Below are 141,891 nucleotides of genomic sequence, written 5' to 3' on the forward strand. Positions count from 1 at the left end.
GTAGGGTGGAGAATTAGGCCCATTATCTTCCTTGGTATAAGTGACCAAATTTCTTGTGTGAACAGAACCAGGTTCTACTTTTACCTTTCCAAGGCATTCAAATTTGGTAGAATACGGAAGCAATTTTAAAAAATGTGATAAAAAATAAGAGGGGAATTAACATTGCTTAAAGTGAGTGGGCTTGCAAAGTGTCACCAACCTGGCAAAATATATTTGACTGAGCGAAACTGTTGAGGCGTGCACTTTAATCACTGCCTTGCCAAGTGCATGAAGATTTATGTTGGCTGGGATTTTGACATGACACCCCTTCCTCCCACTTTTTTTCAGACCCTTTTAAACACCAGAGACTGGCAATCCTCTGAGCTCAAGGGAAACTCAGGTTTGGCAGAAATTTCAGAACTGTGGTTTCTAAGGTTGAAAGAGACCAAAGGAAGACAAAGCAAGAAAAGCTGCTATACAGGACTAAGACTCCTTTGCACAGATCACTGTGTCAGTGAAGTTGTCTTAGTCTAATTACGTTGGTAAAAAGCCATCATATCACAACAGCTATACTGGTTTGAAAAACTGCCTAGACCTGACTTTTATACTGTTCTGTGATATTACTGTTTTTTATATTGGCAGCTGAACCCATTTTTAAAACATATTTGCACTGTCACAGCAATGTGAATAACTTTATTGGAATGAAAATCAGGTCCATTGAGAAAATTTAGCCCTGGTGTAAGTGAGTGAAAATTCTTTGATGTTAATGGATGTGTACTCGTCAGCGCTTGAATTTGACCTGTTTAATTCTGTATATTTTTATGGTTCCACAATACAATAGATTTCACAGATTCTCTACCAATGAAGTCCTCTAGAGAACATTTAAAAATGCTTTGAAGGTTCTTGTAAAACTCATGGGAACTGACTGCTAAAATCTTCCTTTTTTGTGCTTATGGTCAATTTGTTTACATATTAGGAAATGAGCAGATGGAGGCAGAGGTAGCAACAGTTCAGCATTGAATACCCTTGGCCAAATTTACATAAAAGGCAGCCTGAGGTCTGCATGCTTTTGGCACAGGCAATTACTTCAACTCTATGTGTAAGCTGGTTGTGCACAAAAGATTGCAGACTTGTTTACACTTGATAGTGACCTAGATTTAGCCATCAGTGAACATTATTTGGTACTACTGTACTTTTGAAAATGAATTAAGTTAAATTGAATTAATAGCACTTTAATTCCAAATAAGAATTTCTATCAATGTTTATTCTTATATTTTCTATCCATGTGTGGATTGTTTCTATCCATGCGCAGAATAATATTTTATGTGAACCGAGGTATGTACACATGTGTACCACCAGTAGAAACAAACAAAAAACCTAACGGTGGGTGCACTGTTAATCAGGTGGGTGGCATTTGAATCTCACCTGAGCAGCTGCACAAGCATATAGCTTACAGGAAACACTGGTGTCCACACAAGATTTAATACACTGTAATTAAATCAATTTTAAAAGTTAGTTCAGATTAATTTTCCTGACTGTGGGCATTGAAATGCCTCAAACCTTGTCTTCATTCAGGGAATAGCCTCAGTTCAGTAGCTCACCACAAATCAGGGCTTGTCTACATGGGGACAAACACATACTAGTGCCTACTTTGTATGCACAATTATGTTATTTGTATGCAAATGTGCATGAAAATTTGCATGAAAATGTACAAGTTTCTCAGTCCTCAGTTTGGTGCAATTTTTGAACTTTAAGTGAAAGATTCATCTGGATACACGAGTCTATAGAAGTTTTCCATAAAGTGGGCTGACTAGAATGAGTGCTTTATGAAAATCAAGCTCAAGATAGCCTATATCTGATGAACCACCAGAATTTAAAGTTGTTAGATGCAGGAGGTGATTTCCCTATCTCTTCAGTATTACTTTACAATTCCTCTGCAGATTTCTATGGTGGAAGGACTGAGAATAAGTGTGTCTCTGATATTATGCAGTATTTATGATATGAAAGAGAGCATATTTCAGCGATACCCATGTCTTCTGTAATTGGTGGGACTGCAAAAGTGTATACTTGACTGAACTCCTGAGTGGCACAGAGTCAATGAGTGAGCAGCAGATGGGGCTTGAGATTCAAAAATGGAGAGCACAGGATGACTTCATCTGTTAAATCTATTATTGATTAAACCACGAGCAGTCATGACTCTCATTTTATTGACATTTAGTACAGCTGCAGAGCTTAAGGAGGGAGCGACCTAGAAGGATTTAGAAAAGGGCTGGATAGCAGCCTTTACAAAGATGAATGGTAATCAGATCTTCTTGTTATTAATGATGATTTCTTCATTGCTGAATCTGCTGATACTAAATATTACAACTAGAGATGAAGAAATCTTTCGATGCACTTGGGGTTGGCACATTTGCAAAATATTTATGACACTAGAAGATGTGAATTCCTAATCCCAGCACCAGCCTGCTTTTTTCCCCATTGATACTGTCTCTCCCCTCTCACTTTCCAAGAGAGCTAGGAAAAGCAGCAGAGCCAAAGCAGCAATGTTGGGAGGAAAATCTAGAAGACAGAACCAGGTGCTGGAGCACAGAAGGGGAATCGAGAGCAAGCTTTCTCAAGAGACTGGATTACCTCTTATTCTGTTTAGATATATGGATAGGAACTGGAAAGTCTTTTTTTATATACCCTCCTGTTCATCCTGATTCTTTTCAAGACCCCATCTTTGTCCATCTCTGTCTCAGCTCCACATTCAAAGTGACATAATATTCTCTCCTTTCTCCAGCCATTCTATTCAACACATCTTTGGCCATTTTCCATCTTGATTTTGTTCTGGCAATTGTACACGAACCACTTGTCTCCATACAGTTAACAGCCTCCTTCTTTTGGTTCTTTTTATAGTGTGTGTCCCCTCAATCCTGCAGGGGTACCACTATGCCCTAAAAATCTCTCAGGCTACTTCCTCACTGCGACGCTATTTCAGGATACCTAGCGAAGGGGATTTCATGGCCTCTGTGCACCAGCATGAATGACACACAGCAGGGTAAAAGTCTCTCCTGTTGTGGTCAAAGCTAGTAGAATAACTTGTGTGTGAGATCATATTGCCACCTAGTGGCTTACCCCCCACTGAGGTGTTGTCAGACTACACATGTGCTTGAAGCTATATGCAGGCTTCAGTTCTTCGCTGAACTTTAACTCAAGAAGGAGGGGTTGGTGCTTGAAAATGCTGATGATCATGGTCCTCATCCCAGACTCTCAGGGTGTGTGTTTATTTTTTCTAGTAACTGCACCTGCTGGCTGCAGCCCATGGATACATTACAGCTAACCCGCTCAGAGCTTTTAATGTTGTGAATTTAAGGAAATGGTGAAGGCCTTTCTGAGCTTGAAACAGTATTTACCCCATGTACAGCATGACTCACTATACCTATGAATTCTGTATTCATACTGTGGGTTGAGTTAAGTCTCAGGGGGGAGACAGCATCCTGTTTCCTGCTATATACAACAAACTTCATTTGACTCTGTTCCATTTCTTAAGAGGTCAGCTCTTTAAGGGTCGACGGAGCCATGTAGATTAGTGTACTCGAAAAAGGGAAATGAAGCAGCGATTTAAATAATCACCGTTTCATTTACATCAAAATGGCTGCTGCGCTATGCCAATCAGATGTTTAGCGGCACAGCGTGGTAGTCTGGACACTCCATGGTCGACAAAGTAAGCCCTTGTCAACTGCCCCGGTAAACCTCATTCCACTTTCTTTGTCGACCGCGGAGCGTCCAGGCTACCGCGCTGTGCCGCCAAACAGCTGATCGGCACAGCGCAGTGGCCATTTTGATGTAAATGAAGCAGTGATTATTTAAATCACCACTTCATTTCCCTATGTCTAGAAACCTCATCTACATGGCTCTGTCAATGGAGCAATGTAGTCTAGACATACCCTAAGGGAATAACAAGATTTGCCAGTGCTGGCTTCTGATTTAGAGAGTTGTTCTGTATCCTGTAGGCTTAGAATCCTACTCATTTGCCCAGAAACACCTGGGATGGATAACTGAGTTTGTTTTTTGCCTTGGGCTCCTCCCCGCTCAAGTTTATTAACATGATTTTCAATTATTTTTAAGAACCCTCTGAGCAATTTAGGTTTAATTATCTACACTGTGTAGCTGGAAGTTGTTAAATACACAGGTCAATTTAAGGTCTCCTTCTGAAAATAGGTTATGCAGCTATGGAACGTCTTTCTATTGTTATTATTTATAATTAAAATAATACTTAGTACTTATCTAGCAAATTCATGTCCAAAGTGCTTTTACAAAAATTAACTGGTTAATTTTCACACCACTGTAAGGCAGGCAGGAAATTACATTTATCTGCAGTGCTATAGTCTACACCATGGAGTGAGAAGAAGAAAAAGGCATATAGCGCTTTTTGAGTAACCACAAGTAACATGGTTTTACTCCAATTTACTCCATGTTATTACTTTTCTCAGGCAGCTATAATGATAAACCCCAGCATCCGCTAGGAAGGAAAATATTCGCAGTAGCAGCTCCCACCACCAACCCAAGGGAGAGGTCTATCCAAATCTCCCTGGTTCCTTCCCCTCCATGGAGCCAGGCTTGTGGAAACCTATGGCACATTCTGCACTCCCCCTTCCCCTCCCCATCACCACATACACATGCTCCCTCAGAATACTGTATGAGCTGGAGACTTCAGCAGAATTTGCTGTTGGAGATGGCTGGCTAGGAACTATAAATCCTCATGGTTCCAGGCCTAAGGCAGTCACTAACTGACAGGGACTAAGAAGACATTTCCCTATGGGCAGATTTATTCCATAATTGTCCATTGTGATTTTAGCACATCTTCTACCAACTACTGTCAGACAGGATGTTGGACTAGAGATGAACAACTGGTCTGACCAATACAACAGACACTTGTTTGCAACAATACTTTGTAAGAGCAACCACTGCTTAGGAGCCACATTTCCCCTGGAAACAGTTTCTCTACAACGAATTGTTCACTCCATAACAACTGCAGCCAAACTGCTGCATAAGAGGAATATTGTGATTTAGTGATGTCACATCCGTAAATCACTTGCATCATTTTTTGCTGCAAAACCAGTCAAATGCCCAAAAGTCTCTCACTGTAAGAAAAAGCACAGGCTATTCAAGACTATCCAACTCCTGCGGCTACTCAAAACCAAGTGGGAGTTGCACAGAGTGGTTGTACATAGACTGTGAAAACAGAAAGATAGGCTTTTGACTAAATATGAAGATGGACAGAGAATAGTTGACATAAACATGGTGTGGAGGAAAAGCTTTGATATCTACCATACTCCATATGGTTCCAGGAGAAGAAGGTAAAGGAAGCAATCAAGGAAAAAGGCCTTCAGTTTGCTGCTTCCCTTGAATTGAACAATTTTAAGGAAAGTGATGGCTGATTCTCACCAGATATAAGAAAAACTTGAATGTTGCTTACAGAAAAAGAGCATAAGGAAAGACAGTTGGCAGACAAAGCAGGAACTGAACAGTGGCAGTATGCAAAACTTCCTACATTCTTGAAATGTGTTCCCTGGCTGAGATCTACCATGCTGATGAAACTGGACTGAAAGGGCTTGGTGACAGACAAAATATAGGAAGAAATTAAAATCTAGAAATGGGGGGAGGGCTTCAAAGGACAGGGTAACTGCTTATCTGTGCCTGCATGGATGGAGTGACAAATGTCTCCTGATTGTGATGGGGAAGTCAAAACAACCCTGATGCTTTCTGAGGTATTTCAGGAAACTTCCCTACAGTTATGTCAATTCAGTGGTTGCCTGGAGGACATGATAGATTTTTATTAACTGGTTAAAACAATTGGGATCATCAGTTTTGCTTGCAGATTCATAAGAGGTGCCTTTTCCTGGATACCTGCTCTGCATGCTTCCAAGGACTGATTCTCACTAGCTTTCACCTCAAATTTTTACCACCTAACACTATATTTTTTATGCAACCTATTGATCAAGGTGTAATTAACAACATGAAGGGACATTACCAATCACAAACCATAATATTATTGCTCTTGATGCAGACCCCAAAGGCAGATGTTCTGCTAATCCCCAAAACTGTAAGTTTGTAGATTGTATTTATGTTGTTATTTGAGGCATGGCAAGATGTGAAGCTGATGACAATTTCCTACTGTTCCAGGGAAGACAGATTTGTTGCACCAGTGCAAGGTGCACAAGACAAGGATACGCAAGAGTTTGACAATCCCTTAACCAATGTTCCAGTCAACATGGAAAAAGAGCTGCCATGGATGAGGATTTCCTCACCTTTGGAGAGCTAACCAATGAGGAACTACTGAGCACTGTTGCAAGGCCAAAGAAATGAGCTTGTGTTAATGAAGCATCATAATCAAGAGGATACGCAAAAGAGCAAAGATGATTTGAATGAAGTTCCACCTCCAACAAACTGTCCACTGCTGAAGGTTTTGAATACATTTTCCCACAATTCTTAGGTGTGCTTGACGGCAGAGAGTAAAGGTCTTTTGGGGACACTGAAAACAAAATTGTGACTGAGAAGAAGCAGAACAAATTAACAACATTCTTTCACATGCAATGAATGAGTTTATCCATTCTTAATTAAAGTACAAGTTGATACTGACTGTTTAAATAGAATTCACTTTGATGTGAAATATTACTTTAATTTAGGTTATTACAGCATTATTGTTATTTATTTGCTTAGCAGATGCTTTTCTTATCAAGGGCTATTTACAATTCCTACAAAGTTAATTGTGAGTACAAAAATGTTTACAAGTAAGAGCAAGAGGCTTTGTTTGTTGTCATGGATGATGTTTGATTGTTCTTAAAACATAAAATCAAAACTTGATATTTTTAGACTGTTAACTCAACTAATACCACTTTCCTGATATAATGTGGTGGTAATCTACAAAAGTAGAGAGAAGCACGTGTTTACAATGTACAGTACTAATGCAATATTGTAGCAATAATAATAAATACACATCAGATTGTTACGATTACCGATTGTTAGCATGTACTGTAACTGTTTTACATATCAGAAAAAGCAGGCTTCTTTTGGTCAGACAACGTTCCGTATAACTGCAACAGCCAATTAGGAGCAACATAGCAAAAGGACATTGAAACATTTCTACTAACAAATGTCTACTGCACAGGAATTGTAGTGTGCCTGTGCAGTTACGTATTCCTGTGCAAAGTGAGTGTTCAGTGCTGCTATTCTGATTGTGTGCAAGATGCTGGAGAATGGGCTCACAGTACAGACAGGAGACTCTCAGGACCAGCTGAAAGAATGCTGTCTGAGCTCCTTTTCACTGCAGGTAGTCCAAGCAAATACCGTGTTTACTGCTTATATTCCTGTGCCACACAGAATGAAGTACAATCCATCCCACACTGGCAGCGTTCCCAAGAGTTAATCTGAGCCCCTTGGGAACCAGCATGTCTTTTATTTTATCACAGCCGTGGCTTGAACACAATGCAAATTCCCATGCTTCCTATTGAACATATGACCTTCAACAGCTACCCTCTAATGCCACACACCCCACACACCTGGTTTCTGAACACATTGGTTTCCCTCTTCCTCTATATTTCCTGTGATACTGAACACAGCTGCTTTCCTTGTATCAATGGCATATACCTAGGCAGTTAGGTGACAGTGAAAGCCACATACTGAATCTTTCAGACAAGGGCCATAAATGTGTCAATTTGCAGATGTGCTCCCTGATTATTCTGGGACCACGCATAGAATAGACAGAGTAACAGACTTTCCTCTCCCATGAAGAAGATGGTGCTATACAGAATATCTAACAGGGTGTTACTGTAGCTAATGAAGAGAGAATATGGTGCTCCAAATCAGTCCTACTTGGCTTCAAAGCACAACAAACTTATGCAGTCTTTCTGGGATATCAGCCATAAAGACACGTGTCTACAGGGGGGGAAATCACTGTGTTTTTAAAGAAAAATTTGTTCTCCAAATATGCCAGTCCCACTATACCCCCTATGCAAGGTTTAACACACAACTAATCCATCACATTATCTTTCATCAAAGCCACAAGCTCTCATCAGAGGCTCAATGTATGCCTAGCCTATGTTAGTGATACTGGTTTCTATTTTACTCACTGTTTAGCCAATTTAGTGTGACATGGGGAAAAAAGAAAATGCTTGACTGTTTTCTGTCTAGTGAATAATTGAACACTGAAGCTTAATACTTCAACTGCACAGAAAAATCTTAGAAATTGTCCTCTTCTTCTGAACTGCAGAAACAGGTTTGCCCACCATTGACAGACATATAGTCCTGACAATTGCTCAACGTAACTATCAGTTTAACCCCCTCCAAAGCATCATCGACAATTTACAACCTATCCTAGAAAATGATCCCTCACTCGCACAGGCCTTGGGAGACAGGACAATCCTCACCTTCAGACAGCTCCCCCAACTTGAAGCAAATCCTTTCCAGCAGCCACACATCACATCGCAGATACATGCATCCAGGAACCTACCCCTGCAACAAAGCCCATTGCCAGTTCTGTCCACATATCTAGACAAGCGACACCATCACATGACCTAACCACATAAGCCACAACATCAGAGGCTCATACAACTGCACATCCTATAATGTGATCTATGCCATCAAGTGCCAGCCATGCCCCTGTGCCAAGTATATTGACCAAACCAGACAGTTTCTATAGCAAAGGATAAATAAACACACATCAGACATCAGGAAAGGTAACATACATAAACCTGTAGGGGAACATTTTAACCTACCTGGTTATTCAGTCACAGATTTAAAAGTAACCATTTTTCTATAAAGAAATTTCACCATCCTATTACAGAGAGAGATCACAGAACTGTCATCTACAAATCTGACATTGTTACCCTGGACTTGAAAAAAGACATTAACTGGTTAATGCATTACATAGCCAATTTCCCCTGCCTTTGACAACCACATTTTCACATCGAAAGCTATGAATGGGATACCTCCAGACCAGTTAATTAGCCTCATTAACACAGGTCCTACAACTGACTGATACACAACAGCAAAAGGAGTATCTATCTCTTTCCATCTCTAATCTCTATCTTTAAACTTGGATTTCCACTCCAATTCATCTGATGAAGTGGATCTTATCCACAAAAGCTCATGATCTGGCATAGTTTTGTTAGTCTCCAAGGTGCCACAGGACTACTCATTTTTAAAGTTACAGACTAAAATGGGCTACCCCCTCTGAGACTTTTTATCAGTCTGTCATGCAGCTTGGACTGAAGGAGTCATTCGTTTGGCTAACAATGCTTCCATCATAACAGTATACCAAAAAGTCAATAAAAATGGCAATAATAATGATGCCATTAAAGCAAACAATGGACTAAGTTTACACACAAGATTCTCCAGCAAGGCCTATTACATTTCTTGCACTAGCTGATCCATCTCATTTCAGGTAAAAAATGTTGAAAGTTTGTCAGAAAATTAAAAGGCTATTTTTCAATACTGCAAAATTTTAATGACTAATGAAGAGCAAGAATGTTAAAGAGTTCACTTGAAAGGTGGTGACTAGCATTAGATATAATCTGTCTTTTCCCCCATACATACGTTTCCTCCCCATATCCTATCAGTGGTCCTGTTGACTTCACTAGCTCAATGAACATCAGGACATCTCATTTCAGATCCACTTGAGTATTTATTGAAAATAATGAACAGATTCCTAGTTACTTCAATGGTTATTTGATCCTGCCCCAAAATAGGAATTCTAACAACACACTAGCAACTTAATAGATCCATTAAAAAAGAAAATGTAATATATTAGAGGAAAAATACTGAAAGACCTGCTAATGATTAATATATGTGCACATTTGGCCTTACTATGTACGGTAGAGACATTTTTACTGTCACCTTTAAGACCTAAATGTACAATAAAAATTTTAATCATGGCACCTCTGCCCGATCTCTAAATTTATAGCTAAATGTAGCTTTCATTGAAGTGAGCCCCTGCTGCTGTCCCACCAGCCACAAAAAGAAAATGTTGTCACTCAGTAAAAAGAAAGCAAAGGTGGATGCAAAAGAATAAGTCAGCTGTTGATCAAACTGCATTTTATATTTTGCAGAGTATTTTAAGTAAATTATTTTCTTTGACAGTCTAATTGGTTGCTCTGGTACCAAATGGTAAAATTAAGAAAAAGAAATCAAACGGTGATTTTAGACTAGATTTAACATTACAATGGTGAGTCCTGCAGAGATTAATTAGCTACCTGCTAAAACTGCAATAAAAGCTGAACACTTCAAGGAACCTTACATGGAAGAAGAATCTTCAGTCCCAGTTTTTAAGTGATAGGGTTACACTTTCAGAAATGCAGAGAGTACTGAAAGGAAAGATAAGAGGGACACCCTGTTGGCAGCTGTCACCTATGTAACAAAAGAACTATGGACACAGTAAAGCTTTTAATGCAGCCAGGGGCCAGGTTTTTGTAACATTTCAGTGAAATATTTCTTTAAAAGGAAAACCATGAAATAGCAATGGAGCATGAGGACTACTATATATGATATTTCATTTCAGAACACCTGGGGAGATGAATGTACTCTAGACCCTTGCCTGTGTATTTCTGTTTGCATTTATCCATAACAGAAGCATCATGTACAGCAACTTATTCTTTATGGCTTAATTTATTGTATCCAACCAGCTAATCAGAATCCTAAAAAAAAAAAAAAAAAGAACAAGAGTTGTTCTAGAACACGTGGCCCATTGAGGTTCTATGTGTGACCCGCAAGACATTTTGTTATCTATTGCCCCTGCACAGAGTTACCAGATTCTGCTGTTTTCCATCCATGTGGTTTTTTCATACCAGTATTACTAAAGTGACACATATCAAGCAAGGGCACATGAAGTGAGATCTGTGCTGATTGCACACAACATTGAGTGTGAGAGCCATGCACATCCAATCAAAACACTGCTGCAGTTCAGTCAGCACACCCCAAAAATTCTAGATACACAAGCACAGTTAGAAAAACTACCCCATCCCGGGAGACCATTCTGATTACAACAATCTTGCAACCCACTGACATCCTTCACTAGCCTAGGTTGCTCATCGCTATTCTGGAAGAACACTATACTTGTATTATATGAATCATAGAATCATAGAATAATAGGACTGGAAGGGACCTTGAGAGGTCATCAAGTCCAGCCCCCCGCCCTCAAGGCAGGACCAAGCTCCGTCTACACCATCCCTGACAGATGTCTATCTAACCTGCTCTTAAATATCTCCAGAAAGGGAGATTCCACCACCTCCCTTGGCAATTTATTCCAATATTTGACCACCCTGACAGTTAGGAATTTTTTCCTAATGTCCAATCTAAACCTCCCCTGCTGCACTTTAAGCCCATTACTCCTTGTCCTGTCCTCAGAAACCAAGAGGAACAAATTTTCTCCTTCCTCCTTGTGACACCCTTTTAGATATTTGAAAACCGCTATCATGTCCCCCCTTAATCTTCTTTTTTCCAAACTAAACAAGCCCAGTTCATGAAGCCTGGCTTCATAGGTCATGTTCTCTAGGCCTTTAATCATTCTTGTCGCTCTTCTCTGTACCCTTTCCAATTTCTCCACATCTTTCTTGAAATGTGGTGCCCAGAACTGGACACAGTACTCCAGCTGAGGCCTAACTAGTGCAGAGTAGAGCAGCAGAATGACTTCATGAGTTTTGCTTACAACACACCTGTTGATACAACCTAGAATCATATTTGCTTTTTTTGCAACAGCATCACACTGTTGACTCATATTCAACTTGTGGTCCACTATGACCCCTAGATACCTTTCCGCCATTCTCCTTCCTAGACAGTCACTTCCCATCTTGTATGTATGGAACTGATTGTTCCTTCCTAAGTGGAGCACTTTGCATTTCTCTTTATTAAACTTCATCCTGTTTACCTCTGACCATTTCTGTAACTTGCTAAGGTCCTTTTGAATTATGTCCCTATCCTCCAAAGAAGTTGCAACCCCACCCAGTTTGGTATCATCTGCAAACTTAATAAGCGTATGATTTCCTTAATTACCTGCTCCATTATCTTCCCTGGGACAGACGTTAAACTGACCGGTCTGTAGTTTCCTGGGTTGTTCTTATTCCCCTTTTTATAGATGGGCACAATATTTGCCCTTTTCCAGTCTTCTGGAATCTCCCCTGTCTTCCATGATTTTTCAAAGATCATAGCTAAAGGCTCAGATACCTCCTCTATCAGCTCCTTGAGTATCCTGGGATGCATTTCATCAGGACCTGGTGACTTGCTGACATCTAACTTTCCTAAGTGATTTTTAACTTGTTCTTTGTGTATCCTATCTTCTAAACTTACCCTCTCTCTGCTTGTATTCACTACGTTAGGCACACCTCCAGACTTCTTGGTGAAGACCGAAACAAAGAAGTCATTAAGCATCTCCGCCATTTCCAAGTTTCCTGTTACTGCTTCTCCCTCCTCACTGAGCAGTGGGCCTACCTTGTCCTTGGTCTTCCTCTTGCTTTTAATGTATTTATAAAAGGTCTTCTTGTTTCCCTTTATGCCTGTAGCTAGTTTGATCTCATTTTGTGCCTTTGCCTTTCTAATCTTGCCCCTGCATTCCCATGTTGCTTGCCTATATTCATCCTTTGTTGTTTGTCCTAGTTTCCATTTTTTATATGACTCCTTTTTTATTTTGAGATCATGCAAGATCTCCTTGTTAAGCCAAGCTGGTCTTTTGCCATATTTTCTATTTTTCCTACACAGCAAAATTGTTTGCTTTTGGGCCCTTAACAACATCCCTTTGAAATACTTCCAACCCTCCTCAGTTGTTTTTCCCTTCAGTCTTGCTTCCCATGGGACCTTACCTACAAGTTCTCTGAGCTTATCAAAATCTGCCTTCCTGAAATCCATTACCTCAATTGTGCTGGTCTCCCTTCTACCTTTCCTTAAGATCATGAACTCTATTATTTCATGATCACTGTCCCCCATACTGTCTTCCACTTTCAAGTTCTCAACTAGTTCCTCCCTATTTGTTAAAATCAAATCCAGAACAGCTTCTCCTCTGGTAGCTTTTTCAACCTTCTGAAACAGAAAGTTGTCTCCAATGCGGTCCAGAAACTTATTGGATAGCCTGTGTCCCGCTGTGTTAGTTTCCCAACATATGTCTGGATATTTGAAGTCCCCCATCACCACCAAATCTTGGGCTTTGGATAGTTTTGTTAATTGTTTAAAAAAGGCGTCATCCACCTCTTCCACCTGGCTAGGTGGCCTGTAGTAGACTCCTAGCATGACATCACCCTCATTTTTTACCCCTTTTAGCTTAACCCAGAGACTCTCTACACAGCTATCTCCTACATTCATCTCCACTTCAGTCCAAGTGTGTACATTTTTAATATACAAGGCAACCCCTCCTCCCTTTTTTCCCTGTCTGTCCTTCCTGAGCAAGCCGTACTCTTCCATACCAACATTCCAATCGTGTGTTCCATCCCACCAGGTTTCTGTAATACCAATGATATCATAGTTGTATTTATTTGTTAGCAATTCCAGTTCTTCCTGCTTATTATCCATACTTCTTGCATTTGTATATAGGCATCTAAGTCCCCCCCATTTCCAACCTATATCCCAGTCCCACACATTCAGCACTTACCTGTGGGCTTTGCTCACCTGTCCCCGTCGAACCTAGTTTAAAGCCCTCCTCACAAGGTTAGCCAGTCTGTGTCCAAACAAGGCCTTCCCGCTCCTGGAAAGGTGAACTCCATCTCTGCCAAGCACTCCATCTCTGCCAAGCACTATGAACTTTTGCTCTATTTTTTATTAAATTCTTGAAACAAAGTATTTCTTTTGCTTCTTAAGTAAACATATCCACCTGATTGAACAGTAAAACCTGATAGGAAAGTTCCTGTGAATATGGTACTTTGTATTACTGTAACTGAGTAAATAACAAATGCCTCAAGACAAACCTTTTACAGCCTAAAACAAGTGACATTATAACCCAGTTGGCATTTTTGCAATGCTACCCTGTAGTGTAAACATGCTATTTTGAAATAAGCTATTTCGGAATAACTTTCAGGCGGCATAAGGGATCTGTCGAAAAAGGCTTTCTGTCTTGACAGATCCCCCTCTAGACTGCCACTTTTTGCCGACAAAGTGCTGAATTGACAAAATGCGGTGGCCATTTTTATGCAAATTAGGTGCTGGATATTTAAATCCCTGCCTCATTTGCAATGCCGACAGAGGGATGCAGTCTAGACATACCCCCTAACTGCAGTTTTTCCAGCCATTTTGTTCTCAGTGGCTGTAGCATGTTACAAAAGGACATTCACAAAAACACACTGCTCTCCCTTGGGGACTATGTTTTCTGTTGCTTCTTTAACCTAAAAAAAAAAAAAAAAAAAAAAGGATTTTTTGCCTGAGTACATTTTCCTGTGTGTTTAGAGAATTTCAGCTGGATGCAAAATGAAAATCAATTGATTTTCTGTGAGCAGAAATGTACAGGCAGTCCCTGAGTTACGCGGATCCAACTTATGTCGGATCCGCAGTTACGAACGGGGCCTGTCTCCCTGGTCTCCAGCAGACCAGGGAGAGGAATCAAAGCGGCGGAACACGCGGGCAGCGGACAGCCCAGACACGTCTGGGCTGTCCGCTGCCTGCGTGCTCTGCGGCTTTGCTCTGCTTTGCTCCCCGTCTCCCTGGTCTGCGTCTGGGCTGTCCGCTGCCTGCGTGTTCTGCGTGTTCTGCGGCTTTGCTCCCCGTCCCCCTGGTCTGCAGACCAGGGAGACGGGGAGCAAAGCAGAGCAAAGCCGCGGAGCCCGAGGGCAGCAGGACAGCCACGGCGCATCTGGGCTGTCCCGCTGCCCCCGTGCTCTGTGGCCTTGCTCCGGATGCCTGTGGTACAGCAGCTGGGGCGCTGCCGGTCGGTCCCGTAGCACTGCTCTGGGCGCTACTGGACCAACCCGGCAGCACCCCAGCTGCTCTGCCCCAGGCGTCCTGATTCAGCCACTGCTGGTCAGTTTCAGCAGCAGCTGAATCAGGATGCCTGGGGCAGAGCAGCTTGGGTGCTGCTGGGTTGGTCCAGTAGCGCCGAGGAGCGGCAACGGTGCTGGACCAACCCAGCAGCACCCCAGCTTCTCTGCCCCAGGCGTCCCCAGGTCAGCCGCTGCTGAAACTGACCAGTGGCTGACTACAGGAAGCCCTTGCCCCGGGCTTCCTGGAATCAGCTGCTGATCAGTTTCAGCAGCAGCTGACTTGGGGATGCCTGGGGTTCTTAAGTTGAATCTGTATGTAAGTCAGAACTGGCGTCCAGATTCAGCCGCTGTTGAAACTGATCAGTTTCAGCAGCGGCTGAATCTGGACGCCAGTTCCGACTTACATACAGATTCAACTTAAGAACAAACCTACAGTCCCTATCTTGTATGTAACCTGGGGACTGCCTGTATATTAATGTGGTTTTAAGCCACCTCCAGGTAGTACTGTAATGGAGTGCCCCATATATTCTCAGTAAATTTTAAGCAGACAGTAGTTTGGAAAAAAGGCACTTTTGTTAACATCACAATCACTTACCAGAGACTGTTCAATTTGTGGGGAACAGCTAGCCCATGCAAATGATCATAGTCACTAATACTATACTAACATTCCATCATTTCATTTATATAATCATGCATATACTAGCCTTTTGTCCCTGCATGCCCCCTTTATTTCTATGTATTTGAATTCTTTTATGACAAAACTAACTTTTGATATAATCAAACTAGAAGGTTAACCTGGCATTGCTCAGGTTCTTAACTCAATACATTTTTGGGTTTGGGAAAATAAAATGAAAATGTCCATGCTTCATTTAAATCATTGACCTGGGGTGGGGCTAGAGGTGAGGGGGTCAGTATAAAGGCTGCCTCAGGGACAAAGGGCTACCCCAGCCCTCTCTCACCACAGCAGCTTTGAGTCAAATAAAAAGTGCCTCTCCATGATCACTGTAGCTCCAGCCGGCACATCCACGGTAGGGGTACATACCCCCTAGCTGAGGCAGGTCCAGGTTTGTCTGCCCCTGTGCTCCTCAGCCAGGGTGAGGAATGCAGCAAATTGTGTACTTTCCCCTCACTCTCTGATGAAGGGGAACATCCAGCAACATCCCTATATGAATCAGGGGGTGGTTGTTTCAGTCCCCTTACCCTCCCTAAAGCACACCAAGTGGGGGGTGTAGAAGGCTCAGGACTGGAGAGGCCCCAGATATGGGGGGGGGGGCAAGTCCCCCTCCCTTACCCAATCCCTCTCATCTGCCAGGTGACTGTCACTTTTCTGTTTGGTTTTACGAGACGTAATCCCATTCCAGGCACATCCCATTTTTTCTGGAACAGCCAAACCATTATGTTGCTTTAAGTTACGATAAGAGGAAGCTGCATATGAAATGTGATGGTCCTAGCTTTTACCATTTAGGAGGTGTTTTTGAGCAAACAGACAGACAAACATTTAAATATATAGCAGATATACATGTGGTCAATAGATTCTGAGTCATTTTCAAAGTGTATTTCAGCAATGGATGCATCAGGCTGGTTTCTCAGGGTACCAGTCACAGAATATAATTCATTCCAGGCTGATTATGTTGCAGCTTCAGCCAGTTGCTACTTGGACTCAGTGACATTTACGGTGCCCATGTCTGTAATGCCTCTGCACTCAGTGCCTTGATGCTGCAGGTGTCTACAATGATCTTGCTAGCACTGTTGCAGAGCCTATCACCCTCCCATCTGCTCATTGAGAAATCAAGCTTTCAGCTTTTTTTTTCCTGTGTTAACAGGTGTCTGGGTTGTAATGGGCACTTCAAGCAAATCCCGGTGATTTTCAAGTACCTTACACTGTCCATTTCCTTTCTATCATTGTGGCCCTGATGTACAGGAAACAATATTTGCTGGCTGTCAGCTGCAATCATTACTCCGTCAGGGGACTGTCATTCTGGAGGGTCATTGTGTTTGTCTCCCTCAGTAAAATATTTAATTTTCATTTCCGTTCTCCCCACAACCAAAGAGTTGTGTTTTCTAAAGTTTAAATAGCTAGGATCTTGGGGAAGATATTACAGTTTCCTCACATTTGAAACATTTCATATCTCACATTTCCTTGTACTTCATAGAATCACAGGGTTGGAAGAGACCTCAGGAGGTCATCAAGTCTAAACCACTGCTTAAAGCAGGACCAATTCCAACTAAATCATCCCAGCCAGGGTTTTGTCAAGCCAGGATTTAAAAACCTCTAGGAATGTAAATGCTAGCCCCTCCCTAGGGTAACCCATTCCACTGCTTCATCAGCCTTCTTAATGAAACAGTTTTTCTAATATCCAGCCTAGACCTCTCCCAGTGCAACCTGAGACCATTGCTCCTTGCTCTGCCATCCATCACTACTGAGAACAGCCTCTCTCCATCCTCTTTGGAACCTCCCTTCAGGTAGTTGAAAGCTGTTATCAAACTGAGTCTGGTTTAAGTTCATCAGATCTGGAAATGAATTAATTATAGTCTTTAATCATTACACAGAGCTTTACCTCTTCACAGCATTGCAGAAACATGACTGAATCAAGGCCAGTTTGTATTTATTTAGACCAGGTGAGTAAAGAGCTCAGGTAAGGTTTGTGTATCTAGAATTTTGCCTATACATTGTCTCATGTTTTAGTTCTTGTCCACAATGGGTGCAGCAGCTCTGGTGCCAACAATTGGTTATCAGCTGATGTGGTTAGGGCACTATGTTCTTTAGGACCACGTCAAGAAGATTTGCTCTGAGCAGGTTTCCTTTGCATAGCGCTGAATACAGGTGAGCCCCCAAAATTCTTTTATTTTGGACACTGATTCAGTTACACCCACTTATGAAGAAAGCAAACAAGCCCACACAACCCAAGAATAGATGCATAATATACCAGTGCAGACTAAGCTAATTGAGCTGTATTGAGTCTTAAACAATAGTTCATGGCCAGTGGGATGAACTACCTCCTTCCTGCCTAAGGGTTTTTTATTTGATACCTCAGCTACAGTGAAACGCAGAAATCCAATAGCCTTTCTATAAGGAAAAAATAACACATGGACAAAAATTCTGACTTAATATCAGATTTAGTGTGTCCTTTGCTGGAATTGGTGGGCTGTGTTTGGTGCTTTACAATTGATATTGCTCGTAAACACAAGGGAGAAAGAGGAAGAGGGCAGGCAGGAAAGGGAAAGATCAGAGCTGCAAGACAAGCATATTGTAAAGTGGCAGTAGGGAGTAAGGTGGTAAAAGGGGTCACTAGATGGACAGCAGAGGAGGGATGGAAGATGTGTGCTGGTGAGAACAGAAAAACGAGGGGTATAACATCATTTCAAAATAACTTAGTCCATGTCTACACAGCAGGCAGTTATTTTGAAATAATGTCAAAATACTGTCAAGCCAGAGGACTTCTTACTCCGACTCCTGTAACCCTCATTGTACAAGGAGTAAGGGAAGTGGGGGGAAGAGTGCTCTATTTGAAAACAAGTGCTGTGTAGACGCTCCCAAATTCCAAATAAGCTATTTCAAAATAAGCTACGCAATTGATGAACCTCAATTTACGTAGCTTATTTCTAGTTAAGCCCTGCTGTGTAGATGCATCCAAGGAGAAAAGCAGGTATGACAGACTGAAAGGGGTTTTTTTAAGTCAGATTCTGTTGACCTTACTCACTCTAGGGCTATGTCTACACTGCAGTACTATTTTGGGATACTGGAGATATCTCAAAATAGCTATTCCACATCTTTTGAGTGTGCCCGTAATTTCAAAATATAACAGGCTCGTTCTTCTGGCGTCCCTATAAATCTCATTCCACGAGGAGTAAGGGATGTTTCAGAATAGTGATTTATTTCAAAATAAGTGCTGCGTAGACAGCGCTAAATTTCGAAATAAGCTATTTTGAAATAACATCGAAATAGGATACGCAAGTTGTGTAGCTCAAATTGTGTGTCTTATTTCGACTTATGGTGCAGTGTAGATGCACCCCAGCAGTCCAAGCAGTGACACATTAGTCATACTTTACCCAAGGTGTATCAATGGGGTCACTTATGTGGGTAACATTGGCACAACTGGTCCCTTAAGCTACGTCTACACTGCACAGTTATTTTGGAATAAGCTATTCTAGAATAGTTATTCTGAAATAGCTTATTTCAAAATAGCATGTCTACACTACAGTGAATCCTCAAAATTAGTCCAAGGCAGGCTTCCCTAATGCAGATGTGCTATCTCGGTTTAGAGCCCCAGGACGAATAACTTAGAATTGGCCTGGTGAGGGGCTACTTCGATATAGCAAAATGGGAGCGTCTACACATGCCTTATTTCTAAATAACTATTTGGGAATAGGCGTTATTCTTCATAGAATGAGATTTGCTGAAGTTAGAATAAGCCATCCATTATTTTGAAATAATTTATAAATAACGGAATTGCTGTGTAGATGCTCGCAGTTATATTGGAATAACAGTTGTTATTCTGAAATAACTTTGCTGTGGACACACAACACACTCTTAGTGTGCACATTTAAGGAGGAGGGTAAGAAATAGAATTAAACTAAAAATGTCAAAAGGTGATTGTCCTGCCAAGAAAGTCAGCCTCACACCCTAATGCGCATAGCCAGGGACTAAGGTATTCCCCTGCAGTGGGGGAACCCCCCTTCTTTGCATTCAGTAGAGGCTCAGAATTGAATTTATCAGTCTGACCTCCTCGTTATGTGCCCTAACCACTGGGTGCAAGTAACAATGACACAACTCTCACCACATCTTACTTCCATGCCCTTGTAATTTTGACAGTCTAGCCCTGGACCAACATCTTAAACAGATTTTTTTTTTGATTCACTTTTATTTTTTGAAATTTCCAGTCTGTGTGACCTGACTAGAATTTCTTTCCAATTTTACACAATAGCCATGAACAAAAACAGCAACAGTAATTTGACCAGGTCTAACCCTAACACAGTTTAAATAGACAGTCCCTGCTAAAAAGAGTTTACTATTTAAATGTGTTTGGCTTTTTGTGATGTTTGGCATTGTGACATTTCTTGATTAAGCTGTTCATTGTTGTCTCTGTGCTAATTATTTTAACAGGATATATATATGTATTATTTAAACTCCAACTCATAGTAACCTTATTTCACTGTCAGTGAAGATTAATTTGAGTGTTAAACATTATATGGTTACCATTAAATGTTCCTAAATGGCACTCTTGCACAAAAGGAATAAAATCAATTTTGTGACCTCTCTTAGCTCTGGTCCAGTCCCATTAGTCATTATTTCCCCTCACCAATTTATTGCTAATTTTATTGTCAGCTCAGAGCAGCCAGTGCTGAAACATTCAGTTTAATTTACAGCACAATAAAAAGTCCCTATGTGATATTTACTGGTGAAATACTCGAGGTATTTTAAATATATTCTCTGTATAGCATGCTGCAGAAGATTTAAATTGTTCATGTGTCTGATGCACTTACCGCCTTTTTTACACTTAACACAGAGTGGAATTTATTCCCTTTCATGACTCAGTGGTCCCCACTGCCCGGCTGTAATCATCACAAATGGAAGAACTGAGAGAACACAGCTAATGCCGCAGTGAAAATCTCAGCGGCAAAGCCCATTAAACAAGTCAATATGCTGTTGTCTTGTGGAAAGGTGTGGGCATCACACAACTCATCTGATCTGATCCCCCAACATACAAGGTCAAGTAATAAAAAAAAATGAAATTCACTGCTGTGCAAAAGCTTGTTTTGAAGTCTCATGCTGGCCTGCTGCCCTGAGGTGAATCTGCCTGGATGGAGTAAGTTGTTGACCATTTGAAAGGGGTGTATGGAAATTGATGAACAAAATCTTCACATCATTTTGACAATAAAGTCTGTTTGCAGAGTCTGGCCTAGTATTTGTACTCGTGTATATTTATACCATTATAGCTGTGTTTCCCAAAGTGGTCTGTGAAACCACTTTGAGAAACCTATTAACTAGCCACACTGGCCATGGAGCCTCACAACTCCTATTGGCACTGTTTCACTGTTTGCAGCCAAGGGGAGCCACAGGAAGGGGCATGGGCCAGGCCACCACTTCCTGTGGATCCCCTTGGCTACAAACAGCAGAACGGAGCCAGTAGGAGCTGCGAGACTCCGTGGCTGTGGCACCGGTAAATAAACAAACCAGCGTGGCCAGTTAATAGGTTTCTCAAAGTTGTTTCGCAGAGCACTTTGGGAAACACTACCCTACAGAGATTCATACGACATTTTGAAGCGTCATAATTTTCTGGAGCAATGCAAATTTAGGCCATCTGATGATCTGCCTCTATATATTTATATCTTACTAGAAGATTCACCCAGCGCTGCTAGGGTCCTTAACTCAATTAATTTTCTTTGTTCTTCATTTAAGTCATCGCTGTGTGATGGGGCTGAGGATGAGGGGTTCAGTGTGCAGTCTGCCCCGAGGATAAAGGACCATGCCAGCCCTCTCCCACCACAGCAGGTTGGGGCCAGGTGAAAAGTGCCTCTCCATGGCTGCTGCAACTCCAGTGGAAACAGCCGAGGAAGGTGTGCACGTTCCCTAGGTGGGGGACAGACAGATACTCAGACAGACACAAACAAACTCTCTCAAATGTACAGCAGATAAGTGTCCCTTTCTCCACTCCTGCCCCAATGAGGTTACAGCTGTCCTAGTCCCCATCTCTGGTCCCCTGTGGTCATCATGTAGTATAGCTGGCCCGACTTTCCAGCCCATATCTCCTGCTGCCCCCATGTAGTCTTTATATAGCAGAGCCCTCCCTTTCTGTTTTCTGAGAAACAATCCCAAGACACATGCCATTTTCTTGGCACAACCAAACTCTTACCTTGCTTTATGTTATGGTAAGAGGAAGCTGCATACTAAATTTGGTGAAGGAGGAGTTTAGGAGAAGTTCTTAAACAAACAGACAGACAAACTCTCTCCAATATATGGTAGATTTAAAGATAGCATAGATCCCTGCAAAGTCTGCATTCCCTCTCTGTATAAAACTATTTATCATGTACCATTAACTACATACTGTATGGAATGGTTACTAGGATCACTGGCTTCAGAAGAATGTCTAACAAATGCACACAATATAAAACAAGATCATCCAAAGGATAAGAAGAATTGCTAGGTAAATCACATCAGCTCTTCATGAGGGCCTCAGTCCAGATCTGATAGCACAGGCCTCCGTACTGGAGTGGAATCATATGGATTGTGGAAACAGACTCATCAGATAATGCAGCATTGGCAGTGCAGTAGGGGAGAGGAACAGAGGGGAAAAACAGTGGCCTAGTTTGAGGCTACTCCTCCCTCCTAACGTAGCTAGGGCCAGAAGTGAGCAGGTCAATGTGTATGTGTACGTGGGAGGCTCCAGGCCCCTGGAAGGAGCATGGTATCAGGCAGAAGGGGCAGAGCTGGGGGCTAGTCTCCCCCAGCCAGCCCTTCAGCTCTGTCCGATTTCTCTGCTCAGGTCCCAAGCAGCAATCTAAAGGACCTGGGGCTCCAGCTGCTGCTGCTCCCCTGGTAACAGGATCCAGGCACCCTAGACCACTTTAAAATCACTGGGCCCTGGGGTAGCTGTTCCTTTTGCCCCCACCACCCATCTGCAGCCTTGTATACACATGTGCACCTGTTTGTGTGCACTCATGTGGGTATACACAAAAATGGCCAGCATTCTAAAAATCAGCCTCCAATTTTGAGTGCCCAGCTTATGACAATGTAGGCCTGAATTTCAGAACAGCTGAGCAGTCACAGCCACAGCTACAGTCACTAGGAGCTGTGGTTATGGAGCACTTCTGAAGATCAAGCCCGCATTGCTCTTTCTGGGCACCTAAAAGTCAGAGGTCCCTTTTGAAAATGTCGGTCTTTATGAATGTGACAGGTTAAATGAATTGGAAACTATTTCAGTTTCAAACTCTTCTCTTGTTTTCAGCTTGGAGACAGTTGCCAAGGCAAAAAGAGCACAGGAAACATGTTTTCAGATTAAACTGGTAAAGCACAATGAATCACATTCTTTTCTAAAGTGGAGCCATGCAAGGCAGTGATTTAAAAAAGAGTAGAGGAATTGGCATTTGTGGAGTTCTGGTTTCACCTATAGACATGATCTTAGCCTCCAAGAGGCCAAGAAGTGATAAAGGAAAAAATAATTCATCAGATTTGATTCAATATGACAGGGTACCACAAAAACTTTGAAAAGGAAAGTGAAAGAAAGGATATATATAAAATATTCCTCCTGTCAACCTTTCACTTTTTTCTTTGAAGGAACATTTTGGGAGGGAGCAGAGAGAAACCCCAAGGCTTTTGTTTTTCCATTTTGGATGATGTGAAGAGAAGAGTTGGATCATGGCTGAAGTTTACCTGAGAAACTGCCTCTTATGTATTATAGTTTAGCAGTCATAATCCACCAGACCACTTGGTCTACTGCCGTTTAACCGCCCAATCCAGTTCCCCAGTGAAGTCAGCATGAGTCTTTCCATTGGTATCAATAGAACCAGATCAGATGTTTCAGTACAAATGATGCTGACATGGCATGTTCACTGAAAGATTCCAGTACAAATGACCGTAACTCCTGCCAGAGCCCACAGTCCATGATCTTCAGGATATGCCACAAAATGTATTTTCACAGCCAGTCCATGCAGTAACAAGTAGAATAAGGATATAAATGAAGAGAAAACAGAGAATGAGGGGGAAGGGTTTATATGAATGGATGTTTACATCAAGCTTGCGTGTATAATAATGTACATTACCTAGCATTTTGATAGCTTATTTCCATTTGATAAAGTGTCCAGCAGACCAAAATAGGCTAGAGATAATAAAAATATCAATAATGATGCTGAACAGGGAGAGGTGTTCAATACATTTTTCTGTTCTATGCTCAGGAGGAAGATGGATGACATTCAAAATTTACAGTAACAATGAATTACTTTTTATTCCAAGTCTCTGAGTAGGATGCTAAACAGCAACTGCTAGAGTTAAACTATAGCAGAAGAAATATGATATGATATTAGTGAAACTTGGCGGGATAGATCACATGAGTAAAACACTAAAACTGAAGGCTAAAGCTTGTTCATAAGGAGATAATGGGAAAAAAAGGTGACACTTTATGTCAAAAACACGGTTACCTGATGGTGTGAGAGACAGTTCAGAGTCACAGGCCCTTAAAGGCTTATGGATGAAGTCTCGTACTAATAAAACTAAAGATGGGGGACTGGTGGGCATCAGAAACCATCAAGACTACCATATAAGCATCTGTCCATCACACAGAGGAAGGAAAACTTATCAAGTGTAACATCAACCTGGGGAACTATGAGTGCTAAGCAATGGCAGCTGCACTAGCATGATGATCAGTGTCTTACCAATTAAAATTGCCCCCAAATAAACTTGAGGAGCAAATCTTTGGCTAATTGATAGATTGGGAATGGACTAAAGAGGTGTGAGGCAGACAGTAGACAGACACAACAAGGCAGTGCTTGGGACGTGCATGTGTGTATATGACAGTGGCAAGGTTTGAGAGTCAGAGCTAGAGAAAGGAGAAGATATCTCATGTCTCTCCGCCCCTTGGCTGAGCAAGTAAAGGAGTGTATGCTATTGTAAATACAGAACTGCACCAGTTTATAAGGGTAGTGGGGGAAAATGCTGTAGTAAAATGCACACAGTTGTAGTAAATTGAGGGTCAGTAACATGGAGTCAGCAGGCCTGAATAGAGGCCTGTAACATGAAAACAGCAACAGGCCTGCAATCTAGTGAGCAAGACATTGGTTCAGCAACACAGTAATCAATCAAGAGGCCCAAGTGATAAATGTATGAGTGGGTCAGTTAGGACATAAGGAGACACCAGGTACAGACTGTAAGCTTAAAGGGAATAGCAGAACAACTTGGTAAGAAATGTCTCGGTACAAGGACTCTCTAGGAGCTATGCACATACTGATCTGGGTTCAGGAGCAGGTCGAAACTGACAGGATGACGAATAGAAGGTAAGAGGTGAGAGGTGGTAACTAGGCAACAATGGATAGCAATCTGGTATGTAAAGAAGTGATGTCAGTTGTTTTGTAACTATCTATAAAAGGACACTGCAAAGGGTGCTCTCTGGCTGACCTGGGGGGGGGGGGGGGGCGCACTAGGCACCTGAATGGCAGGTGTCATTGCCTAGCCTTACAGAATGCACAGTGGCTTAACTCTGACTAACGGCTGTTAATCTCTGTTATTGGCAATAGGCTTGCTCTATGTTGGTACCTTATCAACGTGGGCCAAAGGCGCAGGGGTGTAGCATTGTAGGATCTCTGCTACCAACTGTTAGAGCTTTGCATTTGACAATAAACCTGCTCGATTGATTTCAAACCTTGCCTGCATCTATCATTTCCGGGGGCTCTCAGAGATCTCCTGTGTTGACCCAAGTGCATGGGGTCTAATACTCTAGATAAAGGGAACACTGGTAGATACGCATGAAGCCGAAAGTTTATCATCACCGACGGAGTAAAGGTCCTGTCGGGAGCATGCTGGGACAATCCCGAGAACCCTGACCAGACGGCGCTGAAACACTGACAGTACGGACCACTGCAGTACGACAACAGTGTTTGACCAGAAGAACATCTCTGAGCACTTTGTGGCTCAGAGACAGGAATGTGTTGATACTGCCAAAGGGACATTTGCTGGATGCTTTCTGTGGCCAGTAACAAAACTTCCTAAAGAGCTTCTAAAACAAGACCATGATGTTGCCCGGTGGTGGCTGGTGAACGTTGGGCCGGGCCAACAGGAGAGTGAAGTCCACATTTGAAGTGGTGGCAGCAGCAGACCCAAAAGTGGGGAGCCCACTAAACCCTGCAGGAGAGTCAAGCCCCCATCTGACCTCTTATTTTTCTCTCTCTTCATAGAGCTTTTCTCACTGAATATCCCCAAAACTCCTGATGGAGGACCTGAGTACAATACTTGCTCCTACTCCTGAACTTGGCTCCTTTGCTTACAGGATAATCCACAAACTTCATGGACTGTTGAGAGCTCTACCATATTGTGCTGTAGTTGCCCAGCATAGACCCTGCTGGTGCAGTCCAAGAGGCATTGGTTTTTTTGTGTGTGACGGTACGCTCCAGGATGGCATACCGGCACCTATTTTCCCCTCTTACTGGAATTGAATGGGATTCCCCTCTGGATACTGTCACCTATTTCCTGGGGCAGCTTAGCTCCCGCCAGAAGCCTGCCCGGGATATGTGGCTCTTAAAGGGGCCGCAACCGCATTTTGGCCCCTGGCACTTTTTTTTGGAGGGGCTCAACAACTTTGAGCCTGAAGTACCAGCACCCTTTTTCTTACAAAAAAAGCACTGCCAAGAGGTATCATAACAGAGCAGCCAAAGCACTACGTGTTGGAGTGTTCTATTTACAGTAGGGATGTAAGAGATTAGTCAACTGGTCGATAAGCTGAAGCTTATTGGATAGTCAACTAGTGATGTGACTAGACACTTCCCCCACCCTTGCTGCCTCTATCAGAGAGAGGCAGCAAGTGGGGGGGGGGGGGGAGCAGGAGACAGTGTTGGGGGGAGCTGGCTTTTAAGACATTCCCCCCAGCACCATCTCTACAGAGGCCAGAGAAAGTAGAGGCACAACGGAAACGGCGCGATTCCACTGCAATTCTGCTTTTGAAATGTACAAAAGCCCCACCGTGGAGCCTGAGGGGTCCCCCACTTGTTCCCCACTCCCTTCAGGGTTTCCTTTTGAAATGTACAAGAGCCCCACTGGGGCTCTTGTACATTTCAAAAGGAAGCCCTGCTCTCCCTGCTAGTCGTCTGCTTTTGGACTGTAGCAAGAGCCAAGCAGGGCTCTTGCTACAGTTCAAAGGCTGAGGCACCTTTATAGACTAATCGAATAATCAATGGAAATCCCATTGACTTTTCGATTAGTTAATTAATCTAAATTTAAGATCCCTAATATCCACAGCCTGTGGCGCAGGTGGTGAATCCAGCACTTCCCACCCCACCACTGTGTCACTCCCCAAACTGAGGGCAAGTCTTCACTACTCATTGGATCTATGGGCAGTGATCGATCCAGCAAGGGTCAATTTATCATTTCTAGTGTAGGCAGTCGCTATATCATGTCGAGAGCACACTCATTGACTTCGGTACTCCACCAAAAGGAGAAGAGTAAGTGGAGTCAACAGGAGAGCATCAGCTATTGACTTACCCTAGTAAAGATACTGTGGTAAGCTTACCTACGTTTATCAACTTCAGCTACTTTACTCACATAGCTGAATCTGCATAGCTTGTTGACAGTCTGCAGTAGTATAGACAAGGCCTTGTAAATCATTACTGTACGTTCCCCAAAGGGCATTGGGAAAAAATGCCCCCATATTTGCTACAGATGTGCTGTTTTCATGTTGCACTCGCGAGTAACACACACACACACACACACACACTCATGAAATGTTTGTATACTCGCTGCTTTGCTAGAGCAGTGCCCCATGCTCGCTATACAAGAGCTGTCAAAGATGTTGACTGAGGAATTAACACTCCACTATATGAACTTAAGAACATAAGAATGGCCATACTGGGTCAGACCAAAGGTCCATCTAGCCCAGTATCCTGTCTGCTGACAGTGGCCAATGCCAGATGCCCCAGAAGCGGTGGACCGAAGACAATGATCAAGCAATTTGTCTCCTGCCATCCTTCTCCAGCCTTTGACAAACAGACACTAGGAACACCATTTCTTACCCCCTGGCTAATAGCCTTTTATGGCCCTAACCTCCATGAATTTATCTAGCTTTTTTTGAAACTCTGTTATAGTCCTAGCCTTCACAGCCCCCTCTGGCAAGGAGTTCCACAGGTTGACTGTGCGCTGTGTGAAGAAGAACTTTATTTTATTTGTTTTAAACCTGTTACCTATTAACTTCATTTGGTGTCCTCTAGTTCTTCTATTATGAGAACAAGTAAATAACTTTTCTTTATTCACCCTCTCCACGCCACTCATGATTTTATATACCTCTATCATAACCCCCCTCAGTCTCCTCTTTTCTAAACTGAAAAGCCCCAATCTCTTTAGCCTCTCCTCATATGGGACCCGTTCCAAACCCCTAATCATTTTAGTTGCTCTTTACTGAACCTTTTCTAAAGCCAAAATATATTTTTTGAGATGAGGAGACCACATCTGTATGCAGTATTCAAGATGTGGGCATACTATAATTTTATATAGGGAAAGTAAGATATTCTTCATCTTATTTTCTATCCTTTTTTTAATGATTCCTAATATCCTGTTTGCTTTTTTGACTGTCGCTGCACACAACACGGACGACTTCAGAGAACTATCCACAATGACTCCAAGATCTCTTTCCTGATTAGCTGTAGCTAAATTAGCCCCCCACCGTATTATATGTATAATTGGGGTTATTTTTTCCAATGTGCATTACTTTACATTTATCCACATTAAATTTCATTTGCCATTTTGTTGCCCAGTCACTTAGTTTGGTGAGATCTTTTTGAAGTTATTCACAGTCTGCTTTGGTCTTAACTACCTTGAGCAGTTTAGTATCGTCCGCAAACTTTGCCACCTCACTGCTTACCCCTTTCTCTAGATCATTTATGAATAAGTTGAATAGGATTGGTTCTAGGACTGACCCTTGGGGAACATCACTAGTTACCCATCTCCATTCTGAAAATTACCATTTATTCTTACCATTTGTTTCCTGTCTTTTAACTAGTTCTCAGTCCATGAAAGGATCTTCCCTCTTATCCCATGACAACCCAATTTACACAAGAGCCTTTGGTGAGGGACCTTGTCAAAGGCCTTATGGAAATCTAAGTATACTATATCTACTGTATCCCCCTTGTCCGCATGTTTGTTAACCCCTTCAAAGAACTCTAAGGGTATATCTATACTAGCTCGTTAATTCGAGCTAGGTAGGCAAATCAGACAACCTGAGTTGCAAATGAAGCCCGGGATTTAAATATCCTGGGCTTTATTTGCATCTTCCTGTCCAGCCACCATTTTTAAATCCCCTTTAGTTCGAATGAACTGCCCGCATCTACACGCGGCAGGTTAAAGTTCGGATTAACTGTTACTTCTGGTTGAATGGGGAGTCATCCAGGGGCCCCACTGTTTTTTTTGAGCTAGCTTCCTGCTTCTAATGTACTTAAAAAACATTTTGCTATTACTTATTGAGTTTTTGGCTAGCTGTTCCTCAAAATCTTTTTTGGCTTTTCTCATTACGTTTTTACACTTAATTTGGCAGTATTTATGCTCCTTTCTATTTACCTCAATAGGATTGACTTCCACTTTTAAAAGATGCCTTTTTATCTCTTACTGCTTCTTTTACATGGTTAAGCCACGGTGGCTCTTACTATGTTTTTTAATTTGGGGTATACATTTAAGTTGGGCCTCTATTATGGTGTCTTTGAAAAGTTTCCATGCAGCTTCCAGGGATTTTACTCTAGTCACTGTACCTTTTAATTTCTGTTTAACTAACCTCATTTTTGTGTAATTCCCCTTTTTGAAATTAAATGCCAGCTGAGGTGTTCTTCCCACCACAGGAATGTTATATGTTATTATATTATGGTCACTATTCCCAAGCAGTCCTGTAATAGTTACCTCCTGGACCAGATCCTGTGCTCCACTCAGGATTAAATCGAGAATTGCCTCTTCCCTTGTGGGTTCCTTTATCAGCTGCTCCAAGAAGCAGTCATTTAAGGCATCGAGAAATTTTATCTCTGCATCTCATCCTGAGGTGACACATACCCAGTCAAAGTGGGGATAATTGAAATCCCCCTTTATTGAGTTTTTTATTTTGATAGCCTCTATAATATCCCTTAGCATTTCAACATCACTATCACTGTCCTGGTCAGGTGGCCAATAATATATCCCTACTGCTATATTCTTATTAGAGTATAGTGATTTTATGGAACATGTTGATTCATTTAAGATTTTTACTTCATTTGATTCTACATTATCTTTCACAAATAGTGCCACTCCGCCACCCACAGGACCTATTCTGTCCTTCCGATATATTTTATATCCCGGTATGATTGTGTCCCACTGATTGTCCTCATTCCACCAGGATTCTGTGATGCCTATTATGTCAATCTCCTCCTTTAATATGAGGTACTCTAGTTCACCCATCTTATTATTTAGACTTCTAGAGTTTGTGTAGAAGCACTTTAAAAAATTGCCACTGTTTATTTGTCTGTCTTCCCTGATGTATTAAATTCTTGTATATGTGATCGTTGGTCTGAGCTGCCCCATACTTTATCATCTCCCCTCCTCTCTTTCTGACTAAAACCTAGAGAATCTCCATCAATAGACTTTCCTCTAAGAGAAGTCTCCGTCTGCTCCACGTTCTCCTCCACACCGATCGGCTTTCCCCCATCTCTTAGTTTATGCACTATATGGTTAAACTGAAGAGGATAGAGCTAATACAAGAGCTACGTCTACACTGCAGGCTTCTTGCACAAGAACTGTTTTGCGGAAGAGTTCTTGTGCAAAGGGTCTTCCACAAGAGCGTGTCCACACTGCCATGTGCTTTTGCACAAGAGACATGCTTTTGTGCAAGAGCTCCATGGAAGTGTGGACTCTCTCTTGCACAAGAAAGCTCTGATGGCCATTTTAGCCATGGAGGTTTTTTTGTGCAAGAAATTCATGTTGCTTGTCTACACTGCCTTCTTGTGAAAGAGCTTTTGCGCAAGAGGGCTTATTCCTCGTGGGGAGAGGAATAACTCTTCCGGAAGAAGCCCTGTTTTCCGACGCTGCCCTATAGATGCTCTGCAGTGCAGTGTAGATGCTCTGCAAGTTTTTGCACAAGAACAGCTGTTCTTGCACAAAAAGCCTGCAGTGTAGACATAGCCTAAAAGTTTAAATTAAATTAAAGGGGAACCAGCTATCCCTCACACACACAAACACACACACACACCCCTTCACTCATTCACACACGTTCATTCCTGCCGTAAGGCACTCACATACTTACACAGGCACATGGGTTGCAGAAGGCACCAAGGCATGTTGATTCTGGAGGGTCTGTCTGTTGCTCATGGCTGGGGAGCTGGTCAGAAAAGAAAGAGAACTTCTGGCTGTAGAAAGAGGAGTTTCTCAGAAAAAGAGCTTCTGCCACATGGTCTCTCCTTTTATTGCCTCTGTACAACTCCTGTGACTCATCCACATTCATCACCAGAGAGCATGCCCAGACTTCCCTTGATCCAGCAGTGTCTCCATGATTGGTCTGATGACTCAATACCTGGCTCCACATGCTCAGCCTTGCAGTTTCTAATCCAAACACACAATAGTCTCCATTCACACACACACACACACACACACACACACACACACACACACACACACATTCATATCTCACGGGAGAATGCAGCTTAAAGCAAGTTACAAGCAGAGTGGATGAAAGTTACAAAAAGTTACAAGGTTTTACAAAGATTACAATGAGTTGCAGAGTTTAAAAGGCATTTGCAACTGAAACAATTATAAGGCATCAAAGAATCATTTACAGATCATCAGTAATGAAGTGATTTAGAAGACAACGGCCCCAGCCATGGCCCTGGCCCCTCCCCCCTGTAGTCAATAAGAGGTTTTTGTCAGTCTCGTGTTGGTAGGACCTTACAGTTTAGTGTATTTCCAGAAATTCCATGTGTACAATCAAGTAATAGCTTGGGCGGAGGCTTTATGCAACAATATGTATCTATTTCTATAGCTATACACTCACACATATTGAAATCAAAAGAGAAGTTAATGAGAAAATATAAATTATACATTAAAAATGTAGGTGACTAATAAGAAGCCCAAGGGATCAATGAATTATCAATGCTCAATAGGCAAGAAGAAGGTATTTTGAACATATTAGGAACAAAGAAGAACCCTATCTCAGATATAAGTTCATTGCTAGATGTAGACAGTAAAATCATAAATAGGGATGCAGAAAAGTATTCAGTGCTATTTCAAATCTATATTTGGAAGGAAAGAGGATATAGTCACACCCCATGTGATGTGGATGCAACAGAAAGTTTATCAGCCATAACGAAGGAGTATGTGAAGCAGCAGCACTGCTAAATTTAAACACTTTCAAATCAGACCTACAGAGTCTGAAAGGAATGACCTGAAGAGCTCTCAGAACAAATAATTCATTTGGACAAATCTTGGAAAATTCCAAATGACTGAGGACTGTCAATGAAATTCTAATATTTAAGTTGCAAAAAGGATGACCCAGAGAAGTGACTCATTAAGCTTTATATCAGTCCCAGTAAAATAATGAAATGGTTAATCTGAGATTCTATAGACAAAATTTTAGAGCCTAAAAATATAATGAAGTCAGAAAACATGATTTCTGAAAAATGGGGGCAGCAGGAGCAGAGGGGGGCAATTTGGGACAAGATTATAGGCCTGATTGATAAAGGCAACTGCACTGACATACTTGAATTTCTCCACTAATTTTGACTAGTATCACATAACTAGCCAATAGCCTGTCATAAAACGGGATTTACGGGTCTCTCCTCCACGTCCTATTCCCTTTCTATCTCACACTTCTCTCCTGAGCCTCCGGTCTCTCAATCCGTCTCTCTCTCTCTCTCTTTATCTCCCCCCTCCTCCTACTGCCTTCCCCCCTCTCTCTCTCTCTCTCTTTCTTTTCTTCCTCTCCTGCCTCTCACTCTCTCTTTCTCCTCTTTTCCTCTCTCCCTCCTGCCTCTCACTCTCTCTTTCTCCTCTTTTCCTCTCTCCCTCCTGCCTCTCATTCTCTCTTTCTCTTCCTCTTCTCCTTCTCATGCACAGAGAGCACGGAGCCCAAATGGCCGCTTGCGCCACTTGCTCCCGTGAGGCAGCCCAGCTGAGTGGTGCAGAAGTTAGCCAAGCAACACTGCGGGAGGCGAAGGGGGGCGGACGGTAACGTTCATGGCTGGGGGCAGGGCCTGGAGCCGCTGTCATGCTGCAAGTCACCGCCCCACCCCCCCCCTTCTCTCCACATGCTGCATGGGGAGCGCGGGGCCCAAAAGGCCACTTGTACCGCTTGCTCCCCCGCGGCGGCCCGGCTGAGCAGCGCAGAAGTCAGCTGAGAGCCACGGCGGGAGGCGAAGGACGTGACTCAGGCAACAGCACCGCCCAGAGGCAACAGCCAGCATTTCAGTATTACAGAGTCACAGATATTGAGCTACTATATATATATGATATCTTGATTTTTTTAAACACACTAGATGGACTAAAAGTTGGCTGACAGATATCAAAATTATTTAATGGGAAGATGTCAGTGAGTGGAGGCAGAACCAGCAAAGTCCCTCAGGGATCAATCCTTGGCTATGGATAACTAGGAAGTTATTTTGAAATAAATTATTTTGAAATAATTCCTGAAATAACTATTTTGAAATAAGCTTATTCCTCTTCACAAGCAGGAGTTATTATTTTGAAATGATGAGCCTTTCATTTCGAAATAATGGAATTGGTAATGTGGACACTCATCTTGCTATTTCAAAATAAGGGGATTTATTTCAAAATAACTCCCCAGTGTAGACATGCTCCTTAAGAATATGAGAATGGCCATAGTGGTCTGACCAAAGATCCATTTAGTTCAGAATCCTGTCTTACAATAGTGGCCAATGCCAGGTGCCCCAGAGCAAATGAACAGAACAAGTAAACATCAAGTGAGCCATTTCCTGTCATCCACTTCCAGCTTCTGGAAAACAAAGGCTAGGGACATCATCCTTGCCCATCCTGACTAATAGCATTGATAGATAAGTTCCTGGAGGAAAGGTCTATTTCCTTTTTCAATCCTGTTATAATATTAAGCTTCACAACATTCTCTATCAAAGAGTTCCACAAGTTGACTGTACATAGTGTGAAAAAATATTTCCTTTTGTTTTAAACTTACATCCTATTAATTTCATTGGATAATCCCTAGTTCTTGAGTCATGAAAACAAGAAAATAACACTTCCTTATCTACTTTCTCCACGCCAGTCATGATTATATAGACATCTATCGTCTCCCACCTTAGTCATCTTTTGTCCAAGCTGGAAAGTCCCAGTCTTATTAATATCTCTTCACATGGCAGCTGTTGAATACTCCTAATAATTTTGTTGCTTTTTTCAGAACTTTTCCTTTGAAATATATTTTTTTTAGTTCAGGCGACCACATCTGCATACAATATTCAAGATATGGGAGTATCATGGATTTATACTGAGTCAATACGATATTTTCTGTGCCTTTCTTAATGATTCACTACATTGTTTACTTTTTTGACTGTCACTGCACACTGAAAACATCCACTTAATGAACTATCCACAGTGACTGCGGGATCTCTCTCTTGAGTGGTAACAGCTCATTTAGATCCCATTATTTTATAAGTATAGTTGGGATAATGTTTTGCAGTATGCTTTACTTTGCATTTATCCATGTAGAATTTCATCTGAAATTCTTTTGAAATTCTTCGCAATCTGCTTAGAACATAGCTATAGTTTTGTATCTCATGAAAATTTTGACACATCACTGTTTACCCCTTTTTCCAGATCATTTGTGAATATGTTGACTAGGATCTCTCTCAGCGTAGATCCCTATGGGACACCACTATTTATCTCCATTCTAAAAAGTGGCCATTCATTCCTACCCTTTGTTTCCTATCATTTAACCAATTATCAATGCACGAGAGGACCTTCCCTCTTATCCCATGTCAGCTTACTTTGCTTAAGAGCCTTTGGTGAGGGACCTTATCAATGACTTTCTGGAAATCTAAGTACACTATATCCACTGGATCCCTCTTGTCCACAGCTTGTTGACCACCTCAAAGAATTCTAATATATTGGAGACAAATGATTTCCCTTTACAAAACCATAACAATGTTTCCCCAACAAATTATGTTCATCTGACAACAAATTATGTTCGTCTGACAATTCTGTCCTTTACTATAGTTTCAACCAATTGGCACAGTACAGAACTTAGACTTACCAGCCTGCAAGTGCCAGAATCACCTCTAGAGCCCTTGTTAAAGATTGGTGTCACCTTAGCTGCTCTCCTGTCATTTGGTACATAGCTGGATTAAATGATAAACTATAAACCACAATTAGTAGTTCTGCAATTTCACATTTGAGTTCCTTCAGAACTCTTGGATGAAAGTCATCAGGTCCTGGAGTCTTACTATTATTTAATTTATCAATTTGTTAAAAACAAACAAACAAACTAACAAAAAGTCTCCAAGCCCATCCTCTCCCGCTCCTCTAATAACATGTCAGACTGGGATACTTCCTCAGATTTGTCACCGAAAAGGAGTGGCTCAGGTATTGGGAATCTCCCTCACATCCTCAGTCATTTAGGGTACGTCTACCCTGCATAGCTATTTCAGGATACCGTAGGTATCCCAAAATAACTACCCCATGTCTACACAAGCCGCCTGTTATTTTGAAATGTTTTTGAAATAATGGGCCTGCTATTTTTCCATCCTGCTTGAAATGGGATGGCTTGAAATAGAGTGTTATTTTGAAATTTGGTGCTGTGTAGATGCACCACATTTCAAAATAGATTCAAGATAAGATACGCAATTTGTATAGTGAAAATTGCGTATCTTATTTCAAGTTTAGGGTACTGTGTAGATGCATCCTTAGTTTCTCCTCAATTGGCTTATTGTCCTTGAGTGCTCCTTTAACATTTTGATTGTCCAGTCACTCCACTTGTCATTTAGCAGGCTTCTTGTATTTTGTTAGGCCCATGGCATTCAATTTTCATTTGGTAGAGATGAAGGAGTTAGTCATCTTGTGCTGTAATGGTGGTTCTTCGAGTTGTGTGTCCCCGTAGGTGTTCCACTCTGGGTGCTGGTGCATCCTCACGCTGGCGACCAGAAACTTTTCTACCAGTTTCCACCGCACCGTGCATGCGCCCTGGTGTCCCCTTGTGCCTCTGGAGGTGCATGCATGGCGCATCCCCTCTGTTCCTTCTCTACAGTGCTATTAGAGCATGGGGCTCCAAAGCAAGGGAAGGTGGGAGGGTAGTGAAGCACCCACGGGGGGGACATCTCAAAGAACCATCGTTACTGCACAAGGTGAGTAACTCCTTCTCCTTCGAGTGTTGTCCCCGTGGGTGCTCCACTGTGTGTGACTACACAGCAGTTGTTGGCCCGTGCAGGTGGGTTTGGAGCCCTGTATTTGTTACTGTGGACAGTACTGCGTATCCCACCGCCATGGATGATGCAATGGAAGAAGAAAGAGCATAGTGCTGTGCAAATGTACGGTCTGATGACCACGTGGCGGCATTACAAATGCCCTGGAGAGGGACGTTGCTGAGGAAGGCGGTAGTGGAAGACATCGCCCTGGTGGAATGCGCTCTGATGGTTCCAGGTAAGTCTTTATCATGGAGTGTATAGCATGTGTGGATACATAAGGAGATCTACTTCGAGATTCTCTGTGATGAGACTGCTTGTCCTTTGGAACATTCTGCATAGGACAGAAAAAGTCTAGGGGACGCTCACCAGGCCCTGGTGCGATCAGTGTAAAACGCAAGTGCTCTGCGAACGTCGAGGGTGTGCCATGCAGCATGCACAGGATCAGCATGTGGTTTAAGTAAAGGCAGGTAAGTATATGGGTTCGTTGATGTGGAAGGGGGAAGGTATTTCGGGGAGAAATTTCGGGTGGGGTTGAAGTGTAACTCTGTCCTTAGTGAACACCGTGTACGGGGGTTCAGCCATCAGTGCAGCGAGTTCACTCACTCTCCTACTGAAGGTTATTGCAACCAGAAAGGATACTTTCATCGATAGATGGGACCAGGAGCAAGTCGCTAGCGGCTCAAAGGGTGGTTTTTATCAAGATCTTGAGTATGTGATTCAGATCCCAGACTGGGGGGCAGACGGGTTGAAAGGTGTTCCGTAGGCCCTTAAGGAATCTCTTGGTTATGGGATTGGCAGGGAAGGAAGCACCTCCCTCAACACGATGGAAAGCTACTATGGCAGCTGCATGTACTCTGACCATACAGAGAGCAAGGCCTGATTGTTTAAGGTGTACAACAGAAGGAGGAGGGGTGCGGATTCTGGAGATGTCGGATGAGATCATTTGAACCGATGGAAGAATCTCTTCCATTTATATAGGTACGTTTTCCTGGTAGATTGTCTCCTGCTGTTAATTAGTATTTCCTTCACTCTTTCTGAACAGGTGTTTTTGGCATCCTGGAGCCATGAAGGAGCCAGGTGTGGAGGCGAAGTTTGTGTGGTTCTGGATGGAGGTTCTTCCCACAATTTTGGGATAGGAGGTTGCGCAGACGCGGTAAGGCGTATGGATCTGCGATAGTCATCCTGTGGAGATAAGGGTATCGTGTCTGCCTGGACCATGCTGGTGCGATCAGTATCACTCGAGCTTGGTCTGTTCTGATCTTGTTGAGGACATTGTGAAGACTAGGAAAGGGTAGGAAAGCATAGAGGAGAGGTGCGTCCCACCTGAATGAAAAGGCATCCCCCAAGGAGTGCTTTCCTAAGGCTGCCCTGGAGCAATAAAAGTGACACTTTCTGTTGTTCCTGGTGGCAAAGAGGTCTTCGCCTGGTTGGCCCCATTGGTGAAAAACTTGATTGAGTGCGTACTTGTCTATTTCCCATTCATGATGGTCGTGAAACCTGTGACTTAGTGCATCTGCCGTGACATTGAGCACCTCAGGAAGGTAAGAGGCCACCGGGGTAATCTGGTTCCAGGAACTAATTCCATAATTTGATCCCCACCCCATTGTGAGGAGGCTATCGTACACCTCCCAATTGATGTCAATTGATGAAGTACATGCACATGGTGTTGTGTGTCATTATAACGCTGGAGTTGCGGGCTATATAGGGTAGAATATGTTGGCATGCATACCGAACTGCTCACAGTTCTAGGAGGTTGATATGGAATGTTTGATCTGTATAGGACCATTTGCTTTGAGCGGTGATGGTTCCTAAATGGGCCCCCCAACTCATGAGTGATGAATCAGTCATCACTGTAAGTGTAGGGGAAGGTTGTTGGAATGGTACCCCCTCTAGCATATTTTGTGGCTTCATCCACCGTTGAAGGGAATTTAGAATCCATGGTGCAATGGTAACTAGTTTGGAGAGTGGGTCTCTGGATGGCATATAGGTTGTGCCTAGCCAAGACAGTAGGCTTCTGACATGGAGCCTCGCAAACTTGACAACGTATATTGTAGAAGCCATGTGTCCGAGAAGTTTAAGGCATTTGCGAACTGTTGTGGTCAGTGCTGACTGTGACCCTGTGATAAGATTGCGCAGGGTATCGAACCTGTGTTCGGGTAGGGTAGCATTTGCCGTCATTGTGTCAATGAGAGCTCCTATAAACTCCAACCTCTGAATTGGGTGGAGCATGGACTTTGCATAGTTTATGTGAAACCCGAGGTTGAGCAGAAAGGTTGTAGTAGTATCGATCATGCTATTTGTTTCCTGAAAGGATGCCCCCTTTATCAGGCAGTTGTCTAAATATGGGAATATTACAACTCCCTGATGTCATAGTGAGGCCATTACAACCGCTAGAGTTTTGGAGAATACTCTGGGGGCTCTTGGGAGGCCAAAGGGGAGCACTCAATATTGGTAATGTTGGTGACCCACCATGAATTGTAAGAAACGTCTGTGTGTGGGATGAATTGTAATGTGGAAGTAAGAATCCTGGAGGTTGAGAGCTGAAAGCCAATTCCCTTGATCTAATGCGGGAATTATTGTTGCGAGAGTCACATTTTGAAATGGTGGTAAGCGATGTACTTGTTGAGTTTCCTCAAATCCAGTATAGGCCGTCATCCACTCTTTTTCTGTGTTAGGAAGTAAGTTGAGTAAAACCCTCGACCCTGAAACTCTACTAGTACCTGTTCTATGGCACCCAGGTGTAGGAGGTGCAACACCTCTTGCTGGAGGAGGGTCTCATGAGATGGGTCCCTGAAAAGTGATGGGAGAGGATGGTGGGTGGGAGGTGGAGGGGTAAAAGGGATGGCATAACCATGTTGGATAAGTTCTAAGACCCATTTGTCCGATGTTACTTGGTCTGTTGAAAAAAGGGGCGGAGGTGGTGACTGAATTGAGGATGGTTGGGGTGGTGTAATTGTTAGTGAGGTGGCTTCCTGGCCATCGACATATTTTTCAAATCTGATGTTTGGATGAAGATGGCTGGGTCAATGCGGAGCGCTGCTGTTCTTGGCGTTGGGGTCTGCGACGCTGGGGTCTTTGTTTTTGGTGGAAGTCGTACCTGGTCTTTGCCTGTACGGCTCCCTTTGTCTTTGGTAGGTGGTATACCTAGCCTTTTTGAATGGGGGAGTATAATACATTCCCAGGGTTCTAAGGGTGGTACGGGAGTCCTTCATGGAATGCAATACCTCGTTGGTTTTAGCAGCGAAGAGATTAATCTTGTCAAAGGGCAAGTCATCCACTTTCTGCTGCAGATCTCTTGGGATCCCAGATGCCTGGAACCGTGAAATCCTGCGCATCACGATGGCTGACACTGTTATGCGGGCTGCAGTGTCTGCTATGTTCATTGTGGACTGTAGAGCAGTGCGAGAAACAGTGAGGCCCTCCTGCATGGTGCTAAGAAGTGTCGCTCTTTCGTGTTCTGGTAAATGTTGTACCAGGTCTTGCAGTTTTGAATAATTGGAATGGTCATAAGTCTGCAAGCATAGCAGTATAATTCGCTGCTCTGAGGAGCAAGGTGGCAAAGGAGTAAACCTTACAACCCATTATGTCCATTTTCTTGTAGTCTTTATCCTGCTGTGTGGGCCTGCCTAGCCTTATATTTGACAGAATCAACTACTAATGAATTTGGTGGGGGGTGGGTAAAGAGGAAGTCCATCCCTTTTGGTGCAATGAAATACTTGCAGTTGGCTCTCTTGTTTGTTAGAGTAATGGAAGCCGGAGTCTGCCAGATGTTATCCGCTGGGTCCATAATGGCTTCATCCATAGGGCATGCTATTCTAGAAGTGGCGGGAGGCTGTAATGTCCGTAGAAGGTGGTATTGTTTCTCTGGTACCTCTTGTAGGTCATGTTTTGGCATCAGAGCTACTCTTTTAAGAATCTTGAAATTTTTTGCAGTCATCACCCGATGGTGAGGTGTTGGCAATATCTGCCTCATCAGGTGAAGAAGAGGAGTTATGCACTGGAGACCTATCCTTGTCCTCTGACAGAGAGTCCTCTATGTCGGAATGGGCAGGAGTATTAGGTTCTGTCACTGAGGTAATTTGAGGAGAAGCCGGTGGAAGGAGCAGGATGGTGGCTCTTCCTAGGGCGTGAGACCCATTGCTGCCATTGTATGGCGGTGGTGGGTTAGTGCATTGTTGTGCATACCATGGAGGTGGAGGTGGTGGGTATGCATATGTCATCTGACCAGGTTGACAGGAAAGAGGTCTGTGAGCAGGGCTGGAGTGTTGTGAGAAGACCGTGAAGGGACTGACGATCTGTGTGAACGCACCGACTGTATGGAGGATCCTGGTGATATCGGTGCCATTGGTGTGTGGCTCCTCATGAGGGATTGATGTTGCATGAGCTCTTGAGACAGTGCCGAGGTATGAGATGTACTCAGTACCGATGGTGTAGTTGGTGCTGTCTGGTCTGGTGGAGGCATGTTGGTGCGGGGCTTCTTAGACACGGATGCCAGTGCTGAATGTGGATGGTGCCTCGATGCCGGTTGTTTTTGTTTCGGCTCTGAATGAGCCCTCTTCTGCGGTGCTGGAGTCTTGGACGGTGCTGTACCAGACGTGCAGGGCCTAACTGCGGTGCTGACCCTTGTGGTTGTCGGTGCTGAGGGTTGCGATCGGACTGGAGACAGACCTGCTTTTGAGGTAGTCCGGTTGGAAGGGGCAGAGGGATGAGTTTTATCCATACCCTTCGGCTGGGAAACTGGTTTTGGGCCCGCTGGAGAGTCCTCTGATGACGGTTGGAGAGACTTCTCGTAGAGCAGAGTCTTCTACAGCCTGTTGGCTTGATTGCGGCATGCTCTGGCCATCAATTTTGAACAATGGGGGCACTTGTGTCTGATGTGTCTCCCCCAGGCACTTTATGCACTTTGAATATCCGTCCAAAATGGGCATAGCATTGCACGAATCGCAGGAAAACTTTTTTTTTTGGGTGTTGGGGCAGGGATAGGGATGAGAAAACTTGGAACTTGAGGTAACTGATTAGAAATAACAGGTGTTTTGTTGGTAGGTTGCTTGGAGAAAGAGAGGCTCCATCTGCTGCCAAGGCCGGTAGAGAAGGAACTGAGGGGCCACGCTGAGTGCATGCCTAACGGACACCAACGGCACAAGGGGGCAACACGGCGCGTGCATGACGCGGTGGAAACTGCTAGAAAAGTCTCCAGTCGCTGGCGCAAGGATGCACCAGCACCCAGAGTGGAGCACCCCTGGGGACACTACTCGAAGGAGAACTAGACAACATATTTTTTACTTATAAGGTTTGCAGCTAACACAAAGATTGATAGCAAATAATGAAGACAGGCTGCTGTGACAAAGGGTTCTAAATCACTTGATTAAATTGTCACAATGCAACCAATTGTGTTTTAATGCAGCTATATGCAAGGTAGTGCACCTACAAAAAAAGAATGCAGGCTACACCTACAGAATGGGAGCTCTGTCTTGCAAGGTAATGTCTCTGAAAAGGAGTTTGAGGTAGTTGCAGATAATCCCCTCATCCTGAGCTCTAAGCAATACTTTGGGTAAAAGGACTAATGTGATCCTTGGACAAAGATAAAAGGGGAAACCTAAGATAATTTTCAGACATACTTATGAAAACAAGTGAGGGAGGGCTTCTCAAACTTGCAGACAACAGCATAACAAGAGTCTTTGGCTGAATTTAAAGTTAGCTGAATTCAACTCTGAAGTAAGACACACATTCCTAGCTGTTCGGCTAATTAAACATTGCTACAGCTTACCGACTGAGGTGGCTTTCAGGGCTGACTGAAGGGTTCAGGGAACCGCATGGTGCTCTCCAGGCAGCACTGATGTCTGGCTGCTCCAGCTCTCCCCCATTTTTCTGAAGCCCCACCCCTTCTGGGGACACAGAGCCACCCCCCACAGATTGCCCATGGCCTGGCAAGTCTGTCAGCCCTCAACATGCTTTAAAACAAGATGAGATCTATTTCTAAAAGACACGCTTTAATACATTTTCTGGGGAAAAAGTCCTATGGCCTGGCTATACAGGACATGAGATTAGGTGGTCCCTTATGGCTATAGGATTTGTATTTTTAAATCTACATGCCCAACAGCTTATACCCAAGAGCATTAAAATAATATATTAAGGGGCTTTCTGGACCACTGATCTAACAAATCTTGGAAACACTGGGAAGTCCCAAATGATTGGAATACATACCTAGGCTTATCGGGTAGCTGACTAATCGACTACTCTTTTACATCCCTATTTGTGACATTCTAATTTAAAAAAAAATCACACAAAATAGGTAAACAAATTAAAACTAACTAGATAGAGCTCAAAAACAAACAAACAAACAAACCTCCAAACAAAAAACAAACTACACACACCTGTTATGGAGAATCATTCTCCAATTTGGGCATTTCTAGTAGGATTACATAGGGACCTGTTCTTGGTCCCAAACAAATCTCAATAGCTTTAATGATTTGGAAGAAAAGAATATATTGCTAATAAACTTTGCAGATCACAGAAAACTAAGTATTAAATACAGGCAGTCCTCGGGTTACGTACAAGATAGGGACTGTAGGTTTGTTCTTAAGTTGAATCTGTATGTAAGTCGGAACTGGTGTCCAGATTCAGCCGCTGCTGAAACTGACCGCCAGTTCTGACTTACATACAGATTCAACTTAAGAACCCCAAGTCAGCTGCTGCTGAAACTGATCAGCCGCTGATTCCAGGAAGCCCGGGGCAGAGCAACTGTGCCTCGGGCTTCCTGTAGTCAGCGCTGGTCAGTTTCAGCAGCGGCTGACTTGGGGACGCCTGGTGCAGAGCAGCTGGGGTGCTGCTGGGTTGCTCCAGTAGCACCGCTCCTCAGCACTACTGGACCAGCCCAGCAGCACCCCAGCTGCTCTGCCCCAGGCGTCCTGATTCAGCCGCTGCTGAAACTGACCAGCAGCGGCAGAATCAGGACGCATGGGGCAGAGCAGCTGGGGTGCTGCTGGGTTGGTCCAGTAGTGCCCAGAGCGGCGCTGCAGGACCAATCGGCAGCGCCCCAGCTGCTCTGCCCCAGGGTCCACAACAAAAGCCTGGTCTGCTGGGGGTGGCACACTAGCTGCGCCCCCCCCAGCAGACCAGGGACACGGGGAGCAAAGCCGCAGTGGCGGGGTGCCACGCCTCTGAGGCTTTGCTCTGGCGAGGGACCCGCCGCCGCTACGGCTTTGCTCCCGGTGCCCCTGGTCTGCTGGGGACCGTCTCCAGCAGACCAGGGGCATCGCGAGGAAACCCGCCGCGGCTGCGGCTTTGCTCCCGGTGCCCCTGGTCTGCTGGAGACGGTCCCCAGCAGACCGGGGGCACCAGGAGCAGCTTTTCTCGCCCCGGAGGTCGAGGTGGCGGACCGCTGCCTGCGAGCTCCGGGGCGAGAAAGCCCCGTTCGTAAGTGCGGATCCGACATAAGTCGGATCCACGTAAGTCGGGGACTGCCTGTAAAGATTGATCATATAAGTGATCTGAATTACACAGTACTCTGGGCTCACAAATCAAGTATCTAGTAATAAAATATAAGTCACACATATAGGATAGGAGACTATTTTGGAAAGCAGTGAATCAAAGTGACTTGGGTCATGATGGATATAATGATGTGGTGAATAAAAAAGCTAATCTGATTCTTGATGTGTATAAGATATGTATTGGGTGCTATGAATAAAGAAACGTATTACCATGCTGTAGGTCATCAGGTAGACCATTACAGGAATTCTGTGTACAGTTCTGGAGACTACACTTTAAAGAGGGCATTGACAAATTGGACAGAGTTCACAAGAGATCTAGGAGAATGATTCAAGAGCCCACATAAATCTGTTAGTCTTTAAGATGTCACAGGTCTGCTAGTTGTAATGCTCTCATGAAAGACTAGGTGTTGTCATACTTGGACCTTGTTGAGCTTGCATAGATTGTCATCAGTTTGTCTAGAAGTGCAGTGTTTGTTCATTGTGTTAGCCAGTTAAAGAATGTGGAGGAACAGATTTCCATTTTCATAAAGTGACTCATTTTGGTCATTAGCAGCACTCAATTTCCTGATATTACTTCAAATGGTAGTATTTCTAGAATGCTCAAAATACATATACTCAGAGTAGGAGATTTTCCTGTATCAGTCACCTTCAATAGAGGGTCACCATATAGCTACATTTTGACATTCAAAGACTACATGAGACAGGTTTACATTGGAGCATTTACTCCAACATTTGGAGCATCACCTACATTTATTATGTAGGGTAAAGTCCAGCTTCATGAAATCACACAGGGGTCCAATAATATCTAGACATAAAAACAGAGACCTGAATGTTCTGCATCTATTGAGCCAAATATTATTGCACCTGTTGGAGGAAATGGAGATGTTTAGGTCCTTCTCCCATTTTTCTTCAAGGGAATGGTCAGGATTTCATCCATTTGTATGCATTACTCACAACATGTTTTTTTTAGTCTACATGGAACGTTATTTATGGCATGCCAGCAATCCTCGAGTTCTTTTATATCCTAAAATGAAAGCTTATTGTAGAAAGAACCTTGCCCTGTTGGTAGCTGGTATTTATCACAGAGATGTGAAGGAGGCTCTAGTTGTTCATTTAATAATCTCTTATAAATTCAATGGCAATTAATCAGAACTATGCAGTATAAACATTCAAATTAACATCAAGTTGACTACACTGTGAAAAAGAAATACTGCGTAGTTGATCATTTTTATTTACCACCTTATCTTTAAAACTTTAAGGTTCACACAGGGAGAGGTGACATTCTGTACACCTCTCATATACCAGTGGGGAGGAGGGGGAACTGACCAACTCAATCCTCTTCCCCTCTTTGCCTGGCTCGGCTCGTGGGATGGACCCACCTCTCCCAGTCTCTGGCACAGTGACTTCCCAAGGCAACATGGGGAAGGGCACACAGGATCACATCCTTTCTTCCCCACCCCGATTTCTGCTAGAATATGGCCGCCAGCAGCCTTTTGGCCCTGTACAGCAGGGAAGAGACAGGAGCTGCTTCTAGCAAGAGGCGAGGTGGAAGGAGGGAGAGAGGTGACCTGGCTCTTGTCTTTGCAGAGCTCATCCCTCCCTGCTCTCCTAGTGTCAGACAGCAAATGATACCTCCAATCTGCTGCCGGCCCCTGCCATAACCTAGTGGCCTCCTGTCCCCTAGCTACAGCATTGGCAGAAACTGGTTAAACCCTATGGATGCACTGTGCACTAGGGCTCAGGAAGTCTGACTGAAGGGGTTTCAGCAGCTACAGAGCCTGGCCAAAGAGGTGACTTGGCAGGAGAAGGGGCCTAGGGAACAGAGCAGTCCCATGCTGCTTGGGGACAGACCCAGAACCGTGGGGTGGGGGAAGGCAAAGAGGGTGCTAAGTCCCTGCCCTGTAGGCTGTGGAGCCTGCAGGACTGGTGAGGGAAAAGTCTGGAAATCACTTTTCCCCACCACTCCCACCTCTCCAGAGCTTATCTGATGCCAACCCCACATGCTGCATCTTCACCCCACCACCAGCCTTGCACAGCCACCCTTGTAATCAGCCACTGGACCCACCTCACTTACCACTGGTGGGCAGGAGAGACAAGCAGGGATTTGGATAGAAGCAGAACCCATCAATACTGACAGGAGGGGAAACAAAAAAAAAGGACAATTTTCCTGTTTAAAAAAAAATGGGACACATACAAGAGGACTTAATACAGGATTATCCATTTAAAATAAAAAAAATCTGGTCACTCTAAGGGTGCATTAGTAGGAACATTGCCAGCAGACCTAGGGAAGTAATTATTTCCCTTTATTTGGCACTGGTGAAGCCACATCTGAAGTACAGCATTCAGTTCTAGGGCCCCCATTACAGAAAGGATGGGTGTATTGGAGAAAGCCAAGAGAAAGGCAACAAAAAAGCATAAAAATGATTAGGGGGCTGAAGCACATGACACAGAGAGGCTGAGGGATCTGATCTTATGTAGTCTAGAGAAAAGAAGAGCAAGGGGGGATTTGATAGCAGCCTTCAACTACCTGAAGGGGGGGTTCCCAAAGAGGATGGAGAGGAGCAGTTCTCAGTGGTGATATATGACAGGAAGAGCAGTGGTTTTGAGTTGCAGGGGGGGGGGGGCTAGAGGGAGAGAAGGAAGTTCTAAGTTGGATATTAAAAAAAAAATACTATTTCCCTAGTAGCGTAGTGAAGCACTGGAATGGGTTACCTAGCGAGGTGGTGGAATCTCTATCCCTAGAAGTTTAAGTCCAGGCTTGACAAAGGCTTGGCTGGGATAATGTAGTTAGGATTGGTCCTGCTTTTAGAAGCAGTTGGACTCAATGACTTGAAGATTTTATGAGTCAAAGAATTTAAACTGGGGATTATTCCAGATTGGCATGGAAGGTGAGTTGGTAAGAGCTGAAAAGGCAAGAGACTTGATTTTCTTGAAGAACACTCCAAGAGGAGATAAATATTGTATTTGGCCTTAAATATGCAAACATAAAGCCTTCTGAGTATAGTTCCGTCCAATGCAGTGGCACATGGACCACTTAGAGAAAGAAAAGGTTGTAGAGCAAATTCAAATCTGTAAAACAGATGGCTTTTAGCTCAAGCAGTAGAGGCTCATGCACTAAGCTCCAGAGATCACAGGTTCAATTTTGACTATTGGCATCACAGAGGCAATAATTTTTTTAAAAAAATGGAAATTCAGAGAGGTTACGTTAATTATTTTTTCCTTACTCTCCATCAACACTGGATCTTGGAAAAGTTTTCAGGATAAAACCATTATTAGAAATGGTAAGGGAAAAGCTAGATTATATAAATGTAAATCAGATAAGAAATCATGGACAAATTGAGGGGAGGGGATTAAGTATTTTATAGGATATCTAGTGCCTTCATATGCCATAAGAATTGTGTAACTTGTTCTTGTGAAAGTTGAAGCAGAAAATTAAAGAAATTAAGCTAATCTTTGTCCTAAATGAGTTTGTAATAGCTTCTACCTCTCTCAATGAATATATTGGCAGTGACTGGCATTTCTTCCTGTCTTTTGTCAATTGTCTGAGTCTGACATCTGTGTTTGCAGATACACTCTTTGATAAATCCGAGCATATCCTGATTCCTAAAAAGGTTCTCATCTCTTTGCATGAATGAAAGGAGAATGATTGCAATTGAGATGGGTGCATACCATGAAAAATATCCATCCCTTGGAAACTTATTACAGTTCATCCAAAAATCCCAATACTTCTCTGCAGATAGTGTGGAAGTGAAAAGAATTCTTGAGAGCGAGTAGATCATCATCTACATATAGACCAATTTTGTATTCTCTCTCAACTGGCAGATATATGCTGCTAGAGGTTTCATGGTTATATCAAACAGAGGTGACCGAAGGTATCCTTCATGCTTTCCTATGTTCTGGCAAATAGTGTGATCTTCTCTACATCACAGTTAAATTGAGGAAAGGGATTATTTGAGAATATCACTCCAGATCAGAAATCTAGGTCCAAATCCTAATTCTCAGGATTGCTTGTAGGTATGGGTCATTCCATTCAGTTCTAGGCCTTTCTGGCATCTAACAGTAGGACAGCAAGTTAGGGCATCAGGGATGCGTGTCTGACAGATTAAATGAATAATTTGAGGTACTGTCTGCCACTAGTCTACTGTAAATAAAACCCACTGGGTCAATAGGAATGATTGATAGAGCAGTGCTGTTTAGGGGCACGTCTACACAGCAGAGCTAAAGCTGAAATAAGCTATGCAACTTGAGCTACATCAATTATGTAGCTTAAATTGAAATAGCTTATTTTGGCTTTTGGTGCGGTCCACACAGCAGGAAGCCTGAATTAGAGCCCACTTCCTCCAACTTCCCTTACTCCTCTTAAATGAGAGCTAAGGAATTGGAGTCAGAAGTAATCTAGCTCGATGTTATTTTGACATCATAGGGCTGGAAGAGACCTCAGGAGGTCAGAGTCCAGCCCCCTGCACAAAGCAGGACCAACTCCAACTAAATCATCCCAGCCAGGGCTGTGTCAAGCGGACACACAAACCATTAGGGATGGAGATTCCACCACCTCCCTAGGTGAGACACATTCCAGTGTTTCACCACCCTCCTAGTGAAATATTTTTCCTAATATCCAACCTAGACCTCCCCCACTGTAACTTAAGACCATTGCTCCTTGTTCTGCCATCAGTCACTACTGAGAACAGCCTCTCCCCAGCCTCTTTGGAATCTCCCTTCAGGAAGCTGCTATCAAATCTCCCTTCACTCTTCTCTTCTGCAGACTAAAGCCCAAATCCCTCAGCTTCTCCTCATTGGTCACGTGCTCCAGTCCCCTAATCATTTTGGTTGCCTTTGGCTGGACCCTCTCCAATGCATCCACATCCTTTCTATAGTAGGAGACCCAGAATTGGATGCCTTACTAGTGCCAAATTAAGGGGAATAATAACTTCAACATCTGCTGGTAATACTCCTCCTAATGCACCCTAATATGCCATTAGCCTTCTTGGCTACAAGGGCACACTGTTGACTCATATCCAGCTTCTCATCCACTATAATCACCAGGTCCTTTTCTGCTGAACTGCTACCTAGCCAGTTGGTCCCCAGCCTGTAACAATGCTTGGGATTCTTCTGTCCCAAGTGCAGGACTCTGCACTTGTCGAACCTCATCAGATTTCTTTTGGCCCAATCCTCTAATCAGTCTAGGTCACTCTGGTCCCTATTCTTGCACTCTAACAGATCTTCCTCTTCCCTAGTGTAATCCGCAAACTTGCTGAGGGTGCAATCCATCCCCTCATAAGAGGTCATTAATGAAGATGTTGAATAAAAATCTGCCCTAGAACCGATCCTTCGGGCATTCCACTTGAAACTGACATCGAGCCATTTAGCCCGACAACCTAGCCAGCTTTGTCCACTTTACAGTCCATTTATCCAATCCATACTTCCCTAACTTGCTGGCAAGAATATTATAGGAGACCATACCAAAAGCTTTGCTAAAGTCCAGGTATATCACAGCCACCGACTTTCCCATGTCCACACTGCCAATTACCTCATTATAGAAGCTAACCAGATTGGACAGGCACAACTTGCCCTTTGTGAAACCATGTTGAATATTCCTGATCACATTCCCCTCTTCCAAGTGCTTCAGAATGGATTCCTTGAGGATCCCCTCCATGATTTTTTTGGGGACTGAGGTAAGGATAACTGGTCTGTAGTTCCCTTGATTGTCATCCTTCCCTTTTTTAAAGATGGGCACTATATTTGCCTTTTTTCCCCCCCCGTGGCCTCTCGCAAACAAATTTTCCCCTGATGTTGAGCAGCATGAAAATACCTCCACCAGGATACATGGGTCAAACGTGCAGGAGTGTTTTCATGGATGGGAAAGCTGCCTCAAGATAATCGGTTTTTCATCAGCTCTCCCAATGCTTCTGTTTCAAACAAAGATTTTGAGTTTCTATATCTGGTGTTGTTGGCAACACTTATTTCCTAGGAAATAAGCAAGAGCTAGAGTATGCTAATCTATATCAAGATAAGAAAAAAAATCAATTTAAACAGGATGGATAGCACAAAAGATTTATATACACACACTAGTACTTGTTATAATAGTGGCAACTTGAAAGATGATTCTACAAAGACAACATGGCATTGGTGTAAGATGTTACATTGCAGCAAAGTCTGAGTCACATACAAGGGGCCCACACTATTGACACAAGGGGTTGCAGCACAATGGTGCATCTACGAAGAGACAGGCACACGGCATTTTTCCATACCTTGTATTTCTTCAGACAGACTCCTGTCAGAGTGTGCAGACATGGCTCTCCGATAATGCCACCACCACTGCTAGCTATATACCTGGGTACAGGGAGAGGACAGAGAACAGCCCTTTGGAAACAAGATCCAGTCTGGCACTGCAGTACAAGCTCAGTAAGAAGCTGCAGCTGAGATTGCAGCAAAATCACTTTGGAGAATTCTTGCTCTCCCAGGCAGGTAGCATGGCCAGAGGTTGACTGGGAAAGTACCCAGGGAGAAGATGGAATCCCCCTCCTTGCCAGGCAACATGTCCTGGGGAAGGAACAGGAAGAGTTTGGCTGGTTCCAGACCCGGAGTGGAAACAAGTCATGTGTGTATGTATGGATGGATGGGAGGACGGGTAGGGAAGAGGAGGGTGTCACATTCCCTCCCACAAGCTGATGCCAACTTTAGGTTCCTCCCTACTAGTCACTCATGGCTCAAGGAGAAGAGGGGTTTGGGTGAGGAGATTGACAGCCTCTAACCTCCCATGGAATATCAGTTTTACATTAGACAGATTGTGCTGCGGACTTTGTGGAATACACAAGCACATAGCTCCTTACCTAAATAGTGACACGGCAACAGGTCAGTGCAATCAGAAAGAGAAAGAGAAAAAAAGAAAGTTAGAAGCTACTGAAACCATCTAACAGGCCATTTTTTTCCTTTACTCAAGTTAAGAGAAAATTGAAGCAGAATAGGCACAGTGAAAAGTCAGTATATTATAGCACAGAAAACGCCCTATACATTTAAAAAACCCACAAACTATTTTTCAAAGTTTTATTATCATACATTTCATACTCATTTAAAAACATTTCAAAAGTAAAACATTAAGTTTAGGGTGCACAGTAGTATTTTCCATTTTTTTTCCATGAAACAGCAGATAAATAAATAAAAATGGACAGCATGTTCCTCTCCCTTCCCCCACTACAAGCCTCTGAAAGATGACAGATTTTTGGCTAGATATATTAAGACAAATCAGGTCATTCCTGACTATTCCATAGTTATGGAAGCTACAAGTATGTTTGTTGCATGAGACCCTGCTACAATTACATCCTGCAAAACAAGTTTAAAAAATAAAAATCACGAAACATTTCATTGTCATTAAAAGATTAAATACAGTTTTGGCAATCAATAGCCTCAAATATGCATGAATGACGATAGAGAGAAAGCGGTCAGTGAAGATTGCTCACTAAAGTGGATATGAAGTTGATATCAGGGTTTAAAAAAAAAAAAAATCAGTGAGGCTCAGCAAAATAACATTCTGAAGCAGCAGCATCCTTGGAGCTTTTTCCAAGGTCAGTTGGTCCAAGCCAGATAAAGTACATATTCCTTTAACATCCTATAAGAAAACAGAATTCAGAGTTATCCTATGCAGCAAAATACACACAAAACCCAAGAAGAGTCATGCAGCTACAAGGTTGAGCCAACCAGAAAATGTTCCCTTTTCCTCTGACCGGTTTTGTTCTGTGATTTATAAGGATTTCATTTTCTGTTCTTATAAATTGTACTCACAAAATGTTCTAATTATTTGCAGACACACTAATAGCTCTTCGAACAATATATTAATGTAGCAGTCTGGAATGTGCTCTCATAGCCATGGTAAAGTAAGGCTTACAAGAGAACTGCTCAGGACATATCAGATATTGTGGGGTCTGGAAAAAAATTAGTGAGTTATAATTAAGTAGTCTCAGCTCATATAGCTACTTTTAAAACTAAAGGAGTGTGCTCTGAAAAGTGAATGTAAAATGGAACTTCCATAGATGTACCATTTACTACTGAATCTGCCTACTTCAACTAAAGTGAGGTTTTACTGAAATTGCTCCTTTGAGCCACTGCAGAGCCAATACAGCAGAGGAAGCCCATTTTATACTGTCTGATGTATTAGTGATAGAACTGGAGAGAACGGGAGATGTAGCAAAGATGAACCACAAAAACCACACCCCACCAAACACCCAGGTTGACTTCACATTCCATATTATGCTTGTCGATCTGGCACTTAGCTTGCTTGCACCTCCAACTCCCACCCGACACTATGTGTAAACTGAGCAGACTTGATATGGAATTAAAAAGATAATCAATATAGAGCATTTAGGTATTTTTATAGCTTCATTCTTCAGAATACAACCATGTTAAAAAAATCCCAAAGACAACTGTCTAAATTAATGAAAAATATATAGAGAACAACCACTGAGGGGTGGGGTGGAAGATTGTATCCCATGGGAGGAGGAAAGAGTAATGAAATGGAATACCACAAAAAGTAATATCACAGAATGTAAAACAAAAAACAAGTTTTTTAATCTCTCCACACACATTCTTGCATTTGGAAGAGGATATTCAGAGCCATCTTTCGAAGCCAGAGCGATCAAAAACATCCCTAGTATGTATCAGATAGCTTAGACCTCATTTTAAGATTCCATGAATCCTAGTTCTGCAAAGCTTTCATGGGGACTGAATTAGCAGGGAGGAAGAAAAATCTTTTCCTTTCTGAAATACGATAGTTTATTTCTATGTTGTATCCTTCAAACAGTATCACACAGAGCAATACAATAGAGACTAACGCTTGCAGATTTAAGGATTTACAGAGTGGAGTGTGGTAATATGTACAGGAAGGAAGAAAAAGCAACAGACCAAAATAAGAAAAAAAAGAAATGTAGAAGCAATGAAGAAGAAAGTTTAGAAAATGTCACTTGAACACAAAGGGCCTCATTCCCACAGCACCTACACCTGTTTTAGGACAGTGAACTCCACTGATTTCAATCATGTCCCTTTTAAATTTGCACTGGTGTATTTGAGAAGATAAGGGCAAAAACTTTTCTGAAAAATTTACCCATTCTTCCATTTATGGTACCCCACCATCCATATTTTCAACAATCTAGCCCAGCCAACATCCGTGACTAACAGGAGATTGGTTTTCTGAAGTCAGAACTTATCCATATTAGTTAATGGTGTAGTTGCACTGATGTAGCTACACTGATGCTTGTGTAGATTTGACGTGTCAGATTAAACTCTTCCTTGCAGCTTACCGTGGGTCAAAATATTACATAAAAGCACACAGATGCAAATATTGCAGTCAGTTGCAGCCAGCTGGTCTCTCACACCACAGTGGAGCTGAATGGATCAGATCCGTTACAAGTGTACAAATCCACTAAGTGAATGAGACATGACTATAGCTCAGTTCAGAATTGTGTGTGAATTTTATCGATAGACAGAAAGATTTATATTATTAACTGTGTAGACCAAAGTAGACAAGCATGTTTACATGCTTAATTATCTCGTGGTGACATTTAATTACAAATGCTAATAATCTAGATTTGAGTTTAAAATACTGTTAACCGATATCTGCATAATACTTTTTAAAACAATATAATTTATTATTCTTACCTTGTGTTTGTATTCTTCTTTTACTCAAAATACCTTGACTGCTAGACAAGAAAGTACCTGTGTTAATACAGTACAAATTCATATGCACAGAAATACTTACCAAAAAGAGTATTAATAAATATACAATTAGGGAAAGAATTTCAAAGATACATAGGGAATGAGTCATAAAATTACAGTAAAAATATTAAGCAAATATTGATTCCTTTTAATATGAGTAAATTCATCTTACTGTTCATGTGGTAAAACATTTTCTGCATGGGTCAACAACCCTTGCAATTCATAGAATCTAATCAACATAGGCATTGTTGTGAATGTTTCTTGAGATATGTAGAACACTAGCTGCTGTACTTCAAGAGAGGTTTTTTTTCCTGGATGTGATGTGGACACAGCTGGGGCCAAATCATGCAAAGATTCCTACGCCTTAACGGACCACTGACAAATGCATAGTTGGAAAACAGCCTGGATCACTCACGTGTAAATGTTGTTAAAACAGGTATTGAATTTATAAAAATGTGTTTAATGCTTAGACTTTATAAGACGCCTGTAAAATGTTGCAGGTCATAATCTCATTTATAACAGATGTACTCTGTCTTAGAGTTATATTGAATGTTTCCATTGTAATACCCTAAATATGGAACTCAAACAGGAAAGAAATATGGTCCAATGTAAAATGCTGGCTTCTTACAGAAGGTGTTAGATCCTGCCTACAAAAAGTTCTATTGCAACCAGATGAACCACTGTAAAAGCATAGGACAAAGATATTGCTAACTGTACATTTGCACACACACACACACACACACCCTGTGCATGAATTCATCCCGTCATCCTGAACTATGGGAAAAGTGAATAAAAATCCCTGATAAGAAGAAACTATCTCCATGCTGCAAAATTTCTTAGCATAAGCAAGGGAACCCCAAGCAACTTAGTCTAGGCTCATCCTAGTGGACACACAGAACTTGCATATTACAGCAGTTTCTTGTACCTTTTGGAATCTACTACTACAAATCATTAGTGTGTTTATGATGGAGTTATTTATAAGGCTAAAGCATTTATTTTTGTCAGTAATAAATCTGTAGTTATTAAATTGCCTACAAGTTTGTTCTTTCATGAAAGTGCAATTCACCTGTGGTAAATGACCAGTCCTTCTGGATTCAGAGTAACTGGAATATTACATGCATCTGATGAAGTGGGTCTTTGCCCATGAAAGCTTATGCTCCAATACATCTGGTTGGTGACTACGGTATAGACTAACAGTAGATCGCGAGCTACTGGTAGATCTCAGGGGCTCTAAGAGTAGCTCTTGAGCCCTCTGAACTGTGCGCCTGCGCAGTACATTTACATTTGATTTCCTCATTTGAGGACCAGCTACTCACCGAGCAACAACACAGGTGAGTAGCTGCGAGGAATGGTGGGAGCTGGGAGGGCTGAAACACCCCAGCAAGCTGACTGTGGCTTTCAGCAAGTGATGGACAGGAGAATAGAGAGGGCGGGGCTTCAAAGAAGGGGCAGAGCGGTAGATCTTCGTCTGTTCGGAGACTTAAAAAGTGATCTTGGGTGTAAAAAGGTTGGAGACCACTGGGGGTGCCACCGGACTCCTTGTTGCTTTTGCGGATCCAGACTAACACAGCTACCCCTCTGATACTGGAATATTATTGTGATTTTTGGTGTAAAGGAGAATCTACCACAAAGGAAGACTTGCTTGGATGGAAAGATAGATTGGCATACCCAAGGGAACTATTTTGACTCCATTTTAAAGGCAGCTGGAGTGCCTGAGGAGTTTACACTTAATGCTTGGTTGTTGAAATTTACATGTAGCACTCTCAATCTGTGAGCCCTGTTTAACAGTCTGCCCTGAAGTTGGCAGTAACGCCCTGGAGCCACTCCCGATAGCTTGACACAGGAGCCCTAACTTTTTCCTTTGAAAATAACATTCAACTAGAGAAGTTTCTTTACCTCATATCAGATCAGGAAGCACATATTTGAATATGCTATTTGATCAGCTCTTCAGAGGTAAAAGCATCATCATTAAACTCAGCTGCATCCAGTCAGGATGTTCTCAATAAGCTACCTACCCTATAGTGCTGTTTCTGCTGTAAAATAGTCTTTAACACCTATTTCTTTTGTAGTTCTAGCTGAATGATGAAAGAAATGGGTGTTAAAACATCAACAGGAACACAGCCTAATTAACTAAACTGTGCCTTACTAAATGAATACCAGCCAGGCAAAAGCATTAGCAGTAACCAATTTTTCTTCAACATAGTAATTTTCATACTGGATCAGACTAGTAATCCTGCCAGCCTAGTATCTCATCTCAACTCCTAATGATACAAAATCAAAATTGGTTTGTTTCCCCAACAAGTGATGAAACAATGGTGTTCATGAGTGTTACATATGTATAAACATGCTAGTGTAAAGGCAGCTTCCACGTGTGATCAATCTGTTCAGTATTGGACAACACTGCTTTGTCATGTGGCTGTTTACACTCCTTAGCCAGGACTACTACACTTTAGTATGCAACAATAAGCTTTATGGTATGTCGCATCCCTTGAAAAATTGGCAGGAGCAAATAGGATAAGATAGCTGTTGAATAAGACTCCGGAAGAATCACTCCCATACATCATCCTACAAAACTTCACTAATGTTATAGTCTCATTCATTTAGACACACTTGCTTTTCCAGTAGATTCTTGTTCGACATATTGGAGGAGTCTCATTGCACCTACAGTCCTTTGCCTTCTGTGGTTAAGCTTTCCCCTCCCAGGAAGTATGCATACTTTAACAGTGCATTACCAAACGGCGCAGTCAGCATTCAAAAAGCATTTCTCGTTCTTATGCATGATACACAGAATAATGGAGACTTAAAATGAGAGAATCTCTCAAGTTGCTTTTTAGGTCCCAAGTTTATTATGGCTCTGCAAAGTTTCAATATGGCAACTTACATTTTGCTAAAGAAAACTACACAGAATTCAGCAGTTTACTATGTGGCATTTCTCTATTAATGGAATAAAGGCCCCTAAAGGGCCCTGTATTTCCACACAAAATTAAGATCTATCAAGGGACTTGCAATGTATTCAATTGCTTGGCCTCTGTAAAACCCTCATATTAAAAAGTATGGATAAAAGTTTAGCATATAAAAATTTGAAGTTGTTCTTTTCATAAAGACAGAAGCAAACTGTATTTAGGTCAATTATTAGTGCCAATATAGTTGAGACAATCTGTACACAATTTACACCTTGGGTATTAATGCTTGTGAAATTATAAATCATACTGAGTTGACAGCTGCTGCTGTTTTCTAAAAAGAAAGGTTTATAATGGTTGCCAATGTATTAACAGGAGTCTTTCAAGATCTTCCCTTTGAGCCTGCAATGAATCCTACCTCCCAAGGGAGCATCAGCTTGCAGAGAGCAGTGGAGTATTAATTTGTTGGTTTTTTTAAATGGATCCACAACACTTGTTTTCCATAACCAAGAAGGGCGGTAAAAACATTTGGTAAATGAGCAGATAAAGTTGCATTTTACTGAAAAGATTTATATTCTGTGCATTTTTAAAAGAACAAGTATTTGGTTAGTATAACACTGTTCAATTTACATCATTTAAAGATCAGAAGAAGGATGAAGACCACCGCTGGGGGTCTCTTCAGATTTTTTTTTTTAAATCTAAAATCCCTGTTGCTTTATGGAATCTGATCTGTTCCAAAAGCAAAATATTTGCTCTACAGAATTATGTTCAGAATTACACTGCTGGCAGGTAACTGCATCCAAAGAAGGGATGAACTCTCAGATTAAGAAAGTCATCCCATCTGTCCCTTCAATTTGATGGCAGAATATCATGAAACACTGGAGAGCTCTCTCCTGGAGAAGTCACTGATGATTTTTGTCTATACTTAATATAAACCTATTTTTGAGTTCTAGAGATTTGTATAAACTGTGATTTGACCCAATTTGCTTCATGGCTTTGCCACCCTACACCACATTGAACTCAAATAAATACACCATGCAGATATAGGGGCCACCCTGGAATACAGACTATGTAACTCCATTCTCTTCAAAAAATGGATAGCAGAATCTAAACCCTTCAACAAAGCATTTACAGTCTCAGACCTTGATCCTGAAAAGATTTTTTCCATGTGTTTGACTTTAGGCACTATATGTAGCAATGCAACTGGCTTTAATGGGGCCTTGGAAAGAGACAATGAGTCCGTGCCTCTGTTCCCCTCATCTGCAAAGTGGAGATTGTAACACTTCCTCTTGCTGCCCTTTGTCAATCTTCTCTGTTCTGGCAGGATCAGCTGACTTGAGTGTTTCTAAACACAGCGGTGACACAGATAGTGTAAGGGCCACCCTCAATGAAACTGCACAGACTTCCATCCATGATTACCCTTACACTTATTCATAGTCCCATTGACATCAATAAGATTACTCTCACATGTAAAGGTTAAAACGTGTATACAAAAGTATCAATGAACACGTGTGCTGGAAATAGATCAGAAGATCAATCATCATGCTTACTCAGTTATTGTTTATCATTTAAGATAACATTGGTTTTCACTACATTTGCCAGTTCACTTAGCCCTATGGCTGTGTCTAGACTGGCCAGTTTTTCCAGAAAATCAGCTGCTTTTCCAGAAAAGCTTGCCAGTTGTCTACACTGGCCGCTTGAATTTCCGCAAAAGCACTGACTTCCTACTGTAAGAAATCAGTGCTTCTTGTGGAAATATTATACTGCTCCTGTTCAGGCAAAAGTCCCTTTTGCGCAAAAGGGCCAGTGTAGACAGCTCTGATTTGTTTTCCACAAAAAAGCCCCGATCGCAAAAATGGCGATCGGGGCTTTTTGCGGAAAAAGCATCCGTGCCAATCTAGATGCTCTTTTCCGCAAATGCTTTTAACAGAAAACTTTTCCGTTAAAAGCATTTGCGGAAAATCATGCCAATCTAGACGTAGCCTGTGTGTCTTTCTGCAATGTTTAATCCCTTTGCAGGTTTTCCTTTTTGGAAGATTATCGTTTTAGCAATTGTATTTGCCCTTAAAGGCAATTTCCGCTGTGGTTCATTTAACTACAAGGGAGTAGTACAAATATTTTGGGATCATGTAAGAATGCCATTATGCAGAACTGTAGTCATATTCACATTTGATTAATGTGTGGATACAGGCTGGTATCTAATATTGTACATTTAGTGGATGACAGCAAAATTCCATGATTTTTTCTTCAAAAGTCATGCAGATGGTTTCATATTTTAAATTGGATACACGGTGTCTTTCTTGCCACAATTTTATGTGGAAAAATGAACAGCTGTATCTTTGATGTTCTATTTTTTCCCCTTCAAGAATGTTTTAAAAATGTTTACAACATTTCCAAAGTCTTTCATTTAGAATCTCTTAAACTTAATTTATTTTTGTTCTAAACTTAGGGAAGCAGAGAAAGTCTTGCACTCAAGGCAATCTAGTTCTGCAGAAAAGGCAGCTGTCATTTTTTATTTTGATAAGACTGTTATTCAGGATTTTTTTTCCCCCTCAAAAGCCACTATAGAACTTACAGTAATCATCCTGGCAGACAGCCCATCAGACTAAGCAGAACACTAAAAGAATGATATCTGGAGAGTCAGTAGTTCTATTAAACACACACACACACACACACTTACTTCCTTGATTTCATTTTTGGGACTTTGAAAGATTGTGTCACTCACCCAGCTGTCACCACCAAAACAATCCATATTTTGAAAACGTCCAGATTGATGAACGCCACTTGGTTGACTTTGGCTTTGTAGTCGGTCCAGAAAAGCATTATTTACTCTTGAAAACGAAGGGGAAACAACATTAATAGAGGTTTGTTTAGAGATTAATAAAACTTTAAAATGTATTATATGAATTCTGTGAATGGCTTTTGCTGCTTAAAAATCAACTGTGAACCCTTTTGCTTAGTTAAAACCCATAGTGAATAATAAAAACCACAACAGTAGTCCACTGTATATATTTTCCAATTCACTGTGTGGACACTCAGCCATAAGATTGCTATCAATAGTTTATAGAATGAGTCATTCCCTATAGCTTCAGGGGGTAGCTGAGTTAGTCTGTACAGAAAAAAAAAGCCACAACAAATGGCCTAGTAGCACTTTATAGACTAACAAAACATGCAGATGGTATCATGAGCTTTCGTGGGCACAGCCCACTTCTTCAGATGACCGGAGTTATAAGTTTAGGATGTGCAGACCCAAAATAAATAGGAGAAGAGAAGAGGAGGGGGGTGGGAGAGAGGGAATCAGTAAGTGTATGAAGATTGGGTAGTTAAAACGAAGCAGATAAGAATCAAAGTCAATTGATAGTATCCTTCCTGACATAGGAGTCTACACAAAGAGCTGTTTGCACTTTCATTGGCTGTCAAGATGGTAGTGCCCCCAACCAACCTTCATCATGACTGAATCCATTAGCATGTGAATTTGAATTAAGAGATCATCCACAAAATCAGTTCATAAGCTAATGGACTCAACCAGTGATTAAGGTTGGTTGGGGGCACTCACAGAACTCTTGTAGCTATGACAGATGCATTAAATAATTCAGGAAAATGCAACTATTCACATACTGTGCTCATCATACCAGTGCTGTATGATGTATCATACCATATTATTTCTTCATGACACTGTAAAAGCCATTTCAGATGTGTCTGAGGGCATGTCTACACTAGGAAATTTTAAAATAAGTTATTTCAAAATATTTCCCAAAATATTGCAAAATAGCATGTCCACACTACAGGGAAGCCTTGAAATTAGTCCGAGGCAGGCTCCCTTAATGTGGACGTGTGACCTTGATTAGAGCCCCAGGAAGCACTGGGGAGTAATAACTACTCCCCAAAGACATTCAGAGTGATTTCAATATAGCAGCAATGGAGCATCCACACTATTATTCCTTGTGGAACGCACAGTTCTCTGAAAATCTAGGCCTTAGAGTAAAATAATCAGATTTCCCTCCACATGCATCCTGAAAGATCAATTCTGTCTTCAGACAAATGGGTACATAAAAAAACCCTTTTGAAGAAAGTTGCTGCACTTGTGCACAATTAGGTAAAAACTGAGTATACATGAGTTGCAATAATTCATCCCATTGGCTTGTCAGAGTGCAAGGTTGATGCTAAAGATGTTCCTTAGAGCATCCTTAACAGAATAGCACAAGATTGTAGTTTCCTGAAGGCTTCTAGACAGGAATTCAATTGAAGCAATTTCTTCTGTTTTCTCCATAAACTTTACCTCCTCTGTTCATTCTGATGCATTTTTGTTTTTTCATCCTCTTCTTGCTTTTGTCTCAGTTCCAATAATTCACCCTGGGAACGATAAAAGCAAACCCCCAAATTAGTGTTTTAATTAACTTATTCAGAAAGCAAACCCAATTAATTACACAAGATATTAACTTCAACTAGTGCACGATTGCCAAATTTTTACTTAATTTTAGTTCCTCTGGAAAGTTTTATTTGCCATACACAACCGCACCCAAGAAATGAATTCAGTTTCCTCTTCAGTCTGTTACCAGACAAAAGGGGATTGTGCCTTCTTGCCAAAAGAGAAGTTGGGAGGCAGAAGAAGAAGAGATTTTGACAACTAAACTCAGATTTAGAAGGATCTACCAGAGGCAGTTGTCATGCATGTGGAAGGTCTTTACCTCCACCCTCAGTGGTGGTCACAAAGACCACCGCTGCCTCCTGACTCAAGTCTGAAGTGGAATGTGCGACTATGCCACAAGAAAGAAACAAACAAGCTTTGGAGAGCCCTGCGGCTCTCCCTCAGCCCCACCCTCTCCCACTGTATGGCTCTGCTTTCCCACTGACTTCCTGTGGAGGAGCTTCCAATGGTTCATCATCCATGGGAGGATGCCACCAAGTATGCTCTCCTCCTTCCTATTCCTCCTCTGGCCTTGATCCACAAGGTTTGCTTCGCCTCTGCTTGCAGAAGTGGAGGGGAGAATAGGGCACTTTACAACCCATTTGTTGGCTTTGAAACTACCTCTGTCCATTTTTATCGATACAGAGCCTGGGGGAATTTTATTTATGTACGTTTCTTAATTGCATACTACTATCCTTGTCACCTTTGGTGCCACCCTTATCCTGTTTGCCATAAAACTGGCCTTGCTGAAGTCAGACATCTCGTTACGAAGAATACCTGGCATTAGAGAGTCCATAGCAACTATGCAAATATGCTCATTCAATTTATTCTTATCTTGCGGTAGTGTCTGTGGATATTTAGTTATACCAAACTGAACAGAACTGTAGAGCTGGATCCTGCTGCCCTTCTGTTCAGTAATCCTAAATTATGCAAAGTATTTTCAGTGATGTCAGAGGAGCTGTTCCCAGGAGTATAGCTTACCTCCGAAAAGGACTGCAAAACTGGACCCTTTTAAAGTATAAGCAGCAGTTTGAGTGCACTCAATCACACCAGGAAATGCTTTCCACAACAACATTAAATTTATGCAGAATGGGTGATGCAGGATGGTTTGAGCATCCTGGGAGCTCCAGACACTTTCCAGAGCTAAGTTGTCATGTCTTGGTGCTCTCATCTCTACCAGGAAAGGGATGTAGTAGAGCCATTGTGAGATGATGCACAGCCTCACTATCTTCCCTACCAGCATTACACTGTGGTGCTTTGCTGGGCCCCAAGGTTACCTGCCAGCTACCTATGTGTTTCCTTATCACCTCTGTATCCTCTTGGGAGTTTTTCAACTCCCAGAATGCTGAAATGAGCCTCTGGGGACTAAAATAATCCTTGCAGAGCCTCCAGACACCACTGACTAGCCAGCTTAGAGTTTGGGGTGGGGACTAAATAGTCTGGAAACTCTTTCAAAACATCTGACAGGAAACTGTAGAGAGTTTGCTGGGCCAGTGAGGAACAAGAGCCGCTCAGTAGCTTAGAAGGGATGGACAGGCTCAGATAGAGAGACTAGCATTAGGAATTTTCACTTCTGGACCTGAGAGAAACATAAAATTGCTTAAAGGAGTCTGGGCTTAGCTCCCAGCCCCCACAAAAGGGAGCACTGAACTGCTGCGTGACCTAGTGTGTACTGAGCAGTGTTGGAACTGCCAAGGCCAACTGGTTCTCAGGAAGGAGGAGAACCAATCCAGCTCTACCTACTGAGAACCAGCCAAGACCTGCACAGGACTCTGGGGAAGGGCTGTCTGCTGGCTCCTTGTTCAATAAGGGGTGAAGATACTAAAAGAGGTTCTCTTACATTTTCTTTAAGCTAGCCAACATTTTCAGCACAGTTGCACCCATATCTGGGCTCACACCCATCTCTGGACTCTCACACTTTCCAGATAGGTGGAAAAGTGCCAGTGAAGGAGCCTGTGGGATTGGGGTGGTACAGTTGTGAATGTGGGGAGGTAGGGAATGTGTTGTATTAACTTTAGTGGCTAACCTTCTCTCTTTCCCTCTTCAGAGCTTCTATTCCCCGTCTCCAATAAAACTCCTTTGTTATACTATAATTTTGGGAGTGTAGCATGTCTTATGTTAGAGTTTCTCTTACTGTCATTTGTCTCATGCACTGGGTTATTAGTAATGATATTATTAATAATTATACAACACAGCACTCATTAAGATAGCTGCATTAGTTATTTCCCCAAGGGAAAACACCCTAGTTTCCTGAGCACATACAGGTGTCATCCTGAGTGGATGTCACAACACAGGTATCACAACAGGTATCACAACACAGGACCCAACCCATATGTCACTACACTTAGCAATTACTAGCTGAAGTTGTTGGAAGGAAGCACTAGCGTATGACCATTGTACTTGCTCCCAATTTTTTTTTTTTTTTTTTTTTTTTTTTTTTTTTTAAAGGGTTACAGTGATGTGACCCTATGATTTTGTTTGTCAGGGTAGTCAGCATGGACATCAACATTTAATCTTTTAGCTCTTATTCATGCACTGCCAAGTATTGACTAGGTGTGCTGGTCAGCCTCATGACTGCTAATGTTAACCAAAGGAATGTCAGTTCTCTGTAACTTGTTCCCAAGTGGCTGGGGTCAGTATGTGTCCATGTTGTGCAGTGCAACATGCCATCTCTGCCAGCTAACTTACTAATGTTAGGGCTCTCACACCATTACAAGTACAGTCAATGGGAAAGGACACGACTAACTTGTGCCACTGATAAAATTCTCACAGAAAATGTAACTACTCTGTAAATTTTCCATAGTAACACAGGACCAATAAAGCTGGAATATGAACTAGCATGATGAATTTTATAGAAGGGTTCAGTAGCCAAAATGAACTATAGGATAAACTAAAAACCAATTTAAGTAGAACATTAATACAAAAAAAAAAATACACCCTTTGCAGTAAATAATATAATCAATCACTAACAGGATAATGTGTTACGAATCACTGTTTGTCTAGCCCTAGAAGAAAAGCAAGATTAAGAAATAAAAGCCAAGCTCCATTTTTACTTTTAAAATAACTGTTCAACCTGAAAATTAAAATCAGAGTATCTGATTGTTTAATATTTGACTTTTAATGGCATTCATTAGAATTCTGCAATATCTATACCTTAAGAAATATATTCAGTACATAATACTGTGTTTAAAATACCCCGGAAAACATTATAAATCAAGCAATACATATTAAAACCTACTTCTCCCCAAAAATTAACCAACAAAAGCCTATACATTTAATAGCTCTATTGCACTAGAAGGTGTGCACAAAAATAGAATTTACAATTACATTAATAAAATATTACTTTGAAGTGGCAAGGAGTGAACATAAATCTGAGGGACAATTATCGGAGCTTTACAAATCTGTATGCTTTAGAATGTTTGCAAAATACCTATTGAGCAGATTAATATACGAACAGTAGCTACTGAGGCCAAGAGTATTTTGGTACTACGAATCTGTGATGGATAGAAGGGGTGCTGGCTAGCACTCGGTGACTAAAGGGTTAAATTCGGTAGCTAAGAGGGTTGGCAGGGAGCAAGGAGAATGAATGGGATACAGTGCTGAAACCTGAATTGAGGTAACATACCTGCCTGCTCTCTTTGTGTAAGTTCTAAGTTAGAAACTGGAGAAAGCAAGATGAAGTAATCAGACAATTACCATGTCTACAAGGAGTATTGGGCAAGGATATGGACTGGGCCTTGAAGTACGGATCAGTACGCATCGTGAGTAGATGGAGAAATGTATGTTTAGTTATGATCCGGGTACAGGCAGTCCCCAGGTTATGTACAAGATAGGGACTGTAGGTTTGTTCTTAAGTTGAATCTGTATGTACGTCGGAACTGGCGTCCAGATTCAGCCGCTGCTGAAACTGATCAGTTTCAACAGCGGCTGAATCTGGACGCCAGTTCTGACTTACATACAGATTCAACTTAAGAACCCCAGGCTCCGCGGCTTTGCTCTGCTGTGCTCCCCGTACCCCTGGTCTGCAGACCAGGAGGACGGGGAGCAAAGAGGCGGAACACGCGGGCAGTGGACAGCTCCGCTTTGCTCAACATCACCTTGGTCTGCAGAGCAAAGACGCATCTGGGCTGTCCGCTGCCCGCGTGTTCCGCCGCTTTGCTTCCTCTCCCTGGTCTGCTGGAGACCAGGGAGAGGGAGGGCCCCGCTCGTAACTGCGGATCCAACATAAGTCGGATCTGTGTAACTCGGGGACTGCCTGTATTTATTTTGTTGTTTGGTTAAGTTTCTCAGTCTGGATTTCATAGGCATACTGCAAAATACCACTAGAGACTCTTTAGCCCTTGCTCAACCAAGCTTACAGAATGCTCAGCAAGAGCAGACCTGGTATGATAAACATGCCAGAGAATGTTCCTTCAAGGTAGGTGAGCAAGTCATGGTCTTGAAGGTGCTCTAGGCCAAAAAGATGGAAGCATCCCGGAATGGACCGTTCATGTTCCGAGAGTGCACAAGAGAAATTAGTTACCCTCATAGCATTCCCAGACCTTAACCTTAAGCTTAAGGTATACTATGTTAATTCTCTACAGCCCTTTTATTCATGAGAATTCAAGGTTCTTCAGTTCACAGCCCACAAAGACAATACCGAGTGGCCTAGAGGAGCCTATCACGACAGGAAAGGCAAGGGTGGCATTGAAGAGGTAACCCTCTCCATGAGCCTGGGCCATGAGTAGCAACAACAGATCCAGGAACTGTGCATCAGTTTCACACTGATGTTTTCAGCCAACCCAGAAGGACTCAACGGGCTTACCACTCCATTAACACAGGTCAGGCTCACAATCAGAGCCCAGCCCTACTGGATGGCCCCTTCAGCCAAAGCAGCTATAGAGAAGGAGATCGAGGACATGTTAGAGATGGGTGTAATTCACCTCTCTGAAAGTTCATGGGACCTCCAGTCCTCTAATTTTTTCTTCCAGTTAAAGTGGACCGAGAAGTGTCATGAAGCTTTTAAGCAGCTTAAGGCTGCTCTTATATCTCACCCGGTCCTAAGGGCCCCAGACCATGACAAATCTTTCTTCATCACCATGGACACATCAGAATGTAGTGTTGGGGCAGTTTTGATGCAAACAGGGTCTGATCAACAATTCCACCTGTTGCGTTCCTCAGGAAAAGATTCTGAGAAGGAAAGCCACTGGTCTGTTTCAGAGAAGGAATACTACACCATTGTATATGGTCTAGACAAGCTGCAACCTTATATTTGGGGACAACATTTTTACCTGCAGACTAACCAACCATTCTGCTCTACAATGGCTGCACACTGTCAAAGAGATTAACAAGAAACCCCTTTGGTGGAGTTTGGCTCGCCAAGACTTGAATTTACAACACATTTCAGGAGCGTCTAAAAGTGGCTGGTGCACTCTCCCATGAAGGTTTCCCAGACTAAGCTAGTAAAACTCTCTCTATATATATAGAAATAATGTATCCCATGTAGGGAGGGGAATCCTGTTTGGTTCTTTGTGCATACAATAGTAAACTTAGTTAATGTATACACCCACACTATGTTCTATCCTAGACCTTCAAGAAGAAATCCCAGGCAGTGTGGACCAACCTATTCAGCACCATCTGTGACTTGGGGTGAGAGAGATGGATAGGAGCAGGGTTGGCAGGGAGTGAGGAGAACCAATGGATCCAGTGCTGAAATTTGAATTGAGGTAATATACCTGCCTGCTCTCTTTGGCTACACTGCTCACTTATTTCGAAATAACAAAGTGCACATCTACACAGCAAGTCTGTTATTTCCAAGTTATTTAAAAATAACGGGTTTCTTACTCTGACTTCTTGTTTTGGGGGTGGTCTTCTTTCTCCCAGGAGGAAGGATCGTGGGTCCCCTGGGCTGTCTGAGTCCGCAACTCACTCCACAAAATTGGCCACATCAGCAATCAGACCCCTCCCTGTGGTGCTGGACAGCCCAGCTGCTAGAGTCTATAAACCAAAATCCAAGACTGGCCCTTTAATGCAGGGCTGGACAGCACACTGGCCAGAGTCACTGGGGGGACGGGGAGAAAAAGGGGAGGCTATGCCCCAGTAGGGGGACCTGGACCCACCCTATTCCATCAGGTCCTGATCCAGAGCTCTGTGAGTGGCAGAACAGTCCACCACTCCCTAGGCCAGGAATCTGACCAAACCATGCTGAGGATCTCGGGGTGGGAGAGGCTGCTCCTGCACTCCCTGGGCTGCTTTCTACCAGATCCATTGGGTAGACATCCCATGTAGCTACCATGTTCTCTAGCTCTTCAGGGGCCACATATCCCTAGGAATCTGCTGGGGTTGTGTTCCTGCCATCACCAGGGCCTGCACCATTCTCAGATTGAGCAGTGGGCTGCTGCTGCTCAGGAGCTCTAAAAAGAGATCCTTCTCTTCCAGCTGCCAGCCAGACTGAGCCTCTTCCCAGGCTTTTATACCAGGGCTACAGTCTGAGCATGCCCGGCAGGGCTGCGGGGACAGGGCTACTCCAGCCAGGGCAGCCTGGTTAAACCCTGCTTCTTCAGTGCGGGGCTGGTACATCCAGTCACACTTCTGTAACCCTCGTTTCACGAGGAGTAAGGGAAGGAGGAAGAGTGTTCTTCCTTCAACTTCCTGCTGCATAGACAGTGCCAAAAGCCCAATTCAGCTATTTCAACTTCAGCTACACAATTAACATGGCTGAAGTTGTGTGCCTTAATTCAGCGTTAACCTGCAGTGTAGACAAACCCTTAGGGTGAGTTCTAAGTTAGGAAACCCTTAGGGGGAGTTCTAAGTTAGGAGCTGGCTGAAGGAAGCATGACGGAGCGATCAGACAATTACCATGCCTATAAGGAATACTGAGCATGGGAATGGACTACGTCTTGGAGTACAGATCAGTATGGATCATGAGTAGAGCGAGAAATGTACGTTTAATCAGGATATTTATTTGTTTTGTTGTGTGGTTGAACTTAGTGTTAATTCTATGTGCCTTCCCTCCCCCATTCACCATATTTAAGCTGAAGCCCAAGACTACCACCTTTCTTTGTGATTTAATCGATCTTCTCAGTAGCTCTGTTAACACCTAGCAACCAAGTATGCTTTGTCTTTTTTTAAGAGGCTGATTTGATAGTGCGCGCGCATGTGTGTGCGTGTACGTACACACACGTACAGAAGGGTCAGCTATCAAGATTGCAGTTTGTTTCCTTTAGTGTTTTTTTCCCTCCTTTTTTCAAGATCTCTTGTGGCAAAAGAGCTTGGGGTACCCATTGGGAAGAAGTTCAAGTGTTTCTTCCTAGTTTTCAGGGTTTTAATTCACTTGATGGTGGCAACCTCTCCTCCAGTGCCAGTGAATCTGTGACTCTGGGGAGTTTTTGTAAGCAGAGCCAACAGAGGCAAGGTATTTTTAAGGTCGTGTGGGCCCCCTAACCTTCTGCACTCTGTATAATGTTTGACATTTAATGGCATTCATTAGAATTCTGCACTATCTATACCTTTAGAAATATATTCAGTACATCATACTGTGTTTAAAGTGCCCTGGAAAAACCATTTTAAATCAAGCAATACATATTAAAACCTACTACTCCCAAAAAATTAACTGTCAAAAACCCATAAATTTAATAGTTCTATTGCACCAGAAGGTGTGCACAAGAACAAAATTTATAATTACATTAATAAAAATCTTAGTTTGAAGAGGCAGGGAGTGAACATAAATCTGAGGGACCGTTATTATCAGAGCTTTAAAAATATGTATGCTTTAGAATAGGTTTACAAAATACTTGTTAGTATGTTAATCTGCCCAATAACAGCTACTGAGGCCAAGAGTACTTTGTATCAAAACAAAAACCTTGCATACAATCCATAATCTCTTAGCAAGAAATAGAAATCAGTAAATTATTGAGTTTGATTTGCTGGTTAAGAGATTTTACCTTAGAAGTGACATCCCCTCAGGGTGCCTTAGGCCAACCTTTATTAGTGCTCTGCCCTATGCTAGTTTGAAATGAAAAACCCTATGTCTTTATGGAACAATTTACAGTTCCATAGTTAGATACATGCCCATAACATCTGAAATTCCGTAAGTTTTTTTTTTTTTTTTTTTTTTAAATAAAGGAGAGATGGAGGGGAGGAGAACCCAGAGAATTTTAGGACAGTCATGCTGACTTCGATACCAAGAAAGATACTAGAACAAGTTATTAAATAATCACTCTGTTCAAACCTACATGGGAGAAGTTATTTGCTCTTTATCAATCTGTATTGGCCATATCAAATCCATTTTTCTTTTTTGACAGGGTAACTGGCCTAGTGGATTGAAAGGAGAGGATGAGTGCATAGGATGTGATCTCTCAGGACTTTAAAAATGGGACTGCCAGTAACCTAACATTCTCAAATACAACTAGCAAAATATGGTCCAGATGAAATTATTGTAAGATGGGTGGTCTTTCAACCAGTTGTGCATTCCCAAAGAGTTGTTATCAATCGTATCTTGTTTGGGGCACCACACATTAAGATATATGTGAAGAAACTGGACAGTCTAAAGGAGGAGAACTAAAGTAAGTTTGGAAACCATGACCTATAAGAAAAGGTTGAAAAATTTAGGCACATTTAGTCTAGAGAATAAAATGCTGAAGGGGAACATAAGCCTTCAATTATGTAAAACATTGCTCTAAAGAAAATGGTGATCAATTGTCCTCTAGTTTCACCAAGGGGAAGAAAAGAAATAATTGGCTTAGTTTGGAGCAAGGGTAATTTAAGTTAGATATTACAACAAGTTTTCCAACTATAAGGATGTTTAATAACTGGAACAGTTTATTTTGGGAGGCTGCTGAACAAAGATTAAGAACAAATTGGACAGACAACTGTCAGGAACGATCTAGTGTATTTAATTCTGCCTCAGCCCTAAAATAGGCCCAAGACCTCTCTTCGCTTTTGGGATTAGGAATTAAGAACAGAAGCCCGTCCTTCTTAAAGGCTGTGGAACCTTTTCTATTGCTTCCAGAAGAAGGGGAGAATGAACCTCTTTGTGAGTGAAGTCCCTTACGAGTAATGAGATAGTGAGAGATCTGGAAATAAACTGGAGAGTGTATCACACTTCTACAGTGCTCAGACTCAGTTTGTGGTGGTACAGGACCAAGCATTGAAGAAACTGGAAAAAGCATTTTGCAAATAGAGGGGGGAAAAGGGATCTAGCATCCTGGGAAATGGATGGTAGTCTTGAGATTCCGATCAAAACACCTGCTAAGCATGCTGTGGATATGGATATATACAGTGCTCTTTTTGTAAGAAAAAGGGTACTGGTACTCTGGGGTAATATTGCTGAGCAAACCCCCCCCCCCCCCCCCCCCCCACACACAGAGTGCACTGGGGGCTGAAATTCAGTCATGGCCCCTTTAAGAGCCACAGTGCTGCACTGGGAGCCAGAGAAAACAGAAAAAAGAAAAAAAAACGCCGCACATCCCAAGCAGGCTTCTGTCAGGAGCCGCGCCATCCCAGGAAAACAGGTGCCGGTATGTGCGGTAGAAATCCCATTCCTTTTCTGTGGGCTGGGAAAATAGGTGACGGTACGCCATTCCAAAAAAAAGCACAGTGCCATCACACACACAAAAAACAAAACAAAACAAAAAAAAAGCACTGTATGTATGTATCCATCTCCCCCACTCCCACCCCTACCCCCCCTCCACACAGCATTTTTGCAGAGGTAGAAGGAGAACGTGGCCAACACATCATACCTCTATTCTTCAGCCCCAACAGGACCTGTGGAGAAAGTTCTACTGGTGGGATTGCTGTGGCCTGAAGTGCTTCCTGGAAGGGGCTGTAGCATATTTTATTTAGCACTCATGCGGGAGCCCAGAGGGCTGCAGTCAGAAGCCCCCCATGCATGGAAACTGCTAAAGCCAAGGAGTCTATTGCTACAGCTTTTTCTCGCTAGTGAATGAGGGGAAACTCCCTAGCACCTTCTACTAGCAAGTGTTTCAAATTATGAACAAAGTCCTACACATTAGAAAGACATTTGCCTGTGAGTTTTTCAATCCTGATTTACAATCTCAAGTTGAAACTTATCTACCTTACCAAACAGAACCAACTTTGGGTTACCTGATTGGGTAGTTGACCCTCAGTGCTCATGTCTTTTCTCCTCATTGGCAGCAGAGACTACTGAGAGATCCAGGAGGTGTGGGAGATGAATGGAAGGGGAAGGAACTCATAACCCTGCAGTTGCACATATTTGTGCTTGATTCTTTTAGAAGTGTGCAGTGGAAGGGATCTGTCACAGCACCTTAATGGTGTTATACAATTTAAAATGCAGAAAGAAAAAAAAAATATAAGCCAATAGTTCAGAGCCAACTAGCTGGAAACTTTGTAGATGCTTCAAACAGTATTTGAACTCTGCAGCTCTGCCGATTTAAGATTGCTCTCAAGTACTTTTCCTGAGCACACAGGGTGCTCATGCGCTACCGTAATATTTTTAAACAGGTTAATTGTTATTTTAAAAACAATTAACATGTTACCTTCCTCCGTTGTTCTGCTTTCATTTCCTGTAGTCTTCTGTTTTCATCCTCCCGGAGGCTTTGCTTATAAGTATGGCTTCTAGTCTATTGCCAAGCAGAACATAAAAGACAGCATATTAATAGACGATCCTACTCTCAATCTTTACACAGTCGACAGAACAAATTGAAGACATTTCTGATTAATTAAGGAGAGATTCATCTTAGTTTAAAAACCAGACATAAGGCTCTTTTGCCTATGCCACTCATTTAAATGTTTACATACACGGTTTCTTTAGGGCTGTATATTAAAATAGGGACAAAAGCAACTCCAACATTTTATTACTATGAGAAAAATCCACCACTTGGAAGTAAATTTGCATACCTTTCACAGTTCAATTGCTAGGGTGGCTTATTCTCCATAGAGACTTTGCCTGCAGTGTTGTGGTTCAGACAACTCTGGGGGATTGTTTGAATGGGAGAAGTCTATGAACTACATCTGAAATCATTAACAAGTGACCTGATTCTGCAACCCTTACTTATAAAATAGTCTTAATGCATTTTCTCATCATTTACAGTTATTTGGGATCTACCAGCTCATTAACTATGACCTAAGTTTTTACCTTGAGCAGGGACTGTGCCCTCATTTGTGTGGCTCTCTCATACTCGGCATATTATATTAAAACTAACAGCTTAGTATAAAAAATGGGAATGGCCATCATATAACTTGACTTTAACAAAGGCTTTGCTAGAACTGTACACAAAAGATTCTCAAAGGAATTTGATAATGATCAAATGATGGATCAAATGATGCCACTCAATGTTGGGTGCAGTTTGCTAAAAAGGCTGAATGGAGATAGCTGTTAACAACAGATCAGTCTTGGACCTGTTAGATGTGTCCAGGGAGACTCATTTGGGGCCCAATATTATTTATTGCTTTCAGTAATGACTTGAAGGGTTGTGTGGAGAATATGTTAATCAAGTTGGAGGACAAAAATTTAGATGGGATCGTTAGCACTTTGGAAGACTGGATTAAATTAATTATGATAATTAATCCACTTAGGAAGGGGGGGAAATCTGTTTCACACATGCTAAATGGGAAGTGATGGTCTAGGAATGGGCCCATATGCAAGGGGGGTGTGAAGGGTGCGAACACCCCTCCCAAATCCCCCAAGAGAGAAGTGGCTCTGCAGCTGCTTTCCTGGTGGTCTACAGTTTGAACTCAGTCTGCCTCCTTCCCCCTTGCAGCAGGGAGCCCATGCTGGCACTCCAGCCTTGCCCTCCCTCCCGCCCCCCCACATGCAGTTGGAGTGCCAGCGCCGGTTTCCCACTGGAGGAAGGGGAGAAGAAGCCCTGAGCCTTGCAGTGTGATCCAGTTTGCGGGGAATAAGCACTCCCCTCCCAGGGGGGCAGCAGTGCACAGGTGCGCTGCCAGGAGACTTCCCCTGCAATCCCATTGACCAGAGTTTGGACAATGGAAGCAGCAGTAGGCAGTGCCTGGGACCAGCACGAGGTGGAGAGGCAAAGAAGTGCCCCACTACCTCCTCATGCCCAGCCTCTCACTCACACACGAGATCTTACACCCTCAGCCCACTCTCGCACCCTCTCCCCTGGCCAGATATACCCTACCCAACGCTTGCTCATCTTCCACCTGGCCAGACCTTGCATCCTCACCCCCTCCTGTTCCCCAGCTCCAATCCAGACCTTGCATCCCCATTCATCTAGCTGGTAGCCCCGTCCCACACACTGAACTACCCCATTTTTGTCCCAACCCCAGAGCCTAAGGGGAGGTCCACAAAATCCAGAACCCCAAGAAAGTAAATCTGGCCTCTGGGAAGCCCTGAACCTCAGTCCTCCCAATGGGGCCAGAGCACCAGAGGAGTGAAGTGTCTCAGTTGAGGGGTTTTGGAGAGGTTCCCTCCCACCCCCCGCCATCCCCCTAGAGAAGTGGGTCACAATAGCTATTAGAAGTTTGCCACCCCTGACAGCTACCGTTTGATGGGCAACTGGTTCGGTGTGGGGAAGTCCATCATCAGGGCCCACCTCATGGAGGTAAGGCACTCTCGGGCTGCAGTCCCTGCATGGGGGGAGGGTCCTGGAAAAGGGGGACCCTAGAGAAACAGGGGATTAAGGGAGTGGGGGAAGCACAATCCCCAAGGGTGGATGGCACAATTCCCCTTACAGTCCTGCTGCTGGGGGCGGGGGCTCATAGGGGGTGGTCCCTAGGGTGCTGGAGGGCATGGGAAGGGGACAGGCACATGCCACTGTGCATCATGGGGAATGTGACCCACCCCCGGTGCCATGTTTAATGAAGCCATACACCAGCCACCTGGACCCCAGGAGGGACCAATTTAATGACCACCGGAACTGGGCCAGGAATCAGGTCAAGTGCGCCTTTGGCTGCCTCAAGGTGTATTTCCGGTGCCTCTTGACCCATGTCGACGTGGGGGAGCACAACATCCCCGAGGTTGTGTCAGCATATTGTGTCCTCCATGACATTGTAGAGACGAAGGGGGAGGCCTTCCTCCTGGGGTGGGAGGCAGACACCGGCCACAAGGGGAGACCCTTTGAGCAGCCACCGACAGCTGCCATTCAACAGGCTCATCAGGCCGGGGTCCACATCCCAGAGGCCCTGAAGTAGAGGTTCTCTGAAGGACCCCAGTAACTCTCCCCAAAGCCTCCCCCCTAGAGGTCTCTGTCTTGCTGCCCTAGCCCTTCCCCACCACAATCCCTCCCTTTGCCTCTTCCCTGACCTCTCAATAAAGACACCTACTTGATTTTGAACAAGATGAATTCTATATTGATCTTTCAATAACAGCTGGAGAGGAAGAGGGGGGCTCATAACCAGAAGAGAGAGGAGAAAGAGCTCCTTTGGAAAAGGCATTACTCCTCGTAGAAAGAGGTGTACTGCGGTCAGAAGAAACCCTCTGTTCAATTTACTTTTGGACGAACGCGATTGCCATGTGCACGTAACTCAAGTTTTGTTGGAAAAATGGCTGTTTTTAACTGACAAATCTCTGTAGTGTAGACATTCCCTGGAAATACACTAGAGCCTTACAGAGTAACTGAAGCAAGACTAAAGCCAAAAGGGAGAGAAAAATTCTTTTTCCTTCTTAGTAGCAGACACTTAAGATTCAGCAGATATTAAAGTCTCTATGGCATACGAGATATTCAGTAAAAGCTTTTAAGCTTTTGCTAACTCTAGAATACATAGCAACCAGATGTAATCTCTGCGCACAGTTGTCACCCTAACTGTAATCTAGGCATGCAATCTGCCAACAGGGCAAATGCTTCCAGAAGTGGGTCAGGCAAAACAGCTAAGTGCATGCCATGAAAAGAGCTTGAGGAGGGTAAGAATGGTTGCTCTGAATAGTTCTTGTTGTGTATCAGCCAGCCACCTGTATTCAAGCAGTGATATTATGAGAGAAGATATCTACCCAAGTTAATTTTGGAAACAATCTTCAGGGAGACAGTGCAGAGTAGACTTTACTCCTAGGACTAAATTTTTAAAGTAACTCAGCATCTAGCAGCTCCCACTATGCACCTAAATGAGACAGCCAGGTTTTCAAAAGGGCTTAGCAACCAGAAGGTTTAGTTGCTCTAAGTGAGAGCTGCTGCAGGATGGGTAGATCTGTTTCAGTTACAACAGCGATGGGCAACCTCAGAGCTCATGGGCCACATGGACTGTTGCGACTCTAGCGCTACATCTACACTGACAGCTTCTCGGGCAAGAGCAGCTGTTCTTGTGCAAAAACTTGCAGAGCATCTACACAGCACGCGCGTTCTTGTGCAAGTAAACTTACAGTCTAGCGTTGTTAAACAGAGCTTCTTCCGGAAGAGTTATTCCTCTCCCCAGGAGGAATAAGCCCTGTTGCGCAAGAGCTCTTCCACAAGAGGGCGGTGTAGACAGGCAACATGAATTTCTTGTGCAAGAAGCCCCTATGGTTAAAATGGCCATCAGAGCTTTCTTGCGCAAGACAGTGTCCACACTGCCACGGATGCTCTTGTGCAAAAGCACATGCCAGTGTAGATGCGCTCTTGTGGAAGACTTTGCGAAAGAACTCTTCTGCAAAACAGTTCTTACACAAGAAGCTGCCAGTGTTGATGTAACCTAGGTGTGGCCACGAGACATTTTGGTTACTAATGCCCACGTGCAGGGTTGCCAGATTCCACTGGTTTCTGTCCACACAGACTTTTCCCCTACTGGTATTAAGAAAGTGACATGCACATAATGCAAGAGCACGTGAAGTGAGGTGCGTGCTGATTGTACACAGCATTGACTAAGAGCCATGCATTCCCTCTGCATTCAGAGTGCTACTACAGTTCAAGTGGGACTCCCCCCCCCCCCCCCCCAAAAAAAAATCTAGGTTCACAAGTGCAGTTAGCAAAACCCTATCCCAGGAGGCCATCTTAGTTAAAACAATCTTGAGGCCCGCACAGATGAAAGCGGGTCACTTGTGTGGTCCACTCACCGGCTCAGCTTGCCCATCACTGAGTTAGGGTCAGCTTTTAGGACAGGGCTATTCAACTTTGGAAGCCCCAGGGGCCACAATGATACTCTCAGCGCATGCCGAGGGCTGCAACTTAAGTGTGGTTGCATACACATGCAAATAACTTTTCACACTGACAGGCATGAATACAAAGCTTATGGCAACACTACATAACACAGGCCCCATTTAAATCAGTTGTGCTGATAGTAATAAGACGCAATATTTACCCAATTTCCACCCATATGACAGCATTTTAATGAGCAACGACAGTCCAGGAATGTAACTACTAACACGCATATCAACAGAAGATTATATGGACTACTTTTTTGGTTTTGGCTCCCACGTGCGGGCTGCGTGTTGTGCCCCGCGTAAACCCAAACCGCACCGTGGGCCACAAATGGGCTGCGGACCATGTGGACTGCGTGTTGAGTAGCCTTGTTTTAAGAGATACTGAGCATTTGGTAAAATCTGGCTCTTTAAATGATCAGGGATGGATTTATGAAGAATGAAGTCAATCCCACAAAGTAGGGAAAGTGTGAGGCTGTAGTTGTCCTGCCAAGCCAAATGATTTCCTACTACACACTTCACTATGTGTGCAGGGTGTTCAACGAAATGAAATACTTCAACATTGTACGGTTGGTAGCACCTCTAGAACTAGCAAAACATTTCATATTCTATGGAAGGACTTACCCATGCTGCTGATTCTGGACTAGGATTAGCCATTTGACAGGAGTTTCTCTTTGGCAAACCCAATTCCAATCTATCCAGTAGTTCAGTGGTTTTTCTATAGAGAAACCCAAACAGAATTGTTAGTGTTTTCATGAAATATAAATAAAACCTACAATTGCACCCCCTAGATTCTAGCTTAGATTTATCACGCAATAACTGAAAAGCACCATAGGTGGAATAAAAGGTTTGAGAGCTGGATAGAATGTGTATCAGAAAGACTGAAAATAGAGAGAGCGCTCTGCTTTTCCCTCTTTCAAACAAATCACTCCCAACAATTGCCTTAACTACAGTGTCACTTCTCTTTCTGATGTTCCACTTCATTCTATCAGATTTCACTACCACAGCATTTTATTGCTTACCTGGATCCTCTGTTACAATCCTCTTCCCCTGACTCCACCCCAGCATCTCAAGTGACAGGACTATTAAGTATTTTTTTCCTTTATGCTTAGTACCACACACCCTTACCCTTACATCAGATTCTCTCTTCTCTCTACTGGTTTAAAAAGTCCAATTATTAGAAACAAGTAGTATAGCATCTTTGTTTCTGTGTATAGGTCCATTGGTCAAAGGAACGACTTTATCAACACCCTCCCCTCCTTCCAGGACTCAATTTTAGAAAGAAAAAGCATCATGTAACTAAGGTGCTAACTTTCAATTTGGTTCTTGCCTATCAATGCCTGCACAAAAATCCTGACTTTCCTGACCCATGATGCATGTTGCCAGGCATGCCTGTTATTCACATCTCTGTATGCAGGTGTGACTAGGGGTGAAAAAAACGTGTCTGATGGTTTGTGGAAATTTGCTGAGTTTAACCTTGTGCTGCACTGCATGATTTCCCCCCTCCCCAGAAATGCCTAGAAGCATTCATAAGCACATTTTTTAAAAAAATCTGGGGGGGGGGGGGAGAAGAGAACCCAGATATGGATTTGGGATACACAGTGGTAGATTATAGGTTTCATTAAAAATAAAAATAAAATTAAAAAAAAAGGATGGCAACTTGCAGCAAAGCCTACTCATGTTTTTCATAGTGTTTACCAGATCATACACAGAAGAAGCCCCTCTTCCGACACCCAAATCTAAAAAAGATAAGCAGCCAGTTATGGCTTGAATAAGCTTACAAGTGCAAATGGAATTTTCATATGCATTTCTAAGTTAAGGATTTCAGGCCTCTGGGATGAAAACAAAATAGCACAACATTTTAAAATGCTGTACACCAACTGTGCCCAGACTCAAAACAAACTAGAAATGGTGTTGCTAATATTTAAGAGAACTACAGCATTTTGTAGCTTGTTGCATATCAATTTTGGCAGGTGCATGTTAGCTTTGCCACTGAGCCGCTCTGTTCCTTGCAGATTGTGTGTGGTTTTTTTTTAAAGCATATACAAAGAATAAGGCATACTTCTGAGTCCTGCTAATGGTAAACAGCACCAGTCAGCACTCACATTTGTTTTTCATCTTCCTATGATGCTGTGTTCTATTACTCTACAGAGCATGCCAGCTTATTTTGACACCCTGCTAAAATTACTCGTGTACTCATCTGAAGCCCAACTTGTATTTCCTTATTGCCAAGAAGATCTTAATATAGTAAAGAAGGTAGAGTACCAGCTGAGGCCAAGCGGCACCTAAATAGTGTCATACCAGTTTTGCTTCTCCCACCGCCACGGATAGTTTCATCATTTTATTAGTCATGGAAGCTGCGAGCTTGAGCTCTCAATGCGTGTAATTCTTTGACTTAAATTAAGATAACCAACAGACAATTTGGCCCTGTTTTCTCTAACTTTAAGGATGGCATAAGATCAACATAGTTATACACCATTAACAAAACCCAAAAAAACAAAACAAAAAAATCCCCACGAATTCCTAACTTCTGTAACTAAGATTTCTCATCCTTAAACTATACAAAATAATTTTAAATATCATTCCATGTAACTTTTTATGAACAGTAATATAAAAAGCACACATTGCTAGTCAGAGAAAAGGTTACAGGAAACAGGGCAACAAAGTCCACTGAATTTTCAGAATAGCATTGATAGTCCCAACAATCATAATCTACAAGAGATTTAGGACCCAGTCCTACAACTGGATCAATACGGACAGACTTCTCAACTCAGAGCCCTACATAGATCTGACTGCAGCCTCAAGGCCAAAAAATTCCTGCTGACCATTGTAACAAAATGCTACTTTTTGGTTCCTCCAAGGTGTGGTATGTGCAAAAATACCTTATGTAAGCTAACCTCAGCCATAACTGGCAGCACACTAATGGATTTTATGATAAGCACATCCAGGGTACATAAAGCTCTGTAGCCAGAAATACTTGGTATGGTGTCAGGAATAAACCAAGAACAGACATGGAAGGAAAATTGCAACAAAAGGTTGCAAACAGAAGCAGCAAAGCAACAAAGGCTACACAATCTCAGCACTGTGCCACTCTTCACTTCCCCAGAAAAATTCAATTTTGGCACATTCCAGAGTGGACAGACTGCATATGCCATTTTGCATTGCTACCAAGCTTCACAAAGGAACAGAAAAAAAATACAGGTATCTTCTTTAATTTGTTATGGGGAAGTTCACAGGTCACATCTTTAAACCCCTTTGATTTTAATCAAGGCATCCAAAGATGTCTAGGGAAGGGTTTGGCATGTTTGATGCCCACCTTAGAGAACTGTGGTTTATGAAAGAGCATGCTTTCACCTGAGAAATCAAAAACAAGGGGAAAAAATGTTGAATATTTTATAAGAGCTCTGAATATATTGGCTGAAAACTGAATTTAGGAACACAAAACATGAAAATAATCAGACTTGCTGGTTATTGCGTTTACAGATAAAAACCTTTCACAACAGCTACAATTGAAGAGAGATAACACCCTAGCCACAGCTATTCAGATAGCAAAGCAAAACTCAGAATTAATCAAAGAGAACAAAAGGCAGGAGGCAGCTTGAAAATTCTGAAACTAGCTTAGAAGCTATAAACAGATAACACTTGAGTGTTAAAAATTATAATGATAAAACCCCTGAAGCAGAGCACTCCCAGGCCAAGAGGGACAAATTCCAACCTATGTGCACAAGGTGCAGAAAAAAAAAAAATGGAACTCAAGAGAGGATGCCTATCTAACCAGAAGCACATGATGTAATACATGCATAAAATATGAACATTTTGTAGCGGTTTGCCTCACCAAAATGGTCAAGAAGTTTACTCATGTTACAGACAATCAAGAGCCGCTGTTTCTCAGATCAATCATTTCTTATCACAAAGCCTGACTGGAAAGTGAAACTGAATATTCATGACAAGACAACTGCCTCTAAAAGGGATTCAGTAGCTGATGTCAGTGCCATTTCAGAAGGGATTTAACAGTCTCCCCTTCAATGCCTCTCAGAGCTTAAGTCACCTGACTCCGCTTTGGCCAACCTTGGAGGTAGTCTGAACTGCATAAACCAGTTCATCACAGAAGCAATTTACAAAGACAAAAGCTAGGTGTTGAGTACACATGACTGAAGATCAACAACTTTTTCAGCTGGAATGTAGCAGCCATGATGAGCCTAATGACAAAACGAGGAAGAATTGATTATAGCTGAACTTTTGAAAGGAGATTCAATGAAAGTTAACTTAAGCCACAATTTGGAGGGTATCCACCAAAGAAACCTTGGAAAAGACTAGATGCACATTTATGCAAATTCAGAGGTTGTAATTATATCTGGAAAAAAAATCCACAGTGACCAGGTAAAGAAAGAATATACTTGAAAGGCATACCACCACAGTATTATCGAGAAACTCAAGTGCACTTTGGTATTCCATAACTGATGGATAATGGACCACAATTTACTGTAGCAAAATTTAAAGTCATTCAGAATGAAATGTGATCCTGATCATATTACTAGCAGTCAATGTTGCCCAGAAGTGAATGGAGAAGCTGAGAGACAGCAAACAAGTCCTGTAGCAAGAAGATCCATTCCTTGCTCTTCTGAGTTACACAACACCACCAATATCAGCTACTGGATATAAGCCAGCACACCACTCAAATGGGAAGACAACTCAGATTCTAACGTTGGGGAAAATACGTAGTTCTATCTCAAAAGCCAAGAAGAGCATATGGACACTTTTACAAAGGACAACACAGAGCTGCTGGATCTAGAATCTGGTGATCGAGATCATGTCAAATTGGACGGAGAAGAACTTTCCACCCTTGGTCCCATTTGACAGAAGTCACTGCCATCTATGGTTTGTTGCCCAGAAAGAATAATCACCAGAGCAGACCCTATCAACAGCAGATGCAGGACAAAAAAAAAAAAAATCTCAAAGATGCCAAACTGACCTTAGTCAGATACTGCAACTAATGGACAGCCAGGTGACCAAGTTGTTATGCCTGTGGGTTAGGTCATTAGAAAGTCAGTACGATTCAGAGAACTGAACAGGATTGATCTACACTGAATTTCAGAGAGTATGAGAAGGTAAATGGCAGGAGAGTAGAATTTAAAGGGATGAAACACAATGCTGAACTATTATATCGTTCAGCCACTACGTGATGCTGTATACAAAATACCTTATTGAAAAAAGCCTCAGCCATCTCTCAGATTATTCAAGAGTCTTATGATACACACATCAGCTGTGGTCATATTAGTAAGCTCTATAGCCAGTCAATATCTGGTATAGAAACTTGACAATCACAGAGCTCAGTTCTTGCCAACTGCTTTTATTTTATTGCCATTAATCACCTGTACATCATTTAGATCTGATAGTTACAGAGATGACAAAAGGAACCAATCTTGAAAAGCTTCTGGGTAAGTATATAGTCAAGGATTAAAGTATATGAAAAAAGGATGCTGAACTGAGACCCCTGGCTGGTGGTAAGCAGCCCTGAAAGTTGTCATTACATTTTTCCAACTTGGACACACTTTCCTTACTTTCCCTTTAGAAGGATTGTTTTTGATGCAAAGCCTCCATGGGCAAAGACTTTGCAGAGCTATGTTAAAATATTTGTCTTTTTAAAAAGCCTTCAATTTTTAATTGTTACTTCTAAATAAAACGAATGGCTGTTAATATTATTGCTTTAGTCAGTGGAGATTAAGATACCATTATCTATTTTGTGTGTGTGAAAAAGGTGGTATTTGTTCTACACTAGACCTTAACATCCACCACAAATCCTACGCTAGGATTTATTTCTCCCTTTGATTTTCAATAATCTCTACCTTCATTTTTATAATCATACCTTTAAAAAAAATAATCGACAAATAAAATAGCATCTAAACTCATTCCCTGCTCTGACTGTGGCATCTCCAGCAATGCAGCTTTACTCCATTATTCTAACAACACCCTGAGGCATGCTAGATATCTCCCAGAACAGATAAAAACACATGATCCCTGACCAGAGAAACCCGTGTGCCAATTCAAGACATAAAATAACAATGGGGTGCCAAGACAGTAGGAACATCTAGGGAGAAGCTATGAGATTACATGCCTACTCTGTCATGTTACAACGCTCATGCTAGTCATGTTCCAAATTTCTCTTCTGGTCCAGCTGGAAAATAGTTAGAATCCCCCATAAATAGGATTCTAAATATTTTTCCTGGCTTGTATGCACATTTATCTGGCCTTTACCATGTAAAAGTGGGACTTCCTGTAATCAGAGTTAAATTTATTTTCACGTACCACTACCATGCTACTAAATTTATATATAGACACTTTCCCCCCTGCATTGCCCATTAGCATCAACATGCTTAGTCTAGTTCCCTTAGAGGCTTTATTCATAGCCATTGAAACCCAAGTTGCAGCCTCGTGAAAGAAAAGACCACCAGCAATGAGAGCTCAACCCTGAAGGCTGCCTGCACACCTGCTCCACTGGGGCAGGTGCAGTTAGTTACTGCTACTACCCTGCAATGGGGCTGTACCAAACCCAGCTGAAGTAGGACTAAGCCAGATGGGAGCTGGACTGATTCAGGGACTCTCCCAGGGAATCGTCTTTAAGAGACATTAGGAAAGAGGCCTTCATGGAGGCACTGCAATTTAAGGTTGAAATTTTCATGAATGGTCAGAGTTACTCTAACTCCACTCCGGCTGAAGTCACCAAGTGCTTAAGCAGTCACAAGCTGTGTCAGCTGACAGAGCTTTCTGCCAACTTACGGCTTTTCCTCCCCCTGCTTTTCTGTATAGGTCTCTCACACAGCCAACAGACTAACTCAGCAACTACAATGTAGATGGATTGACCAAGGAGAATACTGCCCTCCCCAGTTTCCTTTCTTGCCCAGTAATACTGGAAAAGTAGTGAGACACGAGTTAGGCACTTCCCTTAGAAACAGACTTACAGCAGTGCCACTACAGGTAAATAGTACAGGGATATTCATCTGCTCCCCAGCAGAGCCATCACAGGAGGCAGGAGACTACCACCATTATGGTCTCTCATGCAATGGATTTGCCCTCAGCTGTAGCTGCTGCCACAGGTCCAGAACATGTAGTTCTTTCCCCTACACTCTACTCCTACTGTAGGAGTTAATCGATCCCATAGACGTTCTGGTTTTCAACCCTCCCTCCGCAAACCTGATGTTTAAGCTGATGCATATGCCCGCAATCACCTTTTGTTGAAAAGCCATTCAGTGAAGTGAACATAACCAAAACCCCACTCCACCCTACAAGATGCTGAAAGCATGTGTGGTGCCCTTTAATTAGGGGTGGGGCACAGCTCACTACCTTACTAAAAAAGGGCTTGGTGATGAGATCCTTCAGTAACCGTGCACCATAATTTGAGCCCACATTCTTAAATCCCCCATTGGACTTCTGTGATTTCCAGAAACATTTAAAGGCAAAAAACCAGGCTTATCTCAATTCTCCTGTTCAGACTACAGCATCTTCAGCTAGAATTGTATTCCTCAATGTAGCCATTGCACAGGGATAGAGTTTAAACTCTACACACTACTAACAACGTGGCACGGTCTCATTTCACATGTCAGGCTAGCAAAGTATAGAATTAAAGAGATATACATTCTCTTTTCCATCAAATTATTTGTTTTAAACTAGTCAGTCCTGGTATTAATGTTATGGTTTGGGGCTAATGCAGTTTTGCGGTTCTCCCCCACACCACAGATATAGGGAAAGTTATTTCTGCTACCAAGTTTCATTGACTACAGGCAGTCCCCGGGTTACGCGGATCCGACTTATGTCGGATCTGTACTTACAAACGGGGCTTTTCCTGCCCCGGAGGACACAGGCTGCGGGACCGCCCAGACGCGCCGCGGTCCTGCCGCCCGCGTCCTCCAGGGCAGGAAAAGCTGCTCCACGTCTCCCTAGTCTGCTGGGGGGGCCCCCCAGCAGACCAGGGAGACGCGGAGGAACCGGGCGGTGGGACAGCAGCACGTCTCGGTCCCGCTGCCTGCGTCTCCCTAGTCTGCTGGGGGGGGCGCACAGCTAGTGTGCCCCCACCCCTCCCCCAGCAGACCAGGCTTCTCGGGGATGCTGTGTTAGAGCAGCTGGGGCGCTGCCGGTTGGTCCTGCAGCGCCGCTCTAGGCGCTACTGGACCAACCCGGGAGCACCCCAACTGCTCTGCCCCAGGCGTCCTGATTCAGCTGCTGCTGGTCAGTTTCACTAGCCGCTGAATCAGGACGCCTGGGGCAGAGCAGCTTGGGTGCTGCTGGGTTGGTCCAATAGTCAGCCGCTGCTGAAACTGACCAGCAGCTGACTACAGGAAGCCCGAGGCAGAGTTGCTCTGCCCTGGGCTTCCTGGAATCAGCAGCTGATCAGTTTCAGCAACAGCTGACTTGGGACCCTGGGGTAGAGCAGCTGGGGTGCTGCTGGGTTGGTCCCCGCAGCACCAAGGTGCAGCGCTGCGTGGACCTACCCAGCAGCGCCCCAGCTGCTCTTTCCCAGGCGTCCAGATTCAGCCGCTGTTGAAACTGATCAGCAGCTGATTCCAGGAAGCCCGGGGCAGAGCAACTCTGCCTCGGGCTTCCTGTAGTCAGCCGCTGGCTGAATCTGGACGCCAGTTCCGACTTGCATACAAATACAAATTCAACTTAAGAACAAACCTACAGTCCCTATCTTGTACGTAACCCGGGGACTGCCTGTATTTCAAAAAATTAACAAATCCAGTTTTCAAAGAAAAGACACTTTTGAAAAAGTTTACTGCAGAGGTCTTTCCATACAAACCACTGTTTGCCTTCCATCTGCACATGCAATCTGCTTCTATATTTTCAGCCAGCTTGCACGGGCAGATTAATGTGTACAATTAGGAAGCAACCTCACAGGCGTTCAATAAACTGCCTTCGTTATTACACACAGGAGAGTCCCTTTGGATGTCTATAAAAGCCTAGTTTTCTGCCTGTTAGCTAAATAATTGACAAAGCTTAAAATAATCAGGAGCAAATGAACAAAGTGAAGAAGACTCTGGTGAAAGAGCAAACAAGAGATTCTGAAGGCTGAAAGTGGTTTTTGCAGTGTCTGAGCTCTCTTTAATAGCCTTTATTTACAGTCTGGTCAGGTTTGGGTTGGCACGTCTGGGAGGAAAATGTGTTACTGGCCTGCTGTTTGAGCCACATATCACACAGCCCTGAGAAATGGCAAGGACACTACTAGTTGTCTTGTAAAATAAAATAAATAAATCCTATTTTGGTTTATATTTTATTTTCTTGTACTTTATGACGTAAGTAGACTTTTCAGAAGCTGGTGAACAGAAGGTGAGGATGAAATTCAGACACTATGTTTGGAATATTCGCCTTATATAAACTCTTAAAATATATTGAGCATATATGTATGCCAGCGTCATACTGTCTGGCAGTTATAATTAAAAATTCAGCCTTCAAAAGCCTCCTATATTGCCTCCACAGTTTTTCTAGCTCTAGCTTATTAATTATTGGATATGGTAAGAGCTGCTCTCTTCCATATTACTGCCTACTTGTACTACAGATCAGCCTATCCATCCACTTTCCAAAGCACTCAACACTAATGTATAAGAAAGAGTCAAAGACGACAAGACGTTGTCAGAGAGAAAACCTGGGTTTAATTTTGTGAAAAGGTGGCATTACATTTCACTATATTAAAATCAGGCTCAGATTATATCCAGTGTCCTTAAAAACTGCAGCTGGGATTGCAAGTCACCTTGAAAGGCAGCCTCTAGAGCAGGAATGGGGAACCTATGGATCCAGCCTGTGGCTTCCCTTGATTCATCCCCGCAAGGCCAGTGCTGGTGCTCCAGCAAACTCTGCCACTGCGGGAGAAGCCCAAGCCTTATGGACCCAATCAAAGCAAGCCAGGTTCTTGGGGGGGGGGGGAGAAGGTGGGTAACTTAACTATGCTGAAAGAAGAAGTGAAGTCAGGCATTTTTAGTGCCTTGGGTGCTACATTCTGCAATATAAAAAGTTCCTTCAGTATAGTTTTGTATGGTAACAGCTATTATTTTTAAATAGAATCATAGAATAATAGGACTGGAAGGGACCTCAAGAGGTCATCGAGTCCATCCCCCCCGCCCTCAAGGCAGGACCAAGCTCCGTCTACATCATCCCTGACAGATGTCTATCTAACCTGTTCTTAAATATCTCCAGAGAGGGAGATTCCACCACCTCCCTTGGCAATTTATTCCAATATTTGACCACCCTGACAGTTAGGAATTTTTTCCTAATGTCCAATCTAAACCTCCCCTGCTGCACTTTAAGCCCATTACTCCTTGTCCTGTCCTCAGAAACCAAGAGGAACAAATTTTCTCCTTCTCTTGTGACACCCTTTTAGATATTTGAAAACCGCTATCATGTCCCCCCTTAATCTTCTTTTTTCCAAACTAAACAAGCCCAGTTCATGAAGCCTGGCTTCATAGGTCATGTTCTCTAGACCTTTAATCATTCTTGTCGCTCTTCTCTGTACCCTTTCCAATTTCTCCACATCTTTCTTGAAATGTGGTGCCCAGAACTGGACACAGTACTCCAGCTGAGGCCTAACGAGCGCAGAGTAGAGTGGCAGAATGACTTCACGAGTTTTGCTTACAACACACCTGTTGATACAACCTAGAATCATATTTGCTTTTTTTGCAACAGCATCACACTGTTGACTCATATTCAACTTGTGGTCCACTATGACCCCTAGATCTCTTTCCGCCATGCTCCTTCCTAGACAGTCGCTTCCCATCTTGTATGTATGGAACTGATTGTTCCTTCCTAAGTGGAGCACTTTGCATTTCTCTTTATTAAACCTCATCCTGTTTACCTCTGACCATTTCTCTAACTTGCTAAGGTCATTTTGAATTATGTCTCTATCCTCCAAAGAAGTCGCAACCCCACCCAGTTTGGTATCATCTGCAAACTTAATAAGCGTACTCTCTATCCCAATATCTACAAGCAAAGCAAAAATAGCAAAGAATAAATTCCAGCATGTGTTTCAAAAGTGTCTTTTCTTTGAAAACTGGATTTGTTAATTCCAGCAGGGGCATGTCCCGTACCACACACCTGATGCCATCGGTCTGGCTAGAGCGACATACACCTTTCTAGCCCAAACAGAAGAAGCTAGATAATACTGTTCTGTACTTTGTACATAGCACTTTTCCCCAAAAGCGTCTCAAATGCATTTACAAAAGCTGAGTTAATGTCATAATAATACAAGAGGTCACATGTATCTTTACTCAAAGGAAAGACAGGCAGTCCCCGACTTACGCAGATCCGACTAATGTCGGATCCGCACTTACGAACGGGGATTTTCTCGCCCCGGAGCTCACAGGCAGCGAGTCGCCGCCCGTGTCCTCCGGGGCGAGAAAAGCTTCTCCCGGTCTCCCTGGTCTGCTGGGGGGGAGGGGGGGAGGGGTCCAGCAAAGCCGCTGGACCCCCCCAGCAGGCCAGGGGGACAGGAGCAAAGCCGCCCAGGCAGCGGGGGTCCCGCTGCCTGGGCGGCTTTGCTCCCGGGCAAATGAGCAAAGCTGCATGGGAAGCAGGGTCCCTCCGCCTGTGCGGCTTTGCTCGGGTGACCCTGGTCTGCTGGGGGGACTACCCCCAGCACCCCAGGGAGACAGGAGCAAAGCCGCACGGGCAGTGGGGTTCCTCCGCCTGTGCGGCTTTGCTTGGGTCTCCCTGGTCTGCTGGCGGGGAGGGGGCGCAGCTAGTGCGCCCTCCCCCCCCCCCCCAGCAGACCAGGCTTTTGTTGCGGGACGCCTCGGGTAGAGCAGCTGGGGTGCTGCCGGGTTGGTCCTGTAGGAACCTACCGGGCAGTGTCCCAGCTGTTCTGTCCCAGGCTCCAGATTCAGCAGCTGTTGAAACTGATCAGGCTGATTCCAGGAAGTTGGGGGCAGAGCAACTCTGCCTCCGGCTTCCGGTAGTCAGCCCCTGGTCAGTTTCAGTGGCAGCAGCTGAATCTGGAGCCAGTTCCAACTTACATACAAATTCAACTTAAGAACAAACCTACAGTCTATCTTGTACGTAACCCGGGGACTGCCTGTAGTGTGAAGCACATCATAGCACAAAATATTCTGAAACCATCATCACTACATTATTCAATGATGAATTTATTATTTTCCTCAAGTTTTCTATTCTGTATGCTAATACATTACTTGAACAAGTATGTGTTTAAGACACCACTGTCTTCCACTATGCAATACATTTTGCTCTGTAGGTAGAATGTACAACTTTCTTCAAGTTGGACATTCAGTAGAGCTTCATAGAATATGCTTAATGCACAGAAAAAAAAACCTACCTTCCAACAGGCTTATTCTTTTGACACTTACATGCAGTCTCTGCTGAAACAGAGCTTGACAGTGTCTGAGTTTTTAAACTTCAGTTACATCAGAGTGAGCTCAGTTTGTTAAGGAGACAGCTGAAAGCATTCAAGAATGTCTGAGTCAGCAGGACCAATGTACATATTGGGTCTACTTTTCACAGTACAGCAAGGGACCCAATTAAGGCTCTTGCAGTACATAGTAAGTTTAGGTGCCCAAACAGGTGTTCTAGCTGTAACTGACTGGAGCAGACCAGCTACATACAGAAGCAGTGGAGGAAACTCTTACTAGAGGCCTTTGCTTTATCTGTAGCAAAAGGCTTCTAAACCACCACTGGATGGCAGATCCCAGAAACTGTGGGACTGAGTGGCCATATTCCTCTTCTCTCAGATCCTTCCCCCAGAAAGTATTTAAAAGGAAACAAACTTTGTTGTGGCTCTTATCACAGAAAACCCCGCCATGGGGAGAGTTCTATCTGGCCCTATACCTGAAAGCCAAGATATATTCATTCAAGGCAAGTTACTACTTAGGAATACCTTTACACTGAGTATGACAATGTAAAACACTCATTAGCTGCCCATGGAGGTGGAAATTTATGCTTCTCTCCCATTCTTGCATAATAAGGAATGACTGGAATTTGTTCATTCTTTCAGAAACTCAGATGCTAGTCAACTTTGGATTGCAACCAAGCTTGAGAAATATCTGACAAGACACCGAGAAAGTTGTACTGTAAGGCGCATAGTAAGATTTAAGTTTGCAATTGTTACTGTTACACTGATATACTAGTCTATTTTCCATTTAGCAGTACACTTGTAAAAGCATCCATCACCATGGTATATTTCAATAGAGTTTATTCACAGAAACAATTAGAGTGTCTTTTGCCTAACAGCTTTTTCTCTTGGATTTTTAAAAAATAAATATTCTGTTCTGAAAGTGATCTATGAACAAACAAACATATATACATCAGGCTTAGGAAGAGTAAATACAAAAGCCATTCACCAATAGTTCAAACAGTGGAAATTCTGGAAAATACTGATAAAACCAGAGGAATATTTTTAGGAAGAACGGCAGATCCTAGCCACTGAAACCTAACCATGTGACAGGCAGAAGGTCAGCTTCAGAAAAACAGCTCGGAGCCAAAAGGCCAGATGCCACTGCTGGAAGAATTACTTCATCTGCAGTTACCATGTATATGCCTATAAAGTGACTGTGACCTCTTTCAGACTGAGTCAGATTTAATACTTACAAATAGTGATCTTCATTAAACAGGTCTCTCCTTTGTTTTTCTTGTTGCCTTCTTTTTTCTTCCAGTTTGTCAGCCTGTGAAGTTGAAGAGGTTATGAATGATTTCACTACTCATTTGGGTTTTAAAAGCTAATTAAATTTCAATCCCAAGCATACAACTGCCCAAAACACAGGTAAAGTATTTTAAAGAGACTGCATCCTAGATGGTCTGTTTTTAAGAAGACAAACAGTCAAATACCTCCTGGCAGCAGGGTTAAATTAGTCTTTTCATAAGTACAAATGAAGATTTGGCACTCTGTATTTGTGCCTGAAATATAGTAAACGGTCTTGACTGATATCCAGAGGCCATATGTTGCACAAACCTTGGCGTCTTACCTTTTTCCATTAGAATGGTTAGAACTCTATACTTCTGTCCTGCTGTGCCACCTAGAACTTTTTTTTTTAAATCCCTGCAGGAATCTACAGTTGTGGATCAGTGTAACAGATACAAGAATCAAACAGGGACACATGACTTTTACCCCTAATCAGAGTATCTGTGGCATACCTGGCCTTAAAACAGGACTGAGGAGTGTCAGAGGAAATCTGAGAACACCAGCTATTGCCAGAGTGGTGGCTTCAAACACCACCTTCCACAAGAGTGACAATCAGTAGGATTATTGTGTTACAGGCAGGCTTCTGTGATTGCTTCTTAAAGGGACATTGGCACCTGACCCTCCCAAAGGGACACATTGATAGTTCCCTTCAGCAAGACAGATCCACTGACTCAAGAATTTGACAGCCTGTAAGATGGACTCATGACTAATTGGTGGTGTTGGAAGGCTCCTCAACATGATGGAAGGCTCCCTTGCATTGACAGGACTCAAGAGGGCAATACTAGCTGAAACAGACACATTTATCTCCTCCAGATAACGTTTTTATGGCCACTGAAAAGCAGTGATTTGTCAGTGATTTTGCATATGAAATACAAACTGCATGAAATATTAGACTACAATGGATAAAGGAAGGAAGGATTCCACAATAACTACAATGCAGAACTGTGCTTGAATTAAAACCTGATGTATTACTTATTGGCCACTGGCTACTGCACTAGCCTTTCACCTCTACCAGTTTACCCTAAAATCCTTGCCTAGGTCACAGTAAGAGAGAGGACGTTCAAACATCAGAGAAGCTCTTCACAAGTGGCACTCGCTCTTCAAAGAGGGCCAAAACTGGAGCTGCTGTGGTACTGAAGCAAAATATGTTGGACTGCATTAGGAAAGACGTATGCAGAAAGGTTGCAAATTTCCTGGCTGCAGCAAATACCAAAAATGAAAGTCTGCAGTACAATTACTAGTGACCAAACTACAAAGCACAATGATAAGATGAAATTTAATTCCAAGTTGGTTTTCTTTATTTTAAGCTAGCTGGATTTACTGGGTGTTGCTCAGGATGGGCGGTGGGGTCCTGCTGGGGGTGCCCTGTGTGAACGGCTGGCGGGAGGGAGTGAGCACGGGACCTAGGTTGGGCGGGGGGGCCCAGCTTGCGCCCAGGGCTGCAGGTGCCAAGGGGACAATGACCCCACCGCTCACCCCAAAACTTTTGCCCCGCTATCTGCCACACCATAGGGCCGCGCTGGGGGGCTCCCTTCTCCCACAGCAAGCAGATGTCGGGCTCCCTGCCACGTAACCAGGAAGCTGTGCCGGACCCTGGGCCGCTCCCAGCACCGCCACGGCCGCCTCTCTGCTGGGCTCACTCCGCTGTGCCCGCAACCACTCCCTAGCAGTGGCCACGAGCTCTAGACCGCCACTCAGCAACCTTCTGCAGCCGCCAGAAGGGAGGGGCATGGGCCGAGTGACATCACGGGCAGAAGGGAGGAGGGAGCTCCCCCGCCTGTGCAGTGGAATGGCCTGGTAGAGGCGAGTGGGGCAGCTGCCGCTCCAAGCGCTGCCCCTCCCCTTGCGCCTCCGCCACTGGCCTTAGTGAATGTCTGTCCCCGCTGCTTCCCCCGGGAAGCTGCTTCTCCCCGCACTGCCAAAAGTACCTTAAAACCTTCTCCTGGAGGAAAGGTTACCCCATTCAAAGTTTGGTTGCAGTAGCTCTTATAGTGCCCAAGTTAGTAGCGCGCAAACACACAAACATTCTTCTTTATATATTAGATGGAGAGAACAGCCATTTATGAAGACCCATATTTAGGGAGAAAGAGTCAACAGGAAAAAAGTTAACTACATACAACAGTATTCTCACTTCAGCTAATTGGAATCTTTTCACATTTAACTAAAGCGGCGAGGAGTCCTGTGGCACCTTATAGACTAACTGAAGTATATAGGAGCATAAGCTTTCGTGGGCAAAGACCCACTTCGTCAGATTTAACTAAGTTTTAATATATGTGCAGGAAATACTAATGGAACAACCAACAAGCTTATAGACCATAATGTGCTAGACAGAGAAAACAGGTCTGGCCACTCATATCGTGTTTGATCTCAAAAAACCCTGCTATTCCAGACACTTTTTTCAGAAGTTTGTGGGCTTTAGGTGGCAGTATCTTGTTCAGTGTTTTAGGTCTGCACCGTTGAACACAGGTGGCATGAATTCTGCTTTATCTACTTCTTCACATCCCCAGAAGCTTTCAAAGGATTTTCCCTTCCAAAAACTCTACAATAAAGTTCAATTTAACTTAAGGTTCCACCAGAATGAGAACTTTCTCCTGAAGGGCTTCTAGAATTGAACTGTCACACTAGATTTTGATAAGAAAATGCAGATAATTGTTGCACCCACCGTTGCGTGTTTGTCCCAAATTCTGTGCAAAGTGGGCCAAGCGAGGTGACTAATAAAGAACTTATGCTTAGCTGATTCTATCTATACTACTAATATACTTGCATGTGAAGCTATCAATATGGATTTTGTACTGGTATTTTAGATGTTCTGTCTGGGTGACAGCAGCAGACATCGACCAGCTACTGTAAGGGGTGGTGGTAGTATGTGAATGCTGCATGGACAATGGCTCTTAAGTTTTTCCAATTGACACCTGAGGAGTACATCATGGCCCTTCACCCAAGAAGGATTTACCTGGGTATTCCATGGCTCCTTGACAAAAAAGGACATGGTGGTCATGTGATCAGCTCCATTTTGGGAGGTACCACCACTCAGGAAAACAATGGATTTTCCCTCTGCATGGGCAAGATTATAAAAGTACCATAGGGTGCCTCCATCTTAGTCTTTGCTCATGCCCTCTGCTCCAGAAGCATGCTCTTTTGGGTAAGATCTGAGGCATAAGTTGACCTGGGACTGTGGCTGGCCCTTGAGGATTGGGAGAACCTCTTTGTATTTGGTGAGATTAGTTTTCATAACCTCTCACCTGTCTAAGGAGTGATGCTGGTTGTAGCACAGGTAAAGCTCGAGTGCCTATAGGGGTTGCTTCTGAGTCTTCTTGCTGGCCAAAGTGGCAGCAGAAGTGCTGTGTGACTGGTTTTGTGCCTTACAACTCAGGACTGGGGTCCTCCTCTGTAACTAGCCCTGGATCTAAGCAGTTCACCTTGATTAGACTCTCAGTGGTGCCCCCAAACCCACTATTACATCAACCCCTATGCAGGCTCCTGAAATTGGACATATGTACACTCAGCACTATTAGGAACTGTAGGAGTCTTCTCCAAAGGCACCAGGAACACCACCTCTGGTGATCTAGTCCCTCCATTCCTACAGATTAGGTGGTTAATTTTTGGCAGTGGGGGTGGGGAGAATCTACTCCAAGAATTTGGAAAGTGGTTGGGGGCCGCACTTTCATGAAATTAATGGAGGAGGTGTGGTGTCTGGGATGGAGGTTGAGTGCAGAGTGGAGAGTGGGATAAGAGATTAGGGTGCAGGAGGGAGACTGGGAGGGAGTTCGGATGATGAAGGAGGCAGTGGACTGGAGTGCAGGGGTTTGGGATGTGAAAGAAGAGGGTAGAAGAGGATTGTGATCTGGGGCAGGAGATTGGGGTTCCAGATCTGAGAGGAGGTATGGGTCCAAGAGGGGGACAGAGGGTTTGGGTAGGTTGAGAGAAGGGCAGAGGAGGAGTTGGGGTGCCAGAGGCAGGCTGTGGACAGGAGACTTACTAGCCAGCAGCCAAGCCAGTCTGCCTGGAGAGCTAAACCTCGCAGAGCTTAAAGCGTTTTCCAGTCCGCCAGGACAAGTGCTTCAGCCAAGGAGCAGGTGGAGGGGGGGGGGCACGCGAGGGATCTTCTTGGCTGCCTGTTATTCAAACAAGCAGCTCTCCATTGGCTGGTTTCTGGCCAGAAACTGGCCAATGGGATTGTGCTGGGGTCATGGGCAGCTCCTGAGGCTTCACCCCTCCTCTCCAGTTTTGAAAAAGAAATGGGGCCCAGGCACCTGCCTTGCAGGCCAGATCCAGTGACATGGTGGGCCGTTTCTGGCCTGTATTTTGCCCAGTCCTGGATTAGGTTCACATGCCTGTATCCCAATGTCATATATGGAAAATTGGCATCATCATTAGCATCAGGTGGACTCCACTGAATTGCCCTCAGTGAATTCTTCTGCTCATAACTGATGCATCTGCAATTGAGCTGAGAATGCTGGGAAAACGGCCAAATCAACACCCTTTGTGGCTTTGCTGTGCACTGCAGTTCTTTCCTATGAAATAGGATGGATTTTCAGCATGTTAATATATTTCAGTCAAAATCCCTGCCAGCCTCCAGACAGCTACAAAAAAGAGTCTTCAGACATGTTGATTATTTTTAAAGCTCCCTTTGATACCTACTGACTTATTTGGTTTGCAAGATTCCCCAACTTGCTTTAAAAATAGAAATTTAATTCTAGGAAATACACAGGTTATATGGTAGAGGTATTTACTATGATGCTGCACTTTTAAAATTAAATCACTATTTAGAATTTTACTACTTACAAGGCCTATAAACATTTTACATTCTGTGGATGTGAATGCCAGGAAACTGTAAAAGTAGGAAAACAAAAACTGCTACATCAATACTTTTTCGAGGCATAACTACTTGAAACTTGTCCAGATGTCACAGGCAATAATTCAACAAATATATAATGGCTGAATTAAGTTTCCCTTCCTCCTCCCCCATCATAAATGCTCAGAGAGAAGCCTGGAGAAGGGATTTTTGTGCATGGTTTGTAAATATTCATGATAGTTTTGCAAGGTTCCAGGAGTAGCTATTTAAAGTCCCAATACTGCAAGTTGAGGGTGAGTGAGTAGACCCCTTTGTCCTCCAAAAAGCCCCACTGTTGCTAATGGCACTCAACAGGGGTAAACCTGCAAGAGTAAGTGCCTGATTGAAGTAGAATACAGGAACAGAGCAAACAATTTGTAAACAAATTGTGGACAATAGTTGTAAGAAATAGCCAGGATGGGTTTGTTAAGAACAAATCATGCAAACCACCCAATTTCCTGCTCTAACAAGGTTATTAGCTTAATGCACAGGAAAAGGAAGAGAAGCTGTAGATGTGACAACTTGATTTTAGTAAAACTTTTGACATGGCCCCATATAACATGCATATAAGCAAACTAGGGAAATGAGGTTTAAATGGATTCAATGGTTTTTCAACCATTTAAAACAAAGTAATTATTACTGGTTCACTGTCGGACTGGAAGGGTGTATCTAGCAGGATCCCACAGGCATAGTTCTAGGTCTTTTCAGTAATGATTTGGATAATGAAGCGGAGCATATGCTTACAAAATCTGTGGAAGACACCAAGATGGAAGGGGTTGCAAACACCTTCCAGGACAGGATAAGAATTCAGAACACCCTGGACAAATCAGAGAATTGGTCTGAAGTCAACAAGATGAAATTTGTTACAAGACAAATGCAAAGTACTACACTTAAGGAATCAATGCACAGCTACAAAATGGGAAATAACTGCCTACACAGGAGCCCTGGAGAAGAGGATCACAAGTTATGAGCCAGCAATGCAGTTACAAAAATCCAAAATATCACTGGGGTCCACTAGCAAGAATGTCATACATAGAATGATGGGGAGGGGGAAAAAATGTGCTGTTCTACTTGGCACTATAGCATCAGCTAGATCGCTCATTCAGGTCTGCCTGCAACACTTTAAGAAAGATGTTGCTAAATTCAAGAGTCCAGAGAAGAATAAAAACGATAACAGGCATAGAAAACCTGGGCTGTGAAGACAGATATATTTAAAAAAAACACCCCCACACACAAAACCCCCCCACACACCAAGGCATGTTTAATCTTGACAAGACATAGCTGTGGGAAGGGTGAGGGAACCAAAGAGAGTCTTCAAATATGCTTGGGGCTGTTTGAGAGTATGGCAATAAATGTTCTCCATGTCTATGGAAGGTAGGACAAGAAATGATGGACTTAATGTGCAGCATGGAATTTAAGTTAGATATTAGGAAAAACTCTTAATACGATTGGGTAGCTAAGCCCTGAAACAGTTTCAAGGGAGGTTGGGAAATTCCTTCTTTAAAAAAAAAAAAACCCCCCCCCCCCCCCCCACAGATCAAAAAACACACTCTTTAGGAGTGGCCTGGGTTTACTTGGCCCTGCCATAGTGCAGGTGGATTGACTAATTGAAATGAAGGGATGGCAGCCATCTAATATCTCAAGAGCTCCTGAAGTAACCCTAAGATTCTCGTAGTTTTGATCTCTAGACTGAAGATTATTCTTAAACCTGTCTTTACCACTTGACTTTAACACCTAAACAGTTACTCCATAACACGAGTGGCCTATCACTAGGAAATGCTTTGTTATGTTATATTCTGAACTAAGTGCTACTCTATATAAACAAGCTATTGGAAGTTTTGTTGTTGGAGATAGATTTATTCAGCTGTAAAAATGTCACACACAAGAGTAGGAGCGCCTTTGTAGAAGAGTCTGTATACAAGCAACATCTGTGAAATAAAACTGAGGAGCTCTAGAATGGAGGGAATTATGTTTTGTATAGAGTGATGAACCTGAGAGAGGAGGCCACCTTAAATCTAATGCTAACATATCTAGAACAGCAACATGCTCTTATTGAAAAACAAGGGGCCTGCAAGAGTTGTTTTGAGGTTGACCTCACACACACACTTCCAGAAGGTAGCTCTAAAAATCTAAAGGGGGCTTTACTCCTGCACAGAGCAAGTACACAAAATCCTCAGTTGACCCTTTCACCGTCCCTACTACAAAAGTGAGTATTTTAAAAGCTGGACATTTTGGTCTGTGGCTCAGCTAAGAAGGTTGTGGGAGAATATACCACAGAATCTGGCCCAGGACTTGGAAGGACTAGTAGGCAGAAGATTACTATGTAACAAAATAAACCATGTAATTATTTTCACTGAAAGGCTACATCTACACTGGCCGCGAGTACTTGCGCGAGAACACTGACGTTCTAATGTATAAAATCAGTGCTTCTTGCGCAAATACTCTGACGCTCCCTCTCAGGGAGAAGCCCTCTTGCCTGTCTACACTGGCTTGTTGCGCAAGAACAGTTGCGCAACATCAATTTCTTGCACAAGAGAGCCCGATGTTTAAAAAGGCCATCGGAGCTTTCTTGCACAAGAGAGTCTACACTGCCACGGATGCTCTTGCGCAAAAGATGTGCTTTTGCGCAAAGGCACATGCCAGTGCAAGTATTTGAGTAAGAGCTTCTAACGCAAAAACTCTTGCGTTAAAGAGTATTTGCGCAAAATCTTGCCAATATAGACATAGCCAAAGAGTGGAAGAGGGGCATATTTTGAAGACATGGCTTTGTATTTCTCAAACATGTCTCTAATCTCTATAGAAGCAAAAATACAGGAGTTAGGATGTATGACAGTTTAACAACATTTGTAATCTGCATGGAAGTGGTTCTAATTAGTCTCTTGAGGTTTTTCTTACAGAGAACACATCTGTCCTCTGGAGGGAAGCAAAGACTAGGAGTGTGTGAAGTTGTGTCAGCATATAGAACATGCTTTGTCCTAAATGGCTTAGTTTCCCCCCATTCCTGGGGCTATTACTGCTTTTCCTAAAGACCGAGTCCAAAGCCTTGGTGGGTTGGGGGAGGGGGAGAGAAAGAGGAGAAGGAAGAGTGTAATGGCCCTTGTTATCCCATAGCAAATGCCACTGATGGCAGAGTCAGGCAGAGGTGGACACATTCATTCTAGAAAAAGGAATGTGAAAAGGCTACAGTCTGCCTTCCAGAGAAGAGCCACAGGAGGACCTACAGGGATCATTATGGTCTCACAAGTAGCCTTTTAGTCCCTAACGTATCCAGAAGAATTGAGGTTGGTGGCACAGAGAAGACAGACAACCTTTACATTCCTGCACAACAGGAATTTGAGGTAGGGGCAAAGGGTGGCCCACAGAATGTTCTCAGATTGTAATTTAATTAAAAAAAGTTCACACACACACACACCCCTACCTCAAATGCAACATGACAGGGATGGTCTAGACAGTGCTTGGTCCTGCTGTGAGGGCAGGGGGACTGGACTTGAGGACTTCAAGGTCCCTTCCAGTTCTAGTGTTCTATGATTCTGCGGTTTAATTCAGACCTGTTGGAAAATCTAAGTGTGTCATGGCCATTTAGGTCTGTTTACACAGTATTGACGGATATCTTGGTCTAAGATTCATATACAGCTGTGTCATCCACGTTGGTCAGATACTTAGTAAGGTGGTACTCTAAGTAGGAACTCTGATACGGCAGAATTCACACTGCCACCGATGCAAGACTGCAGAGAAGAAAGAGCAATAGAAGGAAGGGCCCAAGGCACTTCAAGGTGAGCATAGCCAGGAATACGGTCAGTGACATTGTGGCAGATAGGTCATTTGTGTGCAAATGGGTGCCACAACACATAGGCTCTTTGGATACCTCTACACAGCACAGCAAGTCGAATTAAGCTACACCACTTCAGCTATGTCAATTGCCTAGCTGAAGTCAAAATAGATTAATTCAGCTTTTGGTGCTATCTACACAGCAGGAAGAAGAAGGAAGAACAGTCTTCCTTTGACTTCCCCTTACTCCACCGTGAAAGAAGGATTACAGGAGTTGAAGTAAGAAGCCCTCCATCTTGATATTATTTCAAAATAATGGCTTGCTGTGCATTTTGAAATAATGTCAGTTATTCCAAAATAATGCCGCTGTGTAGACATACCCTTGGAGGCCATGTGGGACCACATCCATTATTTAAGAACTAGACTCCAAGGGTGAAATCCTGGCTGCATGGAAGTGAATGTTATGACTCACATTGATTTCAGTAGGGTCTGGATTTCATCCTGAGATTCCATTACTCCTTCTGGAGTGCTCCCAAAATTGGGGTAAATACCTCCCAACAAAATCATGCCTGTGCTTATCACATGAGGTTCTGCACTTCTGCAAACTTCCAAATTTGTCCATTGTTCTGCTTGAAAGAAAGAAGGGATGTCACTTCTCCCTGGAGTTTCAGTGGAAAGTAAACACTCCTGTTAGAAAAATGGTTTTATCCTGACCTCACTGTATGGAAGCATTTCCATCAAAATATACAGATTTATATTTGTAAGTACAGCATTCCAGAAGTTTGCCTTAGGCATAAAGCAGGGATGGCCAACCCATGCTGGGCAAAGAGCCAAGATATCAATGGATCCAGCACAAAGAGCCATGGCAAAGCTGTAGAGCAAAAAATTCAGGACTACCTCTTTTGCCCCTTTAAAAGGAGCCCCCAGTCACATTTGGTTGGGGGGGGGGGGGCGGGGGAACACATACACAAACCACAAAAAAAAACCACACTCTGCCCCTTTAAGAAAAGGCATTTCAATGCTTTTTGGCTAAATGGCTTCCCTGCCCAGGTCAGCACAGGGAGCCAGGATGAGGGAGCCATTTTGGGGGGCACAGGGCAGCTTTACAAGCCACTGGGGGGGGGGTGCTTCATGAGCCACACCCGGGGAGGGGGTGGGGGAGGAGAAGAGGAAGATGGGCAATGGCATAGAGCATTGTTCTGTACCTTCTTATCTTAGTTCTGCTCTTATTCATCTAAAGGGACAACCCTTTTCAACATCAGTTGAGGCGGATCTAAAGTAGGGATCTTTTCATAAATTCAAAACACATCACCCTACACAGCTAGAAGATAGGTAAATTATTTTTGTACAGATACCAGTGTTAAGCATTCCATTCCATATGTAGAACTCTCTCATCAGCCTTTCAAACTTTGAAGAAATGGTGTATTTATATAGCCACTCCCTGAATCATAACAGAGTTGACTGAGAACAATAAGGATAAAAAGCAAAAACGAAAGTGTGCCAGCCAAAACAAGAAGATAGTACATTGCAGTATCCACCACCTCCAAAATTGGTTTGTTTACAATTGGGCCTCCAGGATCTCTCATTTTGAAGGTAGCATGAGAAATATACTCCCAGGACAGTAGATAATCCATGGTCCCATAGCCATATCATTCTGATCAGTGACTGTCAGCCACGTGACCACTGGGCAGATTGAACAGGTTCCTCTTAGGCCTGTTTTACACTAGAACAGGCAGGTCGGCTTAAGTTATGCCATCCAACTACGCAAAATGCATATCTGGAGAGTTGGTTTCTCTGAAGCTGAGCCACCATAGCATCTACACTGTGGGAGACCAACAGGAAGCACACGCTCCCCATCAGCTTCCCTTACTCCTTGGAGGAGTACAGGAAGCTGGCGGGGGCTGCCCTCAGCTTTCGATTTTGGAGTCTACATTAGCCCTCAGGAGGTCAATCTTCTCCATAGGGTAGACATACCCTTCAAGAGATGAGCCAGAGTATTTCCAGCTCTGCAACTCTTCAAGGAACAGCTTATGTCTAAACATTAGGTATAAAACTCTAGTAATCTAGAAGTTGAAGGTATAGGTGCATGACCTGCTTCCCTACTAGAGCTATAGAAGTGAGTCTGTGAATGCAGCACATCAGTCCATCTAAGAAGATACATAAAACTTCAGATGAAGGACCAGATCCTCAATGTAAATAAGGATAACCAATTTACATGCACCAAGGATCCATCCTATAGATTCCAGGTAAAGCTCTGTTCCAGTGGAATATTCTGGCTATTGCAGACTCAGACAACTTTTACCTTTTCTCTTTGAATCATTTTCATTGTCCGGATTTCAGCTTCTTCAGTCTCTTTCTTGATTCTTGCATATTCTTCCTTCTTCAGCTATATGGCATGGAGGAGCACACACACACACACACACACACACACACACACACACACACACACACAACAAAAAAAACACAGTTTGGCTTTTGTATTGCACCTCTTTCAAGCCTAAATTTTGTTTTGGATGAAGTTAAAGAAAAAAAAGCATGGACACTCCTAACTGTAATTAGATAAATATATTAACTGTACAATAGCTCCTCCAGAATGATTATTCAAAACTATCTGTTCTCTGTAGGCGGCTAAGCAAGGGTCCTCACTCACTGACCTTTACAAGCATATAATCCCTTTGTAATGGGGATAATATTAAAAGCTCTCAAAGATGGGTTGGCGTGTTGATTAAGTACTGCTTACATAGTATGTTGAACATATGAAGGGCAACATCAGTGGCATTATCATTAACCTCATTATTTAGAGGTGTTTTCAATATTGTTTACACAATTGCATGGCAGTCTCCTTTTCTGCATTAGAGAGAAGTGTCTCAACTCCACCTTTTATTTGTCTCTTTCGAAGCCTCGGGACTTCTATTTCTTTTGCCAAACCTTTGAGAGTTCACTTTTTAACCACATAAAACAGTGGACTTTTGAGGAAAAAAAATCCTAAAACCCCACACATATATTCCCCCCTGACCTTTTGCTGGTATTTAGATTGCAGGAGTCTTCTTTGTTGTTTTTGCCTAGCTTCAGCCTCAGAGCTCACCCCACCTAGAAAACAAATTGCAGCCTGCATGTTAGAAAATTTTAAGCCCAAGCATCAGCTATAAGACACACTAATATATTAGGCAAATGAGTGAATATTTTCATAATCAAACTGATAGAAACCTATTTTATCTTTGCCCATCTCTTTTTTTAAATATACTTAATCGTATGCTGGTGAACGATTCTATTTGCAGAATATTCTTCACTGTATTGTTGTTTTTAACTGGACAATGACTGAAGTTACCAGGTTCATCATTTTACTTGAGAGACTATTTCAGTGCCATGCCTTCTAGACTCATTTCCCGATAGTTAGCCTACATTTTTTTGGATCAGTTTATTCAAAATGGTAAGTTGGTGCTAGACTTGGCCAAAAAAGAAACTCAAAAATACTTTCAAATTTGATATTTGAGGTTTAAGTTTAGAAAATTTCTACCAGCTCTAATTGGATGTCACTTAGCCATTCACCATGGCACCTGATATCAATGAAAGACACAGAAAAAAAATAAAAAAAATTGCTCTTTGCTTTTCAAAATGAAGAACGTTTTGTTTCCTCCCTAATCTTGCTAACAATGAACACCACGCTCAACATAAAAGGCTAAAAATGCAGTTGAGGCTTATCAAATGCTCCAATAAAAGAGGGGGTAGTTTCCAGAGTTGTGGGTCCTCCATTGAGAGCAGCCAGCCTCTAGCCATGACACTTTCAAACTGCAGAGCAAACAAGATGGACCCAACAAATCTTTCCATCTGTCTTGCCATGAGGAGTGAAGAAGTGAATTGATTAAGTCCCATTAACCTAACAGAAGAACTGAGAATACTCTGAACAAATCCTGGGTCTTTCTTTGTTGTTTGGACAAGCTAATTCCTTCAGTTGCAGTTCCATAATTATTTCTGTTTTTCTTCTCTGAACTTCTTCCTAGTTGTCAACCTCTGTGTCATTACAGAAATACCCAAGACTACAAAAGACGATTGCATTAGTGCTACATAAAGAATTCATGCAGACACTCAGAGGCTTCATTTTATACAGCTGTGTAGTCCAATTGATGCCTGTGACGACAGTGTAGTATACAAGGCAATATTCTTACTGTTGGAACTATAATTAGTTGGTGCTATAAATAATTTTTCCAGGTGGAGGCTGTTGTTGTTACTTCCCAAACACTTTTCTAGCTTTTTTATTCCCTCCCTGGTATTGCCAACACCTTGCCTTTTAGCATCATCTGCAAATTTAACATCAACTCCAGCTACTTATGTTGATTAAAATCATGTGCAATCTCCAAAGCAGGCATACCACTGGACACCAGCCACTACTCAATACACTGCAATTCGTCATTAACCTTTGTTTGCAGCCTGTCAGCCAGTTTTCAATCCTATTCAAACGGTGCTCCTATCCAAGGCAACTTGAATTAATTTTTCAAGTAAGATTGTGTGGCAGTATATCAAATGTTGTCGTCAAATCAAAATATATAACACTGCTGCCTTCCTTTCAGATACAAAGAAAACAACAAAGAAGGTAGTCAGGCATGATTTGTTCTTTATTCACTTACACTAATTTATTGCTTAGAGTTCTATTATCTAAGGGACAGTATGTTTGGAACTCAAATTTGTTTGTTCTTTATGGTACCTTAAATTACCCTCAAAGGTTGGATATCTGCTGGTCACAGAAGTAGTGCAGATTTGAATTTTTACAGTATTTAAATCAAGGTAGCCAAGACATTAGAGAACTTCAGTTTGAGGACCCTAAAAATGTAGTCTCTGAAATGAGACTCTCTCCAATATGAGGCATTAGACAAATTTGTGATCTAATGAGCCCCTTCAGTTGTGCCATTAAAAATGCTATTGGGAATCTCTCTTATTTGAGCTTCTGCAGGCTCCATTAAGCCCACACCAGCAAACATCGAGCTAAAGTTCTTCACACTAGATATTGAATATAGTGGACAACGTGTATTTGCTTCAGTCTGGAATGTGTGAGCACTCTAAGGTCAATGTAACCTCCTCAAATGCTGAAATTTCTTCTATGCATGCCAGAAGCCCCTTATTTCTTCCTGCATCTGATGTGTATCTTCAGTGAAATAAAGGAAATCAATCTGCCTTTTAATGTGCATTAATTATTATGCATGTCCCACAATTCTGATTCCTCTGATGGAATCCCCCCAGCTCCCTCTTACTTGTTCTACTTACATTATGGAGCAGAGAACACACCCCAACAGCTCTTTCTTCTGCATTAAGCTTCCTCCCCCCCCAGGACATAACTTGTGTTTTCTTGAAATGGCTCATGTGAAAGCAACATTAGCTAGCGTATGTGAGCTAGTAAGGGGGCAGAACTGTCTGGTCCTGCAAGGAGTATAGGTAGAGCATTGCAGGCACCTGATCAATTTGCAAAAAAAAAAAAATGGACTGGATATAAAGTGGCTATCTGTAGTGCTCTACCTATGGGGCTGGAAAGTGCAGGAACTGCAATAAGCTAAAGAAGAAAAGGACAATTCCCGATCATATTCCTGCATGCGGGGAGGGAGACAGAAGCACACCCTGCAACTACAATGGATAGTCTTTGTACCCCCTCCAGAGCTTCAAATAAAAGTTTGTCTGCATCTAGCCATAATTCTCTTCATGGGGTTCCTGCTCCAAACACAGTGCTATGGTTTAGGAGAGTGCTACCTAGGCATGATCTTGCCTAAAAGCCTTCTAAAGCATTGGGCAGGAAAGTTTTTACTGTTAGTTCACATGGGGGGTCAAAAAAAAAAAAAAAAACTGCCAATAACCTCTCCTGGGTTTCAATGTCCCACCTTCCTTCCAGTGTCTCCTAGAATACTATGTAGCATGAACTACGTTTACTAGCCTCAATCCCCACGATGCCCCTAGAAACACAGAAATGCTCCCCAAATGTGCCAAAAAAAAAGAATGGCTAGAGCAGCTCAGTTTATTGTAGCACCAAGAACCAGGGTTAACCCCCAGAAGTTCTAGTGACATTTAAGCAAGGCCAGAGCCAGATTTGGCCTATAGCAACTTTAAGGTTATTTCCACTGTACCCACTCAAGCAAGGCTAAAAAGAGAACTCTAGTTAGCTACAGGGCAGACATGACATAGCTATGAGTAGCTCATACAAAGGGTAGCAAACTGTGACCTCAACTTGCTTATCTATTCCTAAACCTTTTCTGTCCTCAAGACAAATTTTGTAGTTTCCCCTTTTCAGTGATCTTCCAGAGACCATTCAAAACCGAAACTGGTCAGTGAAGGTATACATAAATTGTAAGCACACAATATTGCCCCTAAAGAGGGATTTAGGATCTCCATTTTCAGCAGTGAAGACCTACAGTATTGAAAGGTTACTCTTTGCAGCTACTATTGTGTTGCTAGTTCACTAGAACGTGAAAAAAAAAATATCTACTTGCCTACTAACCCCTGGGAAGCTTTCCATGCAAAAAAAGATGCATCTCAGAAGGATTAAGTCATCTATTTCTGTAGATCTGTCACCATGCACCCTTTGAACCCAGTTCTTGTGCATGGCGATACCTAATGAGCATGGGTGAGAAGGCACATTACAGAAGTTGCCCGCTGGCAGTGTAGACAAGGCTAGAAGGCCATTGAAGGTGAAGGCTTCCACAGTCAGAATCATCCAGAAGGACACGGACTCAAGAGTTCTCTTTAAATAAAGCATACTGTAGTCGGGGCAATGGGAGCTGCTGACACTTTGGTGAACATGGGGTGACAGGAATTTCCAACAGACAAGCCACATTCAGCACCATTTCAGATGAGCTTGTAAATATTCATGATAGTTTTGCAAGGTTCCAGGAGTAGCTCTTTAAAGCCCCAACACCGCAAGTTGAGGGCGAAGAGTAGACCCCTTCTGCCCTCCAAAAGCCCCATTATTCCTAATGGCAGTCTCAGCAGGGGTAAACCTGCAACACACCCAAAGCCAGGACTAGAGCATGGCTGTTCTTTCCCTCCCCCTCCCGCCTTTCCAGCAGCTGGGAGAACCTCTTTTAAATGTTAAATACTCACTAGCTAGTGGATAAGGAAGAAAGCCCCCTCAAGCAGAGAGGAATCCCAGCACCACCTTTTTCCCCCAGAAGACTGAGTGGAGGCTGGGCTTTTCACTTCTCCCCGCTCCTCCATTCCACCACCACCACTCTTCCAACATATTCATTCAGTGTTGGATTAATAAGGTTAGACTTTCAGTTCCTAGACAGTTTGTAAGTTTTCAAACTTCAGTTTTACATACTATTTTTCAGTTGTTTAAAAAAAGAAATACAAACCAACCTATGTAGTTGTGAGTAAGTGAGGTTTCAGCTTCATTAGTACAACAGTCTCTCTGTGCATAAGAGTAGGCAAAAAGGTGACAACTACTTTCATACATAGAGATTGCAGCGACCTGGATCTCAAGTTTCATAGAGATGTAGCGCATCAGGAAATGATCAAGTCCAGCTCCTTTTGCTGAGGCACGACCATGCAAACCTAGAATATCTGACACAAATCTGTCAAACTAGTTGTTAAACTTCCAATGATGGGGGTTCCCATGCAAGCCTGCTCCAGAGCTTAACTACACTTGTTAGGCTGGCTATTAGGGGGCCCTCCTAAGTCTCCCTAGCTGGAGATTAAAACAACCATGATCAAATCTTCTTGTCCTCCTAAAGCTGATCAAGTAGTAAATGTTCTCTTTAAGCATTTAAGAATTAACATCTTGAGAACCTGATAATATATCTGCCTTATTTTTTTAAAAAAAATTCTTTGCTTCTGTTCAAGGAAGGAACAGAACAGATACGATCTACAATTTTAAAAGTTACAAGCCTCGCATCCAGTTTGATTCATTGACTTATTGGCAGTCCACCCTGAAATCTGAAAGGGTTCTCACTTCAGTTTCATTGTAAACACCTCTATTAGGCTGCCACATAACATTCTTCAGGAAGAGGATAAGGAGTTTAATGCCCTCTTCTGAAAGTCAGCCTAGGATACAACCAGCTGAGTAGAGCCTGTAGGTCAGACATGACAGTCAGCCTACCCCTCCCAATTGCAAAGTTCACCTTAAAAACAGACCATTTTAAAATTCCAGCCTATTGCTGTGCTAAGTTATAGGCACACGTATGAAAGTTTGTTACAGTTTTCAGTGGTCTCAGCCAACATGCTCATTTCATTAGAGTTGTTCTCGATTTCCTCAAAACAAAACCTGTACACATCACTTAAATATTTAGAAAAGTAATGCAAGGATTTCTGTGCCAGTCAGAAGAAAATCACACGCATACACACACACACACCCACCACCCCCCCCACCCACCCCTCTTCATAGACAAGTTCATTAAAGTCACCAAGACTAGCTAGTGTCTAACATTTTAGTCTACTGTAAATCTTTAAAAGCCAGAGCAACAAACCACCACCACCTATCTGGGATTTTTTTTTATAATCTATCCATCTGACCACCTTATTTCTAGTTACATACCCAGTTTCTGTGGTCTCAGATTAATTGGTCCTGGCCGGTGCTGTTCCTTCCATCTCTCCAAGCTCTCTAGTTCTTCGTTGGCAACTAAATCAAAGAGAAAACAATTAGCATACAGTAATAAGAGCCCACTAGTGCATTATTAGAATCACATCACATTTAAAGTAATACCCACTAATGGCTAGTCTACTCTAGTCTCCAGAATCTGAGCTCAGTCTAATGACTAGTCCACATGAAAGAGCCAAGTGGTTCCAGCTACCAACCAGAACACTTATCTTTGAACGTCTCAAGGTCAAACCCCACTATTGTTGCCTTAAGCAGGGCTGGCTACTATAGATACATAGCTATTACTATAGTCAAGGTAGTTCCTGACAAGTAGTGCTCTCTGATATCAGCAAGTTATTTATAGAAGTTTTAGCTAGGTAAAAAGCTAGAACTCCCAAGATGTGCCATTCATGGGAGATATGAATATTCTGTGCTGCTTAAAAAAAAAACAGGACTGTGACAGTAAGACATCTTACATTGTGCAGTGTTCTTAGAGAATTTGCTTAAAAATTCTGTCTAAGGGGACATTTTCTTTCTGAAGACACTACCTATGAGCAGTTTAAACATATAAACATGTAATAGAGAAGATGGACTTCATAATGGATCACTAAATAAGATTCAAAATTTGATAAAACAAACTCAAGACACCCAGATGGGGCGGAGGGGAGAGAGCAGCAAGGAGAGATGTCAAGTTACTGTCTTATAGAAGTTAAGGGTTCGTTTGAACAGCTATGGTTCCCCAAACATTCTGATGGGAACACTTTTACAATTTTTTTTTAAATGGTTGATCTATTTTCCCCTATCCATGCAGGAGTCAGATGAAAAACAGGTAGAAAAAGAGTCTGAATAGTTATGGAATTACCTTTACTTGGTAATCACATTCAGTGCTTAATTGATGCCAGGGTGAGCCTTGGCACTTCTGGCTTGCCATGGGAAAAAAGTTATACAAAAAAAAAAAAGTTGGAGCCACACACACTTCTTTTGTTACAAATTAAGCTTGGATCACAATGATCCCTTCTGGCTGTGCATTGTATGTTGTAATAGCTTTAATATTATCACAGCTGCACACATAAAAACAATGTAAAGGCAGAGATAAAATGGTAGGAGCCATAAAGCACCAAGACCAAAGCTGCATTTTTTTTTTTTTAAACAAACTCATCTTGAGCCTGTTCAATAAGGCACTTACTTTTCTGTATTTGGCTCCTTCTGGTTTCATTTGGAGGTATCAAGACATATGCACCAGTACTAGAATGGAAAAAAAAAGTTGTTTATTACTATGACATGAGCCTATGGATTCATCACTATTCTCTATTTCAATATGGAGCTTTTTACTTTCTATAAGAATAGCCACCAGGGTTTGAATCTGGGAGTATGATATCTGCAGTAGGTTTATACACTGGGCTGTTTTCATCATCAGTTGTGCTGTCTGTCATGAGTAAAGGATGAAATCCTCAACATTGGCCTAACTCTGCTTAAAAAAAATTCCACTTTCACTGCTAACATAGATATCCTTAATTTCAAGATGTAGTCCACCATACTTCCATAGATTTGCCACAAAACATTAGAGTACATCCTGTCCATGAACATCAGACAAAGTTGTCAAACAGGGAATGCATGGCAATTAGCAGCTCTGGGTTCCTTTTGCCAGGCTTGAGCCTCTGAGGTAGCTAATGCTCTCAAGCACCTTTGATATCCACTTTTGTATCAGGTCTCAGTTTCTTCATCTATAAAATGGGAACAGCGACGAGGAGTCCTGTGGCACCTTATAGACTAACTGAAGTGTAGGAGCATAAGCTTTCGTGGGCAAAGACCCACTTCGTCAGATGCATGTAGTGGAAAATTCCAGAGGCAGGAATAAATATGCAGGCCAGGATCAGGCTGGAGATGACCAGGTGGATCCAATCAAGGAGGATGAGGCCCACTTCTAGCAGCTGATCTGGAGGTGTGAATTCCAAGAGAGCAGAAGCTGCTTTTGTAATTAGCAAGCCATTCACAGTCTTTGTTTAAAAATGGGAACAGTAAATCACTGTTGTGTCATGCAGCTTAATGATTATGAAGGGCTTTGAATTTTCTGGGCATATTTACTATTTTGCAGTAATTCCTGGAAGTTTCCATCCCACAGTCAGGATCCCAGCTCTGCTAGACTAAAGAGACAGACCTGAAAGGAATGGCCTGAGCACAGAAGAAAAAGTGAAGATGAACACTGAGGGCCAGAAGAACAAGGCTGGCAATGCAAGAATATGAAGGAGAGAGGTAGGAGGCAGTTGGAGAAAGCAACTAAAACAGAGGAGAGAAAAGTCAGAGCTCCAATTGCAAAAAGCAGTTTGCTGCCACACCACTCAGAACCAGGACAGCGACGAAACGTATTTATCTGATTAATTACTGATTCCCATGTGAAGACTTACTCTAAGGAGGAGGAGGAGGAGGATTAATTAAAAGATTAAACTGATGAAAGATGGAGCTACTAGCATTAATACAATCCTCATTGTGATGTCCAGTGAAAATTTTCCACCCAGCCAAGTATCCTTAACATCTAAAGAGCTGCAAACTCAGAAACCACAGTATGTACTACACCATCACAAATTTGACTATAACAGGATATATTATAAGATTATGCAGATGAAAAGTCACACCACCAGGATGTGTAGGGATGGTTTCTCTAGCCTCTGTTTGCCAGAAGGTTGGCAAGGAGAAGAGTAGATGGATCACTTGATGATTACCTGTTGTTCATTCCCACTTGTAGCCAGACAGGAACCACCCCCCCATTGAAACATTCATCTTGCTTGCCTTTCTTAGGTGCCTGGAGCATACAGGGCATAGACAGAGCAATAAGATCAGCATAGTCTTTGATGCCTTGACAAAAGGCCCGGATATGCTGGCTGCTGTGACCTTCGATGCCTTTAAACAGCAATACACCAATCGCTGTCTAAGAGGCTGCCGAGGAGTGTCCTTGACTGAAACCTATATTGATACGATCACACACATTCATCCAGGGGGAGGAATCTCCCACCCAGTAAAGAATGTCCAGTACTCACAATTTAGTTCTCTCTTGCAAGTGTAAATTAAGTTGAAATTCCCTTGTAAGAACTGGCGTCACAAAGACGGACCAACACAATTTGGCATCTTGGATAAGAAAGAGGATACGGGCCCCTATCGGTATAAAGATGGGTCCAGCAGCACACTTACTCTGAGCATCAATCTACCATCTATCTGCTGGTCGGGTTAGGCGGGGATGCCCACCTAGTATTCATCTTCCCTAGAAATTGAGGGACCGGCCCTGGCCTGATATGCTGGAGTCAAGAGGCACAGAAGGGGGTAAAAATTGTACTGGGATGTGTCCTTTGTCTTAAGTGTACACATAATCTTTAAAGAACTCTAAGTCTAAGCTGTCACTTGGTACCATTATTTCTATTTTCTATCTTATTTTCTTTGTAACCATTTTTTAAGATCTATATTTGCTAGCAGTTAAGAAATAGAGCAATAGCAATTGTAACCATATGATTTATAAGCTTCTTTAATAAACCTGTAACTGTTTAAGTTTTAACCTGACTCCTTCAGTTGCTGTAACAGAACCAAGCACAATTTAAAAGAACTCCATCCGGTCATAAGGGACAGATAGAGCTGGGCTTTTGGATCGTGTTGCCTCCAGGGGGCAGATTCATAGGAGCACCCGTCAGCCTTCCCTAGGCTGCCCGCTGCGACGGGACCTTGTGTCCCAGCAGTCGAAGACTCGGGTGTAACACACACACACGTCTCTGACCATCGGCTGACACCACTGGAGCACCTGGCATCAGCCACTCTCAGAAGACAGGATGCTGGGCTAAATGAACCTTTAATCTGACCCATTATGGTGGTTCTTTATGTTCAACTATTGCATATTAGCTAGTGACCAATTTAAGGCAAATTAGCAAAGCATCTCTAACACAAGTTGTTATTCTTGTTCATATAACTGTACGCTCTCCAAACATCCTCTTATTTGGCCTCCTCCCAACTGATCTTGAATGTGATGTGGTCTATTCTTTTATAAGGTTTGTTTTTATGGGATGTTAGTAGATAGATCTCAAACTACAGGTACTGTATTTCCCTCGAGATACTATACATGAGTGTCGACATCTCTAGTCCTAATAGTTTTCTGGATTGTGTCTTCAAACTTTGTGAAAGAAAACTATGTAAAGTTTAATTTTTCAGAACAGCTTCAGGGATTAGAGTGATGAGTCCTATTAAAAAAAATCATGGACACAGATATGAATTAGCTTTTAAATTTACTTTCATATTGTAAGGATCTGAAAGTTTACAGTATTAGGTCTCTTATTTAGTTCCCCAGATTTTTTAAAAAAGTTTAAATTACAAAGTATCTATGGAACAAACTGTCAAATCCAAAACAATCTCCATAAAGATAAAGATAATCATTTCCTTAATGCCAGTAGGAATGGCAGACAAATGTATACATATCAGCAACAGATGCACCAGTGCAAGGCACAAGTAAAATAAGATACCATACCATAATAGAAACATCTGCAGTTAAAAACTGAATAGATTTTTGTATTATTGAAGTAGATTTGGAAATCACATAAAGCTTCAAAATAAATAGGAAAGAGGCAGATGCAGAGTAAGAAAAGGGACAAAACCAGTTTTCCTCACGATCTAACCATTTATTTTAACTATCAGTTCAAAACAGGGGGAGGTAAACATCTTTTTTCATCTCTCTCTATCAAAGTGCCCATGCACGCACCTACTCATAATCCCATAAACTGTTCTCTTTAATGTGGTTTGGTAGAAGCACTGCACTCAATCCATGGACTGTCAGTTAGAAGATAGGGCTTAAATCATACGTTAGTTTGCTTTGCCGTATCCTTAAAACCTTTGTATTAATTGTAATTTTCTTCATTGTGAAAGGAATTTTTACTCTGTACTGTAGTCAGTTTGCAGTACCGTTTGTGAGCCATAGCCTCGATGAGGCCACATGATCCTGCAAAGTCTACAGGATCCTAGTTACAGGTGGGCAATGAAATAGTCCATTCAGTTTCCTGATTAAGCAGAATCTGAGCTACTGCAGTAGCTGTATTTCAAAATGAGTTGTCCTAATTGCCTTGCTGGAAGTTAATGAAACATCCTAATTTTGAAGATTATTGTAAATTATCAATAGTGCATACAACATGACATGCAGAGAGTATGAAAAATGGCATGGAAGAAGAGAAAATATTGTCTACTAATGCTCCAAAACAATGTTTTTTTCTTTAAAAAAGTTCTAATTTGTGCTTAATAAAAAAAACCCATCATTTTTTAAAGCTTTTCTCTGCAATGGTTTAGAGGATGTATGCCCTCCGCCTTCCCCCCGCCCTCTCCCAATCCCTATTGCCGCCAATCCTGACAGACAGGTAATAAGCTCTGAAAAAAATCCATGGATTTTCTGAGATTCTCCACCACCACCACAAAAAACAAAGTTTGTCTGAGTACTATTTTTGAGCAAACACTGACTTTCAATATCTGTCTGAGTACATTGCAAGAAAGAACTGTTACAAGTTTTTGAAGACAAATTTCACATATGCTGTGAGGGAAAGAGTATTTGACTATGTTGGTGGGAGCAAGTAGATCACTTCATATCTTCTCAATTTGAAATAAACAAGAAAAAAAAACCAGCACTGTTCCATTTGAATTACCCCAAGTGTACACACTTTTGTATGAATCTTACTCGTGCTAGTACTCATGCACTAGTTCAGCTGAAGTTCTATTTACAATGGTTGTAGGATCCAGATCTTCACCACATTAATCCTGCTTCTTTGTGCCTAGACTTGGATTACTTCATTATACCTAGACTGTTTTGGTTGCAGGTGTCCTATTTTGCCAGATGAAACCCATTGATAATTTTTCATATTACTTTTAACCTTTGGCTGGGAAATTCTCACATGACCCAGCAAGAGGCAATGCAAGCAGCAGCATGAGCACTTGTGTCACTATCCTTGCAGAACCCAAGCTCGTGAAATAGGATCGGTTAGTTTTGCATCTCTTCAAAATATTTTTTCCAGAGCAAGTGTCTCCAGCTCTACAGTATATGCATCAGTACAAAAATGGCTGTAAGCTAACTATTCCACTCTCCATGGCACTAGATGATCTCATTTGCTATTCAGTTTGCAGTAAGAAATAGAAACATGAGAGGCCAAGGGAAAGCATCACAAAAGATTAAGGAGGATTGAAAAAAATAAGAGACGTGAGCAGGTTCAGTCTAGAGAAAAAAAGGCTCGGAGAGACAACCATCTACAGCTTTGGAAAAACAACAAGAGTTATTTATTCTTATTAGTCAAAGGAAAGAAGCAGGAAAAATGGATTTAAACTGCAGCAGAGAAAGTTTACACAAAAATACTGCATTCAGGAAAACTAAAGCTAATTGACTTAAAGGATCAAATAGCCAAAGCTTTGTAGAAACACCTTCAAGGATACTCTCAGACAAACCTGGCATTCAGCTTTCAGGCACAGTTTAAGAGTATCCCACCATGAAACGCAATGCCTACTAGCTGCTGCATGGAGCATTTTCACAGTGCCAAAACAACTCATGATGCTGTCACCAACCTAGTAAATCAGAGGTCTTCCCAAAGCAGGTACAAGCTAGCTGCAGGGTGGTTGTTCGCTGCTATCGGTTTTCCATTACATGGAGCTCCTTGCAATGGATAACTGAACATTAAAATGCCAGGACCCGATCCTTACAAGCAGATCTGTGTGCACAAACATGCTGCCGGTAACAGGGCTGTGTGTGGGTGCAAAATGTCCAGCAATGTGGATCCATGTACAGGTTTGGTGATGGAGGGCAAAATTGATTTGCCCCAGACAAAACTTGCAATCTTAATTTATTTCAGTGGGGGTGTTCACTATCAGAGTTACTTGCTAAGGCACTGATTTCCCAGCCCCACAAGAAAAGCAGAGGCAATGGTTGTGTCACTTCTCCTAGAGGAACCCCTTTATGGGAACTTCTAGAGAAGGCCTGGCCAAGCTGCAGCTCTCGAACCACAGGTGGCTTTTTTTTTTAAACAGTTAAAGTGCAGCTTGTGCAGCTCTCCATGCCCTTCAACCATTTTCCATGTACTAACTCAAACTTCCTGCCCCGTGGCGGGATGATGGAGCTAGGGCTTTCCCCTCCCTCCCCCCCATAGGGAGGTCTAGGGGCTTCAGCCCCATAGGAAGTGCCTTCAACCCCATTCGTGCTGTTGCCCCAAACCACAGCAAGCATCTGTGGGATTGAAGCCCTTAACTCACTCACACCCCCCGCCAGCCCTTAAGCCCTGGCAAGCACAGCCAGCTCTCAAACTTCAAAAGATTATCGTACGCAGCTTGGAGGGTCAGGAAGTTTGGCCATCCTTGTTCTGGACTAGGACTACTCAACACACAGCCAAAGGGCCACAAGAGCCTGAAGCCCCTTTGCATACAGCCCGCGGCACCTTGAGCTGCTTTCCGGGCCACCTGCCTGCCTCATTGCTGGGGCTCCAGAGGCAGTGCCGAGCGGAGAGCCGAGCCATGAAGCTGAGCCAGGCCGTGTGTGCAGGAGCTGCCGGGATGAAGGGTCCAGCAAGAGGCGGCAGCAGAGCACACCTGCCATGTCTGCCACAGCGGCAGCGCCTTCCCGTGAGCAGAGCCACGTCTGCGTGTGCATGGGAGTGGCCAGCCGGGGGTGGGAGAGAGCAGCAAAAGGTGTGGCAGAGCACGCCTGCCACAGTGGCGGTGCCTCCCCGAGCCAGGCCGGTGCGTACGCAGGTACTGGGGGCGACAAGAGGCACATGTCAAGGCAGTGGAAGAGCTGGGCAGCGAGGCTGGAGTGAGAAAGGTCTGTGCTGGGGCAGTAATCAATATAATGGACTTCTGTTGATACATGGGGTATGTCTAGACTACATGGCTCTGTTGACAGAGCCATGTAGATTAGTTCACTAGACATACCCAAATGAAGCAGTGATTTAAATAACTGCCACTTCATTTAAATTAAAATGGCTGCCGCACTGAGCCAATCAGCTGTTTGTTGGCTCAGTGCGCTAGTCTGGATGCTCCCCAGTTGACAAAGACATTTGTTGACTGCCCCGTTATGCCTCATGGGATGAGGTTTACTGGGCGGTCGACAAATGCCTTTGACGTCAACTGCAGGGCGTTCAGACTAGCGCGCTGAGCCGACAAACAGATGATTGGCTCAGCGCGGCAGCCATTTTAATTTAAATGAAGTGGCAGTTATTTAAATCACTGCTTCATTTGCGTACGTCTAGTGATAGAGCCATGTAGTCTAGACCTACCCATGTTTTAGTAGTTGAATTGCTGAACTGTCATTGCTCATTAGAAGTGCTGTCATATGGATAACTATTACATTTTATTAATGTCAGCAGAACTGACTTAAATGGGGTCTGTGTGTTGTGTAGTCTTGCCTTAATCCTTGTATTCATGCCCGTCAGTTTCAAAGAAGCTATTTACATATATCTGCAACCACGCTTAAGTTGCAGCCCACAGCATGTACTGTGGGTAGCATTGTGGCCCCTGGAGCTTCTAAAGTTGAGTAGCCGTTTTAGATGGGTTTCCAAAACACAGCAACTACCAACAGTCTCCAGTGTCATACAGACTTGTGGGCAGGACTCCAGATCATAAAAGGGCTGAGACAGCTGGGAGTATTTTGACTGCTCACTCTAGTAGGACAGGGTTAATTAGCACCTGCAGTAATCTTGTAGGATTTGGGGGAGGAAGTGCCCTTGGACCAAGTCAGTGAAGAGTTTTGCCTGAGTGAGCCCTAAGAGTGAACTACAGGATTCAGCCCTGAGCAAAGAAGTCCATTACATGGAAAAAGAGGTCAAGAGAGAAAACAGAGGAGAAAGATGCAGAACAAGAGTAGAGGTCTTCACATTGACACTGAATATACTTTTCTGCTGTACACAACTCACTGACCTTGCTTTTGGTTGATTCTTTGCAGCTTGCCTGCAGAATGACTGAGATTTCATTCCAGCCTGCAAATAGGGCCTGGAAACTCCCTGAGAATCTAAGTTGATAGCTTATTTTAAAACATTTTCAATACACCAATGTCACTAAAAAGTTAGAGGCAAACTACCAGATTTAGAGATTATGGCTCAAGACATAATCCTAGGAGCCAGAATTGAATTGTGGGGGCTTGGTTCAGGACCATCAGTTGGAACTGAAAGTTTTATTTTATATTTGTATTTTAGGTTTAGAAATATAGTGTATTATTAAATTAAGCCCTTTTAATTAAATGTCTATTTCCTTGTCCAAAAGTTTAGTGCATTTAGTAAGTAGTCTTAAGTACAAAGAGTTTTGGTATTGTATCTGTGTTACTAGACTAAAGGGATGTTGAAGGCGGGGGCCTTAATTGTTTGATTTACAAGGTCTTTGCTTTGCCAATGTAGACGTTGATGTTGAGCCACATAACCTTGAGAACCCTTGTAACATTGCTTACGTGTGTGAAAAAGGGTACGAACGTATTGAGATAAGGTGCAAAAGTTATTGCTCAAAACCAGATGGCCGAAGGAGGAGGTTGAGTGTGGATGAAAACCAGACTACCAGGCGTCAAAGATGCGAACCCATAATATGGAGCAATTAGACTATTGGCAGATTGGAATGTTATCTTGTTGATGTCAATCGTTCCCAAACATGTCTTGAAGGCTCATCCTGTAATCAATCATCTTTTGGGGGTGTCAGCTTTGCTTCAAGGCTTGCCAGTCACAAGCTGACAGAGCAGAATCCATTGATTTCAACAGAGAAAAGGATTATAAAAGCAGAGTGCTTTGCTATGGAACTTTGGGTTCATCTTACCACCAACTCCAGAGGAGCATTGGATCGATCAACCGACAAAGGCCCTGCTCTCCCTCTGTGCTCAATCTAGCTGGCCACTAGACTGATACAGAATCTGGACTGGTAACTATGACATCGTCTGGCGTGCATGCATGCGTGCATAGAGAGATTGAAAAGCATATGCAACGGTTGTATTCTCAATACATATGGCATACTGCCTTTTCCCCTATGAAAGATCTCATGTGCTTCATTTAAGCATAATATCTCTGGATAAGTTACATCCTGGGTTGTTCACTAGACTATCACAGTTTAAGATTAGGGAAGCATTACCTCAAAATGCAGTGGTACTTGCTTGGATTTTACCCAAATAGTGAAATGTTTGACTTCTATGTTGGGGGGCCATTTAGGGTTGACAGTTCCCAGTTTAACAGAAAGTCCAGTCAAAAGGGGATCTGGCAACTTTATGGCACCCAAAGTAACAGTCTGGTTACTGAAGGATAGAGGGAGGCGCTCAGTCATTAACCTGAACCAATCCCTGTTGAGCCAGGCCTGCTGACTCCAGGCCTGCTGATGGCAACTTCTCCCAGGGTCCGGCAATTCAAAGAGGCCCAGAGCTGCTGGCTGTTGCTACTGTGGCAGCGCTGGAGCCAGAGGCCCTTAAAATAACTGCCAGAGCACTGCACCATGCACTCAGGGGGGAGGGAGGGTGCACATCATGCTCTGGGCAGTGCAGAGGGGTGGCTGCCCTGGCTCCACCCCTTCTGCCTGAGGCCCCGCCCCTTCCAGGAGCACAGAGCTGAACCATGCACCTTGCCCAGAAGTTTTGGAGGCTGTCAGATCACCTGACCACCTCCTACCTGCAGGCAGGCTCCTTGAGACAATCCAACATGTGATCGTGGAGGGAGGGGGGAGAAACAACGGGGGCAGAGCCTTGGGCGGGGGGCAGAAGAGGCAGGGCCTAAAGGGTCCAGTTACCAGCAATTAGAAAGGTAACAACCCTACAGTGCTAGTCTGAAAGATGCAGTGATGGGAACTTTAGTTATGAATTGAATACAGAATTCAGAGGATTCTGGAACTCATTGAAGAGCTTCTGGCAGTTACAGAGGACAGTGGTCTAACTTCTGAAGGAATGTTTTGAAGAGCTGCTTGCCTCCAGTTTAATAGACTCATTTTCAGGGCCTTTAAAATCTCAGATTAGACAAATGGGAAATAAAACTGCTCTCTGTGCAAGTAGCTTTCTCTTGGTAACAGACTGAAGAGTGTATGGATTTTTTGAGCATAAAGACTGAAAAGGTATATTTTTTAAAACTGTAAGTGCCAAGTATAAGAATTCTGTAAACAAGTGTGCCACTGTTTTCTTTCACTTTTCATCCTACGTGGCAATGGATGTTTGCTCCCATTTGCACACTATCATAGCATTGGCTTTTATGATAGATTTGTTTTCTGAAGATGGATTTTATTGGAACCTATTTTACACACTGATTTTTTTTTAAAAAAGGCAGGTTGTTGAACAAACAAAGCCCATCATAACTTTTTTTCTTTCTTCGTCACTTGGTTACTCTACTGCCCTTTCCTTTTCCATCTTTTGCTGAGTTAAGCTTATCCCGGAAAAAAGTGTTCACTTTTTTAAAAAAAAAATTGTATTCCTTGGGTATGTATGGTCATGCCAATTTTCTTCTACAATTTGATCTGAGGAAGTGGGTCTGGTCCACGAAAGCTCATCACCTAATAAACCATCTTGTTAGTCTTAAAGTGCTGCATAGTCCTGTCTTTTGTTTCAGGTTTGTTCTGAATGGATACAATTTGGAAGACAACTTTTACAAACAAGAATAACCTCACAGCACATTACAGACTTGAAGTCAAGCAGCACAGATTGACTGTAGCAAGCAGTAGGCGTTGTCAAGCTCTTACCACTTCGATAGTCATTGGTTCCCTATTTCAACTTTCAAAGACATTCTATAGCATTTTGCCCAGGTATTTGAGAGTTTCATTTCCAAATTGAATGTGGACACTATTGCTGGCTAAGTTCCTGGCAGGTGATTTCCCTTTGGCAAGGCTTTGGGGTGGAATAGAAGTAGCTTGAAAGAATTTGAGACTTTATTTTGGTCTAATTATTCTTTAGAGTTCTTAGTAGCACAGAACCAAAAAATAAAAAAAACAAAAAAACCACACACATGAATAGGACTTCCCAAGCTTCCCGGGGTAAAGCCTCTTCCTAGCACGTAAAGAACAATAGGCGGACAAAATGCCCCTGCAGTCTAGCTGATCCCAACGGCCAGAAAAAATTCCTTGAGCACATAGTCATGTGGGTATTAATCGGAGCAGCTGTGGGGTTTTTCTAACCTTTTCTAGAAGCTGAAATGATCACTGGCAAGCCCCAGGATGGAGAAAGCATAAAGAAGTGGCATACACTGACTTTTTGTCTGTTTCTAATTTTGGAAGAGGCAGGAAGTGTTTAGATTTGAGCTGTATGATTATCTTCCCAAACATAATAACTTCACACAAGTTATCCAGATCTAAGTAGCCCATATACACACCAAGAGTAGAACATTCTACAACTCAGTATTTGAGACCGTCAACATTAGAGTTAAAAAAGTGAAACTTCCGGGTGGTGTTTCTGATAATTTGCCACACCCATTGTCCTATGTTAATGCCAGCTTGTTTTTCCCTCTTGAGTTTCAATAAGAGAAAGGAAACTGAAACAGCTTCTAGAGGGCAGAATTAATTTAGATAAGCTGCACTTTGAAAAATATTAAAACAGCAGGATCAATAGAATAGTTAAGAGTAGTAGTTCTTAGTGTTAAGAGTAGAAAACTTGGAAACAAAAAAAATAATTAAATGTGGGTAAAAAAATCTAAATGATCAATAGTGTTATGTAGGCACAAATGCACAGACAGCATGCAGCCCACATAATATCAGATTACAATTACTGGACATTCAAATTAGAAATTGTTGGATCTTAGGTTTAAACTACAGCTCAGGGCTAAAGCTTTGGCTTTAAATTTGTCAGTGTTAAGTATTTACAAACTGTTCTTCAATTCCTGCCATCATGGGTTGCATCCAAACTGGCTAGGGAAATCAGCTCTAGCTCAGAGCCAAATATTGAATTTTTGGATCTGACATCTTGTAGCCATTGCCTGTGATTAAATTTAGGTGCAAAAAGTTCATCAGAATTGGCTTTGAAATTCCAGTTCCAGCCCTTCTCTAGTTAAGAATCCACACATGTATGAATGCCATCTGCTTAGAAACAGACCACAATCATATAGACACCAAGTTCTGTAAGCAAGCCCTCTGCATGTGGGGCACACACAACACTTATTATTTTTTCATGTAAAGAGTGTAAGTACACACATTTGCACAGATATTTTCTCTGAACTGTATGTCCGGAGTCTTCATGAGAGCTTGGCTCTCATTTAGTTATCAGATTCTCAGAACAGGTGTATGCCAAGCATTTTGAAAGTCTGACCCAAAACTATTTCAAAAGTTTTCCCTCTATGCCCACATCTTTATATAAACACACACAGTCTGGTGAAATCCTGGCACTTAATGCTCACAATATTACTGAGTAACTAAACAATCTTGGCTAAAATAATGCTACTTACTGTTGCTCTTGCTGGTGCACGGCTGGTTTTTGGCACCCCACCTCTTCTTCAGAAGTCAAGTCCCCTGTGTTTCCAGCTCCCTCTGCCTGCCCACAATTCTCCCAGTCCTGGTAACCCCTAGAATAGGAGGAAGTAGAGGCACGAGCCACCCTGTGCCTGCTGCCTTTTTCCCATCCTGGTGCCCCATACATAGTCTCAAAGTGTGTCTTATCTTCCCAAGAAAGGCTGTTAAGGCCAGCCCAGCCAGGGATCTTTGACAGCAAAAAAAGCTGAAGCTGCCGATTCAGAGTTGCACTTAGTTTCAATTTCTTATAAGACCCGCCTCCAACCAGCTCCTCCCTGCTCTCACCCACGCAGAAGCACTTCACAATCTTCCTTCACCCCAATCCCCTCTACTCCAGCTGCAGCTCATGCTGATCACTTGATTGACAACGGCTCAAAAGAACTGGAGTTCATGAACAGATAAAAAGCTTTTCTGCCCTTCATTCTAATAGCCCAGCCTGGTGATCGTTTGTGCAGCCTCCTGGTGCAACCATGTTGAAGTAACTCAAATCCAGTATCTGGATCCTAATAGGTCTCCAGCAGATGTTTGGCTCCAACCCCCTTAGTTCTACTTCCTGGAGAGGGAAGAAATGGCACTCATCTTAAACAAAACAAATAAACAATAACATCTGGATATCCTGATGCATCTAACACAGCAGCACTGCAAATATGCAGATCTGGCATCCGAAATATTTTAGAGCAAGAACATTTTGGGAACCTTATTCACAAATTTTGCTACTTAAGTAGAGAACAAGTTTAGCTGTGCCTACCCTTGCAAAAAATATCTGGATTCCAAGTGCAACAGAGCTGGAAAAAGCTACACAGAACATAACCAAACTCTGCCAGATTCCTGGAAATTGGGAGCTGCCTCCCAAATGCCATTGGATAAATAAAGAACAAGATAGCTGTTCAGTTTGCACTGAAAAGATCTGGATGCTAATTCATTCAATAAAACACTGTCAGAAACATCCAGTGCCAACATGTGGATTCGCCTATATTCAGTCCAACAACCCACATTTTATTGCCTAAACAGATAATATATTTAACTGCTAATGCATCTTGAAAACCCAGATCGCAGTATAATAGTGCCACAAAAAGTCAGATTCAGCATCTGGATCCTGCTGGATCTTACAAGTTTTAGGCCACAAACAGAAATTGTATAACCAAAACAGAGATACAGCATTGCTTATGCTATATGGAAAAAAAAATTAAAATCTGAACACCAGCATATCCTGGTACAAAAAATGAATAACAAAGCAGCTATGAGTCTAATGTAGCACCTTTAATCTACTAGATTCAGCAATTATTTTGCTACAGTCATTTCTACCATCTATACTTACATGCATATTCAGCTTTCTCCTAGGCATCCAAACTAATTCAGATCCTTAACCCATGGGACACATAGCCATGTAATAACATGTTGGGGGGTGGGGTTTGTTGGTTGTTTTGCAGTAAGGGACCCTACAAAGACTAGGAGGGAGGCGGATATTCATTCTTGGTTCTTTCTTTCTGCTACCCTATGTGTCCTGTCTAACAGGAGTCTGTGTCAGTGTAGGTTCTTATGGACAAAACCAAACAATAGGTAATTAATGGCCTTTTAGAATTCCAACAGCAACAAGGTCCTTTGAGCCTGCTTCAGCATCAGGACCTTTCTTATCCTTCCTCGGCAGCAATAGCAGCCAGTTAAAGTGACTCAATTATATCCCAGCATTGTCTTTTGAATTTCTAGCATCAGCTTCCTTCGGGTCTGATGGCTCCTAGCTGCCTCCAACTGCCACATATTTCTAGAAATGATAATTCTTTTTCCTGGGGCTTGTGACACTTTCACCTGATTGACACATTAGTGTCAATATGGTTCCTGTTAGCTATGGGTGGACAACCTTCAGCACATGGCCCATCAGAGTAATCCACTGGCACGCCACAAAAGACATTTTCTTTACATTGACCGTCCACAGACACAGTCTCCCCTGAGCTCCCAGTAGCCATGATTCGCCCTTCCTGGCCAACGGGAGATTCAGAGAGCAACACAGGCTGCAGAGTTAGAAAAACATAAACAAAATGACTCAAAACCTGCTAGTAGATTACCTTAATTGGCCACATGCCAAAGGTTGCTGACTGCACATGTAAGCACTAAAGAGACTGCATCGTGGGGTATCTCACAGATAATACATGACTGCAGGGATCTCAGAAGCATGCTGACGGTAAAGAATATCCAGACAATCTTCTTTGAGAACCTTCTTGTCCCATGAGGTAATGATGGCAGTAAGGAAGGTTCTGGAAGTAAGCTACTGAGAGTGAACTTGGGTCTTCGCCCACAAAAGCTTATGCTCCAATAAATCTGTTAGTCTATAAGGTGCCACAGGACTCCTCGTCACTTTTGCAGATTCAGACTAATATCGCTACCCCTCTGATACTTAAAAGTGAACTGCCACTCTGTGCCATTAGGTAAATGGAATAGGGTGTAGGGTTTGGGTTTTGTGGAACCTTGGTCCACTTTCTACGGGAAGAGCAGGTTTTATACTTTGAATGGCGTTGGCCTCATTAGAAGTGGAACCAGTCCTCTAAGGGACAGGCTGGGGGTAATCAGGAATGCATTAAACTTAAGAGCAAAAGGGAAAGATAAACGGAGGAAAAGCACTTCACACAAAATTGAGATTTTTTAGAACAAAATGAAACAAAGAATGAAAGGACAAGCAGGGTTTTTGCCCACAAAAGTTTATGCTCAAATAAATGTTAGTCTTTAAGGTACCACAGGACTCCTCATTGTTTTTGCTGCATCTTGTCACACAAGGTAAGGTTGCAAGGGAAGAACAAAAGAAATAGAGGAAGCAAATGAACAAAAATAAAGAGGACAGATTATACATAAAAAGGAAGCTACTTCTAGACTGAAGGCTTCTTTCGGAAGAATCTTTTTTCGGAAGAGATCTTCCGAAAAATCTTCTTCTGAAAGAGTGTCCACACACAAAAGCTCATCGAAAAAGTGATTTGCTTTTTCAAAAGATAGTGTCCACACTGAATGGACACTATCTGACATTTAAGCTGTGATTACTATGGACGGAGTGGCCACCAGAGCACCTGTGCTTTTTTTCTTTCCTCTTCTTTCGAAAGAGCTCTTTCGGAAAAGGGCTTCTTCCTCATAGAAAGAGGATTACCAACGCCGGGAAAACCTCTCTGTTCTTTCAATTTACTTTTGGAAGAATGCGATTGCATTGTGGATGTAACTCAGGTTTTGTCAGAAAAAAATGGCCATTTTTCCGACAAAACTCTGTAGTGTAGACAAACCCGGAAAGGTGGGATAAATAAGACAAGGTGTGACGGGCTGCCAACAGCCCACACGCTGGCCAGTGGGGAGAGGTGAGTGGAGAGCCATGCCACGGGTGGTGAACTCGAGAGGCGGGACGCCGCTGCCGGGCGGAGATGTGGCCGAAACCTGCCTCCCCACCTGGGCGTCGGGAAGGACGCCAGCCCCGCCTCCAGCGTACGGCCGGTGGGAGCGGAGGTAGCGGGCGACTACCCAGAAGTGATGGGGGAAGCCCCCACGTCACGAAGGGGGAGGAGCCCCGGGCCACATCACGGCCAGTGGGCCATTTTAAAAGGGCTTGCCAGCATCAGGGGAGGAGGGGGCATCTGCAGACAGCGGAGGCAGAACCCCAGCAGAGGAACAGCATGGAGGAGCAAGACCCTGGGAGGAGCACCGGAGGACTGATCCAGGATTAGGCCGCCGGAATCACGGTAGGCACAGGGGAGCTGGAAGCTGGTCCCCAGGAGCCTGTGGGGGGAAGGAAGCAGCCCAGGGTGGGGTCCTTGTGGTGCCCATGGGCTGACACATTACGGGGAGGCGCCCCATCAGCCATGCAAGGGAACGTTGACCCTGCACTTAGGACCCTGGGCTGGGACCCGGTGGAGAGGGAGGGCCTGGGTCCCCCTTCACTCACACCCCTGTGAGGAGGAGACAGGGCGAAATCTGGGAGGGTGTACGATGACTGCAGGTCACCGAGAACAGATACTGATACTGACTCGCATAAGGGGAAAGAACAGTCGGCAGCCAAGCCACAGGGCCCCGTCCCAGACTCGGGTGGGGCTCACACCCAAAGGGACTGCCCTGCGTGAACAGCGGTCGACAGTCGGGCTCGCAGGGCCCTCGTCCTGGACCCAGATGGGGTGCTCACGCCCAAAGGACTGTCACACAAGGTTTCAGATGGAGTTGGAGAGAGGAAAAGCAAAAATGAAGTGAGTTTGGAGTGACTGGAGTTAAAAATCGACATGGAGTTGAGAGATAGAGAAAATAGAAATGAGGACATAGCGGGATAAAAATACTAGAAAAAATCAACATATCCAGCTTTTAGTTTGAGAATATCTTTCCTTCATCTGACCCAGAAGCAATGGAGAATGTAATTAGCTACAGAGGCAAGTAGCCAAGTCTCATAATGGAGAAGATGTCTTCTCCGTTCTGGACTCTTTCATTTGACCTGGGTTAAAAGAGTGTGTACTCACAACAGCGAGTGTGTTTTACAAGTTTCCTTCTGTGCCAGTTCACAGAGACTAAGAGCTATTACAAACAGCAGGTGCAGAAACTTGGCTCTTTAGCTCAAATTGTCACAGTTTATGCTCTGAAAGTCTTTGGTTCAATCTCTAACACATTGACCCAAATTGCAGCCATCTCACAGATAATAAAATTTTTTTCTTACTTTCTTCATCCTATAGCATCCTTAGGCATCCACCATTTTCTGCAATCTATATTGGTCTTGTGCTGGGCTGTACAGGCTTCTAGTGTTGTATTGATAGATTTGCCTTCTTTCTCTATTGTTCTGCACAATAAGTCACCTTCTTTTTCTCTTTCCAGATTATGTATCATGGAAATCATACTGGTGGCATCCTTAAAGTGTGTCCTACATCATTGACTTCTTACCATATTTGATGCTCTAGATTGCCTACTTAGAACTTCCTACGTTGCAAGAAACTCCTGCCACTGGAATCTAAAGATCTTCCATAGGCATTTATTAGGAAGCAGTGGATTTTTTAAATCAATTTCTATTGATGATTTCTCTTGACTGTGCTTCATAAAGGAGGATAGCCATTATACTGGTGTCAAATTTTTGTTTTCTTTTTATCAATGGTAATTATGTTAATTGTCCATATCTTTTGTGCTGGCTGATTTTTATACTTGCTGCTTGACATCACTGCACCTCACACCCTAGATAAGTAAAATGGCTTACCTATGCTAGTGTATCTTTGTCCAGTCAAAGAACCATACATTTTGTCTTTTTCTTCTTGATGAAGAAACCAGTTTATTTTGCTATATCTGCCAAAAGTGATGTCATCTTCCATTAACAGTGTGTTGAACTGAACAGGACAATCAGCAAAAATGTGATCACCCATTTGTGCTTTATCACTCTTCCATAAAATTCACCAGTTGCCTTTTGTAGTTACTTTCATCATGACATGATCATGAGCAGTGCAAAAACTAATTGGGACATAATATACTTTTATCAGAGGGGTAGCTGTGTTAGTCTGAATCTGCAAGAACAACGAGAAGTCCTGTGGCACCTTGTAGACTAATGGTACGTCTACACTTGCTCCCTATCTCGAGATAGGGATGCAAATGTAGTGTACCGAAATTGCTAATGAAGCGGGGATTTAAATATCCCACGCTTCATTAGCAAGATCTCACCCGGTGCGCTAGTTCGAATCGCAGCGGATTCGAACCAGGAAGTGCGCACCGGGATGCGTTAGTTCGAACCAAAGACCTTGGTTCGAACTAACGTTACTCCTCAAAAAAGTAACTCCTCGTTTTTTGGGGAGTGTGACGGGGAAGCCAATCCCCGCACTCAGCCCAGCTGGCCGGTGGGTGCCGGCAGCGGGGAAGGGCCGGAAGCGGCCACAGCGGGCGCCGGGAGACTGCAGGGGAGCCCCTGGCAGGACCATGCGAGCCACGGGCAGACGGAGGAGCGGGGGAGAGTCGAGCCCCGGCGAACCCCAGCGGCCCTCTAGGGACCGCCCGGAGCGAGAGTGCCACCGGCACCACAGACGGCTGCAAGCTGACTGCCTGCGCAGCCGCAGACAGTCAGGAGGCCAGACAGGCGAGCCCTAGGACCCAGGGAGTGCTCCCCGACGGAGGGGGCGCTGCCCAGGACACCCAAAAGGGCGAACACGGGATTCAAAGGGGGGGGGAGAGAGCAGGGGCTGGCTGTGCTCTCAAACCCCACAGGTGGAGGTGAGGCGCTCGGAGGGCGGACGGACCCACGGGCCATGACCCACCCAGGCGAAGCCGTGGTCACCAGCGGGAAGTGCGGAGGGGACGGGCGGAGCCGAGCGACAACAGACACCCAACCCAGACGAGCCCGGCGCGGGCTGCTAAGGCGCCAAGGAGCCCCGGGGACGCCAGCGGTGCGACCGGCGACCGGAGGATGGCTAGAGTGAGCCGGGGACTGATAGGGAGAGACTGAGAAAGTGGGGGAGCCGCAAGGCAGGACTGACAACCCCGCTACAAGGAGTAACATTAATGCAAACCAAGAGCTTTGGTTCGAACTAACGCGTCCCAGCGTACACTTCCTGGTTCGAATCACCTGCGATTTGAACTAGCGCACCAGGCAAGATCTTGCTAATGAAGCGCGGGATATTTAAATCCCCGCTTCATAGCAATTTCAGTACACTACATTTGCATCCCTATCTCAAGATAGGGAGCAAGTGTAGACGTGCCCTAACAAATTTATTGGAGCATAAGCTTTCGTGGGCAAAGACCCACTTCTTCAGATGCATCTGAAGAAGTAGATCTTTGCCCACGAAAGCTTATGCTCCAATAAATCTGTTAGTCTATAAGGTGCCACAGGACTTCTCAATATACTTTTGTTGCCTTACTCCAGTTGTCAATACAAACCATTGGCTGGTCTTGTCACCTTCTGACTGCACATTTTGTACGATCATATATATCCTTGATTAATCTAATTACTTTTCATGGTATTCCATAATATGCCATGATTGTCCAAAGACTGTATCTCTTTAGGCTGTTAAAAGCCTACTGGAAATCTATAAAATGTGTTACAAGAGATGCTTGCCACTCCACACTTTGTTCTACAATGTGTCTGAGAACAACAGTAAAGTCTTCCAATATCTCAATTGTCTAAATCCTGTTTATTCTTCTCTAACCTGAAAGCCTATAATGTTGCATATGGTTTTCCCGTGCACTGATATTACTTTGATTTTTTTCCAGTATTGCAGTTGTTAAGGCCACCCTTTTGTGATAATTTTACTATTTCCACTGGTTTGGGTTCTTTTGTCATTCCATATTCTATCCAAAAACACAAAGAAACAGTAGGGGGCTGTTATGTGCAAAACACTAACTCCTCCATTATTGCAGCAAGCCATTGATATTTTGCTAGAGGAAAGTCATCTGTGTAGAGAAGTGTCCTTCCTTTTCAGTGATAGAAATGTTCTTCCACTATTTGATCTGAGGAAGTGGGTCTGGCCCACGAAAGCTCATCATCTAATAAACCATCTTGTTAGTCTTTAAAGTGCTACATTGTCCTGCATTTTGCTTCCTTTTCAGGAATTTCATGAGACAAAGGAAAGGCAATTCTCAACACTAGTGGCTTTCCTCTGTCTCATGAAATTATCTCCAGAATTAGCTGAGTTGTTAAGTGTTTAAAAAAACCCACCTTTTTCCTTTCTTACTTGTGTTCTTCAGGAAAATTCTAGCAGAATGACACAAACATTCTAATATCGGCCCCTTGACACTAAAACAGCAGCAGCATCCCCATAATGGAATGCCTAGAAGATGTCAGAATTGCTGACAGAGTGGAATACAGAGGGGAGGAGGGAAAAGTGGCCAGTCTGGACCAGGCTTCCTTCTCCACAGTTTTCCAGATCCAGCATATATCTTTCTGGGACACATCTTGGGGAAAGACACTTTCATATCCCAGCAAAAGGGGGCAGGAAAGGGATGACTATTGTGCAACCCATATTAAAAAGTTATGAAAGAGACCTTCCAAAAATCATGGCACTGCTTGCAAATTATGTAACCATTTTTTAAAAGAATATTTTTAAAATCTGGTTTCTAAACCTTTAACATTTACATTTTGAAGTTTTTTTCCACAACCACGATGATTAGAAAAAAAATCAGATTCTCATGTGATCCAGTTGGAAAGATGTACAATTAGCCATGAACCAAAAGTCTGAAATGAAATCCCCAAAAATATTTAGCCTTTTTTTAAATGCTTACTCCAAAGCATACATTATGGCTACTGCAGCATTTAAGCTCAGAAAAATCCAATAGACCAATAACACATGACATATTGTGACTCAATGCTACAATATTTGTTTGGTTCTTGGTGTTGTCAGCTTTGTGCAGTTCACATAAAATGTTCTATTATGAATGACCAGAATGTTCTGAAGGGTTCATAGCACTAATTTAAAGAGCTTGTGATGTTGAAGAAGAGAAATTTCACTGCTCCCTGGAGAGGTGGCCCTAGAAGAAGGGTGAAATGTTACATTGGGCCAAGATTTATTCTTGTTTAGATTCAGGACAGGAATTTGTCAGACTCAGCAAGAAGAATGTCATTAGTTTTGACAAGTGTACATGTTTATGATGGGTAATCTATTTAGGAGATGAGAGATGCTGCACACACTTTCCATTTTGTTACAAAAGCTGAGACTGATAGTATCTGTCAAAAATTGTCATCTTATACTCTTTGAAAGAAATTGAACCCCACTTTTTTTACAATATCCCTCAGTATTACTGCACAGTCTTCTCTGCTTAGCCATTACATTTCAGGCAAAGGGGCCAGAGATTGAAAATTACATTGCTCTGATGTTTAGGACTTGCTACATTCAGTCCTGAATGAGTGCCAAAAAGGCATTGCTATATTCAGGGAGCAATATATTCTTACATCCATAAAGTGCCATCTATACCCATAGTGCTATATAAATAATAATTAACAATATAACAGAGCAGGCCTGCTTTAAAGGTCTGATGTTTTGGGAACCATTAGGACTAGAAATGAATGTTTTATACCATTAGAAAATGCTTGAGATTTGCTGGGAAAGACTGTTGCAAAGGTAATTGGCAAACTATATAAATACTTTCAAGAGCTGTAAGCTTATTACACCACTACTCTTGGAGCAGTGGTCAGAAAGAAAAAGGCCCAGAGGAGGCTGTCAACATGAAAATCATAACTTTTGAAGATAAATTTTATGTATCTTTGATATAAAGAAACTTTGTACCTTAGAAACCAAAGTTTTCACATTGTATTTATTTTTCTTCAGACTTGGAATTTTCTTTTTTTTCAAGCTGGAGGTGGTTTGTATTATACATGAATTCTGTTTATATGCTGGCTCGATGGAAACAAAAATGATATCTTATGCTCATGCACTTATACACACTTTTTCCTTTCTGTTCCTTAAATGAATAAATGAACCACTGTAATTCTTGAAGGCTATGATTAGCTCTTCATATCTGTTTACGAGTTCTGTATAGTGCTCATTGCTGTAGTTTCTAATTAATATAAGCAACAAGTAGTCCTATAGCACCTTAAAGATTAATATATAGTATCATGAGCTTTTGTAGGCAAAACCCACTTCTTCAGATAAGATAAGCTTCTTGTCATCCAAAGAAGTGGGTTTTGCCCATGAAAGCTCATGATACTATATATTTGTTAGTCTAAGGGCATGTCTACACTAGCAAATTATTTTGAAATAACTAAATTTGAAATAATAACTCCCAAACTAACTATTTTGAAATAACCTTATTCCCCAAGGAAAGGGAGTGTGAAAGCAGGCTCTTTGCTGGCCAGGCCTCTCGCGCATATTGCCATCCGAGCAACAGGTCAACTTCTCCTTGATGGAAAACCTTTACACTATGTAACTTAAAGATCAGCGAAGATCAGGAACCGAAGCCAGACATGAGAAGTTCATGTAAAGTTCGTACTGGTTGTTCTGGCTATGCCATGCCTCATAAGGCAGAAAGGGAAAAACAGGAAACCATCTCACCCCCCCTTACTCCTGTCACTTAACAGACAGGGTCTGCTAGCCTATCACAAAAAGCACACAAAAGCTTTCTCTATAAAACAGCTTCCCCTCCTATATCAAATTGAGGAATCCTGAATAAACATTGGAAGACAGAATACGAGCCAGGTCCGAGGACTAATCACCCGAGGGTCACCTCCCGCTCACTGAACCAAATGAGTTCCTGTAGAGCGTAACGTATATCAAACATAACGTATACCACATATGTTGCTGTTGTTGTAGTTTGTGTGTCTATAAATGTAAGTATCATTATCTGAAATTGTTTAGAGGTATTGTTAAGTAGTAGTGTTAAGAGTTTTAGATAAATGATTAGTCTTATAAGTAAGACTGATGTAAATGTAACTGTTAACAACCCTGGTCCCTTGTTAACAACTATTGGGATTTAGAAAAACCTCAGGGAATTTTCTTTACTGTATTGCATTTTGCTTATTAGTCATTCTAATAATTATTTGGTGCCTACGTATGTACAAAATTGATAAAATAATAATTTATACGTAGAAGTCCTTTAATAAAAGTTTTAAAGATATTCAGTAATAGTTTGCCTGTTTCTGCACCGCCCTGGGACTAGCCCCATTTCCAAACCTTTTACTTTATTCCACAGGAAGTACAGATTTTGAAATAACCAGCCCATTATTTCAATATAGTGGGCTGGGTAGCGTGGACACCCCACTTATTATTTTAAAATAAAGGGGTTTATTTTGAAATTACTCCTGTTGTAAAGCAGGCTTTTTCTGTCCATGGCCTTCACGTATAGCCCATCCTGCCACACAAGGCCCCTCACACAAAACCCAGATACTCAGAGGAGCATGGGCAGCACAATGCAGTTTTAGTGAATGGAATTTGACATTATAGGCATCCTGGAACTCAAAGGCACCAAGAAAATAGGGAGGTAAGCATAACTAGATAACGCCTAGCTGAATTTACAGATAAGCCTCATTTGACCGTAGCTTGACCAGTCTTAGGGGCAAGGGAAAAAGTAAACATAGGGTAATAAAACACAATTGTCTTACACTAACTATGCCCCATCTGGTCCTGTCCACGAGGGGATCACGCATACATCACAAAAATTCCTATAGGGCAGTATTGTCATACTACCTCATCACTAGCCTATCAGGCCCTGCCAAATGCAGACCCTAGCATGGCATCAGACACTGAATTTTTGTATAAAAGACCCTCTACCCCTTTGTTCGACGGAGGTTCCGTGTATTGAGGGCATGTGTCTTTTTTTTGCCCGGCTAAAGGATTGATCACCCTGAGGCTGCCTCCCCACCCTTCGAGTCAAATATAGGGGTGCACGAGTCCTGAGCATGCTCCGAGTTCTAGTGTGTCTTTCTGTTGTTATTGTTTCTGGATTTGTAAGTATTGCTTAAATGTATTAGTTATTGGTTTAATTAATAGTTAAATTGTGTTAATTTCACTGTGTAATTCTGTAAAACGTATCTAAGTTCTGTTAACCACACTGTGTAAATTGTATAATTTTGTGTTGTATAGTAGTGTTGTATTTAGGTTAAGAATAAGTGTTAGAAATAGAAGCCCCAGAGTTGTTAAGTTGTAAAAGTAGATTTATTACTAACTCCACCAGCTGTCCTAAAATAACCATAGAGGGGCTGGCTTTGGACGGTTCTTTTATTATCATTACTTTGGCTTTGTTTTTTGTATGCTGCGTTGTCTTAGGCGAATTAGGGATAGCGATTCGATATGAGTGAATTGTAATCAAATAATTGTAATCAGTTGGGTATAATTGTGCCCAAGCTTTTCTACGCTGTAAACGCATTGAGCAATTGCTAGTTTAAACACCTACTTGTTAATTGTTGGTTTTGACCACTTAATAAAAATCATTTGTTTCACCATCATCCAGTAGTTTTCACTGGGTAGTCGGCTTTGAGGCTCCCATCACATCACCGAACCAAGGTGTAACAACTCCCAGTGTAGACCACGGCTAAGGTGCCACAGGACTACTCGTTGTTTTTAAAGTTACAACTAATATGGCTAGCACTCTAATCTATCAAAGGTTTTGGTCAGGCAGTTATGAAGGTGATAAGTATCTGGGAAACACCTTTATGGATTATTTATTGCTATGAAAAATACTTTAAGCTGTCAAAGGAATTGTTACAGTCCATAGCATGTTGACTCTTGGATTTTTTATCATGGTTCATTTGTATTCATACTACAGATCAGCAAGGCCCAAATTCTGACGGTCAATTTTGCTAACATTGTTAAACCTTATGGTTTCTCCACAATTCCAGCAAATCTGAATTATATTCTCTTTTCTCTGTGATTTCAGAAACTTCAACTTTCCCTCATCAAATTTCAGTCACTTCCATTTTAGATTTCCCTGCTCTAGTACGACTGCAATGAGTGCTTTGGAAATGCTCAGCAGTAGATAACATTTTCCACTGGCTTCACTCCCTCCCATCAGCTGATTCAATTGCCCAAATCTAGACTCTCCACCACCTCCCAAATCCTCCTCTCATCTAGGCTCTCCTTCCCATCAGAGCCCTCTTCAAACACAGTTCCCACCTCCACCTTGGAATATTATGAGCTATTATGTATACATAGTGTTAGTCCCAGGATTTTAAAGAGTCAAGATTAATAAAGTGAAATAAATAAAAGATATCATTTCACCTACTTTATCTCTGTATTGCTATGTGTATAGCTTATGGTTCACTAAAGTCATAGTATACAAATGCGAGAAGTATGGGTAATAAGTAGGAAGAAGAACTGGAAGTGCTAATAAATAAGTACAATTATGACATTGTTGGCATCACAGAAACTTGGTGGGATAATACACATGATTGGAATGTTTGTATGGAAGGGTACAGCTTACTCAGGAAGGATGAACAGGGAAAAAAGGGAGGAGATGTTCCCTTATATATTAAAAATGAACACACTTGGAGTGAGGTGGAGATGGACATAGGAGACGGAAGTGTTGGGAGTCTCTGGGTTAGGCTAAAAGGGGTTAAAAACAAGGGTGACGTCATTCTAGGAGTCTACCACAGGCCACCTACCCAGGTGGAAGAAGTGGATGAGGCTATTTTTAAACAACTAACAATATCATTCAAACCCCAAGATTTGGTGGTGATGGGGGACTTCAACTATCCAGATATATGTTGGGAAAATAACACAGCAGGGCACAAACTATTCAATAAGTTCTTGGACTGCATTGGATACAACTTTTTATTTCAGAAGGTTGAAAAAGCTACCAGGGGGGAAGCTGTTCTAGATCTGATCCTAACAAATAGGGAGGAACTGGTTGAGAATTTGAAAGTGGAAGGCAGCTTGGATGAAAGTGATCATGAAATCATAGAGTTCACAATTCTAAGGAAGGGTAGAAGGGAGAACAGCAAAACAGAGACAATGGATTTCGGGAAGGCGGATTTTGGTAAGCTCAGAGAACTGATAGGTAAGGTTCCATGGGAATCAAGACTGAGGGGAAAAACAACTGAGGAGAGTTGGCAGTTTTTCAAAGGGACATTATTAAGGGCCCAAAAGGAAGCTATTCCGCTGCGTTGGAAAGATAGAAAATATGGCAAAAGACCGCCTTGGCTTAACCATGAGATCTTGTATAATCTAAAAATAAAAAAGGAGTCCTATAAAAAATGGAAAGTAGGACAAATTACAAAGGATGAATATAGGGAAACAACACAGGAATGCAGGTGCAAGGTTAGAAAGGCAAAGGCACAAAATGAGCTCAAACTAGCTACGGGAATAAAGGGAAACAAGAAGACTTTTTATAAATACATTAGAAGCAAGAGGAAAACCAAGGACAGAGTAGACCCACTGGTCAGTGAGGAGGGAGAAACTGTAACAGGAAACTTGGAAATGGCAGAGATGCTTAATGACTTCTTTGTTTCGGTCTTCACCAAGAAGTTTGAAGGAATGCCTAACACAGTGAATGCGAGTGGGAAGGGGGGGAGGTTTAGAAGATAAAATAAAAAAAGAACAAGTTGAAAATCACCTAGAAAAGTTAGATGCCTGCAAGTCACCAGGGCCTGATGAAATACATCCTAGAATACTCAAGGAACTGATAGAAGAGGTATCTGAGCCTCTAGCTATCAGCTTTGGAAAATCATGGGAGACAGGAGAGATTCCAGAAGACTGGAAAAGGGAAAATATAGTGCCCATTTATAAAAAGGGAAATAAGAACAACCCAGAAAACTACAGACCAGTTAGTTTGACTTCTGTGCCAGGGAAGATAATGGAGCAAGTAATTAAGGAAATCATCTGTAAACACTTGGAAGGTGGCAAGGTGATAGGGAACAGCCAACATGGATTTATAAAGAACAAATCATGTCAAACCAATCTGATAGCTTTCTTTGATAGGATAACGAGTCTTGTGGATAAGGGAGAAGCGGTGGATGTGGTATACCTAGACTTTAGCATTTGATACGGTCTCGCATGATATTCTTATCAATAAATTGGCAAATACAACTTAGATGGGGTAACAATAAGGTGGGTGCATAACTGGCTGGATAGCCGTAATCAGAGAGTAGTTACTAATGGTTCACAATCCTGCTGGAAAGGTATAATTAGTGGGGTTCCGCAGGGGTCTGTTTTGGGACTGGCTCTGTTCAATATCTTCATCAACGATTTAGAAAGTACACTTATTAAGTCTGCAGATGATACCAAGGTGAGTGGGCTTGCAACTGCTCTGGAGGATAGGGTCATAATTCAAAATGATCTGGACAAATTGGAGAAGTGGTCTGAGGTAAACAGGATGAAGTTTAATAAAGACAAATGCAAAGTGCTCAACTTAGGAAGGAACGATCAGTTCCACAAATACAGAATGGGAAGTGACTGCCTAGGAAGGAGTACGGCAGAAAGGGATCTAGGGGTTATAGGTGACCACAAGCTGAATATGAGTCAGCAGTGTGATGCTGTGGCAAAAAAAGCAAACATGATTCTGGGATGCATTAACAGGTGTGTTGTGAGCAAGACACGAGAAGTCATTCTTCCACTCTACACTGCGCTGGTTAGGCCTCAGTTGGAGTATTGTGTCCAGTTCTGGGAATCACATTTCAAGAATGATGTGGAAAAATTGGAGAGGGTCCAGAGAAGAGCAACAAGAATGATTAAAGGTCTAGAGAACATGACCTATGAAGGAAGGCTGAAAGAATTGGGTTTGTTTAGTTTGGAAAAGAGAAGATTGAGGGGGGACATGATAGCAGTTTTCGGGTATGTGAAGGGGTGTCATAAGGAGGAGGGAGAAAACTTGTTCATCTTGGCCTCTGAGGATAGAACAAGAAGCAATGAGCTTAAACTGCAGCAAGGGAGGTTTAGGTTGGACATTAGGAAAAAGTTCCCATCTGTCAGGATAGTCAAACACTGGAATAAATTGCCCAGAGAGCTTGTTGAATCTTCATCTCTGGAGATATTTAAGAGTAGGTTAGATATGTGTCTATCAGGGATGGTCTAGACAGTATTTGGACCTGCCATGAGGGCACGGGACTGGACTCGATGACCTCTCGAGGTCCCTTCCAGTCGTAGTATTATATGATTCTATGATAGGAAAAGTATACAGGAAACTATAATGGGTGTAATATAGGCCAGTTATATCAAGACAAATTAATAGTGAAAATGTGCTTCCTTATTTACCAGTTTAGAATTCAATAAAAACATTAAGAGCTAAATTGTGTCAGTGGTCATACAATCCTATATTAGGTTTGGTATGCAGCTGGGGCACCACAAGAGGTGTTTGGGGATAGAACTATATGTCCAAAGAGTCACAATAATTCCTTCCGTACTCCATCTCCTTTCCTCCCAGAAGAAGCAATTTGTGTCTTTCCCTTAACAGTAACGAGTATCTTAGCTGTGTTGGCTGGCACCCTGGGGACGTAGATACAAGGTTCTGATCATTCTCTATAATTTGTCACCCATTTCCCACCCACCTGCATGGTTAAAAGGGGAATAGGAGTTATCTGAAGAGCATACTCAGATTTTGTGTGAGTGGGGAAGTCTTACTCCCTCTTAAACACTTGAATGGATTGTGTATGGCTGGACCAAAATTTGGTCATTTATCTTTCACTGTTAGATTCTGCCACCCTTATTCACACTGAATAGTACATTGTGCCCAATCAGGTTTGCTAAATCAGTGGGGCTATTTACCTCAGTAAATTTTGGATTAGGCTCAGGGGGGCACTTCCTCAACTAGAGTTCATTAGCCTCAATGGAGGATCTGGCAAAATGTAAGTAAGTGTGATGGAATCTGGCCCCAAACTATTAAAATGTACATCTTGGAGAGAAGAGGAACTATCATAGAGAAGAGTGTTTCTTAAACTGTGTTCCATGGCATATTGGTGTGCCGAAGAGAGCAAGATATTCAAAATGGCTGCCCTTAAAGGAGCAGGCAACCTTTTTTTGTTTTTTGCTCAATAACTTTCCCCCAATCCTTTTTTTTCTTCAATAACTTTCCCCTGACCCTTTTTCCCTCGCCTTTTTTTTGCTCAACCAAGAATCCTTAGTGTTCTTCATTAAAAAAAATTATTGTTTGGTTTTCCTTGGTCTGAAAAAGTTTAAGAAATACTGATATAGAAAGTTTGCTAATAATGATTTCCTGGTTTACCACAATAGTGAAAAATCTCTGACAGATATTTCTCTAGGTGACTCTCAGGCTACGTCTGGACTGCAGGCTTCTTGTGCAAGAAGCTTTTATTGGAAGAGAGCTTCCGCAAAAACTTATTGTGCAAGAGCTCATCCACACTGCAAAAGCGCATCGAAAAAGCGATGCACTTTTGCAAAAGAGAGCATCCAGACTACATGGATGCTCTCTCAAAAGTGAGCTCTGATTGCTATGCACAGAATGGCCACCAGGGTACTTGTGCTTTTTCCCCTTCCCTCTTTTTTCCTCTTCTCCATCCACACACACCTTTTTGCGAAAGAGCTCTTTCACAAAAACGCATTGTTCCTTGGAGAATAAAGAATACCTACACCAGAAAAACCCCTCTGTTATTTCGGTTTTTTTGTGCAAAAGCACACATGAGGTATGGACATCCCTGAGTTTTTTCGGAAAACGGCCATTTTTCCAAAAAAAACTCTGTATATAGACATAGCCTCTGACTAATGTGTCTGATGGACAATACCTTTTCTATAATCAAATGTTTGAAACATACACACAGAGGGGCATTTTGCTGTGTCTCTCATAACCTGATATTGGTTTTTCAAGTGCTGTTTGCAACCAAATAACTGAAAATATATATTGGAGTAAAAAATGCAGACACATTCTTATTTGGTTTAGTTTTCCTTTACAAAGTCCCAGGCTGGTTTTTTAGCTTCATTTCTTTGATTTTTGCTTCTTCTAGTAAGACTTACAAAATGCTCTTCGGGAAGAATTTATTATCTGTGTGAAGTTTTGATAAAAATAATAAAGTACAGCAGCAGGATTTCCAAATTTGTTTAGGACTTCTCCATTTGAAAGCAATGAAAAAGCACTAAAGAAAAATAGATAAATACAAGCATTTAAAAATGTAAAGATGAGTGTTTTTTTCTGTGTTGTACATAAGCTAGCATAAACATATCTAGTTTCATGCGAAAAATATACTTACGATACAGACAGAGATGCAGACTTTGCTCATATGAAATAAATTTATCATAAACACACATTAAAGGTTAACTTTAAAAAACCTCCTTGGTTTAGGCACTGGTCTGGAAAATCTGACTCTGTCATGCTTTCTCACAAGATGTATATGTTTTTGTTTGCTCCAGGACATAAATATTAGGAAAATAGCCCTTCTTTGTTATACCTCCTTTCCTCCCTCATTCCCCCCGCCCTCCAGTGTACTTGTCTGTATGAGTGACTGTGTTAAACTCAGCATCCTGGAAAGTCTAGTCAAATAATTATTCTGTCTAGTTGGACTTTCTCTGCATTGTCAGCAAGAGACAATATTTTTCTCTTTCTAATTTAGCATTGCTGAACAGCTGACATTTTGTTTCAGAGGAGAATGCATTTCAATTGTGGATAAAAAGATCTCTTTGGCTCCTTTATCTAACGTACTTCACAAGGATATTTTAGTGCTTAATTAGGTAAGGTTTGTAAATATCTTTTGAATCCCTGAATGATACCATATAAATTGCTTTTTTGTCTTTGGTGGTACAGTGCAACACATTATTAAAATGTATTATTTTTTATGAGCTCAGACCATTGATCTTTGTTTGCTGGGTCTTACTAATATTATAAAGAAATCCAGCTGCTTTTGTTCAGAAGCATCCACAAAATTTTCAAGTTAGATTTTTTTGTAAATGTATATTTGAAATGTAAGAGAGAAAAGAAACTTTGAGGGACTAACTTGATAACCCTTCCTCCTGCACAGTAGTGTTTATATAACTACCACCAGGTGGATTAGAACCTGGGACCTCTGGAGCTTAATATAGGAGTCTCTACATTTTCAGCTAAAAGCTAGCTGGGTTACATTTACATACAGGAATAGTCATACTCAGCTCAGTGTGTGAGCAAATATTTCTGACAAGCAAAGACTGCAGAATCTGGCCATAAAAGTGGAAAAGCCAACTCCCTCATTCAGCATAGTTCCTCCCATTACTCATTTGTGTAATTTCTTGTATCTCTCCATGCAGTGCTTTTTTTGTTAAAAAAAAATGGTGCTCGTACTCCTGGGGAAAAGATGTTGAGCTCTGACTGGAGTTGCCGGCACTGCATCTGGAGGTGCCAGTACTGCGTACCGGGCAGTACCATCACAAAAAAAGCACTGTCTCCACCTAATTTTTTCTTCAATTCCCCCACAATCTGTCCAAAAAGAAATATACACAACTGCATCTTCTCCTACTGTTTATTTCATTTCGACAAAGTGCATCAGTAGCAGCCTCAAGAAATGTTCAAATTTCCTGAACAAACTGTAGTAAAAGGCAAGCCATTTCAGATATTCTATACTTTTTTAAAGTTGCTTGCATTTTTAACTTATTTGAGGTTTGTTTGTGTTTACTAATGGAAAGAGTATATAAGCAAAACACCTTACTTTTATGTGAATCTATGATCAGAGAAAGGCTCAGGAAAGGATATTATTACTGATTTTAAAACAGAAATGGAGTTCCACTTTAAAAATGAATCACATATATTCAGAGTAAATTATGACAGCATAATCCACATCAGGAATAGTCAACTGATAGCCCACAGCACAAATCCAAACTGCCAGAGGCTTTTCAGTGGACCCCATGACGATCCAGGGCTCAGGGCTTCAGCCTTGCTGGGATTCAGGGTTCAGCCTCATGGGCGATACACTGGGACAGAAGCCTCTTCCCCAGGTGCAGGGCTGAAGCCCTGAGTTCCAGCACATCTGAGACAGGAGTGAAGCAAGAGTCTTAGTGTACCTTCCAATTAAGGATGGGGTCTAAATTAGATGTTCCCATTCAAGAAAAATTTTGGAGTTGTGGTGGATACTTCCTGGCCATCTCACACACACGTCTCAAAAATGGACAAACAGAGAGCCCTTTGCCTCTTTCTGGCTGGTGGTCAGGAGTTGGCAGTTTCGCTGCTGTGACCCAGGTTCAATTTCCAGTTACAGGAAGCTTGCTATCATGTTGTGGCCAGTTTACTCTAGTGTCCTGTTTTTCTTTTTCAGAACATCAGAAGCTTTCTGGACAATCCTTATGCTGGATGCCACGTATCCACATTTGAGGAAGGTGGCATTTAACATTTTGACTATGTTTGGTTCCATGTATGTGTGTGAATCAGCATTCTCAACAATGAACAATATTAAATCGCATAAGCACTCCATTCTGACAATAATCCCCTGTGCAATTGCCTCCATCTTGCCTTGACTGAACTCACTCCAGACTTCAAGGCCCTTGTCCAGCAGAGGACCTGTCACTTTTTTCACTGATGATGAACAATATGATACATTATTCAAAATTATTTTATTTTAAATTTGTATTGCGGTATAAAAATACATTTTCAGTAGTGATAGTGTAGTAATAACAGGTATTTCATATTGGTAACTTATGACTCTTTTGCATAATACATGTGAAGGTGGGTATGTGTATCAGTTATTGAAAAGAAGTATCATAAAAGAGTTCCTGTGTACTAAGTGTTATTTTCTCTCTCACACTGTTAAATAAACCAGAAGAGAATGAAAAATTTTAAATATCTTCATACAATAATTGCCTATAATAATTGTATTTGACAAAACTCATTCAAAACTTAAAATGGCTGTCTGAAAGTGTTTTAATGCTAATACTTGCATCTATTTGACATTTTGTCTAAGTACTTTCTCTGAGTCTCAGATATAATTTATTACATCTTTCTTGAAGATTATTCCTAAATTATACAGTGGTTTGATTTTATTTTTCATTTAATGCGCTCAAAATATAAGCAAAAGGCCCTGGGCATATTTCACAGCATTATAGCTATGCATTGAGCAGGGGTACTTGTGGTCCAAAAAATATTTATCTGAAATCCAAACCTTGACTTGATCTTGACCAAGAAATTTGGATAATGACAAATAATAATTAACTATCCTGGTCTAGAAACCTATCGTGGTGAAGCTTAAGGTTAAAGATGTGCTAAAATACATATTAAAATAAATATTTGACTAACTTGAGACACTCATGCATTTTTAGTTTCTTTCATTGTCCAGGTTTTCTTTCAGACCAGTTTTTCTTGAACTTTTCATATTTATTTTGTTTCTTCATCTGAAATCTTCCATCTAGGGATTCTAGGCCAAGATTTTTTTTTCTGATTTGGCCTTTCTCTCTGTAGTGAGGTGTGACCTCTTTAGCAGCGGATGCTAGGGACATGCCCCAAACTGCCTGATGGATTGAGCCAAGATGGTCCTGCTGTGCCCATCAGAAGAGGGGTGGGACATAAAGAGGAAGCATAAAAGGCTGGGGAATGGCCTGATGCCTTTGGTGGTGTACTACTTAGCTAGAAGACTACCTGTGGGTTCAGGTATTCTGGACAGTGAGAGGTGGAAGTGAGCCAGGGGAATAAGGTGGCTGTTTGCTGGCTGGTGTGCCTGAGTAAGGGTCAGCATGTAGGGTTGCCAGATGGTTTCAACAAAAATACCAGACATACTTGACATTATATCACAATCTACATTTACAAAATACTGGACATTTATATTTTCTCAATTTGTTTCCCGAACAGAAAGCTCAAATACCGGACTGTCCAGTTCAAAACTGGACACCTGGCAGCCCTATCAGCATGTTGTGAAACCTGCTGACCCAGTTGTGGACTTCTCTGTAACTGACAGGGCTCTGGGTTGGAATGTGGTGGAGTTGGGAGGGCCTGTATTTTTCCCTCTTGCCAACCAAACCCTGGGATGCCAGTACTCCCTCTCCAAAGGCCAGGAGGCCTGCACTATGCCCCATGACACTTTACCTGAGGTGGTGTACTGTGATGATATTCATCCATGTCCTGCTTAGTGGCCAGGAGACCCTGATTGCAAATGAACTGCCTTCCTCTGAGGCCAAGAGCAGAGCCCCTGATTGTCAATTATCCTGTCCTGTTTAGAGGCCAGAGTAGCTGGGCTGATCCTCAACTAGCTCTGTCTGGTTGCAAGAACAGTGTCTCAGATTGCAAACTTCCCTGCCCTGCCGGAAGTCCAGGGTACCTTAGCAATTAGACTCTGACTCCACTAGTTCCTTTTAGAATACTTCAGTGAGGAGATGCCCGTCCTCCCCCCAGCTGTGGATGCTTAGTGGTGGCCATTAGCTGTACACTCTCCTTGGCTACGTCTACATAGGCATGATCTTGTGCAAATAGTCTTTAACGCAAGAATTCTTGCGTTAAAGTATTTGCGCAAGAGAGTGTCTACACTGGCACGGATGCTCATGCGCAAGAGCACATCTCTTGCGCAAGAGCATCCGTGCCCGTGTAGACGCTCTCTTGCGCAAGAAAGCTCCGATGGCCATTTTAGCCATCAGGCTTTCTTCCGCAAGAAATTCATGTTGCCTGTCTACACTGGCCTCTTGCGCAAGAACAATTGCACAAGAGGGCTTATTTCTGAGCGGGAACATCATAGTTCTTGCGCAAGAAGCACTGATTTCACACATTAGAACGTCAGTGTTCTTGCGCAAGAGCTCCCAGACAGTGTAGACAGGCAGCATGTTTTTGTGCAAAAGCGGCTGCTTTGGCGCAAGATCGCACCAATGTAGACACAGCCCTTATGTCCTTCTTTTTT

General features: G+C 42.6%; 1 protein-coding gene across 3 annotated transcripts; it reads right to left on the reverse strand.

Annotated features, from left to right (window-relative positions):
• Positions 1-50,495: 50,495 nt before the first annotated feature.
• EPSTI1 (epithelial stromal interaction 1) lies at positions 50,496-120,249 on the reverse strand. Of its 3 annotated transcripts, none has more exons than XM_014574196.4 (12): positions 119,702-120,245; positions 107,521-107,579; positions 106,293-106,376; positions 100,797-100,870; positions 100,083-100,166; positions 89,088-89,161; positions 76,131-76,224; positions 70,975-71,058; positions 60,350-60,423; positions 58,796-58,901; positions 53,114-53,151; positions 50,496-51,071 (listed from the first exon to the last, which is right to left on the reverse strand). In XM_014574196.4, the coding sequence occupies exons 1-11, from the start codon at positions 119,890-119,892 to the stop codon at positions 53,134-53,136; spliced, it is 942 nt and encodes a 313-aa protein (XP_014429682.3). In that variant the 5' UTR covers positions 119,893-120,245; the 3' UTR covers positions 50,496-51,071; positions 53,114-53,133. The 3 variants fall into 3 exon arrangements, with proteins under 3 accessions (XP_014429682.3, XP_006124455.3, XP_075775076.2); XM_006124393.5 differs by having other exon boundaries at positions 53,114-53,154; XM_075918961.2 differs by lacking the exon at positions 100,083-100,166 and having other exon boundaries at positions 53,114-53,154; positions 119,702-120,249.
• Positions 120,250-141,891: the final 21,642 nt, after the last annotated feature.

The sequence above is a fragment of the Pelodiscus sinensis genome, chromosome 1, assembly GCF_052426305.1.
Source record: "Pelodiscus sinensis isolate ZL-2025 chromosome 1, ASM5242630v1, whole genome shotgun sequence".
Taxonomy (NCBI): Eukaryota; Metazoa; Chordata; order Testudines; family Trionychidae; genus Pelodiscus; species Pelodiscus sinensis.

Coding starts and splice junctions, on each gene's coding strand:
- EPSTI1 (XM_006124393.5), bottom strand. CDS start 119,892: ATGTATGGGGCACCAGGATGGGAAAAAGGCAGCAGGCACAGGGTGGCT. Junction 107,580..119,701: donor GTGCACCAGCAAGAGCAACA/GTAAGTAGCATT, acceptor TTTCCATTCTAG/TACTGGTGCATATGTCTTGA. Junction 60,424..70,974: donor AAGCAGAACAACGGAGGAAG/GTAACATGTTAA, acceptor TATCGTTCCCAG/GGTGAATTATTGGAACTGAG.